The following is a 117,402-nucleotide window of genomic DNA, read 5'->3' on the forward strand; positions in this document are numbered from 1 at the left end:
GAGGGGGGATATGATTGCTATCTTTAAATATATTAGAGGGATTAATACAAGGGAGGGAGAAGAATTATTCCAGTTTAGTACTAATGTGGACACAAGAACGAATGGATATAAACTGGCCGTGGGGAAGTTCAGGCTTGAAATTAGACGAAGGTTTCTGACCGTCAGAGGGGTGAAATATTGGAACGGCCTTCCGAGGGAAACGGTGGGGGCGACGGACCTGTCTGGTTTTAAGATTAAGTTAGATAAGTTTATGGAGGGAATGGTTTAATGGTAAAGCATAGTAGTCAAGGAAAACCAAGCAATGGTAGGTAAATAGTATAATGGCTGACAGGGGTCAGGCTGGAGACTGTTGCCTATATGCTCGGGGTCTTACTGATCGCCATATTTGGGGTCAGGAAGGAATTTTCCTCCAGGGCAGATTGGCTGAGCCTCTGGAGGTTTTTCGCCTTCCTCCGCAGCATGGGGCAGGGATCTCTAGCAGGAGGGTCTCCGCTGATTGAAGTCACTTAAAACAGGATTGGGGACTCCAACAGCAGAGTCTAGGGAAGGGGTAGGGACGGTTTTATGGCCTGCAGCATGCAGGGGGTCAGACCAGATGATCATAATGGTCCCTTCTGACCTTAAAGTCTATGAGTCTATGAGGCAGCAGAGCGTGGCAAGTTGCATAGTGGGATAGCTACCCACAATGCAACACTCTCGCTGTCAATGAAAGAGCACTGACTGTGGACACGCTCTACCAACACAAGGGGCGTTGTGTGGATGTGTACAACCGATGTAATTAAAGCGGCTTATGATCATTGACATAACTTAAGTCGACTTAACTCTGTAGTGTAGACATGGGCTTAGTCTGCAATTTTGCCAACAAATCAGTTCAAGTGGGTCCTTGGACTCCAATTTTCTAAACTGATCCTGAGATTCAATCTGTATTTGCAAATCTGTGGGAAGTATATGGACTATTAATCTGATTACAGGATTTTGACATTTTTGTGATTCTTAATTACTTTTCCCCTCCGAGAGTGGTGGGGAATTCTATTGCATCTTTAAGGCATACCATGCAAACCTATTGATCCAATTTGTATTATAGGGCCAAATATTGCAAACACTACATATGAATGATTTTACTCATGTAAGTAGTCTTTGACTTCCCGTATGTATATGTTTAGCAAGATTAGGTCCTTAGTTCCCAATTCTCTTACACCAGTTTTACAACATAGTAACTTCAGTGGAGGTACTGCAGATTTAAGATGAAGTAAAATTTTCTAGAATTTAACCTATTAAGACCAGATTCTGATTGGCCCTTATAAGGGTGCATATTTGGGGGAAGGTGCAAAGAGTCTCTGCCTCACACACAATATCAACACATATAATGTCAAAATACACATACAGTTTTTCTATAAGCAACTGAAACACACATGCCTGGTCCTCAGTACATAAAGGCTTTATTCAGAATCTGTCATATCATATTATGAAACCTGTCTGGGCAAAAATGCCCCTAGATACTACCACATTGGCTACAAGGAACTACAAGAGCACACGCAAAAGAATCAGGGAAGTGGAAGAAACTCCAGAGTACGGCTCAAAGAAGAAATGTAATAAAATGCATAAAAAACAGCAGTGGATCAAAATATCCAAAGACTTTCTGTATGCTTCTGTGCACTATACATTGCCAACTACAAACTCATGTACTAAGGCTACAAGTATTTTCCAAGCATGCAATCAGAAATCAGAAAGAATGAATCTTCACCCCCACTAAGGAAGATAAGAACATATCTGAAAATGAAGTACCTCACTACAACATAATTCAGTCATGGTTTCAACAGCATTGCCACCACAAATGGAAAGAAAGTACTAGGTGTGTATAAAAAGTCTTAGTCAAGGTAGTCTCAGTGGGAAAGCAAGATGGGATTCCCTAATTATCTTTAGTTCAAAAAAGGAGAGAAGCAAAATTGACTATTGCATAACAAACTTAGGCCCGAGTGATATAAGTGAGTTAATAGTCAAACAAAAGTCATACTTATCAGAGAGCAGCCAACTAGTCCTATCTAAACAAGTCATACCAGACAATATATCACACTACACAACCTCTATAGATTACCCAAGATATATATTTTGGGGACAAGATTCAAAAGAAAGATATGAGAGCACCCAGAAAACCCCAATAATTAAAAACCCAGTTAACGTTTCTGAACAAAGTGTATAGCCAAAATAGCAACCAACATTAAACATTGCCACAAGGTATACAAAGAATCCTAGGGCAGCAAAGTAATTCCTAACCACACAACTGGGGAGAGGTGTTGGGGTGGGGGACAGAGGAGAAGACTTCAAGTGTAAAGGAAAGAAAAGGGAAGAAAAACAGTTTGATACAAGCTGCCACAAACTAAGAAAAAAGAAAGGGAACTTTCCAACTTTAACACATGGCACTAATCTATATGCTGCTTACCATGTCACACTGCAGAGTTACAATCCATGCTCTAGCAGAAACAAAAATCAGACCATATGAAGGAAAAATTAGCATAAATTGAAGATGCAATATATACTGATTCCATCTTACAAACCTGGAAAGAAACAAACCACAGCCACCCAGAAAGGAGAAGTTTGGCCAGAAAGTTTCCAAGGTCTGGGCAAAGGAATTCAATCCCCCATCCTCATCAAATGCACTCAGCATTATTAAAAAGAGAGATACTATTACACTTGAAGGTCCCACTAGAAACCACTAAACCTCCTGGACATGTTTATCACAAAACAGGAACTTAAAGAACAACCATCAGAAGCTTAAAATCAGGAAATCACTTAGACCTGATAATAGCAAATAAGATGCTGAAACAGAGTATTGATCACATTCAGTAAGCACTTCTGAAGTTATTTAACCTAATCCTCCAGTCTGGACATTTCCTTAAGATATCATCAGATCGACTAATTACCGCAACGCACAAAAGCAGAGATGCCCTCAGCCCCAACAATTGCAGACACATCTGCTTTAGCAGTAACAATAAAGCTGTTCTCAGTAACATTCTCAATAAGAGAATAATTCAATATCTGACTAACATCATAATACATAGAAGTAAGATTTGGTTGAGAAATGAACAACCAATCAAATCTTTACACTGCAGATGCTCATTAATATATATGTATTAAAAAGGAATACCTTTGTCTGCTTTATAGATATTTTAAAAGCTTTTGATTGAATCTGGCACCCATTACTGAAACTTAAATTGCTACAGAATAGAACTGGTGAAACATTTATAACAATTAAATCCACATATCAACCCATCAAATGTGGAAGAAAATGGCCTTGTAAATAAGACACTGGGCTAAGACTCAGATGATGTGGGTCTGGTTCTTAGTTCTGCCACAGAACTATATGACTTCCTATATGACCTTGGACAAGTCACTTAGACCTGGATCGACAAAGGGACTTGTGTGTTTCACTGCCTAAATTTTAGGTGCCTAGAAAAATCACTGGAACACTGGGATCCCAAAGCCTGAGTTAGGCACCTGTGCTCCCTATACAATGAATGGGGAGAGATAGGCATCTTAGAATGGGATCCACAAAAACCAGCATGCTAGGCAGGGAGTCACCTGAGCTAGCCAGTGGGAGATGCCAATAACAGGGGTGTTGCCTAAACCGCTCCCCTCTTATAGAGTTAGGTACGTATGTCTTGGCCACAGGGAGGTGCCCATCTCTGCCTGTGATCCACAGCTGGGAACCCCTTTCCTGAAATTAAAAGATTCAAGCACCTAAGGCATTCTTGCAAGTCACCTGAGAAGTGGTTAGTGCCTCCCTTATCACTTTTAGCCCTCACCAAGAATTTAGAAGACCCAGGTTTAATTCCACCCTCTACCTGATGGGAAAAAAGGATTTGAACAGGAGTCAGCTACAGTTCAGAAAGTTGCCCTAATCACTGGGCTATGGGATCTCTCCTGTTGAAGCTGTTTCACTTTGGATAAATATTTTTAAAAAAATCACTGGGTCAGAGAGAAAGAACCACACTGTACCCAAATTGTCTGCAGTGTAGTTGAGCCATGTTGGTCCCAGGATATTAAAGAGACAAAGTGTGTGAGGTAATAACTTTTATTGGACCAACTTCTGTTGGTGAAAGAGACAAGCTTTCGAGCTTACACAGAAACCCGAAGAAGAGTTCTGTGTAAGCTCAAAACCCTGTCTTTTTCACCAACAGTAGAAGATATTACCTCACCCACCTTGTCTTTCTATACCCAAGTGGTCAAGGCAACCACTTGGAAGGTTGGATACCTAGGGTCCAATTCCCCTGCTCCGATGACCCCCCCTCCGGATTTTGAACAGGACCCTATCCGGGAGGCATGAGCATACCTAGCAGATTGGACCCCACAGCCAAAACAGGTGTTCCACCCACAATCTTCCCCTGGTTTGAAGATCCTACTGGGGCTTAGGTGTGAGATAGGCATCCGGACACCTCAAATGAGACAGCAGTGCACATGCCTAGGGATGGAACTGTAGGCACCTAGGGGACTTTTTACAGCAAAAATTTAGGTGCCAAGTGAGTTTAATAGCCTGCAAGATTTGGCAGCAGCCAAGTGGAGATTTTGTGGACCACAGTGGTGCTTACAACTGGGACTAGGTACAGTACTCCAGTCCATTTGTGGATCTGGGCCTTAATCTCTCAGCTCCCCCTGTAAAAATATGCATAACTATACTTCCTTTCCCCACCCTTTGTCTTGTCTCTTTAGATTACCAGCTCTTCAGGGCAGGGACTGTCCCTCACTATGGGTATGTCTACACTGCAATTAAGCACCTGCAGCTGGCTTGTGTCAGATGACTTGGGCTCATAGGGCTCAGGCTGCCAGGCTATAAAACAGCAGTGTAAACATCTAGGCTCAGGCTGGAGCCTGGACTCTGGGATCCTGCCCCCTTGTGCGCCTGTAATCTACTCTTCAGTTTTACAGCCCTGCAGCCGGAGCCCTGCAAGCCTGAGTCAGCTGACACGGGCCAGCCAGGGGTGTTTAATTTTAGTGTAGACATACACTATATATTTTTACAAAGCGTAGCACGAGTCCCTGTTCTTGGTTGTAGCTCCTCACTGATACAGTAATACAAAACAATCATAATGTAGGATAAAAATTAACTACATGCAGACAAAGTCCTTCAAGTACGAAAAAGTAAAATACAGAGGTATCTTTAACCCTATCCTTTTGAACATATTGGCCTTTTAATTCTATTAGAGCTATCACCAAACCTAGGATCTCCACTACGCAGCTGAGAGATAAGATTATATCCTGCTGACCTAGTCAATACACCTACTAGAAATATAGTGCAATACTTGGGCTTTACATGGCAACCATAAAAAATAAAAATCCTGAAACTTCAGAAAAGGCTTGAAAACAACCAAAACAAACTGAAGCCCCAATTCTGCACTTCAGTCTTCTACTTCAATGGAGATTCATCTGCACGGATCATCTTGCAGGATCCAGACTTAAAATACAACAGATATAGAAAATACACATATTTATAATATATTACACATAGTGTAATATACCTTATATAAATGCACTAGGGGGGCTCCAAATTGGCTATAAAATATTACAAGAAACAGCTATGTGAGTCTCCAATGTCATAAAGAAACTCATGCAATCTTTTAGTAACAGAATCACTATGGTTTAGTAGTTTACGAAGAGATTTGTTAGTACTGTATTTCTAGTTTCTTACTTAAGGATGCGTTTGCCATAAGAGGAACTTAGTCCTGCTTGGGTAGGATGGATTACTTTTAGAGGCCTGTCTGGTTGTCTGCTGCCTGTGAAACCCAATTTAATTTAACTGTGAATTTATTATAGGGAAAGCACTGGCAAGCAAACTAGCTCTCAATCAGGAAAGGATAGGAACCTCAATCCCATACCAAATTTTTGGGAAACATAAAATTAGAATTTTTTTTACTTGCTTGCACTCTCTTTAAAGTCTATATTTATGCTCTTGCGAGTTTACTTAAAATTCTATATGTCCTTGCTGGGAACATAAAAATTCTATTTAAGTTTAAAGCTCCATCTTGGGAAAAGATTTCAGGGGTGAGAAGCTGCAAAACCCACCACAAAACCCTGCAACACTCTGATAAAACTATTGCTCAGACTATTTTACAGCATACCCTTTCTCCAAAGTGGTAGTTAAATCTGTGGCTCATCCACACGGAATGAGATAAAACCTCAGTAAAACATCTACAGTTTTGTAAACAAATACAACACAGAAATTTCAGCAACAACTCAGCACCTCCAGAACAATACCCACTTATTTGACCCAGCTTTCCTACAGTAAAATCATACCGTCACCGCCCACCAGCCAGCAGTCTAGTCCCTTCTGACTGGAAGGAAGAATGAGAAATATATCTGTGTATTTGTCATCATTCCAGGAGGTGCTCAGATACTTGGTGATGGGCTACCATGGAAGAACCTAGATAGATGAATTTAACAGACACTTGCTGTAGAGGAGAACTAGATGAATGCCCTCCCCTAAACAATATACAGAAAACAAAACTAAACTTCTGGTGCCATCTCAAGCAAAGCAGCCAACACTCTCTGGATTGCAAAATGCTGGAAGATCAAAAAGTAAATCCAAATGAAAATATAATTCAGCCCTACATAGCATCATTCTCTGGTCTCAACAATACTGAACTACCAACACGTGATCCAAACAGCCTCCCCCAAATCAAAATGATGCTCAAGACCCAAGACCAATATCTAAAACACCAATATATGAATCAGTGGGAAGACAAATTAAAAAAAAAACCCAAAACAAGCTAAACTGCCACTGATCCCTGCACAGAACAATCACACTAGCAGGCTATGTCACTACAGTAAAAAGTGAAAAGCAAAAGTACGTCACCAAATACAGAATTAGTGACCATACACTAGAAATGGATATGAGTTAATGCACATTTCATACAAAAGAAGAGCAATTGTGGAACCAGTGTGCAAGAAGAAAGATTGAGAAAGAGAGACACTTTCTATTACAGTATCCAAAGCCATGTTCTGGACAAATTGTATGTACCTCTGTTAGTTACCTGAGGGTCTTTTTTACATTGTGCAACAAATGTATAGCTTGTCATGCCAAGATCAGTCTAACTGAAGGAAATACCACAAATTGTATGCAAACCTACACCTACCCTCATCAGCGTAGGGAACTTAGTTGATAGCGAAAACATATCTACATCATTTATAAACCGACACAAATATACAAAACCCCCCAAACAGTTAGGCCTCGTCTATGCTACACAAATTTAATTTGACAAGTTTCAGAGTAACAGCCGTGTTAGTCTGTATCCGCAAAAAGAAGAACAGGAGTACTTGTGGCACCTTAGAGACTAACAAATTTATTAGCATATTAATAAAGTCCCAAAAGTCCCAAAAGTCCACCAATCCCAAAGTCTCTTGGGTCCAGCAACCCAAGAATCACAAATTTAATTTGCATAATCACAATCTCACAGATGGTAAAATACTTTGCATCCACACCGCAAAATGCCTCACACTGTCTAAAAATAGTAGAAGAACTAGTTACCTTTCAGCAAGTTAAGAAATCAGTTCAAATTTAACTGGTGCAGTTTGAACTGTGCAAGTGTGGACAGAGTTAATTCACAATCTAGTTCTAACAGTCCTCAAGGACTGTCCCAGCACTGCTAAGATTTTATCACTTGTCTGGGAGCAGGGACAAGGTGACTATCAAGAGACACACTACCACTCTGCTCCTCTTGCAGTTTTTTCAGCAGGCAAGCCTTGTAGCCTAGTGTTCACTGGCTGAGGCTGCCCTCTGTGCCCCCGATCATCCCTCCATCCCTCCCCTAAAAATGTCCCTTCACCCCATCTCCACCAGTGCCTTTAGCTCTGGCCATCTTCAGCAGTGAGCTACAGTTGATCTGTCAGCTGCAAGTGCTCATCTGACAAATCACCAGAGTTTAATCAAATCAGGGCTTGCAGCCAGCAAACTTCTTCAGTTCACCATCTGAGAGGCCTGGTTTGATAAACACAGGTGGTTCATCAGGCTGGGACTGTCAGGAAGGCTTGGGAAGAGGGCCAGAGCCTAAGGAATACATTAATCACAGAAAATGCACATGCAGATATTTGACAATGTGGCTTTGCAGGGGGATGGGAGGCACGGCTCAAACTACTACCTGCATGTGTACAATTCTGTTTTCCTGTGTTGTGAATTGTGGGATTGGTAGCCAAAAGGCACTGCAGCTGAACCATTTTAGGAAAGCATATAGTGTGGATGTGGGGCTGCGGTGCAAGCCTTCTTAAGCAGGTTCAGCACAGCTAGTGTGGATGCACTGAATCATTTGTATTTTACCCAGTTAAACCCAATATGGTGGCTATTTGTATCTAAATCATTTTTTTAGTATTGAACGGTGAATTTAAAAAAAAATTAAGATCTAGAAGCAGACTTGTAGCAAGCCAATCAAGACACTGGAGACTGAAACCAGCATCCTTCTGAAAAAGATCATAGACCTTAAGGTCAGAAGGGACCATTATGATCGTCTAGTCTGACCTCCTGCACAATGCAGGCCACAGAATCTCACTCACCCACTCCTGTATCAAACCCCTAACCTATGTCTAAGCTATTGAAATCCTCAAATCGTGGTTTATAGACTTCAAGGTGCAGAGAATCCACCAGCAAGTGACCCGTGCCCACACTGCAGAGGAAGGCAAAACCCTCCCAGGGCCTCTGCCAATCTGCCCTGGAGGAAAATTCCTTCCCGACCCCAAATATGGAGATCAGCTAAACCCTGATCATGTGGGCAAGACTCACCACCCAGGAAAGAATTCTTTGTAGTAACTCAGATCCCACCCCATCTAACATCCCATCACAGGCCATTGGGCATATTTACTAGTCAAAGACCAATTAATTGCCAAAATTAGGCTATCCCATCATGCCATCCTCTCCATAAATTTATCAAGCTTAGTCTTGAAGCCAGATATGTCTTTTGCCCCCACTGCTCCCCTTGGAAGGCTCTTCCAGAACTTCACTCCTCTAATGGTTAGAAACCTTCATCTAATTTCAAGTCTAAACTTCCTGATGGCCAGTTTATATCCATTTGTTCTTGTGTCCACATTGGTACTGAGCTTAAATAATTCCTCTCCCTCCCTGGTATTTATTCCTCTGATATATTTATAGAGAGCAATCATATCTCCTCTCAGCCTTCTTTTGGTTAGGCTAAACAAGCCAAGCTCTTTGAGTCTCCTTTCATAAGACAGGTTTTCCATTCCTCGGATCACCTGAGTAGCCCTTCTCTGTACCTGTTCCAGTTTGAATTCATCCTTCTTAAACATGGGGGACCAGAACTGCACACAGTATTCCAGATGAGGTCGCACCAGTGCCTTGTATAACGGTACTAACACCTCCCTATCTCTACTGGAAATACCTCACCTGATGCATCCCAAGACCGCATTAGCTTTTTTCATGGGCCATATCACATTGGCAGCTCATAATCATCCTGTGATCAACCAATACTCCGAGGTCCTTCTCCTCCTCTGTTACTTCCAACTGATGACGCAGTTCTCTGGATTTTGAAAGATTTTAAGACACTTAAAAAATTGTAAGCACAAAAAGTAAGCCAACCTGGCAGTTATCTTATGTCTGTGCACATGTAACTTGCCACTTTGCCAAATTTTGTTACATTAAAATGCTAATATACATACAACAAAACTAATAAAAGCACAGAGCTCCTAGCACCCTGGCATATTTTCTACAACACACACACACACAATAGCATGCAAGAAAGATACCCTTCAAAGAGCAGGCACTGCTGTCAAAAACTTTTTTTTTTAAAGTTTTCTCTGGTCATTGATAGGTCTTTTGGTCCCCCATGCACACTGTTGATCCACAACCAGCACATTCAGAACCCCCTGGTTGTGCACAATCATTTCATCTGGAGGTATATGAAATCTAACAAAGTACATATGGTAATATTTTGGCACCAAACTTTTACAATTTTTTAAAACATCTTGGGAGGAAAAAATCCAAACAAACTGCTACATACTGTACTTCATCTTTCAGTTTTATTGTTTTTTTTTTTTATTTTTGTTTTTGCTTCTCATCTCCCTTCATTTGTACATTGTCCATTTAGATTGTAAACTCTTCAGGACAGGTATCTTCTATTTATACCAAGCTGTAAAGCACCTAGGATGATACTGATGCTGCACAAAATATATACTAATAGTAACTTACTGTATTTCCCTTGATTTCTGTTCTCTGTCAATTTTCATGCCACATTTTTCTTTCCTATCTGTGCCTGTCTTTCTCTTGTATGCAGTGTTGTTGTAGCCATGTTGGTCCCAGGATATTAGAAAGACAAGGTGGGTGAGGTGATATCTTTTATTGGACCAACTTCTATTGAGAGAGAGATACGCTTCCGAGCTTACACAGAGCTCTTTTTTCAGGACCTGACCTGTCCCTCCGCTTGGTTTGGGGGAGGGAGAAGGGGAGAAGTAAGGGGGTGTCTGCATTTTTCCTCAATCCCCTCTTGCTGGGGAAGGGTATCTCTGCATCTCCTTTCCCATCCATCTCCATAATAGTAGAGGACAAGCCTCCCCCACCCCAGTGCTGGGGAAGGGGAGGGGAGTCTCTGGGTCTTCCCACCCCAGAGCTTTCTTGATGGGGAATGGGGAGTCTCTGGTCTTCCCCCACCCCAGTGTTCCCAGGCTGAGGGTGGGGTGTCTCTGGACTCCCCCACTCCAGTCCTCCCTTTCTGGGGAGGCTGGTTACAGTCTCTCTGCTTTTCCCTGTAATGAGGTGCTCAGAGCAAGAGAGAAGCAGCCATTAGAGTCAAGGCAGGAACTGCACCACAGCTCCCCAGCTCAGTGCTAAGAGCCAGACTGGACAGTCGGGGTGTGTGGGGAATCAGCACCTCCTATAGCCTAGAGATGGGCTCAAGCCACAAAAAAAAGGTCTTCTTTTGGATCTGAACTTCCCCAGTGTTTGAGGGAAGCTGGGGTTTGGTTCCGCCTCTTAAAAGATGGGAGGGGGTAGCTGGAAAGTTTGGAATTGGGTCAAAACTCCCAAAAGTTTGGAGCTGTCTGGATGTAGGTTCAGGCCTCTCTCTAAACACAACTGTTTTAATGTAGGTCATGTTTTGGCCCTTAATTGACAAAACTGACGCAGATAAAATAAATCCCCCACCCCACCCCCTGCCAAGACCTTGCCTACTTTTAGAAGCCAACTCAAACCAAACTTTGCTTCAGGTTCTGAAATGTTTTGATAGCTGTTATTGTATATCCTATTTCCAGCCTGTACAGGAACCAAAAGTGTCAAGATCCCACGAGAAAGCCTGTTCTTTTTGTAGTTCTGGCTAAGACTAGTAGCAAAAGTGCCAGAAATCAATCAACTCTAATCTATTGTATTTACAGAGCATTTATAGACCCTAACATCTAAATGCTAAATTTAAAGACTATTTTTAATAAATTCCTCAGCACAATCTTACAGATTCAAGGGGCTTGGATAGTGAATAATCTTCAGATAAGCACCTGAAATTCTGGATGCCAAACGGAATGGAACGGAATGCAAATGCCTTACGTTTATATTTAGGAACAGTTAACTATGTGCCTAATAGGTAAAATGACTGAAATATAAAAATATGTGTGACTTTTAAGCAGTTGTTTACATATAATGCATTCTGAATCAAATCCTCCTCTTTACATGATAAAAGCAGACCCTCCTCTACTGGCCTATTTATTGAGAAAGACTGGTTTGTTGAATGTCCTTAAGGAACTGTTTTTCTCTAGCAGACAAAATATAACTGCACAGTATTAATGACCCTCTGGAGTGAAATGAAACTAAGTCAAGAAAAGAAAATTAAAAAACTGACATGTTATTAAAATGTAATGTTACTGATAAAGGGGCTGATTCAGTAGTGCTGAACCACCCCAAGTCCTAATGAAGTGAATGGCACTTTAGGCTGTTCACCAACTGTCTGTCTGGGGCTCAAAGGAATCTTTGTGTATCTAAGGCCATCAGATTATGTAACTGGCTAGTAACATCTAGTAATGCAGCATCTTACAAAAATAATTCTAGTTTTTTATGTATACAAGATGGTGTGTGACATCTAGTACATACAGAAGATAACACTAATGAAAAAATAAACTACATAGTCCAAGGGAGTTTTTTTAACAACAACCAAAAACATTATAAACTGAGTATTTAATTAAGTACTGTGGGCACAGTTCTACTGTCAAATATATTTGAAATCAATTGGAGTTGTGCCCATGTGAATGACAGTAGGATTCAGCCCAGTACTGGCTGTTGTTTTTTAAAACTTTCTTTAACTGACAGACAAAAAATATGCTATTCCTTTAAGAGACAGTAGGCATCAGTAGATTCCCTCTATTTGTGTATGTTTAATTCAGTTAAATCAAAATATTCAAGTTCAGCCAAGTTACTAAACACAAACACCTCTGCTCCCTCATGTGGAGTTGCTGAATTCTTATTTTGTGTATATTGAAATGTGCTCAATGTGAACTGTAACTATCACACCAACTAATGGTCAGAAATATTATTAAATATTATTGAAATTGCAACCCACACTACAGGAAAACCCAGTGAGATCAGAAGACCTACTGTAGAGTGGATTGTAAATATAACAGAAAATAATCTGCTCATAAACACACTGACTAGGCCAAATTCTCCAGCGCCATAAGCAGTGAAACTGTATATGAGTTGAAACATGAAATGGTGGTGGCTTTAAAATGTTTTCAAAAACTTTTGTCTAGTCAATTTTGGTAAAAGGGAAAAATGGTCTTCTTGATATAAACCAGCATAAAATGGAGTCAAAGGCTTTGTGTAAACTAAGTTTGTTTGGGATGCTATATGATGGTGAAAAGACCTCCAAGTAGTCTTATGAAAGCATAAGTTTACATAACAATGGACCATAAATTCCTTGAAACAGAAAGAAATGCCTACATTTGGGGTACTGGAAATGATCTTATTTGGACAACTGAGGCAGAGATGTCTGACATTCCCCTTCTAGATATTTTAAAGAAACACAAAGGGCATCTGTGGGATCCTGGAGATACTCAAATATGGGGGAATTTCCTCACCTTATCCAAGTTTAAACACCTTTTCCTGTGGACACTGGGAGACTTCTCTTGAAACATCAATGGACCAATGAGAATGTCAGGCCATCACCAGCAGATCAGTTGAATCCTAATGATGTGGACACAGCGGCAAAATGAGGACAGACACATGCATGGAATTAAGCAGCAGGTGGCAACTTTTATTAAACTTTTAACACAAGGGAGGGGCACTACCCACCCATCATCCATAGTCTCCTATGCAAGGCATTTAATTGTTTCCAGTGTGGGGGTTACAGGGCTTCTTACCACATAACTGTAACACATGGTAGGCTCTCCTCAGCCTATGTCCCAGGACTCAGCTCTTTCTGAGTCCTAGCACCCTCACCCGTGCAAGGGGGACAGATGGTGCAGCAGGGTGGGGACCTCAGCCCACGAGGGCCACAGGGTCTCACCCAATCACATGAGCCCAAGGCCCATCACCAAAATCCTAGGTCTTTTACCTCTGGGAACAGTTCATTTTATTCTCTTAACCGCAGTGGAAACTAGCCTTGAGTTGTGATGAGTTAGCGGCACCACTCCTTAGGTACCATGCGCATTCCTACTTAACCCACTGTGGCTTGCAGGTACTGCGAGGAAGGCAAAAAACTCTCTGGTCCTCTGCCAATTGACCCATGGGAGAAAAAAAATTCCTTCCTGACCTCCCAAACATAAGATCAGCTAGACCCACAGCATCTGTCAGGGCAGGTTCCCATTCCTAGTTCAGGTGGGTACGGTGGGCTGCTGGAACAGAGCTGAAAGAGGCTCCATATGGCCCCTGTGCTGGAGTAAATCCCTTGGAGCTGGGGAATGCTGGCCAATCAGCACCCCTCTACCCCACCTGGCCAGTGGGTGCCAGATACTCCCATGGGAGGAGCTACCTATTGTTCCTTGCCAAGTGCCTCCCTCCCTTGTTACTGGGACTGTTCCCCTTTCACTGCCGGCTCCATCAATTTCTCCCACCCATCGATGTAGGTGGGTGGTCTATGTAACCAATCCCAGTGCAGAGTATCCCTATGGATGTTGAGGTACGCAATAGTCCCCTCTAGGTGTCTGGTAGCATGCTCTGTGTACCGGAACTTTGGAGGCCAGGTGCTCCAAGCACTAGGCTCTAGCTCTCATTGGGTTCCCACACACATACATGTTAAGTAACAGAAGATGCTTTATGAGGTCTGGCAAAGCAGAGAATGCAAATCCCCTAGACACAATTGCTTTTAATAGTTACAGTAAAGGATTAAAACAATAGTTCCTAACACAGCTCCTGGGGCAATCCAGTTCAGGGGTATAAAGGTTCCCATCTCAGCTCTCAGGAAGCTTTTGCATAGGTGATGGATATAATATAAGCCTGCCCTGGCAAAGCTGCAGCTGCTGGATGCCAGTTGCGGGATTTGCATATAATATGGACTCCAGGGAGATTACCAATGAACCCAGGAAGCTGAGTAACACATACCGCCTCCTCAGCTGCCCTGGAACCTGCATGGTGCATATAAAAAGTTCAGGTTCTTCTGGAAGAGACGAGTTTTTCCCACAGAGTGGCTTGGGGGTCTCAAGAGGGGAGGCACGGCACGATTAGGGGGGCTCCGGCTAGCTCGGGGCTCCTCCGGCTGTGTGGGGGGGTCGGCTCAGGGCTTCTCCAGGAGGGGGGAGCTCGGGGCTCTGGCTGTGGAGGGGGCCTCAGGCAGAAGGGGTGAGGCGAGGGGGGCTAGCCTCCCTGCCCATGAGCTTGTGGTCTGGCCTATCCTCCACAGGTAGTTCCCGTGTTGCTTCTCTGGCCTGCTGCTCCTGCTCTCACCCAGCCTTTAGCTTGGAAATGGTCAGAGAAACTGTGACAAAATCATATTATGCCAGAATACATGGATCCATCAGAATCAGACTTCTTTGCAAAATCAGGTTGATTTCACTGGAATTTCGTTTCAGAACAAAATTGGGGAAAAAGTTCTGACCACCATTTCAATTTTATCAGAATTGAACATTTATAATTTTTCATTCCGAAGCAACTTTTCATTCTGAAATGTTTTAAATTTTGTATTATTGTAATAAAATCTGAATTAAAATGAAACATTTAAAATTTATCAAAATGAAACCTTTTAATTGACCCCAAATTATTTTTTGTCCAGAATTTTCCTTTACAGACAATTCAGAAATGTTCAGTTTTCGCTCCAGTTCAGAACAAAGCAAAATTTGAAATCTCTAAATCCTTCACAAAATGAAATTTCCATTCACACCTCTGCTTTGAACTCCTTCCTGAAGCTGATCCTCTCTCTCTGCTGACCTCAGGTACTTGAGCTTTTGGGAACAGGGGCTGCTAACAGTTTCGCAAAGGAGTTCTCCAGGTGAGGGAGGAGCAATACAGCACCCTTGGGGTAAGTGACTGTCTGTAGTGTGTGTTTGTTTGTGTTTGGGGGTTACTCGCTGTGTGCTGAGCTTGTGTTTGTCAGTCTGTTTGTTTGTTTGGTTGTTTGAAGGACCGTGTGCTGTGGCTGGCAGTTGGAAGCTGTGAGCTTCAAAGGAAGGTCTGAAAGCTAGAAGCCTCTGGTAATTGGCTGAGCCTTAATCAGTGAGTGGGGCATTCACATAGGCCAGGGCTTTATAAAGCAGCGCACAAGCGACAAGGGGCTGCTAACAGGGAGTTTCGCAAGGGAGTTTGGAAGAGGAGTGGGAAGGAAGCGGGGGTCCCTTTATTCCCCTTAAAACCTATAAACCAAACTACATTCAAAACCTTTTGCTTAAACAACCCTTTCATTAACTAGGAGACAATGCAGGCAGAAGCCCAGCTGCAGAGTGGGGGCTATCCAGTTTATTGCACTGAGTGCAGCATGTATGATTACCTGCCCTGTGGGCAGGTGGCGTATGTGTACATTCGGTGCAAGGAGCTCCTGGCCCTCAGAGACCATGTACGGATGGCGGAATTGGAGGACCTAAGGGAAGCAGACAGGTATGTTGACGAGGCTTTCCAGGACAGTGTAGAATTGTCCCACTCCGGTCAGACAGCCCCTGCGCTGTTGAGGAGGATGAAAGGCCCAGGGAAGCAGAGCAGTCAACGGGAGCAGAAGGAAACCTTCCCATAGTTGGGACCCTCCTTCCAGATGGTGCTGGGGTTACCTCTCGCACTGAGCTTGCCTCTCCAGGGGAGGGAACTCCAGTTGCTAGGAAAAGGCAGGTGTTCATAATGGGAGATTCGATCATTAGAAACGTAGATAGCTGGGTTTGTGATGACCGGGAGAACCGCATGGTGACTTGCCTGCCTGGTGCGAAGGTTGCGGATCTCTCAAGGCATCTAGACAGACTTATGTGTAGTGCTGGGGAGGAGCCGGTGGTTGTGGTACATGTAGGTACCAATGACATAGGGAAGGGTAGGAGAGATGTCCTGGAGGCCAAATTTAGGCTGCTAGGGAAGAGACTGAAATCCAGGACCTCTATGGTGGCATTCTCAGAAATGCTCCCAGTTCCACGCGCAGGGACAGGTAGGCAGGCAGAGCTTCAGAGTCTCAATGCGTGGATGAGACGATGGTGTAGAGAGGAGGGGTTTACATTCATTAGGAACTGGGGAAACTTTTGGGATGGGGGGAGCCTATACAGGAGAGATGGGCTCCACCTAAACCAAAGTGGAACCAGACTGCTGGCACTAAACATTAAAAAGGTTGTAGAGCAGTTTTTAAACTAGGAGGTGGGGGAAAGCCGACTGCTACAGAGGAGCATGTGGATCGCACAGAGACTTCTCTTAGGGGAGAGTCTAATGATAGAGAATCTCCAGGTTATAGTCAGGAGCAGAGGATGGAGGAGGATAATGTAAGGGCCAGATCAGATGATAAACATTCACATCAAAAAGAATCTAACACATCAGAAAAGGGCAGACAAATAAACAGTGACAAGTTTTTAAAGTGCTTGTACACAAATGCTAGAAGTCTAAATAATAAGATGGGTGAACTAGAGTGCCTCGTGATAAAGGAGGATATTGATATAATAGGCATCACAGAAACCTGGTGGACCGAGAGCAATCAATGGGACACAATCATTCCGGGGTACAAAATATATCGGAAGGACAGAACAGGTTGTGTGGGGGTGGGGGAGTGGCACTATATGTGAAAGAAAATGTAGAATCAAATGAAGTAAAAATCTTAAGTGAATCCACATGTTCCATAGAATCTCTATAGATAGTAATTCCATGCTCTAATAAGAATATAACATTAGGGATCTATTATAGACCACCTGACCAGGACAGCGATAGTGATGATGAAATGCTAAGGGAAATTAGAGAGGCTATCAAAATTAAGAACCCAATAATAGTGGGGGATTTCAATTATCCCCATCTTGACTGGGAACATTTCACTTCAGGATGAAATGCAGAGATAAAATTTCTCGATACTTTAAATGACTGCTTCATGGAGCAGCTGGTACGGGAACCCACAAGGGGAGAGGCAACTCTAGATTTAGTCCTGAGTGGAGCGCAGGAGCTGGTCCAAGAGGTAACTATAACAGGACCGCTTGGAAATAGTGACCATAGCATTCAACATCCCTGTGGTGAGAAGAACATCTCAACAGCCCAACACTGTGGCATTTAATTTCAAAAGGGGGAACTATGCAAAAATGAGAGGGTTAGTTAAACAGAAGTTAAAAAGTACAGTGACTAAAGTGAAATCCTTGCAAGCTGCATGGGCGCTTTTTAAAGACACCATAATAGAGGCCCAACTTCAATGTATACCCCAAATTAAGAAACACAGTAAAAGAACTAAAAAAGAGCCACCGTGGCTTAACAGCCATGTAAAAGAAGCAGTGAGAAATAAAAAGACTTCCTTTAAAAAGTGGAAGTCAAATCCTAGTGAGGAAAATAGAAAGGAGCATAAGTGCAAGAATGTAATAAGAAAAGCCAAAGAGGAGTTTGAAGAACGGCTAGCCAAAAACTCCAAAGGTAATAACAAAATGTTTTTTAAGTATATCAGAAGCAGGAAGCCTGCTAAACAACCAGTGGGGCCCCTTGATGATCGAGATAAAAAAGGAGGGCTTAAAGACGATAAAGTCATTGCGGAGAAACTCAATGGATTCTTTGCTTCAGTCTTCACGGCTGAGGATGTTAGGGAGATTCCCAAACCTGAGCTGGCTTTTGTAGGTGACAAATCTGAGGAACTGTCACAGATTGAAGTGTCACTAGAGGAGGTTTTGGAATTAATTGATAAACTTAACATTAACAAGTCACTGGGACCAGATGGCATTCACCCAAGAGTTCTGAAAGAAATCAAATGTGAAGTTGCGGAACTATTAACTAAGGTTTGTAATCTGTCCTTTAAATTGGCTTCTGTACCCAATGACTGGAAGTTAGCTAATGTAACGCCAATATTTAAAAAGGGCTCTAGAGGTGATCCTGGCAATTACAGACCAGTAAGTCTAACATCGGTTCCAGGCAAATTAGTTGAAACAATAGTTAAGAATAAAATTGTCAGACACATAGAAAAACACAAACTGTTGAGCAATAGTCAACATGGTTTCTGTAAAGGGAAATCGTGTCTTACTAATCTATTAGAGTTCTTTGAAGGGGTCAACAAACATGTGGACAAGGGGGATCCAGTGGACATAGTGTACTTAGATTTCCAGAAAGCCTTTGACAAGGTCCCTCACCAAAAGTTCTTATGTAAATTAAATTGTCATGGGATAAAAGGGAAGGTCCTTTCATGGATTGAGAACTGGTTAAAAGACCGGGAACAAAGGGTAGGAATTAATGGTAAATTCTCAGAATGGAGAGGGGTAACTAGTGGTGTTCCCCCAGGGTCAGTCCTCAGACCAATCCTATTCAACTTATTTATAAATGATCTGGAGAAAGGGGTAAACAGTGAGGTGGCAAAGTTTGCAGATGATACTAAACTGCTCAAGATAGTTAAGACCAAAGCAGACTGTGATGAACTTCAAAAAGATCTCACAAAACTAAGTGATTGGGCAACAAAATGGCAAATGAAATGTAATGTGGATAAATGTAAAGTAGTGCACATTGGAAAAAATAACCCCAACTATACATACAATATGATGGGGGCTAATTTAGCTACAACAAGTCAGGAAAAAGATCTTGGAGTCATCGTGGATAGTTCTCTGAAGATGTCCGCGCAGTGTGCAGAGGCGGTCAAAAAAGCAAACAGGATGTTAGGGATCATTAAAAAGGAGATAGAGAAGAAGACTGAGAATATATTATTGCCCTTATATAAATCGATAGTACGCCCACATCTCAAATTCTGTGTACAGATGTGGTCTCATCTAAAAAAAGATATATTGACACTAGAAAAGGTTCAGAAAAGGGCAACTAAAATGATTAGGGGTTTGGAACGGGTCCCATATGAGGAGAGATTAAAGAGGCTAGGACTCTTCAGCTTGGAAAAGAGGAGACTAAGGGGGGATATGATAGAGGTATATAAAATCACGAGTGTTGTGGAGAAAGTGGATAAGGAAAAGTTATTTACTTATTCCCATAATACAAGAACTAGGGGTCACCAAATGAAATTAATAGCAGCAGGTTTAAAACAAATAAAAGGATGTTCTTCTTCACGCAGCGCACAGTCAACTTGTGGAACTCCTTACCTGAGGAGGTTGCGAAGGCTAGGACTATAACAGTGTTTAAAAGAGAACTGGATAAATTCATGCTGGTGAAGTCCATTAATGGCTATTAGCCAGGATGGGTAAGGAATGGTGTCCTTAGCCTCTGTTTGTCAGAGGGTGGAGATGGATGGCAGGAGAGAGATCACTTGATCATTGCCTGTTACTACACTCCCTTTGGGGCACCTGGCATTGGCCACTGTCGGTAGACAGGATACTGGGCTAGATGGACCTTTGGTCTGACCCGGTACGGCCGTTGTTATGTTCTTATGTTCCTTTTCCTGTTCTCTGAGGATTATGGCGCCCTCTATGGGATGCATTTTGCACTGGGGATCGATGGGGCACTATGTCCAGCAAGTTCATTACATTATGTAACTTCTGGGATGAAGGTTTAAGATAACAGTTAGGGTGACCAGACAGCAAGTGTGAAAAATCGGGATTGGGGATGGGGGTAATAGGCGCCTATTGAAGAAATTGCCCCAAATATCAGGACTGTCCCTATAAAATAGGGATATCTGGTCACCCTAAATTATCCCCTCCTTGTGTGTTATATCATCCCCATTTTATTTTGTCTTGTCATTTTTTATCTAACCGATTCCAAGATTGACGAGTCCTAGAGTTAATTACATTTCATGATGTTATTACCATAACCTGCACAACTGGTTAAAACAGCATAAGCAGTCTTGCCCCAGCAGAAGGAAGATTGGAGGAGACCTGCGTGTACCATCCAGATGTCATCTCAGAAAAAAAAGTGAGCCAGTGTCAAAAAGCTAATGCGCATCTGATCATGACTGATTCATCTGTACCCTATCATGCCTGCAACATGAATGGTCAAGCATCATCAAGATAGAACTTTTGCTTTCTTTTCTACCCATTCTCTTCCCTTTGTGTGTGTGTTTTCTTAAACAGAAGGAATAATCTTAACAATAATTGTTGAGCCAAACTGCAACAGCTGATTGGATTCTTCCCCCCATCCTGAGGAAACACTTTCGATATCTATAAGATACTTTTTAATCAATGTAGGTCAGTCCAAAATGTAAATTAAAGAGGGAAATTCCACGTATTTTTATTTTGTCATTTTCATGTTATATGGTTTTGTGTTTAATATGTTTTAAAGGATTTCTATGGTTAACATGATAAAAGCAGGCCCCAGTCCTTTTAATTAAAACCCATGATCTACAATTAACTCTTTAAGGTAACACTGAACAGCTCTATTAACACCTTAACAGCTTTGAGCATGATACTCCATCATCTCAACAGTTGGTGACTTTGGCACTTTTCAGTTTATTCTTTTCTCCTGTGATCCTGAAGATTTGCTTCTTTTCAGCATGTTTTATTTCAAGCTTTTGAAAAATGGCCCTTGAGACTAACTTGATTACACTGAGTCTCCCTTTGCATCTTTTTATTTACATTAAAGGCAAACAGCAAAGGGGGGGGGGGATCATTTTTGTTTGTGCCCTTTACTACCCCTTTTTTCATATGTAAAGGCAGACAATTTAAAAACAAACATTTCCACCTATTTTTTTACCTTTAGAATTATAGAATCATAGACTGGAAGGGACCTCGAGAGGTCATCTAGTCCAGTCCCCTGCACTCATGGCAAGACTAAGTATTATGTAGACCATCCCTGACAGGTGTTTGTCTAACCTGCTCTTAAAAATCTCCAATGATGGAGATTCCACAAGCTCCCTGGGCAATTTATTCCAGTTCTTAACTGCTCTTAAATCTTGAATTACTCTGTGTCTACTAAGGGAGCAGAATGGGGTAAATTTTCACCCTTCATTAGAGGAGGAGGCAGCATTGATTTTTTCCCTCAAAGAAAGGTCTTCTCTCAACTGTTTGTCAGGAGTCTGAATTAAATAAGCATTAGCAAAAACGGGAAGAAAAAAAGTTTTTTGCAGAAGTAAGTTAGCTTTTAATGACATTTTTATAGAATTGATGATTGAATTCCCCCATGAATTTTGTCAATCAATTCAAAGATTTGTGACCAGAACCTATGTGTTTTGGGAACTTTCACCATAAGTGGAGAAAGTTGCTTACATCCTCTAAAAAAGATGGTGAAGTGAAATTTTTTTTCTAGTGATTCTCCGCCCCGCTTCCCCGCAGTATAAAATATTTGCTTTCCATTTTGTTTTTAGTTTAAATTAGAAATGGGTTCTTGGAATCAGAAGTTTGAGTTATTACTGACTACTCCGCTCAATGATCTTACAAATTATGTATGTATGACACTACTGGTGTAGATGTTAGCTTAAATTCCCCGCTTGAGGGGATATATCATCTTACAAAGAAATTCTTTTTTTGGCACCTTTATCATCACCATCACCCCTTGTTACTGAGGAAAACAGATCAATGAATGAAAAGGAAAAGGAGGAGAAGAGCTTTCCCATAATTATAACAAGAGAATTTTTCATTTTCAGATTTCCCAGTATGAACTCCTCATCCATAGCTATTCCCTGACTGCCTACAGGTCGTTAGGATTATTATTTATTCAGTACTGCTAGTGTGGTTGACACTGTGCAAATATAGAAGATATTCACGTGGGCCAGCTGCCAGGATTTTGTAGGTGTTAGCTGCAGTGTTAGCGTCTTTAAGTAACTGTTTGAGACTGTCTTTAAAACAGAGAAGCTTATCCACCATGCCAATATGAACCTTCCGTAGTTGACTATAGGAGCTAATGTTTGGAAAGATGTACCAGTGCAGTTTAATTTAATCAAAGATAGCAGCAGAACATAATAGCTTTGAATGATCAAAACCTTTAATAGTAAATACAATCTTTACAGTTCTAATGTGGAAAATTTTCTTAAGGAAGGCATTACACAGGCTGCTTTGACACTTACAGAGTCAAGATTTACAACCACAAGGCAACATGGCTTGCATGACTGCCTGATATTCTTTAAAGCTGGTGTCCTTTTGAAGTCCAAGATCTTTCTCTAAACACATTTGTTGGGCCTGCCAAAGACAGTGCATGCTTTGTTAACCTGGATGGTGATTTCAGCATCCATACAAAAAAGCATTGTCAGATACAACACTTCCCAAGTGGCATCACTGATGAAAATTTCATGTTCAGTGAAGGGACGGGCAGATGGAGCTTGTCAGAGCAAGTCTGTCTTTTCTTCATCTAACAGTAAGAAAGTTGATTGTTGCTATATTAAAATGAGTTACCAATGCGTGGAGTTCCTGCTCAGACTGAGCAACAAGAACAGCATCCTAAGGAGATCGAGCTGTTTGGAAACTTTAGTTTTTCCTTCAGGCGTGATAGACTGGAGAATTTACCTTATCGCACATGGATGTCGTTTTCTGCCTGGAGCTTGTTGGTGGATTCAGCATTAACTGCAGCAGTGAAACAGGTAAAGTGCAGACACACATCCTTGCTTGACATCTGTCCTGATCTGACAGATAACCACTGTAACCGATCCTTTCAGACATATCCTGATGGAATGAATGGATGATAGCAACAAGCCTATCTAGGTAGCACTTCCTGAAAGGATGACAACATCTTTCCAGTAACATGCTCACAATCCTTAGTTAGATCAACGCAAGCCACCTATAGCGATTAGTATTGTTCACCTGCGCTTTTCTGAAGTTACTGGAGAATAAAGATCATGTTTGTGATACAATATTCTGTTCAGAAACCACGTTGGCTTTCAAAAGAACACATTTGGTACATGTTCCACAGAAGGAGACAAAAAATGGATTCTTCCCACTACTTTGTCAGGAATAGCTACATTTTTATAGACATTAGGGGGGAGTTAACTTATTTTACTTAGCTTAGAAATGATAAACGTCTCACGGGTTTGAAAGTTCATTCAACTCAAATTTGTTGGCCCTATGTTCCATATAGGAGGAACTGTGCAGAAATCAGAGAAGGGAAGAGATAAGCTGTAATTAACAAATAAATACAATCAATATGTACTAGATATAGAGCCTTACTTGTTGGAGAGTAGTTTCATTTTGGGCAGGTAGAACATACATAAGAACGGCCGTACTGGGTCAGACCAAAGGTCCATCTAGCCCAGTATCCTGTCTACTGACAGTGGCCAATGCCAGGTGCCCCAGAGGGAGTGAACCTAACAGGTAATGATCAAGTGATCTCTCTCCTGCCATCCATCTCCACCCTCTGACAAACAGAGGCTAGGTACACCATTGTGGCTAATAGCCATTAATGGACTTAACCTCCATGAATTTACCCAGTTCTCTTTTAAATGCTGTTATAGTCCTAGCCTTCACAACCTCCTCAGGTAAGGAGTTCCACAAGTTGACTGTGCGCTGCATGAAGAAGAATTTCCTTTTATTTGTTTTAAACCTGCTGCCTATTAATTTCATTTGGTGACCCCTAGTTCTTGTATTATGGGAATAAGTAAATAACTTTTCCTTATCCACTTTCTCCACATCACTCATAATTTTATATACCTCTATCATATCCCCCCTTAATCTCCTCTTTTCCAAGCTGAAAACTCCTAGCCTCTTTAATCTCTCCTCATATGGGACCCTCTCCAAACCCCTAATCCCGTAGGGTGTGTGCGTGCGTGCGTGTGTGTGTAAACTCATCTTCCCCTAACAAACTAAGCATTTTTTAAATTAAATGAAAAAAAAAAGGTTTACATTTTGAGGAAAAATGTTAATTATCTATAATTTTAGGAAGCCAATAATGTATATTCATGTAGTTCACTCATCCCTAAAAGAGAAGTTTTGGAAACAAATATTTGGCAACAGATTCAATTTACCAGCAGCAATCCGGCTAATCTGGGAGGACTGAGTTACTTTCTTCCAACTGAGTAAATTCTTTCTCATTTGTTTTAAGAATGGAATGGAATTTATATGAAATAAACTGTTTAGCTGGGGGATGATGATTAACCCTCATAATACTTCACAGAGTATATAGTCCAGGGGTGGGCAAAGTATGGCCGCGGGCCGGATCCGGCCTGTCATGGCTTTGGATCCTGCCCACGGGATTGCCACACCTGTGGCCCCGCGGGCCCCGCACTGCTCCCAGAAGCGGCTGGCACCACCTCCTTGTGGCCCCTGGGTAAGGGGGGGGGCAGAGGGCTCTGTGCGCTGCCCTCGCCTGCAGGCACCACCATTGGCTGGGAATGGGGAAACCGCGGCCAATGGGAGCTTCAGGGGAGGTACTCACAGGCAAGGGCAGCATGCGGAGCCCTCTGCCCCCCATCCCCCAGGGGCCACAGGGATGTGATGCCGTCTGCTTCTGGGAGCGGTGCGGCGTGGGGCCAGGGCAGGCAGGGAGCCTGCCTTAGCCTCGCTGCGTGCCACTGCCACCCCAGAGCCACTCCAGGTAAGTGGCGCCGGGCTGGAGCCCGCACACCGAACCCCTCCTGCACACCGCACCCCAACCCTCTGCCGCACCCCTCCTGCATCCCAACCCCCTTCCCTGAGCCCTCTGCCACACTCCGACCCCCTGCCCTGAGCCCCCTGCTGCAACTCACACCCTCCTGCACCCCAACCCCCTGCCCTGAGTCCCCTGCCGCACCCTGCACCCTCCTGCACCCCAACCCCCTGCCCTGAGCCCCCTCCTGCACTCTGTACCCCCTCCTGCACCCCAACCCCTTGCCCTGAGCCCCTTCCTGCACACCACACCCCCTCCCACACCCTTTACTCCTTCCCGCACCCCAACTCCCTGCGCCAGCCCTACATTCATGGCCCTGCATGCAATTTCCCCACCAAGATGTGGCCTTTGGGCCAAAAAGTTTGCTCACCCCTGATATAGTCCCATTTAAATGGAAGGGTACTACATACGTTAGGTTTTGAGAATTACATTGAAATCCAGAGACACTGGTATACTCCTGTATTTCCCCACAAAGGAGGGGAATAGCAGAGGCTGCAAGGTTAACAATCATAAATGAGACATTAATACCAATTTGTGGCCTGTCCCTCCACTCTCATAATCATTACCTCAGATCCTTTGGACACATGTGCCTGAAATGTTTTAGTGGTTTTGCAGTTACTGATACACCTACTTTTTTTTTTTTTTTAAGTATTTGAAAAAATGATGCCCTGCATTAGTAACAATTGAAATGGGTGTTGCTTAGATGCTATGGTGGTAAATAAATAGATACGTATAGAACATCTTTTTTGCCTGCACTGAAGACAGTTCAGCCAATAGAGCAATCCAACTGGCTGAACATTCTGGAGTCTCTTTTCATTTGAGAAGAGATGCAGCATTACATTTAACAAGTGCTCCATTTTCACTAGAGGTGGGAAACTTATTTATGCATTACATTTATTTCTTAGCTTTACAAAAATGTGCATATCCTGGGGCAGATCATAAGCTGATCTAAACTTCAGTAGAGCTATGACACATTCTACCAGCTGAGGGTTTGCCCCCATATTTCTCTAAGAGTCTAATCCAAAGCCTAGTGAAGTCAATGAGAGTCTTCACTGGGTGCTAGATCAGGCCCTAAGCAAATATATAAACATTTAAATACCCCAATTACATAACAAATCGAACCAATGTCAAAAATCCTCTGCCACCCACTCAGAATGCACCAAACTATCTAGTCCAGCCCTTACCTCAGGCAAAAAGCCTGAGCAAACAGATGGGCCTAGCAATATTTACCAGAGGTCAACAAGCTCAGGCTCTGTCAGACCACGGGGATGAAGCAAATTCCAACATTGGTCATCAGCTCCCTGACATTTATATTTAGGGAAGTTGTTAATTCAAGCATCTTAGCCATTGGGGAGTACATGAGGGAAGAGAGGGTTTTGTAATATATTAATAATCTCTCCCCTGCCTTTCACATATTGTAAGGTATTTTCATTCTCTGTTTGGAAGACACTAGGACCTTTCACCTGCAGTTCATGGCATGTTGCAAAAAAATTCTGACCGCTCCCCTCCCCCTCAAACCCACAGAAGAGACGGACAATGGAGTCCTTATATACTATATAGAAGTGGTATTACACCCATTAGCTAAACATTTCTTCATTTCTTTGGTGGTTTATGATACATATTTTGTGTCATACTCAAAGTCCTTCCCAAGGTGGGAGAAATTCCAGAATAGGACCTACCTTTGACTATGTCAATAACAAATGTTTATATACATGTATGTGACTTTCTCAGCTTCCTGTTTAATTTGAGTTCATTCATTTTCATTCTTTCCCACAACACAGTTGGGCTGTATCTGTGATTTGAATCTTGTTTTTACGTTATTATTGGACAGAAACAGGAGTCAAACCACAACCCCGAACAGTACCATACCACACCCCAAAGATATTGGTGGTGCACTGAAGTGAATTTAAAGCAGCATACACACAAAAAATTACATTATTAGCTAGAAGATCTGGATATTGTTTGCAACTGTAACTTTTGACTGCTACATTTATTTATTTTCTAATTGTTTCAAAAGCGACAAACGTATTTACCTCTAGGTTCCACCGCTTTGAATCTGGTTCAGATTCATAATGACAGAAAATCATTACAATCTGGCACATATTTGGTCGCCTATTTAAATGAGCTGATAGTCTCGGTCAAGTATCTCAGACATTGGTCCATATTAAAAAAAAAATCATAATTAGCTCAACTCAGAGGCAAACGTTGAATGAACAGGGGCACTGAACTACCATCTCACCCTTACAAGGGATTTCTTTAGGTCAGATCTAATTGGTGGGACAGTGTGGGGAAGTTTATATTGCTGCTGCCCATGGTCTTTTTTCTTTCTCTGTATAAATGCTAGTGTTGTTACTCTGGCAGCTTTCATAAATGGTAAATGCAATGCAGAATATCTATATCTATGTAATTATTTTTTAAATATAGTCAGTGAGTCTACTCGTGTCAATAAGTGCTCGCCAACACAGATAAATTCAGGAAAATAGAGTGATATATATTTTACCTACCAATAAACAGACCCATGAGAACTATTGCAAACCCAGCAATGGACAATATAGATATATGATCAGTAAATGGTAGCCTTTGTGTCAAACAAGGCACAGAAAGGTCAGGCTCACATAATTCTCAATGCAATTTACTAACATTTTATGTGTTTTTTATGTTTTACTAGCTCAAGGGATGTGTGGCTGAAGAACACCCGAGCAACCACACTGGTCTCTTTTGCAATGCCTTCTCTCTCAGCTTCCATCACCTGGAATATTTTTTTTAAATGAGAAAAGTGTAAAACTTTCTAGAAAGATATTTATGCAAAGGACTCTAAGCACAATGTTGTCTCTGGTGCATTTTTAATGTGATCTGTAACATTTGTCTAAAATGTACCGTGTAACTATTTTTTCTGTGTTGGATTTCTGAGCGGCACTAGATGGCAATATTCCCTCAGTTCCAAAAAAAGAGTCATGGCAATTGAGTGTAGCACAGGATCAAATTCTGCCCTCACTTATCCCGAGGCAGTTCTGTTTACACCGATGGGGTTTTATGTATGATATCAGAATTTGGTCCAAAGAGGTTTCCCTCTTTCTTTATATTCATTCATCTAGCTTCAGACTTTACAACTCTCAGAACATTACTTGAACAAATAGTATGTAGCAATAAGAGCTGCTGTTTCATTACAAAATCTTGGTCTCATAATATTTGCACCAAAAACTTCCACTGGATAGGCATGTCTTCATCCAGAATATCGCTCTTGCTTTCCTGCTGCATTTTAAATATTGATCTTGAGATGGAATAAGTCACACTCACTCCTCCAATAGAGCTTTGCCTCACGTCATCTGAACCTGGATCACTTCTTCACTAAGACTTGCTCTCAGTTACACCAGCATAATCGGAGTTACTCCACTGACTAGCATGGGGCAGCTCTGCATTCACATCAGTGTAATTAAGAGCAGACATTTTCTTCTTTTTATATATTTAATTTAATTTTTTTCTCCCCAAGAATAAATGGAGAACAGAAAAAAGTCAAAAGAACAGAAAAAGTAAAGAAAGGGGAAAGAGGAAAGGAGGATGACATCTTGGTTTTCATCTGCTATGAATTAATCAAAGTTCCTAAAAAGTTAAACCAAATCTTTTCAAATTTGGCAGAGATCCCTCTGGATTTTATTTCTAGAGGTGAACCCTAGCCATGGAGTTTGTGGGCAAGGAAGTTGGATGCAGTGTTCACATTTGTCGCTATCTCCACTTCTTTACATAATTAAGATTCTACTTGCCTCAGGATCACTTTTTTAGGGCCCAGTCCTGCTCCCATTGAAGTTGCGTTTTGTCATTGACCTCAATGTATCTATTAAATACATCAGAGAGATAAATACCAGTGAGGGAGAAGAGTTATTTAAGTAAAGTACCAATGTGGACACAAGAACAAATAGATATAAACTGGCCATCAAGAAGTTTAGGCTTGAAATTAGATAAAGGTTTCTAACCATCAAAGGAGTGAAGTTCTGGAACAGCCTTCCAAGCAGTGGGGGGCAAAAAACCTAAGTGACTTCAAGACTGAACTTGATAAATTTATGGAGGGGATGATATGATGAGACTGCCTACATTGGCATGTAGCTGATCTATGACTGCTAGCAGCAAATATCTCCACTATTCGGTGATGGGACACTAGATGGGGTGGGGTCTGAGTTACTACAGAGAATTATTTCCCAGGTGTCTGGCTGGTGGGTCTTGCCCACATGCTCATGGTCTAACTGATCACCATATTTGGGGTTGGGAAGGAATTTTTCCCTGCGTCAGATTGGCAGAGATCCTTGGGGTTGTTTTTTTTTTTTTTTTTTGCCTTCCTCTGCAGCATGGGGCATGGATCATTTGCAGGTTTAAAAAATTAGTGCAAATGGTGGATTCTCTGTAACTTGAAGTCTTTAAACTATGATTTGAGGACTCTGGTAACTCAGCCAGAGATTACAGAAGTGGGTGGATGAGGTTCTGTGGCCGGCAATGTGCAGGAGGTCAGACTAGATGATCGTGACGGTCCCTTCTCACCTTAAAGTCTATAAGTCTAATGATAACTGGCATATTATTTGTTTCCAGTAGGATACACAATCTGTTAGAATTCATAGGAAGAGGCACAGTCCCTGCCCAGAGACCTTACAATATAATGGCCAGTTTGTGGCCTGGATTGTGCAGCAGCATAACAAAGTGTAAGGTTCTCCCCTTATTCCCTTGCACTAGTTACCTAGTTTGATCACAAGTGGCAGCACAGGGAGGCCTCCATAAGGCTGCTACGTCCCCACTTACCCTCCTTGTGCAAGTAGGTAGGACATACCAGGCACTGGACGAAATCTTGGTTCCTTCCCCGCAACATGCCAGTTAGTATCAGCATGCTTAGGAAAATCGGCTGCACCAGGTACAGGGGGTAGGTCTACACTTACCTCCGGGTCCGGCGGTAAGCAATCGATCTTCTGGGATCGATCCCGGAAGTGCTCACCGTTGACGCCGGTACTCCAGCTTGGCGAGAGGAGTACGCGGCATCGATGGGGGAGCCTGCCTGCCGCGTCTGGACCTGCGGTAAGTTCGAACTAAGGTACTTCGAATTCAGCTACGTTATTAACGTAGCTGAATTTGCGTACCTTAGTTCGAAGTGGGGGGTTAGTGTGGACTAGGCCAGGGAGTGGCAGAGTCCTCAGAGTCACAGTCTGCCTCCAGTCTGCTCCAAAGGAAGGGAAAACTTGCTGCCCCTTGTTGGTGGCTTGTGGCAAAGCACAACCAAGGCCTAAAGTGATAAGATAAACAGACAGAGGGTAGGGGGAAACAGGGAACAAAGCACAAGGGAAGTGGTCAAGGTGGTGACTGGACATGGTAACATAATGCCTGATTAAAACATAAAGCCAACAAAACTGTGTTAAGATATGTAGGCCCAGCTACTGAACTGTGCCTCTCAGGAAACATAGCCCTAGGAGCGGCAGGGAAGAAATAGGCAAAGATGGCTTTACTGCCCCCACTGAACTTGCCAGGAACTGGTTCAGTCCTCAGCATAAGCTGTAGCAGTCCAAGAATAATTGAGCCCAAAACACTGTAGACATGCCTCTTCTTCCCACAACAAATCCATTCCGACCCCCACGCTGCCCAGGGACCCAACCGCATGCTGTCCAAGGAACCCCCTCACCCCCTGTTTGTGCTGGGGAAACTGGGCTGCTTTCCAGCCCCATTGTGCTGCCAAAGTGGTGTAAAGGGGCCAGAATGCAGCCCAAAGGAGTAGGCCTTCAAGTGGAATTGAATGCAGAAAGAATCGTGGCCTTGGCTTTTCTGTACACAAAGAGTGGTGTGAAGATGGCTGTGGGGCTAGAGAATAAATTCATGTCAAGGTGACATCACTGGCTGGGGGACAACAGGGAAAGAGACCAGGATGGATACGCAGGGAGGAGCAGAGCTACTCAGGGCCTTGAAGGCAAGGACAAGTTTGAATTTGGTGTGGTAGAGGAAAGGGAGCCAATGGAAGGAACAAAAAGCAGAATGACACCGTCAGATTGAAAGGCAAGGAAGATGACTTTAGCAAGTGTTCTCTGGGTTGGAATGGAGGACGAGTCTCAAGGAGGCTACAGAGGGGGAGCTTGCTGTAATCAAGGGAGGAGGGGCTGGGCAAGAGGTTTAGTTGTAGGAGTAGAAAGGTGGCACTAAGAGCATGCATGTCATTTTCAGCTGGTGCTTCAAGAGGCACAATCCCCCACAAGTCAATGAAGCTCTGTCATCTTCAACACAGGGCTGTGCCTATCAGGCACAATTGAGCCTTTAGGATGGTTGGGGAAAGGTTTGGATTGTGATTTATTTTAAGGGAACTTGTTTTCCCGGTCTTATGATAAAAATAATATTTTCCACTTCTATAACCTTTCCAACCAAGGACCCCAACATGCTAACAAACTTTAATGAATTAAGTCTCACAGCAGTCCTGTGAGGCAGTGATGTATCATTCTCCCTATTTAATAGGTGGAGAAACTTTGCATAAAGAAGTTTATGACTTGCCTATGGTTACACAGTCAGTCTGTGGCATAGGCAGGAATGGGGAACCCAGAACTCCCAACTGCTAATCCTCTACTGGGTCACACTCTGTTCTGCTAAGTACAATGCAAACTATTTCACAGATGACAAAGGAAAATATTCTTGCTGTGTTAAAATACCCTGTAAATTTATTTAATTTAATATTTTACATGCAAAATATAATTTCATAATAGAAGAGACTATTTATTTTGTTCCTTGTGGGATAGGAAGTTGTTTGACCATGCCATGCATCATCTTACGTACATAGAAACCTTAGAGTTTCTGTACCAGGAATTATACAGTGCTTTCTTCCTTGTGACATTTGTATCATTCGCTACTTCAAAGGGACATTTGTATATTTACAAATCTTATCAGCTCAGGAGGCTAAACAATTATAGCAATAAATAAACTAGTAATATGCAGCAAGTGCTGTAGCATGACGCACAGAGGATTGCCACATGGATTTAGAATCATAGAATATCAGGGTTGGAAGGGACCTCAGGAGGTCATCTAGTCCAACTGCCTGCTCAAAGCAGGACCAATCCCCAACTAAATCATCCCAGCCAGGGCTTTGTCAAGCCTGACCTTAAAAACTTCTAAGGGAGGAGATTCCACCACCTCCTTAGGTAACCCATTCCAGTGCTTCACCACCCTCCTCGTGAAAAAGTTTTTCCTAATATCCTACTGTGACAAAGTTCCTCCTCTATCTTGGTGGGTCCTGTGCTTATTAGCGATTTTTCTTGCCTCAGAGATTCACCATGTGGGTTGGGGAACAGCCCAGAGACCTTCCCCTCTGGGAGAACCCACAGTCCAGGTCATTTGGGAGGTTTGGGGGGAACATGGGCCCGCCCTCTACTCCGGGTTCCAGCCCAGGGCCCTGTGGACTGCAGCTGTCTATAGTGCCTCCTGTAACAGCTGCATGACAGCTACAACTCCCTGGGCTACTTCCCCATGGCCTCCTCCAAACACCTTCCTTATTCTCACCACAGGACCTTCCTCCTGGTGTCTGATAATGCTTGTGCTCCTCAGTCCTCCAGCAGCACACCCACACCCACACCCTCACCCTCACCCTCACTCTTACTCTCTCCCTCTCAGCTCCTTGCGCCTCTTGCTCCCAGCTCCTCACACTCCCACCACAAACTGAAGTGAGCTCCTTTTTAAAACCCAGGTGTCCTAATTAGCCTGCCTGCCTTAACTGGTTCTAGCAGGTTCCTGATTACTCTAGTGCAGCCCCTGCTCTGGTCACTCAAGGAACAGAAAACTACTCATCCAGTGACCAGTATATTTGCCCTCTACCAAACTCCTGTACCCCACTGGTCTGGGTCTGTCACACTACCTAAACCTCCCCCACTGAGACCATTACTCCTTGTTCTGTCACCTGGTACCACTGAGAACAGTCTAGACCCATCCTCTTTGGAACTCCTTTCAGGTAGTTGAAAGCAGCTATCAAATCCCCCCTCATTCTTGTCTTCTCTACAGACTAAATAATCTCAGTTCCCTCAGCCTCTCCTCATAAGTCATGTGCTCCAGCCCCCTAATCATTTTTGTTGCCCTCTGCTGGACTCTTTCCAATTTAACCCTGATTTAATGGCCACTGGATTTAGTGGAAAGACTTCAATTGACTTCAGTGTGTTTTGGACCAGGCCTTTTGTTGCCTTTAGATTTTAAGACAAATCAAACAGTCACATATCAAGTCACACTCATGACTGATATGGTTATCAGTGGGAATTCCATATAGATGCTGAACGCACAGTGTATGGTCAAATATTTTTATTGTGCACTCCAGGATCTGTATCTTTTAAAAAATCTTTATATACTTTTTGAAGATCAGGAGCCACAACTCACCAAGTCATTGTTGCCACATCTGTTCTAGTTAAGGTGGATTGATTTTGAAATTTATGTTTCATTAAAACAGTTAAAAAAAAATCTGAAACCAGCACAGAAACTCCTCCTGAAACATATTTCTCAGTGATGTGCCCCTGAGATGCATGGTGTTTTAGAAGGAGCATTTTTCCCGGTGTGAGCTTGGGGCTGGGAGCTAAGAGCTCCAGCTATGCTGCTGACTTGCTGTGTGGCCTTGGGTGAGTCACTTGACCTCTCTGAATGGCTGTGAGTCTACAGTACTGCCACCGATCCAGCACCAATGTAGTGGGTTTTGTGGAAATTGCTCTGGCTGGGCTTCTGAGTCAGGCTCAGCCTGTTTGCCTTACCCTGGGAGTCCATTGTATGCTCCTCGGGGCGGGATCAAGGTCTCCCGGCTAGGCGTTCCTGCTGCAGTTTCAGGAGTCATTCCTGAAGTCTGCTGCTTAGGGCAATCTGACTCCTCCCCCACCTCACAGGATTTCTTCCCTTTTAAAGGCCTCCTCCCTATCATGAATGATCGACAGGACCGGAGATATGGGGGGCTATCCCTATCTTCAGGGGCACTCTGGCACCTCCCTCATCTGTGTGGGGTCTATACACTCCATCACACAGCACCCCTGGGAACCCGTTTGGTTGGGCTGTTCCCTTCCACATAATAAAATCAATACAACCAGTCCATACTTTTAATTAAAATTGTGAGAGGGGATGCAGAGGGAGGACGAAGCAGGAGGAAAAGAAGGGATGCAGAATCATTTTGAAATCCTTTATGCAACTCTCTCTCTCTTTTTCATATGAAAGGAATGAAGCCAGCTGTATCTATATTTATTTGGATTCATATGAAACACCTAGTTAGATTTCATTGACATCAGACACACTATGTGAGACACAATCTTAATTTACATATTATTTAGAGCAGATACAAGGAGAAATTTTCAGCTAGATGAGAATCAAATGAAAATTTTGTGTGAGCTCTTGGTGCTGGCTGTCAGAGTACTGTTTTAATGTTTTAGGAAAAAAATTATCAAGGCAGCTAATAGAAAACTATTACAGTTTTTAAGAGGAGGGAGATGAAGATAAAAACTGATTAAGTAAATTACCAAAACTGTCATTGTAATAACATTAATAAATATTCCCTGATGGCTATGAATCAAGTTTGCAAAAGTCTCTCACTTATTTAGGAGCAGTGGCTACCTAAATTTCAACGGACAATTATCACAGCAAGTACAAAATGTCCTCTTCCCTAGGGTAGTCTTAGAAACAGAAAAGTGAACTGACTCAGAGAGTGTCACTGCAATGCCTGAAGAGCAGCAGGATGAAATTCAATAAAGACAAGTGCAAAGTACTTCCCTTAGGAAGGAAAAATTAAATGCACAACTACAAAAAGGGGAATATGTGTCTAGGTGGTAGGATTGCTGAAAAGGATGTGGGAGTTATAGTGGATCAAAAATGGCATATGAGTCAACTATGTAATGCAGCTTCAAAAAAGGCTAGTGTTCTGGGGTGTATTAACAGGAATGTTGTATGTAAGACCTGGGAGGTATTTGTCTTGCTTGACTCACCACTAGTGAGCTGTGTTCCCTGTAAGCTGCGCAGTTGGGTGGCCGCCCAGCAGAGATTCAAGTGCTGTGCAGTTGATTATCAGAGCCATGCACACCCAGCCAGCAGCGTGTGTTCAGGTGCCCCTCCTGACTGCTCCTGATGTTTTGCAGCCATGTTGCTCCTGTAGCTGCTCCAGGACCCTCCTGCTGGCTGTGCAGAGCAGGGGGTGGGGTGGGAGGAAGGATGGTGCTGATGTCAGGGTGTGCCCCTCTCTTGTACTCCATCTCCACAGAGCAGGGTAGAGGGGACAGGACTCAGGACTCGCAGCAGCTCTGAGGTGAGGTCTGAACAAGCCTTCAGGTGAGTGAGTGCCTTAAAGAGACAGCGCACGGTCTCTCAGAGACTTCCCCAGCAGCCAGCACACAATCTCCCTGTCCTTGGTATTCCTCTTGCTTCTAATGTATTTGTAGAATGTTTTCTTGTTACCCTTTATGTCTCTAGCTAGTTTAATCTCATTTTGTGCCTTGGCCTTTCTAATTTTGTCCCTATATACTTGGGTTATTTGTTTATATTAATTCTTTGTAATTTGACCTATTTTCCATTTTTTGTAGGACTCTTTTTTGAGTTTCAGATCATTGAAGATCTCCTGGTTAAGCCAGGGTGATTTCTTGCCATACTCCCTATCTTTCCTGTGAAGTGGGATAGTTTGCTTTTGTGCCCTTAATAATGTCTCTTTGCAAAACTGCCAACTCTTTTGAACTGCTTTTCCCCTTAGATTTGCTTCCCATGGGATCTTATATACCAACTCCCTGAGTTTTCTAAAGTCTGCTTTCTTGAAATGCATTATCTTTATTGTGCTGTTTTCCCTCTATCATTCCTTAGAATCATGAACTCTATTATTTCATGATCACTTTCACCCAAACTGCCTTCCACTTTCAAATTCTCAACCAGTTCCTCCCTATTTGTAAAATCAAATCTAGAACAGCCTCTCCCCTAGTAGCTTTCTCCACCTTCTGAAATAAATAATTGTCTCCAATACATTCCAAGGACTTATTGGATAATCTGAGCCCTGCTGTGTTATTTTCCCAACAGATGTCTGGGTAGTTGAGGTCCTCCATAACCACTAAGTCCCGTGCTTTGGATATTTTTAGTTTTTCATAAAAAGCCTCATCCACCACTTCTTCCTGATAGGTGGTCTGTAGTAGACCCCCTACCATGACATCACCCTTATTTTTGCCCCTTTTATCCTTACCTAGAGACTTTCAACAAGTCTGTCTCCTATTTCCACCTCAACCTCAGTCTAGTGTATATATTTTTGATATATAAGGCAACACCTCCTCCTTTCATCCCCTTCACTCATTTCCTCCTGTATATGTTCCTCCTGTTTGACCTCTTCTTTTGTCCATCCATCGCTCGCCTCTCTGCACACAGTCCCACACTGTGCCCAGTACTTGCACTCCTTTCCTTTCCCTGCTCACTAAACTATCTCCCTCTACACACTCATGTTCTCTGCTCAAACACACTTGTCCCAGGAGGCTTGTCAGTGACAAAATGACAACCCTGGAAACATATTGAAAGAGCAAACAAATACCAACCACCCAAGGGTTTGTTTTTCACAAAGCATTCAAATAATAGGCTTTTGCACTGAGGACAGGCTTATCTGAGCAGTAGCAGATTACCGCATGGGCCTACAGGGCCAGTGCCTAAGGGCCCTGGTCAATTTGGGGCCCTTGGAAAAAAATCTCCCCTTGCCATGGCCCCAGGGCTGGAGGAGCTCTCACTCCTCGCCATGGCCCCAGGGCAACGTCAGGGGCACAGAGCTTCTCTGGTCTTGGGGCTGCAGTGGTGTGCTGGTGGAAAGGAGCAAGCGGGGGTGGGACTGTGGGAGAAGGAGCAGAATGGGACGGGGCTTTGGGAGGAATGGGGGTGAGGCTGCAGGGGAAGGGGCAGAATGGGGTGTGGCTTTGGGTGGGGCCGCAGGCAGAAGGGGTGGGACAGGGGCAGGACAGCAAGTGGAAGGGTGGGAGGGGACCATGGTTCTGGTGCCAGGGCCTCCCCAGTTGCTCTGGCCCAGGGCCCCAGGAGACATTAATCCACTGCTGTGCCTGAGGGAAGGCCCTAAAATTTTAAGCAGATATAAATACCAAATTCCATTCCAATCCAGGTCTCCCAAATCCCAATACTGTGCCCTGACCACAAGACTAGATTGTCTCACTGAAAGATGTGTAACCAGGTTACTCTTATCTTTTCTTTGTCACAGAATATGAAAGGTTTGATGTGTGAGGAGAAGTCTGATTTATGTAACTGTGCACATGAGCACTGATCTATTGTTGGCAACAGGATCTGTGTGGGCATTCAGACAAAGGAAGAACCAAACAGGCTCAAGTATATATTTATAAAAGAGAGAAAATAAAGGACAAAAGTTATGACACAGAGCTCGGGGGGAGGCGGACAGGGGGACCTGCTCATGCCATTGCAGAACAGAGGCAAGGAAAAAGCCCTGTGCTCTCATAAGCAATACTGATACAAGTGAGTGCACACTAGAGGGTTTTGTGAGAATGGATATACCAGTATAACTAGAGTGGCAAAACCCTTCTAGTGTAGACAAGTCCTAAATGACTTTGACACCCCAGAACACGTGTGAAACACACTGTCAGCATTGGGAAACATGCAATGCTGCACCAAGTATTGTCCCTGGTCTCTAGAGAGAGAGCACCTCATTCCTCAGAATTATCAAGCCAGCATTGTATTAGCTATTCCCCGCCCCCCACCCCCCACACACACCTTCTTTGTCATTCTAAAAGGATTGCAGTTTAAGGGATATTGTATGGTATGTCAGCAAGGAGCAGTCCACTGAAGAGCAAACAAGCTGATGGTGTTTAGAAACTCCCTTAGATACAGCAGAACCTTTGTTTGATTTCTTACTGGACAGCATGACAAGGAAGAAAAATTTAGGTGGAGCTGAAGCAGACAGAGGCAAATAAGACCCAGATCTTCCTTCAGTTCACATCCTAGGACTATGGATGGCAGGATTCTAGGGAAAAGGCAGAATATTTTTCTTCTTTTGGTTTTATTAGGAAGAATATCTGGTAAGAACACAATTTTATTCAACTGCTAAATTTAATCCATTCTTGCCTGTTATAGTTTCTCTTAAGGGACCTAAATTATATTTTTGAGATCAGAACTTTTTGACAAAAGAATTCAAGGAACAGCTGTTTTGTTACTGAACTGCAGTGAGCCATGGAGATGCATCAGTATAATTGTCAGGAGATTGCAGCCCATTGTGATGATGTATATAACATTACAATAATATTATGCTGGATGCCGCCACGCTCCAGAATAACGTCCACTGTTCAAAGTGAGAGTATTCGGGGGGAGGGGGGGGAGGGCGGGGAAAGCAGGTGAATTTTCAAAGACGCAAAGTCAGTTCACTTTAGGCAGCTCCAGGCTTTGTTCATATTTCATTTGTGGGTTAATTGAATTTTAAAAAAAAATAAAACAAAAAAAATTGGAGGAGTTTTTAAAATTACATGAACTTGAGCTATGCTTGTAGCAAGTTTTAAGAAGACCTTGCCATAAAGACATGTATAGAGCCCAGTTCTCCACCACCTTAAACCTCGTGTAAATGGTTTTATACCCTCTTCTGATCTGGTAGCTTTTTAAACACTCATTTTACACTAAAAATCAGACTGGTAGTGTTTTATAGCCACTTTGCACAGATGTAAATGACTGTATCAGGTGCAAAGCGATAAGAATCAGGCCAGTAGAATTTAGACTTTTTTTCTAGGTTGATGTTAGTGGTAACTTTAACAGTTGGTGAATTAAAAAGCAACCAATCAAATAACCTCCCCACAAAACCCAGACCATGGCATGTTAGCTTGGCCATATCAGTATTTGGGTTCAGCATGAAAGCATTACAGATACACAAAGAATAGACCTTCTAACAAGCAGCAAAGAAGAATGGATTGCTGACTGCAGAAGTTTCTTAAACTGTTGTCCGTGGACCATTAAGCACTTGCTGGTGCTTGCAGAGAGCTGGCTGGTCACACATTGCTGGCTCTCCTCCTTTTTTCTAGTCACTAAATTGTTTTAAAAACAGTGTTACCAACTCTCACAAGTCTCATGATATTTTCCCCCTGTAAGTCCCAACTGCTTTACTCTGTAGATTGCATGAGGATCTCAGCTTTCAAGAGAGTAAAATTTGAGTGTACCGTAAAGGCTCAGAAATCAGAAGGCAAAGCAAGAGATCTCAAGATATATATATATATATAAAAGAAATTCATAATTTTTAAGTTAGTCTTGTGATTTTTTTGTGGGCCCAAACTCAATGTTTGAGGTTGGCAATGCTAATAATATATTAAATTCTTTCCTAATACTACTATTCTCGATGAGCAATTGCTGTAATTGTCAGAGGGATGTTTTGTGCTCCTAAATGGGAAAGCAGGTGGTTCATTGGTTTCTGAATGAGGAGGGAATAGGATCATGAATAAGAAGAGAGTAACCTGTCACACTCTGTTGCAATGTGGTCTGAAAAATCTAATTAACCCTGATTTAAAAGAATTATGCCTGAATAAACATTTCTTATTCAGCTCATGAAAACTGTAAGAGGTTAATATAAATGTAGGAACCCATCTCTCATCTGTCACTCTAGAAAACATTATAAATACATTTATCTTCACTGACTTTAAAAATACTTTTCCTTAATAAGTTGTGGCGTGCTTAAAGGAAGTGTACTGTCTCAGATACAGTCAGTGTCAGATTCTGTATTAGAACATATGTTACAAAAGCACCCCAGCTGTAAGCACACATCCCTAGAGATCCCAGAGCCTGGCTCCATTAACAAGGGACTCACCTGAGGCTCTTGCAAATCACTGTTCTCTGCTAGTTCCAAGCATTCCAGACATTTTGCACTGGCCGTTGTGACAGCCTCTATCTTGGCCAACATCAAGGCACGAACAAGGGACCTCCAGAGCTAAAAGCAGGAGCCTCACAGCTTGATCCATATTCTCAAGCCAAGAGCTGCAATTGAGTCACATTCTCTGAGGATTGGGTAGAGAGTGGGACTTGAAACACACTCACTCAGGGGCTGCAGAGCACTATTTAAAGTGGGGGGAGTCATAAATTTCCTCTTCCTCCCCCCACCTGAGCCTCCTCTTAGATGCTTCAACTGCCACCAGCAGGCTGACCCCCCTGGCCCAGAAGCCCCTGTGTCCCGTTCCCTCTCCCCGAAAAAATCTGAGTGAATGACATCACAGACACTTTTTTTTTTAAAATGTTGGCCCAGGTCCTGGCCCTGAATGGATTGCAATGCATTAGCAGTATCTTGCAAGGGGCTAACTACACTGGGGGGTTGAGATTACATTGAACTTTTCTGGAGCTGCTCAGCACCTTGAAGACCTGCCTTCTTTTCTGTTAATTTATGACAAGACATGTTGGAAAGGGAAGGGAAGTGTCATCTCTTGAGAACAGAATTCACAAAAGAATTCTAAACACCTTTTAGTCACACACACTTGCTTGTCTGACTTTATTTTTAATGTGATTCAGTGCAGAGAGGCAGCAGCAGAGGGTGGTGACTGATAGGAAACATATATTTCTAGCTATCATATGAATACAAGCAATGTAGTAACAATACTGCATTAACATCAGTAACTTGCAATGGCAGGACCACAGCATTTAAACAGAAAATATATGGTTTGAATCTCCTTTCACTTGCATGGGTTCGACAGCTGTGTAACATCACAATTCATATCAGCATGAGAGGAATATCAGGTCATTTGTGTTCACAGCACATGGCAGAAGGTGTGTGCTCTGTGTCCCAGCTAACATTCACAGAGACGGCTTCACAGAAGTGTAATTTTACTTTCCTTTTCAAATTTGCAGGGGGGAAAACGCTGTCACTTAATGGCTTGCCTGCTACAGGCAATGTGACAGAAAATTCTTCAGCTCGTGTTTTGGTTTATACGTTTAGTGTTATTTTATCACCATCACCTTCTGAAGTGGCTTCAGGATATCCTTTAATAATAAACTCAAATCCACTTACAAAAGCTTTTCGGATTGATCCTGGAGCTACGCATACTTACAAGGTAAGTTTTCAATTCAGATTGGGCAATGTGTTTAGTCTGTAGACTGATGCTTACTCTTTGGATTACTGAGAGCTGATATTGGTACAGTATTTATTCATGCTTCATTTAACTGTAAGAGTTGCAAAAGCAGATCAAGGTATCTATTACAGGAAATTCAACTCTTATAGCACATGAATAGCTGATAGTGATTCCAGCCTTTCGATTGGTGCAGGGGAAAAAACAAACACCACATTTGTTCCATGTATCACAGAAGTCATTGTTTTTAAAAAAAGCTAAGGTGAATAAAAGCACCTGGGGCCTGATTCTGATCTTACCTACCCCCATGTGGATTAGGGTGATGTAAATTCAGAATCAGGCCCCATTGAATCCAACTTGTTGCACTATAACAGAATCTTACTAACTCACCTTAATGGGAAGATCGTCAACCTCACTTAACAGCTGAATCCAGTTTCATCAGCTCCTTGAAGGCTCCCTCAGTACCGAGGAATCCTTGAGCAGCACAGAGCTGCCATAGGGATGGTTCGCCACCCTCCTGGCTGCTGATGCAGATGGTATGTTTGGGGAAGGGAGGTATAGCTGGGGCCCCAGATATCCTCAGTTACTGGCAGGGCCCTGGGAGGCAGGGCCGGCTCCAGCTTTTTTGCCGCCCTAAGTGGCGAAGGAAAAAAAAAAAGAAAAAGAAAAACCCAGTTGAGCGGCCGCCGAATTGCTGCCGAAGACTGAAGCTGGGCGATGGAGCTGCCACTGAAGAGGAAGCGGAAGGAAGGAAGGACCTGCCGCTGAATTGCCACCGCAGACCCGGACATGCTGCCCCAACAACCGACGGACTGCCGCCTCTTTCTATTGGCCGTCCCAGGCACCTGCTTCCTTCGCTGGTGCCTGGAGCCGGCCCTGCTTGGGGGCTCTGCACAGCAGCACAGCTGGAACAAGCTAGAGCAGTTCTCAGGGTTCCCTAACTTACTGGAGGGCAGTACAGATCAGCTGCAGGATCTGAGGGACAACAAGTTAGCTTAAAGCAGAAAGGTGAAACAACGCCAGATTGAGGCTTGGTTTACCCCTAAAAAATAGATTGACCTAGCTTTATCGCTCAGGGCTGTGAAAATTTTCACACCCTCTGTGATGTAGTTAGGTCGACCTAATCCTCATGTCAAGTATCAGAGGGGTAGCCATGTTAGTCTGAATCTGTAAAAAGCAACAGAGGGTCCTGTGGCACCTTTGAGACTAACAGAAGTATTGGGAGCATCAGCTTTCGTGGGTAAGAACCTCACTTCTTCAGATGCAAGTAATGGAAATTTCCAGAGGCAGGTATACTGATTTATTCCTGCCTCTGGAAATTTCCATTACTTGCATCTGAAAAAGTGAGGTTCTTACTCATGAAAGCTGATGCTCCCAATACTTCTGTTAGTTTCAAAGGTGCCACAGGACCCTCTAATCCTCATGGTAGATGCAGCTAGATCAATGAAGAATTCTTCCATCAACCTAGCTACTGCCTCTCCAAGAGGTGGATTACCTACATCGATGGAAAATAGGGTGACCAGACATCCTGATATTAGGAGCTTTATCTTATATAGGCAACCCCCCCACCACTGAAAAAAAGTGTCTCGATTTTTCACACTTGCTATCTGGTCACCCTAAAGAGAAAACCCCCTTCTGTAGATGTATGAAGCATCTACACTGCAGAACCATACCTGTGCTGCTGTAGTGTAGTTGTGCCCTAAAATCTGTCCCAATGACTCCATTGTGAATTACTAAATTCTGCAAACTAGCAGGCAAGTGAACAAACATGATTTAAAAATCAAGGATGATGCGGCACAAATGTAATTAGCTTATTTACTTGACAAGCATAGTTAGTGTTAATTATTTATGCTATTGTGTAGTATTCTAATGAACGTTTAGTACCTTATTTTGTAAAAGTAATGAACTCCTAGTATTGAGATGCCCCAGAACTACACTCTACTATTAGAGTCTTTGCTGAGATATGGGGAAAGGCTGTTTTCATGCATGAATTATGGGGGCTGACAATTAGAACCTTGCTTTGTGAAGCACATTTCTTCCCATTGCAACAATCCTAAAACCATGAGATTCTTTTGGGAATTTCTGAGGAGGCCACAGTCATTGATAAATGAACCCCTTTTATGTGTACCATTCCTGCTTGATTTCCTTTCCACGCTACAGGCTACACTTTTAAAGTCAAAGTAGTCTGCATTATTACCCACCTAGGCTTAGGTCAAAGTGCAATTGCACTATTGAGCTTTTAGTGTGCGTCAGCAGGTCCCCCAGGACATTGAATGCGTGGCATGCTAGTGTAGATTTATACCCCAGCTTGCCCATGTATTATTTGCACAGACAAGCCCTTAGTTTTAAGGGAATATTCCCATTCAGCAGAGGGTATTTGGAATAACTGAAAACTATATCGGTTGGCTGAAACTCCCTTGATGGTGGTGTGATGATACTTGTTCTCTGTTTTCACTGCCCTCTGCTGCAGTGGTGTGAGACTGGGAGGAAAGCATAGGGAGATTCTTACCTACCCTCCATCACAGAACAAAAGCCGCAGAGCAGGTTCCCCACACATTATGCAGGAACATGCTAGCCCATGCACCAAGTCTCCTGCTTTGAGCAGTGGATAGCTAAGAGTATATCTGGTCTCCCCCTCTCCCGGCCCACAGCTGGCAAGAGCACAAGAGCACAAGAGCTATCAGCAGCAATCGGTAGTTGGAGGTAGAATTGTTCCTGCTCAGAGGTGCACAGTGTAGTCCAGGCTCACCTCCATATGACATGCTGTATTTCTCCATCGTGCTATGTAAGGACAAATCGAGCATCTCCTTCCTCTTCACTGGAGAGGCATCTAAAAACAGCAGCAGCAAAGCTGAATATGTAGCTTAACACACTGTTCATGAAATCCGTAAAAATGTTTAATTGTTGTGAATTGAAGGTATATTTCTATTAAGCAGGACCCAATCTGCTTAAAAACATCTAGATTCTCATTTAGACTGTGTGACAGGGTGGCACCCACCTCCCACGAGTGCTCCCTGGTCGAGGGTGGGCATGCCTGCCATTTTTCCTCCGCTCACGGCGACCCCTGTTAGCCACTGCGCTTGTCAAGTGGGGCTTTGGTGACTCAGCCCTCCAGCTAACCACACTCCATGTGCAAAACAAGCAAAGCCCTTCCGGGGGATACAGTCCAAAATGTCCTGCAGCCCTCCCTGGGCTCAGTCTTTAATAGTCCAACAGGGGCCTATAGCACTACCCCCTCAGTTGGTACGTTTTCCTGTAGCCCTCAGTCTTTAACCAGTCCAACATGGCACCTTTTTATATGTATTGATTCCTATATACAATAATTACAGATTTGATTGCATAGTGTACTACTAATAATTTGTTACATTTCAGGTTGTTACCACTGGAGATCCTGTTCTAGATTATGAAACTATGCCAAACAGCTTTGATTTGCAGATTTATGTTAATGATGCAGCTGGGGCAAGTGACCTTCAAATACTTACTGTCCAAATAACAGATGTTAATGAACCTCCTGTGTTTCGTGGCAATTTGGCAGACCAAAGTAAGAGAACTGCTTGGAAGTAACAAAGGAGACTAATGCTTGAAATTACAACATTGGGAGACTAAACCTTAATCACTAAATGTTATAGACAGAATGCCTAGCAATGCTTATAGTTAAGATTGGCCAAATATTTCCATTCTGGAGGGTCACTGTTGTTGTCACCTATGTTTTATATTTTCAGATGAAATTCAGTGATTAATCTCATTCAGGGAGTGACTTATCCCCTCCCAGCGAGACTTTCACTAAAAACGGGTCAGGCATTTTCAAATACCAAAAGAGTGAAAAGAAAGCAGTGCTACTGCTAACAATAAATATTTATGAGCTTTTTTTGATTAGCTGAAGTGCCTTAGTGGCAGCTGTTAGAGACTTCCCATTTGACAGTTAGATGGTGGGATCCATAAAAGTACATAAACATCTGCATCCATTTTTAGGTTTCAGAGTAGCAGCCGTGTTAGTCTGTATCCGCAAAAAGAAGAACAGGAGTACTTGTGGCACCTTAGAGACTAACAAATTTATTAGAGCATAAGCTTTCGTGGACTACAGCCCACTTCTTCGGATGCATCACTGCAATCCACAAAACTCCCCTTGGCTGCGCCTAACTCTCTAGGCACCTAAAGTCTCTTGACACCTAAGTTTCTGCATCTGAACATGCACATTGCAGCATCCCTCTACGCATCTGGGTGTCAATCTCCCACCTAAGCCCCATAGTGATTAACAAATCAGGGGAAAGACAAACTGTTTGGCCACCTAAATCATTTGTGGGGCCTGATTAGAGGTTGCCTAATACCACACAAAACAGCTGGAGTGGGGGCAGGAAAAGAGGCCCTCCCTTATAACCTTCACCATAGTGGTTAGGGTTCTGAGCTGGGATGGGGGCAATGCCCAGTTCAAGTCCTTTCTCTGCGTGGTGAGGAGAAGCATAGGCACCAACTCCATAGGTGCTCCGGGGCTGGAGCACGCACGGAACAAAAATAGTGGGTGCTCAGCACCCACCCGCCGATCAGCTGTTTGGCAGTGGGCAGAAGGCACTTGGGGGAGAGGACGGAATGGGGGCAGGCAGCGCGAGGATGGGGTTTTGGGGGAAGTGGCGGGGCCTCTGGGCAGAGCGGGGGTGGAGCATCCACCCAGAAAAATGAAAAATTGATGCCTGTGAGCAGAAGGGATTTGAACAGAGATCTGCCGCTTCCCAGGTGAGTGCCCTAGGCTATGCAAAAAGAACAGGAGTACTTGTGGCACCTTAGAGACTAACATGCCACAAGTACTCCTGTTCTTTTTGAGGATACAGACTAACACGGCTGCTACCCTGAAACTAGGCTATGCAGTCTCCCTCAATCTCTCTTGTTCCATTTTAAATAATTGAACAATTAAATATTAATTGAGCCAGAAAAAGAGTTTGAATGACTCTATAGCCTGCTGGCTAGGGCACTCCCCAGAGAGGTGGCAGATCCCTGTTAAAATCCCTTCTCCTCATTAGGAACTTGAACTAGGGGTCTCCCACATCCTGGGCAAATACCCTAACCCTTGGGTTAAATATTAAGGGAGCGCCTTCTCCTGCTCATGCCTGGCTGTTGTATGTGGATTTAGGCAGTCTCTAATTATTCCCTGCATGTGACTTAGGCGGCCGAACACCCACCTTCTCCCAGTTTGTGAATCACAAGCGAAGATAGGCACCTCCTAGCAGCCTGGATTTAGGTATGGAAATCTGACCTGGGGGTGTGTAGCTAAGGACACAACCCTCCCATCAGCATCTCCCATTGGCTAGCTTAGGCAGATCCTACCTAGCCCGTTGGCTTTTGTGGATCACATTCTAAGGCTAGGTCTACACTACCCGCCTGAATCGGCGGGTAGAAATCGACCTCTCGGGGATCGATTTATCGCGTCCCGTTGGGACGCGACAATTGATCCCCGAATCGGCGCTCTTACTCCACCAGCGGAGGTGGTAGTAAGCGCCGCCGACAGAAAGCCGCAGAAGTCGATTTTGCCGCCGTCCTCACAACGGGGTAAGTCGGCTGCGATACGTCGAATTCAGCTACGCTATTCACGTAGCTGAATTTGCGTATCTTAAATTGACTCCCCCCTGTAGTGTAGATGTACCCTAAGGCACCTATCTCTCTCCTCATATAGGAGCCTAGTGGCTAACCCAGGCCTTTCAGATTGAAGTGTTGTTCCTGTGTTTTCTAGGCACTTAAAAGTTAGGCATTGTGATGCTGAGTGTCTCTACAGCCTTTTATGGAACCAGGCATAGTCACTTGGTTATGGACGTACTGTTTAATGCCTTGTTGAAAACTGAATTGGATTTGGAGACGCAACAAAGGTTTAAATAAATATACTTTGTGCATGTGCAAGAGTTTCTGAAAGACAATAAAGCTAGTGCTCAGTCAGTGTTACACAGCAGTACAGTGAATTTGCATGTGTGTGAGAGAAATTTAGGTGGGAAATCAATTTTAAATGTAAGGTCATGGGGATTATGATCTGTGATAGTGCATAAGGAAAGAGGCAGTGTTCCAAAAAATACTACCTCCATGTGATCGGTGATATTGGCCCATCTGTGTAAGGGGTGCAATGTGTGGGAACTTGGAGCACCTCTGCTTCATTCGCTGCAGCAATTGGTCAGGGTGTTGAGAATGAGGCTGGAGTTCACAGAATCCCTTCCTCATTCAGAGTGGGGTTTGGAAGGAGAGCAGTGTATGTTCAGTACATGGCCCCACATCTCAAAGAGGATAAAAGTAAATATCAAACAGCTGGCTGGCTCATTGAGCACCCATTTAGCTCACTCAGTAATGAGGGGACCTGCAGAACTCATACCATGACATCATGTAACTGAAGGCTGTATAACATATACACATACAAAGGGGCAGAATTAAGGTTACAAGAGAAATCATAATTTTGTCACTTCCTGACTTTTGAGAGTTTCAGTTTGAAACTTCAGTGTTCTAACACTGTGGGTGTTTTTGTATAGAACAGCAATGAATTAAAATTATTAAACATTCAAAGATATTTTTTTCCTATCCGAAAGTACAGATGGGCCAGGGCCACAAAATATGGATCCAGCTCTGGCTTAGGAACACCTCAATAGCTAGGAGGATGGCAATGTTATTTCAGGGTTTTGGCTCACTGGCAGAGGCCAGGGATCAAGTTTGGATCTAAGTTTAAATACTGATCCCTGCCAAGGTTAAGATTAAAAGCCAGTGCAGGTTTTGGTTCAGGCCCATTTCTAGTTGAAAAACAGCCAATTTAACAAATAACATTTAAGCATCCCTGGCGTTCTTGCTTCTATACTATACTTTGTACGAGAGACAAAATAAACTCCTTGGAGAAGGGCCTGGGTCTTCTGAGCATGGACAGTGCCTAGTACATTGTGGGTGCGACTATACAAAATAATAATTAGATTTGACATAATGATACTTCAGGGGATGGGCACAGCATGAAACACGCTGTACTTAGGAGCTTGTTAAAAATAAATGTATCAGTTTAACACTCAGCTAGCGCTGCAGTAAATCAGTGAACACAGACATATGAATTGTCTAACTGGGTGGGGTTAGTTAACAATACCAGCTGCAGTTAACACTGATGGCACATTCACTGGTTGTTAAAATGTGTCTGTTTCTCATTAAACTTTATATTCATATCACTGGCATCTAGGAATCCTCATTCTGTTTGGGGATTACTGCTGCTACTTAGGGCACGAGCAGCCAGTCAGGGTCACGGGACAGATTAATGTTCTATAAGCACAGGACATAGCAGACATGGAAAAGTCTACAGTAAATAATGATTTAAAGGTCCGCTTACTCATTAACCACCCAAGCTAGCAATAACTCCTATACAACTTAGGAAAGCTGGGATTCCCATGTTTCCAGCGATGTGGCACATGAGATTCTAGTCCTAGCAGTTCATGATATGAACTGAATTGATGTAGACACAGTGAAGAAAAAGGACAAACACAGGGATGGATTTTAAAGCAGCAGGCCACAACTTTATTACATTTAACACATGGACAGAATGTATCTACCCTGTTAGCCATACTCTGACCTACCAGGCATAAGTGGTTCCAATGTGGGGATTCCCTACCCAATAACCCACAATTCAGGTAGACTCTCTTCATCTTACCTCTAGGACTCAGCTTGCTATTCTGAGTCCTACTCCTGCCCCCAAGGGGGACCAAGGGTAATAAAAGGGGGGGGACCTCAGACCACAAAGGCCTCAGGGTCTCCCCCTATCCCATGAACCCAAGGCCCACCAGTAAAATCCCAGGTCTTTTACTTCTGCGAATCATTCCTTTTATCCTTTTAACCACACTCGAAAGTTGTGATGAAATAACATCCTTATTGAGTATTAATTATTAAACTCTGCTCTTATTTAACTTAATTGTACCTCTGGGATGCTGCAAGGAAGACAAAAAACTCCCCAGCCCTCTGCCAGTTTGGGCCCTATAGGAAGAAAAAAATTCATTCCTGACCCCAGAACAGGCAAACAATCAGAGTTACAGCAACCACAAAACACAGCTTCACGGCTGCTAGTACAAGGAAGAGAGGGTGAGGCTGCTAGAATGGAGCAAAAAGCAAGAGGCCTTACAAGGCCCAAGCTAGGGTTTAAATTAATGAAAGGAGAGAGTGAGGGACCAATCAGATCCCTTCCGCCCCAAGTTTGCCAACCAGTGACTAGAGACTTTGAAGGGGAGGGGCAGACCTGCATCCTCTCAGCACATGTTCTCTTCCCACATTCAACTGGGCCTATCCCAATTGCTGCTGGCCCCCTCAGGTTTCCCATCCAGTGAGGCAGGTGGGTGGTACTAGTCACAATCCCTCAACAACATAAAAATTCAGGCTAGCCCAGGCCATTTACCAATGACCAGTTCAAGATATGATTTATGTGTGTCTCTGTCTGTCAGTGGTGCACAGTTCACAATCACAAATATTGATGGTTGTCTATTTACAGCATGGGGGCATGTTCTTTTGCCCCAGCTGTGTGTTGTTTTAGTGTGTGTTTGGGTATTTTGTTTATTTTGGAATTAGACTGAGTTGTAGAGTGAGTACAAGCATCAGGTGTTCTGATATAGTCCGTATAGCCATGTCCTTTTTAAATATAAAATTAACATCGACTATATTTTTATTCATCCAGCTGTAATGATTTATATCTTGGAGGGAAATAGAACGCCTCCTGGAGTTATTTACCAGATTGATGCATCTGATCCCGAACAGTCACAACTCACAGTAAGTTTAATTAAAGGAAAAAAGAAACAATGCAATCCACTGCATCTGAAATATAATGAATTCCAGGAACTTTCTCCTCTGAGCTCACTAATCAAGCATATAGAAAAAAGTATATTGTCAGCTGAAATGAAACATTTTAAATAATAAAGTAGAACAGCAGAATGTTATTTTTGATAAGAAGGCGCCTATCCCTCACCACTGGGGTATGAAGTGGGTTTTAAATTTTGAACACCCCAAAGTTAGAGTTTGGAGACAGACTTTTGATCTGGCCCATCATAGATATAGCAGGTAACAGGGTCTTTCTTACAAACTGTCTCCAAAACCCCTTTACAGAGTAAGGGTTAAATGAGGCTTTTAATCTTTTATGTTACAATGAAGTTTCTTTTAAATGAAACATTGGGGAAATAACTTTTCATGCAATGAAACGTCAGCATTTAGCTATCTGGAAAGCAATACAGTGTGATTTGTGGCCAACAGCTTTAAAAAATGGCACTAGCTGATATGAAAAGGTTCTGGGTATCAGCAGGAATGTCTGAAAAGTCACTTTTTGCAGATCTGGAAAGGGTAATTGCATTTACCTGAGAAACTGGTGAAAGATACAACATTATCACAAACAGACATTTCAGGTGTTACTTCAGCCTGTAGCATTACTCAAAAGAGCAATTAAATTGTAGGAGCTGCTTTCTTGACCTCCTTACTCAGTCTTTTCCCAGGCAAACTCCCACTGAAGTCAATGTGGGTTTGACTGAATAAGAAAAGGTGTAAAGGCCTCAGGATTTAGCTCTAGATTCATTATTATTGCCAATGAAAGAAAAAAATAACTGCAGTGAATTCTTCATCAGCAAAAGTCTTTGAACCGGTGATAAATCCCAGCCATAATAAGGAGATGCAAATGCAGAAATGATGGACTGCTCATACAATAATACTCCCAGCAGGAAAACTAGAGTGGTCCATTGACAAGAATTTGTTAGCTTAATTGATTTGATTACTCAGCTGCTTTTTCAGTAACTTCAGTTAAACATATCACAATAGGAGATGAGTTATGGTTACACTCGGTTCTATTTCATTTCTATTTGTCACATGGCTAAGTCTACACTAGAGAGTTCAAAGCACTTCCGCGGGAGCGGGAGAGTGCTGGGAGAGAGCGCCACCTCCATGGGGGGAATAGCTCAGAGTGCTGGGAGCCGTACTCCCAGCCCTCTGAGCCTGTCCATACTAGCACTTTACAGCGCTCAAACTTGCTGCGCTCGGTGTGTGTGTGTGTGTGTGTGTGTGTGTATGATTTTTCACATCCCTGAGCCTGCAAGTTAGAGCGCTATATAATGTAAGTGTAGACAAGCCCAAGAAGTAACACAAGAGGAGTAGCACCAGCTGAGCAGGCTGTAGAATTTTTAAGAAGACTTTACTGATCACCTGATTTATCATTATTTGATTCTGTATGTTCTAGAATATCACTTGTTAATTTAGACCTGGTCTACACTACACATAGAATCATAGAATATCAGGTTGGAAGGGACCTCAGGAGGTCATCTAGTCCAACCCCCTGCTCAAAGCAGGACCAATCCCCAACCAAATCACCAATCCCCAACTAAATCAACACAGTTAGGTTGACTCAAGGCACCTTACATTAAACTAGCTGTGGATGTGTCTCCACTTAAATTTGGCTCCTGATGACTGAAGTGCCCCACTACACTGATTTAATAACACCATCTCCCCAAGCAACACAGAGTCAGGGTCAACGTAGTTAGGTTGATGCAGTGTGAGTGTAGACACTCTGTTACTTATGTCAACCATTACTGGCCTCCAGCAGCTGTCTCATAATGTCCCTCAGTGACCGCTCTGGTCACTGTTGTGAAATCCGCTGCCCTGGGTCAGGGAGACGGGAAACCCCATGAATTTCTGAAATTCTTTTTTCTGATTGCCTGGCTTGGCGAGCACACTTAGCAGCTCTCCACTGTTGAGTGCAACTGCCGAAGTGACCATGCTGGCTACACACCCCAGGCGTGCTCCTGCCTGGAGGAGACAGGAGGTGGTGGATTTCCTGGGTCTCTGGGGAGAAGAGGCTGTGCAGGCACAACTCTGAACCAGCCACAGAAATGTGGATATCTATGAGTAGGTCTATGAGTAGGTTGCTCAGCAGATGCAGGAGAAGGGCTACAACAGGGATCAGCAGCAGTGCCATGTGAAAGCCAAAGAGCTATGGCAGGAGTACCAGAAGGCCAGAGAGGCCAACAATTGATCTGGTGCAAATGTGACACAATGACTAGCTTGGTGTGTGACCATGTCTCTTTCTAATGGGAACCACTGTCATGCCCTGCTTACTGTTTACCAGCAGACTTACTTCTATAGCTCAAGTGACAGTGGCTTGTGTTTCTGGTGATGAATGTCCTGGGTTTGATCCTGCTGATGACCATGATGCCTGTACATCTCCTTACACAGAGTTCTGCGGCAATACTGTAAATGTGGGGCATGTTTCCTTGATCCATTCTTTAAGCCCGTGAATGAATGACTGGATGTTTTAAAAAGATAAAAATGCTAATTCATAATCCTTTTATTCCAGTATTCATGTACTCCTGTGTCAGAGTCATTCATTGTCTCTCAAACTGGAACCATTTCTTCCACAAAAGAATTTGATTTTGAGAGAGATCCACATACGTAAGTATTCATTTTGATCCGCTGATCATTCTTGTTGTTCATTGTTAACAGAGACCTACTGCATATAATACATGGAGTGATCTTAGTTTGATTTTGTTTTTATTTAACAGTTATTTGTTAAACATAACAGTGACAGACCGCCTAGGGCTGAGCACTACCAGGACAGTGATAGTCAACATCATTAACACCAATGATGAACCACCTTACTTTACCACGTAAGTGAAACATTCACTTTGTACCCTAAAAATACAAATGGTTCTCAGACTTTTCAGCCCCAGCATCCATTGGTTCAGCCTTTTGGGAGACTCTGTAATATAGCCATTAACTGATACAATGTCTCATTGTTTCTATATCCATCTTTCTTAAACTTAGATTGTAAGCTATTTGGGGCAGGGACTATCTTTTTGTTCAGAGCCCATCACAATGGGGTCCTGCTCCATGACTGGGGCTCTGAGGTGCCACAATCAAACAAATAATAATAAATTAATGATAATACATAAGAACAGCCATACTGGGTCAGACCAATGGTCCTTCCAGCCCAGTATCTTGTCTTCCGACAGTGGCCAATGCCAGGTGTTTCAGAGAGAATGAACAGAACAGGACAATCATCAAGTGATCCATTCTCTGCCACCCATTCCCAGCTTCTGGCAAACATTAATAACTATTATAATAACTATTTATTTTCGTTTTGTTTTGACTTCTTAGTCTCTTGTTGGACGTTTTGATCAGTTTCTTTCCATTATCCTTGTATATGTTATTACAGTTAATTTTCAAAGCTCGTGTTTGATGCTAAGTCAAGCATGAAGACATACACTCTGTCTGAAACTCACCCCTTTGCAGAAGGTCAAAATAAGGTCTATAGTCCAGATCCACAAAGGTACTTAGACTCCTTACTTCCATTGATTTAACTGGAAGTTAGGAGCCTAAATATCTTTATGAATCTGGGCCCTAAGTCTCAATTTTAGGGTCCACTCCAATGCATAAGCCCCCTGCTCAGGAAGGGTGGCCAGCACATCTCTCGGCCCGCGCCGCTTCCTGCAGCCCACATTGAGAGAGAGAGCGGAGAACCGCGGCCAGTGGAAGCCGCAATCAGCCAAACCTGCGGACGCGGCAGGTAAACAAACCGGCCCAGCCCGTCGGGCTTTCCCTGAACAAGCGGAGGACCGGTTTTGAGAACCACTGTGTTAGAGCACTCACCTGAGATGGGGGAGACCCAGGCTCAGTTACCCCCTCTGCCTGACTGGTGGGAAAGGATTTGAACACACATCTGCCACACCTCTCAGGAGAGTGCTCTAAACACTGAGCTATGGGATATTTTGATGTATGGCTCCATCAATCTCTTCTGTTGACGCTGTTCCATTTTGGATAAATAATTGAATAAAGCACAAGCAGAGGTAAGTGCTTCCCTGCAGCCCAGACTACATGCCATGCCTACTTTTGCACATGCAATAACTGCAATTGCACATCAGAATACTCATTTGTACATGCAGCTGCAAAAATCACAAATAACCATGCAAATTTGCATGTAAAACAATGCCTGGGCTATAAACTCATTCAGGAGAAATCAAGCCCTACCAGGGTGAATATATTGAGCTAGTTTTATAAATAAAGTGAATCAATTGTTGCCTGGAGTTCTGGGCATGCTCAGTCAGGGGAAAGCAGACCCTGTCATTTAAAAAGTTTATTGCACCACTGAGACAAGCTCTTTAAAATAATATTGTCCTGGAAGCAGTGACTGTGTGTATTCCATAGCAAGATTCCTTATACTGCTACCGCTATTTTTATTTTTTAACCTGCATGTGGATGGAATGAAAACAGCTAATCCATTTGCAGGAGATGGATTGGATGATCTAACAGGTCTCTTCTATTTCCAACATCTACAATTCTATGATTGTCAAGCAATATTGGCATTTAGCAATGGGTGTGGAGGAACATTTATTTGCCTCTGTTGAACTTCTATGTCTACTCTAGGAAAGAGAGAGTCTACAGGATTCCAGAGGAAAACAGCCCAGGAACTGTTGTTGCCAATATAACAGCTAAAGATCCAGATGGTGAAGGCATTATCAGCACACTTGTCTACAGCATCAGTCCACCTAATATGCATTTCTCCATAAATCCATGTAAGACAAACAAAAATACTATATGTCCTTCAATCTATCTGTGCCTTTTGGTACAAGAAAAGAAACAATCCAGGTTTGAGAAACTCCTTTGGCTCCAGTTTTAAGTTATTTTATTTCCTTCTGTCGCTGCCCTTATGAAGAAGCAGCATACTTTATATCGGGTTAATACATTCTTAGGGCCGGGTCCTTGGGTCTGGCTGAGCTGCGCTCAACATGGAAGTGGGGGGGGGGGCGCAAAAGTGGCTTAAACTCATCTGATCCTGAGGGCTGTTCCCTCCGGCACCTCCAGAATAAATTAGTGTAGCCTCACCGTTTTCCTAATCTGTGTTGGCTGCAAAATTCCCCGATGGGCTGCTGCGCCAGCTGGAGATTTTCAGGGCATCTCCAGCCACCTTTGGTCCTGCCTGCAACATGCGTACTTTGCCAGAGGTGGGCTGGGAGGGAGTAATGTAGACCTTTATGCCAGCCTCAGATTCCTCTAGGCGAGAGGACTCCTCAGTTGCCTTCTTAGGGCAGTTTTATGCCTCTTTGAACCATGAGAGCAACACAAAATGGTCAGATCAGGGGGCCAAGGACCAGGACTTTAATATCCTTCATGGTGCAGGCTGAATCCCCTCCCAGGATAAGACCTACAGAAGCCCTGTAATTCAAATCCATTATTTCCCCCAGGTGAGACATCTCAGAAGACTTGACGAGCTCATATAACAGGAGAGAAACACGTCTGCACCCTATTCGCCTTCTGTCCATGCACACCGGGTTCTCCTCGAGTCATTTACAGCTGTGTCAGTGAATGTTACACTTCTGAACTGGTAGCACTTTCAGTCAGATTGGCACAGTTGTAAATGACTACACAAAGCACAGGGCAGTGTAGAATCAGGCCCAGTGACTCTTTTTCTTCTTTCTAAATGCTTTGGCTTCCCTGTGCCTTTTGGGCTTAAAGTGCTACACTCCCCATTAGTACACTAAGAAACACAGACCGTGTATAAACACATTCTGTCACCCTCTTCTGGCTCTTTGCCTATAGTAATACATGGCTGACATGTTAGCTTGTTTGAACAATGGCAGATGAAAGGGTATATAACCAAGAAGTGAATGAGTGAAGACAGAACTTGACACACTACATCATAGTTGAGAATGATTCTTACTATATGTAGATCTAGAGCTGCCTTGAGAGCACTAGAAAATGAAGTTCTGTCTTTAGCCACAGAGCAGAGACAGCGTGAACATTAGCAGTGCACACTTCCCAACACTACTCTGCCAATGTACCTCACCCCTGACTTACAAAGACCCCTACTAGGGGTGAGAAGGTAGGTCAGTCTCCATACCTGGTCAGTTATTGGCCTCTCTGCTGAGGCTGTCAGCCATCATGGTATTTTTGTGCTGTGGACACTTACCTGCTAAGGGTTAGATAAAATGCATCAGTTTATTTCAGATCACTAAACAAACAGCAGTGATGTGGAGGTAGGGAAGGCTCTATATTTACCACCAGTTCCCTGAGCCATCAAGTCCTTGAGGAGAACAATATATTTAAATATGAATTCTTGTCATTTCTTTTCCAGTGGTGAGTATCTAACCCCTCATTCCTTTCCTCTTAGTCACTGGTGTGATTTACGTGGCTATGCGAATAGATCGAGATGCTGCTCCACTACGGCTAAATCCTAATGTCTCATTGGTCATTCGTGTGGAGGACAATCCCAATGGTGGGCAAACGAATGAAATAGAGATAACAGTCATTATTGAAGATCTCAATGACAACCCACCAGAATGTAGCTTGTACAACTTCAGGTACTAAGCCACTCACAATGTCTCTCACCAATATGATGGGGCCAGTATTTGATGTAGGGCACCCCAGTTAAGCACCTAGATCCTGCATGTGTATGTTCAAATGGGCAGTCCCCGCTCCTACTGGTAAGTGCTGACTGTGTGTCTTAAGATGCAGGGCTCAAACATCTTGTTGGTTCAGGTTTGAAAATTGGGCCCAAAACATCTGTGCCAAATCAGGGTTTTATTTATCTCTTTCTCCCATTCAGATGCCAATCACCACAGCATCGAGGGGCCATAGACTGTATATAATTAAAAATAGCATCATTTCTGTCCAGAACAGGGGCAGACTTTTCACCCCTCTCATTTCATTAGAATTTATTAAATGGGATCATTCTAAGCGGTTGACTTTCAGACCCTTCTGGCTGTTATTAATTTTAACCTTTGCCCTCTCCTTTCCCAACTCCCTTTCTTTGTCTGCTATCTTCATGTTCTTGGCCTGCAAACTCTTCAGGGCATAGACCACTCTGCCATTATACATGTTTGGTTTGCAGTTGCAAGCACTATACATTACCATCAGTCCTGCTATTTTCTCCTGGACGTCTACCATTCATACTGCGTGTGGGTGATGAGGGGGGGATAGGTGGGATTGTGTCATGCAGGATTTAGAATCTTTCACAGTTCATGGGGCTGACTATGGTGTTATTCCATTTTTGTGCTGTTGTCAATAGAGCTGGGAGAAATTTTTCACACTGTTTATTTGCCCCCCAAAAATGCTGCTTTCGTCAACATGAAACTATTCATGCATTCGACAAGAATTTGCCAGTTTTAATTTAAAAAAATTGGGGGGAGAGCTGGATTCACAAGGAGGTTTTGAAACAAGGAGCATTCACAAAACTGCTGTAGGAGGAGGAAGTTCCCTTGTAATCTTTAGCCCAGTGATTAGGGTACTCATTGAGATGTAGGACCCCCCCAACCACTACAATTTTTGATTTGCTGAAAGTTTTCACTATGATACAAACTGAATTTTATTCCACGATTTTTCAGAACTGCCAGGAAACTGAAAAATCAGTTATTCACACAGCTCCAGTTGTAAGGCCCATTGGATGTATTTTTTGTCAAATCTTTTCAATTTACATTTAAAAGACCCAGTCCCGTAACCCGTCCAGCGAGGGTCAATGGGATCTGTGCTTGCACAAGGACTACAGAGTTGGATCCCAGGGCCTGGTTCTGATCTCACATCCAGTTTTATATCAGTCTAACTCAATTTAATTCAAGAGTGACACCTCTGAAGTCAATTGGTGTAATTGAGAGCAGGATTGAGCCCTAAGCACTTTGTTTTTATTAAATCTCTGCTGCAGTTTTTAAAAATAACAGAATCAGAGTGATAGGCAAGAAACTCACTTTAAAACAGTCACTTCTGACTAGATTGAACTCCTAGATATTTATTCATCAGGAAATGAGAGAATAGCTCTCTAATTATAGCATATTGATAGTTTAGTGACAGGAAAGTGTTTCTCTCTAAATTGAGAAATTATTAAATTGATCTGAACAATCTACTTGAGGTTCCAAGAATGGCACGAAGCACCCAGTTAGGAAGAAATCCTGTAGTTATGAGGAATCTCCTTCTCCTGTGTTTTTAAACATCATGATCCTTAACCTGTAGCTCTTTGGGACATTTTTCATTGATTCTAAGGCCAGAAGCGACTCATTTGATCATCTAGTCCAACCTCCTACGTAACACAGGCCATAGAACTTCCTTGAAATAATTCCTGTTTGAACTAGAGCAGGTCCTTTAGAAAAACATCCAATCTTGATTTAAAAATTGTCAGTGATGAAGAATCCACCCTGACCCTTGGTAAACTACTCCAATGGTTAATTACTTTGACTAATTAAAAATTATACCTTATTTCCAATCTGAATTTGTCTAACTTCAACTTCCAGCCATTGGATTGAAGGTCCTATTATCGAATATTTGTTTCCCATGTGGTTACTTACTTACCACGATCAAGTCATCCTTAACCTTCCCTTTGTTAAGCTAAATAGATTGAGCTCCTTGTATTTATCACTATAAGGCATGTTTTCTAATCCTTTTATCATTCACATGTCTTTTCTCTGCACCCTCCCCAATTTATCAACATCCTTCTTGAATTGTGGACACCAGAACTGGACACAGTGTTCAGTAGTGGTCATGCCAGTGCCAGATATAGAGGTTGACCTACTCCTGCTCAAGATTCCCCTGTTTGTGCATCCAAGGATTAACTCTTTTAGCCATAGCATTACACTGGGAGCTCATGCTCAGTTATTATCTACCATAACCCCAAAGTCTTTTTCAAGGTCCCTGCTTCTCAGGATAGAGCCCCACATCCTGTAAATAAATCCCCATGCATCTATGTCTCAGACAAAACACAAGCTATTCCCATCTTGCCTGACATATACAAGGCTGCTCAAGGAGTATTGAGTGAAGTGACTGGAGCTGTCATGATTCCACCCCATCCCTGCAAGCAAATAAGGAAGTAGGGAGATGGAGGAGCTACTGTGGGAAATAGAATTGCAGAGAGCTGTAAAATCATTGTGGATCAGGTTCTTGACATTGCATTATAATATGGGTATCTGAGCCTTTCATCAATAGAAGATGGCATTATCAAGATGACAATCACCACAACAGAACATCTGGAACTCACTCCAACTTTATGGTTGTCTACTATTCCATTCATGGAGGAAATGACTCTTCAGTTCTGCAAAACTGATGTGATGAATGAGAATTGCTTTGATTGAGGTATATCAGATTCAGCTGACAGATCATGGGTTACTGTAAATAGTTTAGTTGGAAATATATCACACGGCTGTTCTAAGATAAAGAATAACAACTAATTTCAGTATTTGAAAGTAACCTTATGCCCTCATAGGCCCTGATCCAACAAAGCACAAACATATACTTTAAGCATGCATGTAGTCTCATTGATTTTGGTCCCACAGCAACTTCAGTGGGGCTACTCACATGAGTAAAATTAAGCATATACTTAAGTATTTTGTTCAGTGAAGAAAAACCAAGGCCAAGTATCAATTAAGGGGCAAATGAAGTAGCATATCTCAGCATGTAGACAGAGTACTGAAACACAGATTTTTAAAAGAGACTCATTTAAAATTAGAGGTGGATCAAACTAAGATCCTGATGCTAGTTTCAAAGTTAAGATGTGTTCCAAGCATTTGGTTTGGGTTCTGTCTAAGGGTTTTGGTTTAGCCCATTAGAGAGAGAAAGGGGTTAGCCACAAAATACAGATCAGATTTCAGCTCTGCTCCTAAAGTTTGGGGTGTTGGAATCTGGGATTTTCGTTTGAAAAGTATGTGGAAGTCAATATGCAGTACACTTCAAAAGCTGTTAAGAGGAATGTTGTAAAGAGGCATGATGGGAAACGTATTTCTTTTTGACAGACTTGAGGTATATGAAACAGCCACCACTGGGACACTTCTCCTTGACCTGCGAGATCACTGCCAGGATATAGATGTTGAACCACCAAATAATGAATTTAACTTCACTGGATTGTCTGGACTTGGAAGTAACAAATTTACACTGAATCCATCTGGCTCGGGAAGAATTGTGGTTAGTTAATTCTTTTGTTTTAGGAAGTCTCAATTAAGGTGGCAGTTTGTTAAATCTAATTAAGGTATCTTCCAATGCTCTACATTCATTATCCTTTCAGGAAAAATTGTTATTCACATTGGGCTAGGGTGAAACTGTTGATAAAATGCGTGCAGGATTTTTTTTTTTTTTTGGAGAGAATGTTCTCTATGGAGTCTACAGATCATGATGCACAATTGTTCTTTTTTCTAAAATCTGAAAGCATGGTTAAAACTGGGGGAAAAAACCCAAAGCCATAGACTTGTTTGAAATCTCCTTTCTAAGGAGTGTGGGGGCACATAATGAATGTCAAGATAGTGCTTTGAAACTCATTCCTGTTTAACATTGATATGGAGGCATAACAGAAGCAACCAGGGGCAGGTCCCAGCAATTTAAACAGTGCCAAACTAATCCCAATTCACACAAGTGTTTCTAACATACTACATGAGATCTTGGCTATTCAGAAGAAAGATTGACATACCAGAGAAGCCCCAAACTCAAAACCGCCTCCTGACTCCACTGGTAAGAACTGTAGAGCTACTCAAGGTGATCAGTTCATACAAATGCACCTTGGGAATTGCACTTGTTTATTTCACCTGACAGAACAATGGATTCCTCGTGCTGATATCAGATCTGCAGTTACAAGAACTCTATCCAGTTGCTTGGCATGTGTAATGTTGGTTGTTTTGTGGATAAAAACTGTGCAATACACCAATCAGTAAGCACCTAGATATACCATTCAAAAGAACATTGCAGAAGCATGATGGATGGTGATGTACCGCAAACTACTTCCTCATCAAGACTAAGAAACATTTGCATGACAACACAGGAATGTATAGTCCTAATCTCTTCTGCTCACAGTGGCTGTATAATGTAACATGCTGGCTAAATGTGCCATTTCCCCTCCATTGGTTATTCCATAGAGGATAAGAACCTAGTACTGCTACCGGCTAAAGGAGTTACTATTTTAACTCAAATGGTAGAGACTTGAGCTTTAGTGCTGACAACCCCAGTGAGGGTGCTACAAAGTATGGCACAATGCAAGAGACTGGGTTTTAATTCCCCATTTGGGCAACCACTTTGTAACGACTCTCCCCTGGGATTATCATCAGTGACTGAACCTGAGACCTTTGGCATAGGCCTACACCCCATGATCTAGAGATTTAGAGAATAAGACTGAGAATATATTATTGTCCTTATATAAATGGATGAGGAGAGATTAAAGAGGCTAGGACTTTTCAGCTTGGAAAAGAGGAGACTAAGGGGGGGATATGATAGAGGTATATAAAATTATGAGTGATGTGGAGAAAGTACATAAGGAAAAGTTATTTACTTATTCCCATAATACAAGAACTAGGGGTCACCAAATGAAATTAATAGGCAGCAGGTTTAAAACAAATAAAAGGAAGTTCTTCTTCACACAGCGCACCGTCAACTTGTGGAACTCCTTACCTGAGAAGGTTGTGAAGGCTAGGACTATAACAGCGTCTAAAAGAGAACTGGGTAAATTCATGGTGGTTAAGTCCATTAATGGCTATTAGCCAGGATGGGTAAGGAATGGTGTCCCTAGCCTCTGTTTGTCAGAGGATGGAGATGGATGGCAGGAGAGAGATCACTTGATCATTGCCTGTTAGGTTCACTCCCTCTGGGGCACCTGGCATTGGCCACTGTCGGTAGACAGGATACTGGGCTAGATGGACCTTTGGTCTGACCCGGTACGGCCGTTCTTATGTTATCTAAAGCAAGGGTTCTTAACCTTTTTCTTTATGAGACTCCCCCAACATGCTATAAAAACTCCATGGCCCACCAGTGCTACAGCAAGTGTTTTTCTGCATATCCAGTACTGTAGATTAAAAAACAGGGCTGGCATTAGGGGGTAGCAAGCAGGGCAATTGCCTGGGGCCCTGCAAAGCTAAGTTGCTTGGACTTTGGCTTTCTGGGTCCCAGTGAGTCTAATGATGGCCTTGCTCTCTGGTTTATTTTGGAGGACCCCCTGAAACCTGCTCATGGCCCCCCAGGGAGCCCCAGACCCCTGGTTGAGAACCTCTGATCTAAAGGATCAACATTATTTGTTGGTAGTAGTAGTAGTAGTAGGTTCTTTTCCTCTTTATGGACCAACCATGAGATAAGGGACTTGTTACACTTAGCCAGCATATTACACACGCTTTGAACTCAAAGATAAAAAGATCAAGACTTTTGCTACATGTAACACAGGGCCCCTACAAGTTTAGCTAAAGGACAATGAATCTTCTTGGCTGTAATGGAGTTAGGAATTACAGCTAGACACCAGAGAGTGTATTCAGTCCTGTAATTTATTAATTGCTTGTATAATTCAAAGAGGGCAGTGGTATAGGTATCTAGCCAGCACATTGACAGAACACTGGAAATCATCATTTGCTTGGTGTGTGTTGTGACTTTATGTAACAAGGTATAAATACAGTTTTCTCTTTTTAAATCTAGTTGATTGGAGATCTGGATTTCGAAAATCCAGATAATCTAGCAGTTGAGGAATATACTTTGACAGCTGTGGTGCAAGATATTGCCCAGCCTTACTATACTAGCAAGTATCCCTTTTATTCTTCTTTGAGATTTTTTTCCTATGCTGTTACTGCATAGCAGGAGGAATGTTATTCAAAATACGTTTATGTTCAACACATGTTTTCATAGCCATACTTAACCATTAGTTAATCTTCCATTATGTTTCCAGATAATATCTACATTTACATCAAAATAACTCCAATGAATGAGTTCTTCCCAGTCTTCAATAGCCCATCATATGTATTCAATGTTTCAGAAATTACTCAAGGTACAGTAAGTAAAGGCTATCCTATAGATGTAAGGTTGTTACAGTGTAAAATAATTATCTTGGAGCACAAATATATTAGTTTGTATTACAATAGTGCCTCAAAGCCCCAGCCAAGAGCAGGGCCCCACCAAACCTCATAGTACAGAGTTTACAATGTAAATAGACAAAACCATCAAAGGGTGGGAGAAAGGAAGTATTATTATGCCCCCTTTTACAAATGGGGGAGAGAGATTAAATGATTTGCCAAAGGTTACATAGCAATTCTGTGGTAGAACCAAGAACTGAACACACATTTCTTGGGCGAGATCCTCACTCCCATGCTGGCCACTTTACACTATGTAAAAGAGCATAAATGGGTCCAAAAAGCCTTGGTTCAGCTGAGGGACGATTCCCCAGTCTCTGGCACTGTGAATGATAGTCATAAAGCTGCCTTCTGAGGATCCCTTGAAGCCTCTGTTGTAGTGGGTGGGGTGTCATCATGCCCCTGAATCCCAGGGCAATGCTTTAAGCACAAGACCATCCACTCCCGCCTAGCAGAGTAGTATATACAAGGAAACAGAGTTAGACTTGCACTCACTTGGGGATGGGGGAAAAACACATTTGTTGTGAGGAACCTGCTTTTGCAATAGCAAAAATTTGCAGTTAAAACAATTTTGCAAAAAACTTTCAAGCATGAGTTTTTCCACTCATGCTGTCTGAGAATTTTTTGCGCATCTTCTACATGACCTGCCTCAGCCTCCCTGAGACCTCCCACTGCCTTTTCCACTTCTCCCTGCTCCACGGACCTTCCAGCTTCTCTGCTCTACCAGCACCTTTTCTTCTGCAGTTATTCCTAAGCAACTTCTCTGCAGTGTTAGCAGTGTTTTCTTCCTCTGTGTAGAGGGCCTGCCTCCTGTGTGTTTACAATGTCCCTTACCTGCAGCTGCATTTAACTCTGGCTTTTTAAATCTTTTTACTTGGAGTGTACAGTAATTGAGAGGAGCAGACAGAGTTTCATCAGGAATTTGGGGGATTTTTTGGAGGGAGGGGGATAAAAGATGGAAATTACAGCTGTTTGCAGGCATTTTCACTGGGTTTAAAGGGCCAGGTTTTTTGTAGCTTGTATAGCATAGCCAATTTTCTTTGGCTGTGGAACTTTTCTATTATAACATGTTATTAAACTAAGCTTAAATTGGAGGCAGCAAAAATTTAAAAGTGAAAAAACTCATCCCCAAATATAAGCTATAGTCTTTATTAAAATCTACTCCTCCATCACACACTGTAGTAGTTCCCTTCCTCCCCACCACCATATTTCATTTTAAAAAATGACCCACATATTGGGACTGTGAAACCTGATATTTTTTCTAACAGCGTTGAGACACACATTACCCAGAAGGGGAACTCACCACCAGCGTGCCCCCTCATAGCTGAGCTTGTACAGCAGGGTCTTCTCTGCTGGTGCCCCTACTGACAGCTGCTCCAGGCTGGGAAGGAGTTGATAAGAGCCTGTTGGCTCCATCAGCCCTGTGCTGTTACACCTGTGAGCGGTGCCAAGCCTGGAGGCAGGATTTAAAAGAGGAAAGAGTCTAACTCACTAGTGGCTGACCAGAAGGAGATGTGGACCTCTCAAGGAAGGCCTGGTCTACTTCTCATGACTCAGATCAGTTATAGGGAACAAAGCAAATTGAAAGGTCCCTACCTACCCCGGGAGGCTCTGGATAGGTCCTGAGTCCCAGCCCAGGCTTCCTCCAGGCAGCTTCTAGGTTTCCTTTGGCCTCAGCCAGGCCTTCCTTCAAAGGCCTAGCACAAGAGATCCACCCGTCCTGGTCAGCCACTACTGAGCTGGGCTTTTCCTCTTTGACTCCTCCCTTCAGGCTTGCTACCTTTGGCAGGTTTTAAAGGGTGGGGCTGACTGAGCTCACAGGCTGTCATTAACCTCTTCCCAGCCGGGGTGGGATTTGTATACCCTATGACAACGTGTCATATCAGCTCAAGATGGCCACAACTGCAAGCAGACAAAAGACAATGCACAGAACCATCACTTGAAAAAAGTATGGCAGGCCTACAGCAAAATTGCAAGAAAAGACTGGGCCTGCAATACCTACCAAATCCTGGGCTGTGTTCAGGGTGGGAACATGTTGAGGCTGCTTCTGAAACTCTACAAGCTTTGTGTGGTTTGAAAGAGCCTGTTTGAGCTCAGCAATGCTCAAACAGGCTTTTCAAGCAAAAATGCAAAACAAAGGCTGGTGTAATGGTAAGGCACTATGCTGGGACTCAGGAGATGTGGGTTCAAGTCCTGTCTCCTCAGAAGAGAGTTTTCTGGCGGCTTGGCTGGCTAGTATTCCCTGGCAGTGTGGCTTCTGTAATTTTCACTCCACGCATCTGAAGAAGTGGGTTTTTTTACCCACGAAAACTTATGCCCATATAAATCTGTTAGTCCTTAAGGTGCCACCAGACTCCTCATTGTTTTTGTGGATATAGACTAACACGGCTACCCCTCTAATGCAGGAGCTAAAATGTCAAGTTGCTGATGGGAATCAAGGAGAGCAGAGACTTAGCCCTGGTCTACACTGGGGGGGAGGGAATCGATCTAAGTTACACAACTTCAGCTGCGTGAATAACGTAGTTGAAGTCGACATACTTAGATCGACTTACCGTGGTGTCTTCACTGTGGTGAATCAACTGCTGCCGCTCCCCCGTCGACTCTGCCTGCACCTCTCGCGGTGCTGGAGTACAGGAGTCGACGGGAGAGGGCTCGGGGTTCAATTTATCATGTCTAGACTAGACGTGATAAATCGATCCCTGCTGGATCGATCACTGCCCGCCGATCCGGTGGGTAGTGTAGACATACCCGTAGTGTGGAGGCACAGGTCCCCATGTAGAGGGCCAGGGCCCTGATCTTCAGCTGTTCCCCCTAGATTCATGCAGCTATCAGGAATGCTTTGGTTTTGAGAGACCTGTTAGTTCCATGGTGTAGGGGTGAGGCTAGGCATCATACGCTGCCTCTCTGTAGGCACAATATGGGGAACCTCATGGAGTTTACTGTCTTGCATGTACTTCCCTCCTCCCACCTGTGTGATTCAGACCTTTGTAATGTAATCATTTAAATAAATCTCTGAAACACATGTGTGACTATAAACCTCTGTGTCCTTCACAGAGCTTTGCTGGATTCTGAAAAATGCTTATACGAGTTAAACAAGTGTTAGTGTAAACCTTTAAATACTGTTGCTTTAAAAACCCTTTGCAAAACAGCACACATTTTTGGAGAAAATACAGATGTGGGCTCTAACGGGATTCTGGGGAAGGGGTAGTGCCAGCAGAAAGCATGCTGGCTGTCACACAAACTAGGAGCTAGCAATCTGCAGCAGGGCTGGAATTCACAGAGCCAGGAGGAGAACTAAATGAAATGCTGATGGCCTCAGTGACAACAGCTCCCCAACCTCCCCTTCCTGCTTCACTTTTGGCATTTAGCCCATAATTCATATGAAGCTGGTTATTTAAATATGCATTTAGGGTGAAATTAACTCCTGCACAGAAGTCACTCTTGCATCACATATGAAAAATCATATATATGGGGAAACTGACAGCCAAAATATAGGAAACTTTTGTTATTCTTCCCCCTCCTCCTTTCTTTCTTTCTCTTTCTTTCTTTCTTTCTTTCTTTCTTTCTTTCTTTCTTTCTTTCTTGTTAAAAAAAAGAAATAAAACAAATATTGAGGGCTTGTTGATACTGAGAAGTTAATTCAGATTAAGGTAGCATGTGAACTTCAAGCACGGCATCTATTCCTGATTAAGTCCTGGTGTGGACACATTAATTCCAGAATAAGAATACCTTTGGGAATGGATTACGCTAATTTGGCATAAGGGACTATTATTCTGGAATAAGAACATCCATACCAAGAGTTAATCCAGAATGACTATTCTGGAATAATTACTTGTGTAGACAAGTCCTAAATTAGAGTTACATCAAAATCTGCATATGTCATTTGAACTAAGAAAGTCACTTAGGAGGAGTCTGATAGTCTTTACATTTCATTTTGTGTGTAATTTTTTTAAATGTTAAGATAAGATGACTCTTCTTTTCAGCTGGATCCAGCATTGGAAAAGTGAGTGCAACAGACAAGGATTTACCATTTACTGGAATCACATATTCCATTGTAGCTGGAGGAGGTACCCTTTCTTACACACAAATATTTTGGATTGACCCAAATGAAGGAAATCTGAAGATTATAGCAACATTAGACTATGAAGCAACGCAGAGGTACATTCTCACAGTGCAAGCTTCTGACACAGAGAAGCTTGCTACAGTGTCCGTGAGTAACTATATCACTTCTGCAAATGTCTCCCCTACCTGAGGCAAAATTTAGCCTATATCCATGGTCATCCCAAGACCTATGCACCACTCAACTCCCAATGAAGTGATATCGAGGCTGTGGGCTGGCTCTCTACACAGGGCTGAATTTCACACAAAGGGAGGATACAGTGGGAGGGAGCAGGGCGTCCTGCCATTTAAAAAAAAATGCAGTGTTTTTATTTGTTGTTTTTTTCCTTTCAACACTATCTTTTATCTGCCTGTTATTCATTCTTGATATTTCTGGTGGGCAGTAAGAGAGCTTTCTGTGTATCCACAAAGGATAAAGAGCATTTCTACACTTACAGCAGCATGTTGATACTGCACGCCCAGTAGCACAGGTATAAAGAGCTGTGTGGACAGTGAGGCACAGCTTAACTGAGTGGAGTAGAGTGCCCGGCACTCCTGAAATCTAGGGTAGATACACCCTACATGGCTATCTACATGTCCAAGCAATGCCTCCCATGTCTACATGGCTATTTTTAGCAGCATAGTCTCCATCTCCCTGCTGCAGGAGCCTTTCCCCACCACAGTGAAAGGCTGGCAGCAGTGGGGAAAGGCTCCAGCAATTTCCTGCTGCCCGAGCCTCTCTCTGCTGCCTCCCATCTTCCAGAGCCTTTCCTGGATGCAATGAAAGACTCTGGCAGTGGGGAGCTGCTGGAGCCTTTCACTGCCACATGTAGCTACACAGCACAGTGACAAGTATGGATGCAGCCTGCCTTTCACTGTGGTGTATACCTACATATGTAGTACCTGTACTGTACACGCCGCCGTAAGTGTAGACGTAAGCTCACATTCACTCCTTATATGTTTTAGAAAACACCAAACTTCTGTGCATATAAACTGTTTCCTTCAGTGGTTAACATCTCTCTTTACCCCATTTTTGCATTACATTTGATTTTGCTATTAAAAAAAATTGTATTATCTCCAAGATTTTAGGCCCAATTTTCCATTAACTGCTTGGTGAAGGAACAAGGGGGGTTGGGGGGGAGAATGCTTACCCTCTCACTGCCCCTCATCTCCACATGGGGAAGGGTTGATCTACATGAGGAGGGCTCCCTTCGTGCATGGAACAGTCATAGAATCATAGAATATCAGGGTTGGAAGAGACCTCAGGAGGTCATCTAGTCCAACCCCCTGCTCAAAGCAGGGCCAACCCCAACTAAATCATCCTAGCCAGGGCTTTGTCAAACCTGACCTTAAAAACCTCAGTCCCTGAATTATTATTAAATGTCGGGAAGCTTAATTAACATTTGTGAAGCACTTTCAGAACCCTGAATGGCTAGATCAGAGGTGGGCAAACTATGGCCCTGCGGGCCACAACGGCCTGCGGGACCCTCCTGCCCGGCCCCTGAGCTCCTGGCCTGGGAGGCTAGCCCCCGGCCCCTCCCCTGCTGTTCCCCCTCTCCCACAGCCTCAGCTCGCCCCGTCGCCAGCGCAATGCTCTGGGTGGCGGGGCTGCGAGCTTCTGGGACAGCGCAGCTGCCGAGCCCGGCCTGACCTGGTGCTCGGTGCTACGTGGTGGCGACGGCGTGGCTGGCTCCAGCCGAGCGGCGCAGCTGTAGGGCCGCCAGCCACCAGTGCTCCAGGCAGCGAGGTAAGGGGGCAGGGAGCGGGGGGGGGGGGTTGGATAGAGGGCAGGGGAGTTTGGGGGGGTGGGCAGGGGTCAGGGCGGTCAGAGGGCAGGGAACAGGGGAGTTGAATGGGGGCAGAAGTTCTGGGGGGACAGTCAGGAATGAGAGGAGGGGTTGGATGGGGCAGCAGGGGGCAGTCAGGGGCGGGGGTTCCAGGGGCAGTCAGGGGACAGGGAGCGGGGGTGGATGGGGCAGGAGTCCCGGGGGGGGCTAATGAGGGGGGGGCGGGGCCACGACCCCGTCCCCTAATCGGCCCTCCATACAATTTCCGAAACCCGATGCGGCCCTCAGGCCAAAAAGTTTGCCCACCCCTGGGCTAGATCTAATAAGTGTAAAGGATTATTTTCCATTCTGACTATGACATACTTTAGGCAATTCAAAAAAATCAGAAGTCCCACATAAAAGAAAGTGCAGTGTTAGAACATAATTTGCCTTAAGGAATCGGAGTTCTAAAGGGACGTCGGTCACAACGTGAGTTCATGATCTCTTGAACTTTAACATGTCCAAGGCAAAAACTAAATTAATGGACCTTCCCTGCCACTCTTGTTTAACTACTGTCAATAAAAAGAAAGAAGAACAAATCCTACTAGCTGCTAGAGCTGGCAGTATTCTGGCACAGCATAGTGGAAGAATCTCACCTGATCAGCTGGCTCTCTTTCAGGTAACCATCAATGTTCTTGAAGTAAATGATGAAAAACCAGTTTGTTCAGCCAATACCTATTCACTGGCAATCCCGGTAGACCTAGCTGTTGGGACCAACATTGAGGGTTTCAGGATAGAGTGTGTTGATCGTGATTCTAGTCCCAGATCTTTCCGGTACTTCATTAATTCAGGTACTGCATTTGTTTGACTCTTGAATGTCATTGTTGCATGCCTGATGAACGAGGAAAATGCTTGGATATAGACGGTCCATTTGATTTTGTGAACAAAAAAGTCTAGTACATGTTACATGCTAATGCTGATATTGGCTAGGGTTTAGTACCATGGTGATTGACAGGCACTTTAGAAATAACAAAGATTAGCTAGCTAGAGCTTCCATTTAAATTAATGGCAAAACTCACATTTACTCACTGGAGCCAGCCAGACTTGTACACAGGGACAAATTGTACTTCAGTTATAACAGGGTAAACTTGAATAACCCCATTGGACTTAATGGAGTTCTAGTATTTCAGATTTCTGTCAGTGTAACAGAGTGGAATTTGGGGCACTGCTCAAAACTACTCTACAAAACTTGTGTCCTACCTTCATGCTGTACTCATTAAAATACCTTTGTAAGAACATGTGCTTGGACACAAAAATCAATTATAAGCCAGGTGCTGAGACATTTGGTGTTGCCTCATTTCACAAAAAGGGAGCCATTTTAATTTAGGAAAAACTTCTCCTTTTGAGGCAGAGAATGGGGTAATGATTGAACAGGTGATTCAGACAAATATCTTAAGCAGAGAGGGTGAGAGCCTCACCCCCACTCCAGCCCCTTTATGCAACATAAAGGGCTCAGAGTAGCATAAAGGGCCTCTAAAAGCCCTGGTCCTGACCATGGGAGGAGTCTCCTGGTGCAGGCACTGAGGAAAAAACAGTAAGGCTATTTTCTGAGGACCCCTTTGCAAAGCCTTGTATAGGGGACATGCAGGGGGTGAAGCTGGGAGTGAAAGAGGCATGTCAATTGGTGGGTCTGCACAGATACAAGGCAGTGCTGAGACCCATAGTGCAGCCATAGGGATGCTATTTAAGGCCTAGGCTACATTAGAAAAGTAGATCCGCAGAAAAATCCATACTCCTGAGTGGCGTAGTTAAGATGCCCTAAATCCCCATGTAGACAGCGCTAGGTCAGTGGAAGAATTCCACCTCTCGGGAAGGTGGATTGGCTACGCTGATGGAAGAATCCCTTCCATTGGCATAGGTAGTGTCTACCCTGATGCGCTACAGAGGTGCTGCTGTAGTGTTTCAAGTGTAGACAAGCCCTAAATTAAGCCGATGAGCCAGAACAGCCCAAGATTGGGAGGGCACAAAAAGATGTCTTAAAGCCACCTTAACCCTCACCCAAGGCTGTGAGTTCTGTGCTGTGGCTATTGGAGGTGTAGCACAGGATCTTATACAGAGTTGTTAAGACCAACTCATTCAGATGCTGTGAGGATCTCTTGCAATAGCCCTTAGCATAGAATCATAGTAGATTAGGGTTGGAAGAGACCTCAAGAGGTCATCTAGTCCAATCCCCTGCTCAAAGCAGGACCAACCCCAACTAAATCATCCCAGCCAGGGCTTTGTCAAGCCAGGCCTTTAAAACCTCTAAGGAAGAAGATTACACCACCTCCCTAGGTTACACATTCCAGTGCTTCACCACCCTCCTACTGAAATAATTTTTCCTAATATCCAACCTAAACTGCCCCCACTGCAACTTGAGACCATTGCTCCTTTTTTGGTCATCTGCCACCATTGAAAACAGCCGAGCTCTGTCCTCTTTGGAACCTCCCTTCAGGTAGTTGAAGGCTGCTATCAAATCCCCCCGCTTCCCCACTCTTCTCTTCTGCAGACTAAATAAGCCCAGTTCCCTCAGCCTCTCCTCGTAAGTCATGTGCCCCAGCCCCCTGATCATTTTAGTTGACCTCCGCTGGACTTTCTCCAATTGATCCACATCCTTTCTGTAGTGGGGGCCCCAAAACTGGACACAATACTCCAGATGTGGCCTCCCCAGTGCCGAATAGAGGGGAATAATCACTTCCCTTGATCTGCTGGCAATCCCCCTACTAATGCAGCCCAATATGCCATTAGCCTTCTTGGCAACGAGGGCACACTGTTGACTCATATCCAGCTTCTCGTCCACTGTAATCCCCAGGTCCTTTTCTGCAGAACTGCCACTTAGCCAGTCAGTCCCCAGCCTGTAGCAGTGCATGAGATTCTTCCATCCTAAGTGCAGGACTCTGCACTTGTCCTTGTTGAACTTCATCAGATTTCTTTTGGCCCAATCCTCCAATTTGTCTAGGTCACTCTGGACCCTATCACTACCCTCAACATATCTACCTCTCCCCTAGCTTAGTGTCATCTGCGAACTTGCTGAGGATACAATCCATCCCATCATCCAGATCATTAATGAAGATGTTGAACATTAAACCTTGCGCAAAAGTCTGTTCTCAGATGTATGTCTCACTAAAGGTGCTTATTTCCTACCTTTAGCACTTCAGTTATGGTATTATTTTCTATAGTAGTCCTGGTAATCAACTTCTAGTAACTGGAGCCATTTCATAGAACGGACCAATGCTAATTCTGCTAGAGCACATCATCCCTTTCAGTGGTTTCTGAAGGCAGTGTTGTACAGCCAAATGATTGCATAATTGATTAGTAACAAATTGTAGATAGAAGTGAAATCAGTGGCCCTTTTCACAATGTTTTGTGCATCTGTTTTATGTTGATTTGTTTGCTTCTACTTCTAGGTAATGTGAATAATCATTTCACTTTTTCACCAAGTGCTGGCTCCAACATCTCTCAGTTGATTCTTGCATCTAGATTTGACTATGACAGTGGTTTGGATACAATCTGGGACTACAGACTGCATGTCTACATAACAGATGACAATTTGCTGTCAAGTTCGAACAGAGCTACAGCCCTCATTGAAACTGGGACAGTGACATTAAGCATCAAAGTTATCCCAAAGCCGACTACTACCACCACCACTACAGTAAGTTCACTGAAATTCTGAATTTTCAACTTAATTCTGTGGCTGATGCATGGGCGGGTCTGTGTGGGACAATTAAAACAACTGAGGGTAAGTGCACTCAAAAGAACACAAGAATTACTGTGGGCCTAATCCTGGGCAAGCGTAAGCATCTTCCACTTAAAGTGAAGTCAATGGGAGACAGGGAGCTCAGTGTCTTGCAGGATTGGACCCGTATACAAACCCATAATGTTTATTTTTTTATTTCACTTTCCGGGCTTGGGGCCACCATGGGGGCAGGGCAGAAAAGGGTTGTGGGGCTGGTGGAATGGGAGGGGACCCTGGGTAGAACAGGGGTGTGGTCCTGGGGAAGGGGCAGAAAAGGGTGGGACTATGGGCGGGGACACAGGCAGAAGGGGTGCGGAGGAGCCCCCCACTTGCTCTGGCCCAGAGACCTGGGAAACCTTATTCTGCCTTTGTATATATGGGAAGTTCCATAGCCGAGCCACCTCAGGAAGAACTGTGGTTCAGAGTCACAATTCTTTCCCTGTCTCCATCACTTCTCTCAGAGGGATGTAATTTGTGCCAGCACTTTACCAGATGCAGATTGCTTCTGTCATCCTGCACCATGTCAGCTCTACTGGCTGGTGTTTTAAAAAAGAGGGGTGTGCAGTCACGGGTCTGCCCCATTCTTCACTCCTCTCTGCCCCCCTGCTTGGTGGTATCAGCCCCTGCTCTCCCCAGCGCACCTGAGCCAAGATGTGGGGAAGTTGCAGAGGGTGGACAAGGGATTGGAATCTTACATACTGTGCCCTAAGTAAACCCACAGATGAGCCAAGTAGAGACAGGCCTGGATCAGAAACCTAGAATCTCACACGTGGAGTGTTTGAAATCACAGGAGCTTTGCTTTGAAAATGCCTGGATCTATCTTCCTTACTGAGTCCTATCTCTGTTAATATACAAAAATACCCTGTAGTGAAAGTTAAGATTGCCACACAAACGCCAATCCATAGAAATCAGATGTTAAATTGCCTACTGGTACTTACTCTCTACCCCTTCTCCCACAGCCACACACTTTACCATTACCACAAACTACCATGCACCACAGATCACATATCACAACCTCAATTCTGCTTCCCTCATGCTACCGGCCTCCCAGCACCAGGATACCCCTGCATCTTCTCTCCCGCACTCCTTTTTCATTCAGTACTGCCAGCCTTCAGAGATCAAAAATCATGAGTCAGACCCCGCACCTTATGAGATTTTAAAAAAGCAACAAATCAAGCTTTTCAGTCTGTCTTTTGACTTTTTAACACCCCTCTACTTCTCTGCCAATGGGTGTGTGATAATTTCAGGTGGAAAAGTCAACCTTTAATGCACACCTCTCCCTGGCTGCTCAAATGGAGACTCCACTTATCCTCTCCTCTCTCCTACGATAGACAAACTCATCCATTCCCTAGTACTGTCTTGACTTTCTCCCCTCCTAGTTTACCTCCATTGACAAAAGAAAGACTGGAAGGTAGTAGTTGGAGAACTACTGATCTAATTAATACATCATCATTCACACTCATACCTGGAATTTGTATTTTTTTTAGGGTTGATGGGTTAGCTACACATATTAAAGAATTTTGATATATTTAATCATTCATATATGGGATAGTGTCTCTGCTGATCCTCACAGCCTGTCTCCTGTCCAGCCCCCTGAACCATGCAGTAGAAGCCATTTTGCCCGTGGGTGTTGCTTCAATCTAACTGAAAACAGTGGAATGTTGCAGCCAACTTTATTAAGGGCAGCCTCACTTTCACATACAGATAGACTGTATGAAAATGGTGGCCATCTTGCTGGTTTCAGTCCCATTGACAGTAATAGGAGATGGTGACCGTGTTGAATAAGGGAAAATTCATGAGTTGGTGCCTTTCATCATGTTTTCATGAGACAGGCAAAAAACCCGACCCCAAAAATCACTCGAGTCACAACAAATATCATGAGAGTTGCACTACCTCACCTGCTTCCAACACTATTAGTTGTGTCCATTTGGGGTAATAGTTTGGTAGTTTGGTGGTAAATTGGATGGCCCTGCTGTGGCTCAGCTGTACTCGGAGGCTGCCTGGAGATTGGGCAGCTGCAGCTGCAAATCCTCATTCCCAATAGGTATCCTAGGAAGATGATCGTCCTAAATGAGGGCAGCCTATGGTCTCAGTCCCATCAAGAATAGTGGGAAATGGTGGCCATTTTGAAAGAGGGCAATTGTTGGTGAGTTTCTTTGAAGATTTTATGTGCCCAACCCTGCTGGCTAATAAGCTTTATGATGAAGAATAATGGAAAAAGATTACCAATAACTATACATTGTACCAGATCTACTCAAGAATCATGTATCTGCCAGTTTTTGTGTGGATACTCAACGTTATTTTAAACATATCAGTCAACAAGGAATAGCTAGAAACCCTGATGAATTTAGTGCAGAGACCAATTATAAAATTTATATATTAAAAAACTATATAGGAAACTCAAAGGCAATAAAAATGAATAGTGCAAAATTTCACACGGAAAGGACACTGCAGTAGAGAAAAAACAATAATGTTTCTGAATACCTTTCATTTTGGGGGGACCTCAGATATATCTCGCAACTTTTTGGTTTAGGCTTTTTTCTAGAGACAAGGAATGTCACATGAGAATTTGGGGTGTCACTTATTTTTATGTAATGTTACCGATTCCTCTAGGATCAACACATTTTTAGAAAGGGAATTGTGTTACTACTACATTAGCATTGAACTGCATACAATGATAGTGCTTTAAAACTTTCCAGTTTTGCCTTAGATAACTAGAAACTATTACCGCAACACTGAACAGTATTTCCTGTACTTCCATATTTAAAGATAGTGAGGTAGAATCTTCTAGTTGTCTATGGGTATATCTTCACTGCAATTGGGAGACATGATTGCAGCTTGGGTAAACATACCTGAGCTACCTTTGATCTAGCTAGATCAAACCTAGCTCAAGTACAGGGCCAGCTCTAGGCACCAGCAAACCAAGCATGTGCTTGGGCCGGCACATTTTCAGCGGCGGCATTCCGGCCATCTTTTTTTTTTTTTTTTGCTTTGGGCAGCAAAAGCCTAGAGCTGGCCCTGGCAGCAGCAGCACATCGCGCCCTGGGGCCACTGCAGTTCATGCCACGAGGGAGCAGCGCCCGCACCTTGTGGTTGGGCCGGGCAGGCTCTGAGCGTGGGACACTCGGGCTGGGGGCCGCCCTGCAGGGCACACAGAGCCGCCTGCAGGTGCCGCAGGGCGGCCGCCCCCCAGCATCGCAGCTGGGGCTGGGTGAAGTGGCCTGAGCCACCCAGGGACTGCGGCAGGTCGGCCAGAAACAGCAGCAGCAGGGTCATAGAGGGCGGGGCGCTGCCATGTGGGGCCCGCATCCCGCTCTCCGGGGCTCTGCTCCCTCTGGGGCTACCCTGCCCCGGCTCCTCAGCCCCCTGCCGGGGCAGTCTGCCAGCTCTGCCCTCCTGGCTCCCAGCCAGTCCTGGAGGCGGGAGTCCTGGCTGGAGGAACCCTGGGCTGAGGCGTGGCCTGGGAGCCCCGCTGCTTACCCTGACCGTGCCAGCGCCGGACCGGCTGGAGGCAAGGAGGGAGCGGGTGGAGTCAGCACTGGTGGCGGGGAGCCCAGGGCTGGGTTGGCAGGGAGTGGGGTGGGGTGAAGTGGGGGGGAGACCCCAGTGCTGGGGCGGCAGGGGGTGCGCGGCGGGGAAGAGAGAGCCCAGGGGTGGGGCAGCAGGGGGTGCGGGTGGGGGAGGGCACTGGTGGGGGCAGGGATGAGAGCCCAGGGCTGAGGTGTGGGCAGCCAAAAATTGTTTTGCTTGGGGTGGCAAAAAACCTAGAGCCGGCCCTGCTCAGGTAACAATAGCAGTGGAGGGGGCAGCAGTCCAAGATCGGCTACCTTCCTGAGTACCACCCCACACAGGACTCTAGCTACATATTTAAATGGCTTGGGGCTGTGCCACCATCCCTGCTGCTGCAGCCACACTGATATGGTTCCTTGAGCTAGCTTCAAAGTTAACTCGGATATGCCTACACATGCTGCAGTCACACCTCCTGAGTGCAGTGTAGACATACCCTAAGGCAATCCAAAATTTTTAAACACAACCACTGCATTCATGTTTTAATATAAAACACAGGAGCACAATCAGGAACATGCTTTTTACACTAGGTGTCAACAAAATTCAGAGTTTGCAGCATTTAAGAACCTTTTATATATTTTTTTTCAAAGCCTGCCATTACGCTTCTGATCAGAACAGAAAATGTTTATTCTGAATCAGCTTGGTATGTGCCATTCCTCATTTCTGTTGGCAGCATGCTACTGCTTGGACTGCTTGGATACCTAGCCTTCCTGCTGGCAAAATATATCCGTACCTACTGTCCACCAAAACCCAAAGCAGATAAAAGACCACTGTAAGTAATCAAAAAAAAAAAAAAAAAAAAAAAAAAGAATATAAACACTAGTTTCCTTGAGAAAGAGTGAGTTTTTTGTTATTACTATTGAGAAATACCTGATACTTATAAAGACAACTTGAAGCTCTGAGAGTTAATGGAATTTATACTTTGAATATTTTAGAGCAATATGTCATTTGCTGTAATAAACGTTACTAGTTGTTGGAATAGGATGTTGATTCTTTAAAGAGACGAGAGTCAAATCAAAATGACATCAAAACACTTGGTGGATTTACTGATACTTTAGTCAAATGCTTTAGCTGAACATCACAAGCAGAAAAAATAATAATTGTTTGTTACCACCAGATGTCCCAATCGGGATTATGGCAAAATTGTGCTAAGATCTTTCAGAATGAGAGAAAACTAAGGCTACGTTTTAGTCACAGGTATTTTTAGTAAAAGTCCTGGACAGATCACGGTCAGTAAACAAAAATTCATGGCCCGTGACATGTACTTGACTTGTACTATTTACCCGTAACTAAAACTTGGGCCGGGGCCTGTGGGTGCTCTGGGGTGTTGGGGGGTGCGGTCTGGGGGTGCCGTGGGCTGGGGGGATGGCCTGGGACCCCCGCTGGTGCTGGGGGGGGGACTGGAGGGGGCAGGTAGGCTCCCTACCCAGCTCCGTGTGTCCCGGCAGCTCCTAGGGGGAGGAAAGGCCAGAGGGCTCCGCGCACTTCCCCCGCCAAGCTCCGGTTCCATTGGCTGGGTACTGCAACCAATGGGAGCTGTGGGGGCGGTGCCTGCAAGCAGGAACATCACGCAGAGCCTCCTGGCCTCTCCGACTAGGTCAGGAGTTGCAGGATCATGCCGGTTGCTTCCGGGTAGCCTCCCCCCCAAGGTAAGTGCCGCCCCACACCCTAACCTCCTGCCCCAGCCCTGAGCCCCCTCCCACACTGCTGCTGCTGCTGGCCCAGGGGCTGCCTCGGTTAGCTCCTCAGCCAGCCGCACCGGCTGCTGCAAAAGTCACAAAGGTCACGGAAAGTCACGGAATCTGTGACTTCCGTGACCGACAGGCAGCCTTAGAGATAAAATATTAACTGCAAGCTATTGTTATTATTCTAGAGGTGTGTGCAAGGAATTTAGCAATTCGTGGTAGAAATGACAAATGGATACAGTGGCATATAATCTGGCTATTGTTATTATTTATTAATTGGTGCCAATGATTCAATTGGGCCACATTAAAAAGCAATCTTGATATTTTCAAGTCACATTTTAAACCTTTCAAATATTTTAAAAGATATTAGCTCAGCCCTAGAATTGGTTGGGGAGTGTAATTTTTTAAAGTATAATTTTGGGAGGTGGTATAACTCCACTATGCTGTTATTGATAAGATTAAAAAATATACAGCCATTCTTTTGGAGTCACAAGAACAATATTCAGGGCTGTTTTACTGCTTCTGGTAGCTCAATAGCAGTAGTTAATAATGCTGAGGCGCAGCAGAACAAACATGCCCAAACTAAACAAACCGAAAAAGGTCAAACACAAAAAAAATCCTGTTTGCCAAAGGAAAAAAGAACAGATTTGTCAGGGCTAGAACTGGAACGTGATTTCTTTGTAGACATAGGTATTGCATATATTAACTATATTGATAACTTTATATTTTTATTACAGGAAAAACACACCAGGTATGTATCTTTTTTTAATGCTTTTATTACTTAAGAACAAGTGTACCACTTATTAAGCTGCATCTCCACTATCAGCTAGGGGTGTAATTCCAAGCTCCTGTACACATACGCTAGCTCTCATCTGAGTTAGCATGCTAAAAGTAGTACTGTAGCTGTAGTAACATGGACAGTGGCAGCAGTGGCACGGGCTAGCTGTGCTGGGAGTGTATCCCCAGGGATCAGGCGGGTTTGTACTCAGCGCTGCTAGCTGGTGTTGCTACTGCTGTTGCCCATGCTACCAGGGCTAAGCTACTATTTTTAGCATGCTAGTTCAGATGAGAGCTAGCACCAGCATGCGTACACAAGCTGGGAATAACACCCCGAGCTCGTAGGGTAGACATAGCCTTAGTCAGAGAAATTTGTAATTCCATTTTCAGATAAATAATCCATGTACAGGGATAACTGGGTGAAATTATATGGCCTGTGCTAATACAATATATGCTCTAATGGTCCCTTCTGGTCTTAAAAATCTATGAAACTGTTGCGTAAAGAACAAGTCCGGTGTAGCCTAGTGCTCTGGCATGGTGAGGCAGGAATTTATTAACTATTTTCCAATTAGCCTTACCAGCACTTTTCGTTAGTTCAATCTCCTAATACAGTTTGAGCTGACTCAGCAACAACCAGCTTTTGGACACTGCACACACAACCAGGCCTTCCCAATTTGGAAGCCATGATTCTCACCTATAACAAGTGATTTTGGGTGCCTGGTTTGAGACCCTTAGAGGTGCCTCATTTTTCAGAGGCTGGATGCCTGGTACTTTCTGAAAAATTGGGTCCCTTCAAGTTGTCTCAAGTTGAGCACCCAAAAGTTGAGGCGGTGAGGTGGGAAAGGAAGATGGTTTAAAGTAATTGTTCAGGCTCAGACCCATCTGTAGTAATTATACATTTTAGGCCATCACATACCAACCAACAGGGCCTTTTGGTGGCTGGAGGTGTTGTTTGAAGGGAGATTTTTAAAAAAGCCTCGAAGGAGGGAACAAAAAAGGAAATGCAGAAATGTAGAGGCAGCATGCACCCTTGAGATTGGGCAGAATCCATGGGTCTGTACTGTAGAGAAGCCCAGTCACCCTACTATTGGTGCTCACTCTGTGGGTGCTCCAGGGAGCACCCATAGGAAAAAAAAGGTGGGTGCTGAGCACCCACTGGCAGCTCCCCTATCAGCACCTCCTCCTCTCCTCAGTGCCTCTTGCCCACCGGCAGCCACTCCAATCAGCACCTCCCCCTCCCTCCCAGTGACTCCTGCCCGCTGTGGATCAGCTGTTCTGCAGCATGCAGCAGGCGCTGGGGGGGCAGGGGAAGGCGCTGATTAGCGGGACCGCCGGCAGGTAGGTCGCGCTGCGGCAGGGGTCGCAATAGGGCAAGAAGAGGTGGGGATGGGGTTTGGCCTTGAGGGAAGGGGTGGAGGGGCGAAGCAGGGGGGAGCAACCACTCCCCCCCAGCACATAAGAAAGTTGGCGCCTATGCGCACTACTAACTCAAAATGAGTGAAAATGGGGGTCAGGTGGGGGAAAGAGATTGCAAATATCCAATCCAGTTTTCAAATCAGAATTTTGCTTGATTGGGTTTGTAACACTTTCTTGTTTGGCTTCCATGAACTTGCAAGTGCACAAGCTTTACAAGTGCAAATACTCATGAAAGCTACATTTTAGTTCAAATATTCCCCACAGGTAAAATTTACTCTCCTGCAGAGGGCCAGTTCAAGGGCTTTGGAGCAGCTGAATCCTCAGAATATGGCTTGAGTGGGAGTTCAGTTGTGCATAGAAGGGAATTTCTGCACAGAAGGGAATTTCATCCCCAAAGCAAATTATTCACTGTCAAAAGTGTGAATAATTTTGAATATATGTGAATTTCTAAAACTGTTCAAACAATCAATGGAAAGTAAGATTCATTGAGAAAATTAGTTGTGGGAAATTATTCACCTCTACTTCTAGAGCAAGATTGTCAAGTGTGACTAGCAATTTTGGGTGGCCAACCTGAAACACCTCAAAGGGATCTGATTTTCAGAAAGTTCTGATCACCTATCCTGTGAAAGTCAGCTACTTTTAAAGGTGTCTCAAACTCACTAGTCACTTTTGAAACTCTTGGCTTTAATATCTATGTATCACAATCAAAAAAATTCTGATTTCTTAGGCCTGGTCTACACTAGGGGTGGGGGGAAATCAATCTAAGTTACGTATTACATGAATAATGTAGCTGAAGTCGACGTATTTAGATCTATTTACTGTGGTGTCTTCACTGTGGTAAGTCTACGGCTGACGCTCCCCTGTCAACTCTGCCTGTGCCTCTCGCTCCAGTGGAGTACCGGAGTCGACGGGAGCGCGCTCGGCAGTTGATTGATCATGTCTAGACTAGACGTGATAAATCGACCCCCGCTGGATCGATTACTGCCCGTTGATCCTGCGCATAATGTAGACAAGCCCTTAGAATGTGCATTTTCTTTCCTGTAGAAAAGAAGAAAGTTAAGAAAGAAGAGGTTTGGGTAAGTACTGTAAGTCACAAACTAAAGTAAGTGTTTGGCCCATACCAGTCCTACAGTATGATCAGAGAACCGGTGGAACTTTTGTATGATGCCAGTGATGGAGATTGCAAGGTAGAATTCTTGGCATCATTTGTTTCTGCCACTAGACATGTTTTCTACAACCCACTATTTCAGAAATATTGAATAGTGCTATTTTTTAATTGTAGACATATCCTTGAGGTTTTTTCATATATATAGAGTGAAAATTGGAAGCCATCACTAGAAATACTAATGGGAATTTTAGCAAGTGGATCAATGATGCCATATTAGATCCTGGTCCCACAGATCTTACTCAGCCAATGAGAATCTGGTCTAAACAAAGACTGTAGGATTATTATTAATATAACAGTAACACTCAGATTCCAACTCAGACTGGTGCTCTGTTGTGTTAGGTGCTGTACATATATAAGTGACAATCCCTGCCCTAACGAGTTTACAACCTAAAGAGACAAGACAGGCAAAGAGTAGGAAGGGAATCAGAGAGAAGTGATTTGCCCAAGATCACACAGTAGGTGGTGGTAAAGATGGGAATAGGTGCAAGTCCTGACTCCCAGTCTGGTGCCCTGTCTACTAAGCATGAAGCTCCTTATCCACCAACAGTGTGCTGAGTGTTTTATAGAGGAGGGGTGAAATCCAGGCTTGATTAAAGTCAATGGCAAAACTCCCATTGACTTCAGTGGGGCCAGGATTTCACCCAAATCCCTGCCTGAAAGGATTTACAATCCAGACAGACACATAAAATAGAGTGAGAGTAACAGGATGCAGTGGGAAGCAGAGTGACTGAATGGTGACACTTAGCAGGGCTCGTTAGGTCCGTGATTTGTTTGTGGGGCTTTAGGGTAAGGATTTTCAACTATCTAGCTTGTTACCTTCCTACCTGAGGAAAGGACTACGGTGAAAGGCATTTTGGAAGAATTGTGATTTATGGAGGGATTGGATGAGGAGATGGAAATGAGGTGAACCAGGTCAGGGTTTTTATTTAGTGACATTGGAAAAACAAAACTAATGTGACCCGTTAAATCTGGCCCAAAGTGTGATATTAAACACTGAGAAAGCAGGCATTGAAAATAAGGAATCTTGAGCTAGTCAGGCTACATAATGCTGTCATTAGGGCTGGTCAAAAATTTTCCATCAAAGTTGTTTTTGAAGGGAAAATTGGGTTATCAACTAAAGCAAACACAGTTCATGAAAAATTTTGTTTCCGTTATATATTTTGACTTTTCATTAAAAAAAAAAATCCAAATATCAAAATGTTTTTGGCCAAAACCTGAAAATGTTCTATTCAGAAATCCCACCATAGTGCCGCATGGGAGTTGTAGTTCAGGTGCATCATGGCCCCATTCACCTCTGTGGACTGGGCTCCCCAGCCAGACTATATTCCCCATCCCCCTATATCAGACACAACAGAGGTGGAGTCAGGGGGGGTCAGAAAGGAGATTATTATCCAAAGGCCAAGCAGAAGGAGAACAACAAAAGACCTATTTCTCCACTCAAACCAATTTTACATGGTGTAACTACATTGACTTCAACAGCATTACTCCTGACCAGCAGCAGTGTAACCGAGAGGAGACTCAGGGTATGTCTACACTCTAAAATTAGGTCAATTTTATAGACGTCGATTTTTAGAAATATATTTTATACAGTCGATTGTGTATGTCCCCACTAAGCGCATTAAGTCGGTGGAGTGCGTCCTCACTACCATGGCTAGCATCGACTCATGGAGCGGTGCACTGTGGGTAGCTATCCCACAGTTCCAGCAGTCTCCGCTGCCCACTGGAATTCTGGGTTAAGCTCCCAATGCCTGATGGGGCAAAAACATTGTCGCGGGTGGTTTTGGGTACATGTCGTCAGTCTCCCCTCTCTCCATGAAAGCAACTGCAGACAATCATTTCGCGCCTTTTTTCCTGGGTTACCAGTGCAGATGACATAGCACGGCAAGCATGGAGCCCGCTCAGCTCACTGCTGCTGTTGTGAGCACTGTAAATACCTCACGCATTATACTGCAGTATGTGCAGAACCTGACTAAGCCACGGCAGCACAAGGACGATTGTGAGGAGGACATGGACACAGACATTCCTGGAAACACGGGCTGTGGCAATTGGGACATCATGGCGGCAGTGGGGCTGGTTGATACAGTGGAATGCCGATTCTGGACTTGGCAAACAAACAAAGACTGGTGAGACCGCATAGTGTAGCAGGTATGGGATGATTCCCAGTGGCTGCGGAACTTTCGCATGCATAAGGCCACTTTCCTGGAATTCTGTGAATTGCTTTTCCCCACCCTGAAGCGCAGGAATACCAAGATGAGAGCTGCCCTGACAGTGGGAGAAGTGAGTGGCGATAGCCCTGTGGAAGCTTGCAAAGCCTGACTGCTACCGGTCAGTCGGGAATCAATTTGGAGTGGGCAAATCTACTGTGGGCCAATGCAATCACTGACGTTCTGCTATCAAGGCTAGTGACTCTGGGAAATGTGCAGATCATAGTGGATGGCTTTGCTGCAATGGGTTTCCCTAATTGTGGTGGGGCGATAGACGGAACGCATATCCCTATCTTGGCACCGGACAACTTTGCCAACCAGTACATAAACCACAAGGGGTACTTCTCAATGGTGCTACAAGCACTGGTGGATCACAAGGGACATTTCACCGAGATCAGCATGGGATGTCCGGGAAAGGTGCATGATGCTCGCATCTTTAGGAACTCTGGGCTGTTTGAGCAGCTGCAAGAAGGGACTTACTTCCCAGACCAGAAAATTACTGTTGGGGATGTGGAAATGCCAATAGTTATCCTTGGAGACCCAGCCTACCCCTTGCTCCCATGGCTCATGAAGCCATACACAGGCAGCCTGGACAGTAGTAATGAGCAGTTCAACTATAGGCTAAGCAAGTGCAGAATGGTGGTAGAATGTGCCTTTGGACATTTAAAAGCTCGCTGGCGCTGTTTGCTGACTAGGTTAGATCTCAGCGCAACCAATATTCCCATTGTTATTGCTGCTTGCTTTGTGCTCCATAATATTTGCGAGAGTAAGGGGGAGATGTTTATGGTGGGATGGGAGATTGAGGCAAATTACCTGGCTGCCAGTTTTGAACAGCCAGACACCAAGGCGATTAGAAGAGCACAGGTAGGTGTGCTGTGCATCAGAGAGGCTTTGAAAACCAGTTTCATGACTGGCCAGGCTACGGTGTGACAGGTGTGTGTATTTCTCCTTGATGGAAATCCACCCCCTTTGTTGATTTTAATTCCCTGTAAGACAACCCCCCCACCCTTCAATCACAGCTGGCAAAGGAAATAAAGTCACTATTGTTTTGAAACCATGCATTCTTTCTTTATTAAAAAAAGAAGGGAGATAACTGATAAGGTAGCCCGGGTGGGGTAGGGTGGGGTGGGGGAGGACAAGGCCACATTGCTAATTGTAGCCACACTACAAATCAAAACTGTTTGAATGACAGCCTTCTGTTGCTTGGGCCATCCCCTGGAGTGGAGTGTCTGGATGCCTCGAGCCTTCCCCTCCCCCCCCCCCCCCCCCCCGCATTCTTGGGCGTCTGGGTGAGAAGGATATGGAATTTGGGGGAGAGGGCAGGCGGTTGTACAGTGGATGCAGCGGCAGTATGTGCTCTTGTTGGCTTTCCTGCAGCTCCACCAGACGCCTGAGCATGTCCATTTGCTCCCCCATTAGCCTCAGCATTGCATCCTGCCTCTTCTCACTGTGCTCACTTAATGCTTTCCTGGACTTTGCCACTGAATGCCTCCATGCATTCAGCTGTGCCCTATCAGTGCGGGAGGACTGCATGAGGTTGGAAAATGGCGAGTGCATTTTTTTCATCTTCTAATCTGCAATAACCTCAGGGATGGAGATGATAGGGGGAGCATAGAAACATTTGCACCTGCGGGGGGATAAAAAGGGAGAGTAAAATTTAAGATGATACATTTCTGAGAACAAAAGGGAGACTCTTTCACAGTGAATCAACCAATTCACAGCAGACAGCACATGTGCTTTACGTACAAGGTCGCATTTTGCCTTTTATATTGAGCGCCTGCAGGTATAGTGACACATCACACATGGCTGGGCAACAGAATTCGGTTTCCAGGCAGCCATGGTAAGCCTTTTGGTACATGGGGTTGGCTTCTAACACCTTCATAACATATGGCAATGTTTTCAAACTGCAGCGCCCTCCTTTCCCATAGCAAGCAATGCCGGTGGGTTTATCATTTAAAAGGAGGGGCTGCGGTTTTCAGGTGGATGTGCAGCACACAGCTCCCCCCACCACTCCATGTGGCTATTTGGGATGATCCCTTCACCCCTCCCCCTGCCGTGTGGCTATTTTCAGGGATGATCCCTTTTAGCCAAGTGCAAACAGCCCAGGATGAACGGGGTCCTTTTACTGTTCCCTTACAAAAATTCCCCTATTTCAACCAGGTGACCATGAATGATATCACTCTCCTGAGGCTAACACAGAAAGATATAGACCGAATGTTGCTTGAATGTGACCAAAACCCAAGACCATTCGCTGCCATGCTTTGTGCTGCAATGATTCCAGACTACTTGCTACTGGCTTGCATGGTAAAGTGTCCTACCGTGGAGGACGAAATAAGGCAGCCCTCCCCAGAAACCTTCTGCAAAGGCTTTCAGAGTACTTCCAGGAGAGCTTCATGGCGATGTCCCTGGAGGATTCCTGTTCCATCCCCAAACACGTTAACAGACTTTTCCAGTAGCTGTACTGGGCACGAATGCATCCCAATTCTTCAGGGCAAATCAAACATTAAACACTATTGCTTTTAAACCCTGTTCTGTAGTTACAAATTTGCACTCACCACAGGTGCCTTCTCTGCCTTCAGGGTTGGGGATCCCGTCTTGGGAGGGTATTGGCTCCAGGGTGATGAAAAGGTCCTGGCTGCCGGGGAGAACGGATTCACTGCTTGCCTGCTGCACATTCTCCTCCTCCTCCTCTTCCTCATCCACAAAATCCTCCTCCCTGTTGTGTGAGACTCTCCCTTTGCAAGTGTCCACGGACAGTGGTGGGGTAGTGGTAGGGTCCCCCTCTAGAATGCCATGCAGTTGATCATAGAAGCGGCATGTATGGGGCTCTGACCCATAGTGACCATTTGCCTCCTTTGTCTTTTGGTAGGCTTGTCTGAGCTCCTTGACTTTCACGCGGCACTGCTGTGTGTCCCTGTTGTAGCCTCTGTCCAACATGCCCTGTGCAATTTTGGCATATATATTAGCAGTTCTTTGTTTTGATCGGATTTCTACCTGCACAGATTCTTCTCCCCATATAGCAATCAGATCCAGTGTCTCCCGTTCACTCCATGCTGGAGCTTGTTTGCGATTCTGGGGGGACTACATGGTCACCTGTGCTGCTGAGCTCGCCATGCTGACCAAACAGGAAATGAAATTCAAAAGTTGTTGGGGCTTTTCCTGTGTACCTGGCTAGTGCATCGGAGTTGAAAGTGCTGTCCAGCGCGGTCACATTGGAGCACTCTGGGATAGCTCCTGGAGGCCAATAATGTCGATTTACGTCCGCACTACCCCAAATTTGACCCAGCAAGGTCGATTTTAGCACTACTCCCCTCGCCAGGGAGGAGTACAGAAATCGATTTTAAGAGCCCTTTAGGTCGACGGAACGGGGTTGCTTGTGTAGACGCGGTCATTATAAAATTGACCCAACGCGGCTAAATTCGACCTAACCCTGTAGTGTAGACCAGGGCTCAGGCTCTAAATCTTTTAGTTCTGATAATGACATGATTAATTCCAGGGTAATAGAGACTTGTGTACTTCTAACATGACATTTGGAGTCATTTAGCAGGTCAGATCCTATTAATTCTCTGTTGAACATTTGGTAGCAACACCCTTAGCCACAATGGCTTTTGTTGCCAGTTCTGATTAAACTCACCCTAATGCAACATGTGGGTCATATAAATCTGCTTCAATCCATGCAGGTAAAAAAGTCACTGCTTCTCCTCCTCCTTTAATTATTTCACAGGTTTGATTTCACATTGTGTGTCTCTTCATAGGAAATGACCAAGATAAACACTGTCTTTGATGGAGAAGCCAGAGATCCAGGTAAGGAAAAATTAAAAGTAAATTTAAATGTTTGGCTTGAAATAAACTGGATTGGTTACCTTAACTCTGGTTAGATATTTGGATTTCATTTAAGGCTTGTTGATTCCAAGGAGAATGGGAGTTACAATGTTGATAAATGCACAGTAATGCACACTGGAAAATATAAACCCAGCTATTCATATAAAATAAGGGGTCTTCTAAATTACCTGTTACCACTCAAGAAAGATCTTGGAGTCATTGTGGACAGTTCCCTGAAAACATCTGCTCAATGTGCAGCGGTAGCCAATAAAGCTAACAATGTTAGGAGCCATTAAAGCAAGGGATAGATAATAAGACAGAAAATATCATAATCCTACTATGTAAAGCTATGACCCAGTTTGAATACTGTATGCAGTTCTGGTCGCCCAGTCTCAAAAAAGATATATTGGAATTGGAAAAGTTACAGAGAAGGGCAATAAAAATGATTAGGGTAATGGAACAGCTTCCATATGAGGAAAGATTAATAAGACTGGGACTTTTCAGTTTGGAAAAGAGACGAATAAGGGGTGATATGATAGAGAACTATAAAATCATGTATGGTGTGGAGAAAGTGAATAAGAAAGTGTTGTTATTTCTTCACATAAATACAAGAACAAAGGGTCACCCAATGAAATTAATAGGCAGCAGGTTTAAAACAAACATAAGGAAGAACTTCTTCACACAACCACACAGTCAACCTATGGAACTCATTGCCAGGGGATGTTATAAAGGCCAAAAGTATAACTGGGTTAAAAAATGAATTAGATAAGTTCATATAGGATAGGTCCATCAATGGCTTTTAGCCAAGATGTTCAGGGATGCAACAGGGGGTGGATCATTCGATAAAGTGCCCTGTTCTGTTCACTCCCTCTGAAGCATCTGGCACAGTCAGAAGACAGGATCCTGGGCTAGATGGACCATTGATCTTATGTTCACAGGTTATGAAAACTGTTGTGTACAAATACATGACATGTCCTTTCCTTAGGCTTTCCTTACTGCCTTAGCTCTAAAGCAACAAGGTGGGTGAAGTAATATCTTTTACTGGACCAACTTCTGTTGGTGAGAGACACAAGCTTTCAAGCTACACAGAGCTCTTCCTATTTCCACGTAGCTCGAAAGCTTGTCTCTCTCACGAACAGAAATTGGTCCAATAAAAATATGACCTCACCCACCTTGTCTTTGTAATGTCTTGGGACTGACATAGCTCTGAGAACAATATCTACAAACGTTAGATCTAAACGTGACGAATACAAAGATGTTTGGGCTCAGGCTCTAGCTACAGAATTCAGAGGATCTGAAATGCACCACAGTGTGATGACATTTGTGCTATGCCATGACTTAAGCGTTATGTTGCAGTACAACGTTGCAGGGGCAGCAGAGATGTGTGTGCACCCTAGAAGCGCGTTCCTGCAGCCTTGAGGAGGTTGGCTGTATTGGGGACATTAGTATCTCAGAAGAGTTCTGGGAAGTCATCCTCAGAGCATGGGCAGGCACGTGCTGGTGAAAATGAGACCTGCCACGCAGACTCGGGTTATTCCCAGAGTGAGTGCTCTTTTGGGATGAACTAGCACATCATGGGAACAGTGCAACAACATCCCATCTGCCAGACTTGGATTCATAAGTGCTCAGTTCAGCTGACTTAAGAGGAGCTGGGTCAGGTGTCCTGCAAACTCCACTGGTGCAATAATTAAACCTTGCATGACAGCCCATACACATTTTCGGGCTATCTCCTCAGCACCTTTTGTGCTGGTAACTACATCTAGGGCTATTAGACATTCCTTATTCTTTTCTATTCTAAAGTGCCTAATCTGTAAGTAGCCATACAAATCATGTGAGGAGAGATCCAATTTTATCTTTAATTGCCCAAATTACACTGTGTCAGGATCCATCAATCCTGATACTAACTATAGCATAGAACCTCCACTTCTCTCTCCAATTCTTAAAAGTCTTTTTGTCTCACAATACCTGGTAAAAATAATGTTTAATTAATTATAGGCATTGCCCCTAGTTGCCCATGTCCCTTGTCCACTTAACAAGTAAGGAGTAATTTAGACAATAAAGTAATTACACTGGACACCAGGACATTTCTCTACAGATCTTTGGAGAGTAAATGAGCTGAAGTAGTGGATGCCTGTTTCCAGTGTACAAGAGAAGAGTCACTATTAAAGTCTACAGAGGGCTATAAGTACTTTCTAACAAAGCACTATTGCACAGTACACTAAAGTAACCAAAAAGATTTGAGACTGCAGGATCTGTAATTATGAGTTCCCCCAGCTCTTTGGGGATGCCAGATATCTGAGCCTGGGGTCAACTTGGACCAACTAACCTGAGTTTAAAGATGTTAAACGATGTCTACAATAAATGCCATGTGCTGTTTCAAATTGTTTTTTCAAATAGTTAGCTACTTCAAAGTAGCAAACCTATCACACACAGAGTCTTTCCTAATCTAGACAATAGTGTGTTTTAGGGCTGGTCTATACCAGGATATCTACATCAGTTAGGGGGGTGGGGATTTTTTTAAACCAATAAACTACTACAAGCCCTAGTGTGGACACAGCTATAACCTTATAAAGGTGCCTTATACTGGTATAGCTTACTCATCTTCGTGAACCAGGATAATCACCTCCACACCTCTATAACTGAATCCACAGTAGAGGAGTTTTGCTGCTTTACTATACCTGTATAGTTAAAATAGCAAATCTAGGACTTAGATGAAGAAGTTGGGCTTGCCAAACTGACTGGAGCTGCCAGACCTTTTGATGAGATTTACTCCTCGCTAACTGACACACTGAGGGGACTTCCTTCCATTGGTCTGCTAAAAGGAGAAATAGTTTAACTGTTTGTGTTTTTCCCCCTACCCAGTAACTGGCAAAATGTATGAATACAATTCAAAATCTGGGGCCCGAAGATGGAAAGATACAAAGGAGTCAGTGGAGCCAGGAATAAAGGATCCGCTTGCACAGGTAATTTCAACTGCCCCAGCAAACAGCAGTGAAGGGAAAGACAGAATGAGGACTGCAAGCAAGCAAGAAGCTGGAACAACTGGCAGAGAGCTGACAGCAGAGAATAACATAGCAACAAAGCCCTCAGAAGGGAAGGCAGAAACTTCTAGCCAGGATAGCCTGAAATTATACAAGCCAAAAGATGGAGCTGGGGGCAGGGGATCATCCTCACCAGACAGGTCACCAGTCCCCTCTCCCAAAATATACCCCCAGTTACAGCCAAAACCAGCCTTAAAGAATGTGGTGTGAAGCTTTTGGGAGCCATCCCAACTGTGTGCTCCATGGGAAAACCTTCACCCAGGCACTACAATATTAACAGATTCCACAGACAAGAGGGGCTTGTGCTTCTTACTCAACACTTTTGTTAGTGTGAGGGAAAATGGACAGTACCATGTAAATTACACCCAAGTGTAGGGCCATGTTATCCCTGTACCTGTGTGGGTGCATGAACTTGGGGGAAGAGGGAAGGGTACAATGAGCTTCTCCATTCCCCTGTGTGTCACTCCACATAGGACCAAACCATAAATGCAATCCTCATGCTCCCCACAACACAAAGACTGTTGGCTAATGCAGCTAGAAGTATGAGCTATCCCAGAAACGGTGGGCAGGAGGTGAGCCTCTGGCCACAGAAGGGATATATGCTACACGTCCGTAAATAGAGTAGAAGCTGGCACGTTGTATGTATATGTGTGTGTGTGTGCGCGCGCTCTCTCTCTCCAGAAAACGTCATGCCTCCATTCTGCATCAACATGGGCCAGAACTGAAAGGCAGAATTGCACCCTTTGATTGCAATAAAATAATGGGGAGAGGGGTTTGTAAATGTGGACAAGGGTTTTCACAGTTTTTACAAATTAGAATGGAAACAAGTGTGTATCTTGATTTGAACTTTGCTCTGCCATAAGGAATTCCCAAACCCCTTCTCTACTGGAAATGCCCCTCTTGTGACTGCATTTTTGGAGTCATTTAGCATGTCAGAACTGATTAATTCTCCTTTGAACATTTGGTAGCAACACCATAAGCCACAATGGCTTTTGTTGCCAGGTCTGATTAAACTCACCCTAATGCAACATGTGGGTCATATAAATCTGCTTCAATCCATGTAGGTAAAAATGTCCAAGTCACTGCTTCTCCTCCTCCTTTAATTATTTTACAGGCTTAATTTCACATTGTGTGTCTCTTCATAGGAAATGACCAAGATAAACATTGCCTTTGATGGAGAAGCCAGAGATCCAGGTAAAGAAAAATTAAAAGTAAATTTAAATGTTTGGCTTGAAATAAGGTAACCAATCCAGTTTAACTTTGGTTAGATATTTGCATTTCATATTTAAGGCTTCTTGTTTCCAAAGAGAATGGGAGTCACATTTCAAGTCAATGCTGATAAATGCATGGAAAATATAAACCCAGCTATACATATAAAATGATGGGGTCTTCTAAATTAGCTGTTCCACTCAAGAAAGAGAGCTTGACGTCATTGTGGACAGTTCCCTGAAAACATCTGCTCAATGTGCAGCGGTAGTCAATAAAGCTAACAATGTTAGGAGCCATTAAAGCAAGGGATAGATAATAAGACAGAAAATATTATAATGCTACTACGTAAATATATGGCACGCGCACCCCTTGAATACTGTATGCAGTTCTGGTCGCCCAGTCTCAAAAAAGATATATTGGAATTGGAAAAGTTACAGAGAAAGACAACAAGAATGATTAGGGGAATGGAACAGCTTCCATATGAGGAGAAATTAATAAGACTGGAACTTTTCAGTTTGGAAAAGAGATGAATAAGGGGCGATATGATAGAGGTCGATAAAGTCATGCAAGGTGTGGAGAAAGTGAATACAGAAATATTATTTCTTCACATAAACACAAGAACAAAGGGTCACCCAAAGAAATTAAGAGGCAGCAGGTTTAAAACAAACATAAGGAAGAACTTCTTGACACAACAAACCTGTGGAACTCATTGCCGGGGATGTTATGAAGGCCAAAAGTATAACTGGGTTAAAAATTGAATTAGATAAGTGCATATAGAATAGGTCCATCGATGGCTATTACCTAAGATGTTCAGGGATGCAACCAGTGGCATAGCCAGGTCCTAAGTGCAGGGGGAGCAAACATAAAAAAGGCGCCCCCCCCTTGGCTCCTCCTCTGGCCACTCCGCGCCCCCCCGGCTCCTCCAGCCGCGTCGCGCCCCCCCTCATGGCTCCTCCAGCCACGCTGCGGCCATGCTGCGCCCCCCCCTCGGAGGGGCTTGGTCCGGGGGGAGGGGGCCGGGTGCGGCCTGGCCCTGCTGCTTCCCGCTGAGTCTGGCACGACCTAGGAGCCGGCTCCCCACGGGGAACGGAGTTGTCCCTGTGGCTCGGGCGGGGAGCTTCCTTCCAGCTCGTCTCCTCCTGGGCTGGGAGCAAGTGCCGGGCTCGCCGTCCCTCCTCCCCAGCAGGGGCTCAGGCAGAGCGGGCTGGCGATGAGGGCTAGCTGGGACTGGCTGCTCCCCCCGGCGGAGCAGCAGGCACAGCCTTCGGGGACGCCGGAGGGCTCCTCATGGCGGGGGGGGAGAGCCGCACAGCTCCGGCCCCATTCCGAGAACCAGGGCCACTGCCCTGGGGCCCGAGCCGGGCCGGAGCTGCTGGGGCCGGGGGTGCTCAGCCAGCGCCGCTCGGCCAGGGCTGGGACTGGGCCGGAGCTGCTGGGGCTGGAGCCGCTGGGGCCGGGGGTGCTCAGCCGGCGCCGCTTGGACAGGGCCAGGGCCGGGGCTAGGGCCAACGTGCTCACCCGGGGCCGGTGCCCTGGGCCCGAGCCAAGCCGTACCTGCTGAGGCCGGCCAGGGCTGGAGCCGCTTGGCCGGGGCTGAAGGGAGTCACTCAGCCAGGGCCGGACTGGGCCGCCCCGCGTCTCCTCGGAGCCCTCCTCCTTGTGTCCCCCCCGCCCTGCCCCAGCTTACCTGCTGCTGCCGGCCTCCCCCTGCTTGTTTTCAGACTTCCCACGACCATCTGATTCAGGGGAGGGGAGGAGGGGGAAGTGAGCTAGTGGAGGGGTGGACAGCTGTGGGGCCCTTGTAGGTGCGGCCGGCCCTGCTCAGGCACCGCTTTTGAAAAATGTGATGAGGGGAAGCGGCTGCTTCCCCTGCACCCCACTAGCTACGCGACTGGATGCAACCCCAGGTGCTGGGTATCCTAAGCCTCAAGTGCCAGAAGCTGGGACTGCATGACAGGGGGTGGATCACACAACAAAGTGCCCTGTTCTGTTCACTCCCTCTGGGGCACCTGGCACTGGCACAGTCAGAAGACAGATACTGGGCTAGATGGACCATTGGTCTGACCCAGTGTGGCCGTTCTTATGTTCATAGGTTATGAAAATCATGCCAATGCCCTAGTAACATTTGTAAATGAGCTAAGATATCTAAATAGCTTGAAAGCATGTACACTGAATATACAGAGAGAATATGCATTATGGGGCAACTCCTGTTCCCCCTGCCAAGCAGTGGCACCAGGTGGAAGGGTTGCAGGAGGGGCAAACCCCTCCCCCAAGATTTTTACATTTGTTTAAAGTTTCACATGTGGCAGAGCCGGGGGTGGGAGGGGCAAGGCCTGACCACTTTTAAGCAGTAGTCCTGTAATAAATCACAGGGAGTGGGGAGGAATCTCCTCCCCTCCCCTCGTGTGTGGAGGGGTAGCAGGATTGCTCCATGACAGCGATTGTAGTGCTAGGGCTGCAGGAATCCCTGTGGCAGTTGCACTCCTCTCCCACATTCAGGAGGCAGGCCAGTGGATTAGGAGTAGATGTATTGATGCTACCTCTAAAATCTGCACGGGGAGGCACAGCAATGGTCAATGGGTCTCCCTCCTGCACAGCTGCTGTGAGCCCACCTTCATCTCATGCAGCAGAAATGCACTTGGTGCCGCTGCATCTAGGGATTACTGACTGTATAACACAGGAGAACCTATGGGTCAGGCTGCCTCTCAGAAACACAGTAGGACAGACAAGAAGAGTGAAAAACTGAGGCAAAAGCTAGACGCAACAGGATGAGGCAAAAGCTGTGGCACTGATCTTCTGCCTAAATGTGTGGCCATTGTGAGATCTATACCTTAATGCCTAGAAAGGCTGGAAAAATGTGCACCAATTGGAGAAAGTCCAGAAGAGGCAACAAAAATGTTTAATGGTCTAGAAAACATGACCTATGATGAAAGATTGAAAAAACTGGATTTGTTTAGTCTGGAGAAGAGAGGACTGAGCATGGACATATAGTCTTCAAGTATGTAAAAGGTTGCTATAAAGAGGAGTATAATAAATTGTTCTTATCCACTGAGGATAGAACAAGAAGCAATGGGCTTAAATTGCAGCAAGGGAGATTTAGGTTAGACATTAGGAAAACCTTCCTGTCAGGGTAGTTAAGCACTGCAACAAATTACCTAGGAAGGTTATGGAAGCTCCCAGGGCTGGATTAACTTTTTGTGGGCCTGACGCCAAAGAAAAGGAAGACTCAATTTAATCATGGTTTTCTACATAAAAGTGCATTCTTGTTGGTTGTTATAACCTTAATACATATTCTTCACAACTCAGAGATAGATGTAGGTTTCATTTTTAGATGGTACACACTATACATTTTTAAACAGTGATTTATTTTGAAAAATTTTCAGATTAGTTTTACAGCTATATTAGAAAATGAATGATTATTTGGTTATTTCATTTACAAAAGGTAATTGAAGCAGATATTTATGAAGTCTTTGGGAGGTGAACTATCTCCAATTCAACCGGTAAATCATTAATATTTGGAGGATTTTCTTGCCATGTTGTATTAGGAGGAGAACATCACCAGACAGACATTTAAATTGTTTTATTTAACTAAAACAACAACGTTAAGTATTTCTTCAGCAGCAAACATAATATTTTAACAAAAAAGCATACGGCCCTCGCTTCTCACATTTATCTCCAGACTTCTTCTCCTTGTCCAGATCTATTCCACCCCCAACAATCTTCTATTCATTGAACTTTTTTGAAAGTTTTCACTTTTAGAGAGAGGTAAGGGATTGACTCTGTGTACACAAATTTGCAGAGGGACAATAGAGTTGAGGTCTGTTATTTATCACCTTTATATATTTATTTATTTATTTTCAAACATTTTTGCTGTTAACAAGCATGTTACCTCTGGAGACACAAATCCAGTTTGAGAATTGCAAAACTAAGCAGCTCTGATGGTATCTTCTAGACTGAGCACTGAGTCCCATTGGGTAGATAGAAAGATTAACCTAAATAATCTATACAGAAGCCTGTGGAACCCCATAGGATTGGGACCCTAATCCATGAACTATGAGAACTCATTTACAAAATTTTTCTTAAACATTACATTAATATATTGTCTCATACTATAGAATTAGAATTTATAATTCCTATTCCATGATGAGCTATAATGTATCTAAATTAAAACTAGCTTTAGATAGTTTTTTTTCCTCAAAAAGCATTTTATCAAAAAAATCCAATTTAAATTTTAAAAATCCGATTTTTTGATTTTTATCCACCCTGACTGTGGGGCGTGGTGTGGGGGGCAAAGGATTGGTCCCCAGATGGAGCAAGGCAGGGGCCAGGGGCAAGATGAGCACAGTGGGGCATGGTGGGAGGCAGGAGCGGCGCCAGGGTTTTTGGTGCCCTAGGTGGGGGTCCTTCCGCACTCCTGGTCGTCGTCGTCAATTCTGCGGCGGAGGGGTCCTTCCGCGCTTCCGGTCTTCGGGGCACTTCGGCGGCGGGTCCCGGAGGAGTGAAGGACCCACCACAGAATTGCCGCCAAAGACCCAGAGCGCAGAAGGACCCCCTGCCGCCGAATTGTTGCGTGCCCCCCAAAATGCCGCCCCCCAAATCCTGGCGCGGTCGCCTAAATGGAAGCGCCAGCCCTGATGGGAGGATTAGTCCTTGCTGACTGGAGCAAGGCAGGGGCCGGGGGCAAAAGCACAGCTGGGCAGGAGCTAGGGTTGGTCCCTGGAGCAAGGAAGGGGCTGGGGGGTAAACTGCAAGTGCAGCAGGGCTGGGAAGGGGGTAAACAGGATTCCCCCCATCCCTGCCCACATAGAGTGGGTACCTACCTTCTCCCTGGTTCTAGCCCATTCTCTTCATCTCTCTCTGCACTGAGCTGCCCCTCCTCCAGTGTGATGAAGTTGGAATGTTCTTGATGTTTTCTCTGAATACTGTGTTGGTGCTTCAGTTTTCCCTATGCATTTCTTAAGTATCTAGGTGGTGGGATAAGGTTGTGTGATTGTTGCAGAGCCCTAGGCAGGTGTGATGCTGTCTGCACAGAGAATGGCTGACAGGGGTGCAGAGTCTGGCCAGGAGTTAGGATGGAGGACGGGGCTCAGGGTTGGGGCAGGAGGTTGGGGTGTGGAGCGCTTACCTGGGGCAGCTCCTGTTTGGTGCAAGGGGTGCATGTGGGAATGTGGGGGGGTGCAGAATTCAGGGCATGGGGGTGCAGGAGTCAGGGCAGAGGGCTGGGAGTGTGAGGGTGCTCCCAGCCCCCTGCCCTGAGTGGCTAACGGCAGGGGGCTGGAGGGGGTATGCCTCGATTCCACCCCCTTCCCCAAGGCCCCACCCCTGCCTCTTCTCTGCCACCTCCCCAGAGCAGCAAACGCGCTGCAGCCCCGCTCCTCCCCCTCCCTCGCACCAGCGAACAGCTGTTCGGCAGTGGGGGAAGCGCTGGGAGGGAGAGGGAGGGGGCAGGAATGCAGCACGCTCTGGGGAAGAGGCGGAGCCTGCCCTGCAGCAGGAGCGGGCAGGACCAAGCTTCTGCCCGCTGTCCCCCTCATGAGAGAGTGGGGGGAGGAGAAGAGCAGGCCAGGCCGGGGCCCCTTTGGAGCATGGGACCGGCACCATGGTAAACCTGATACTGGAATCTCCACCTGTGACATACCAGGGTACAATCCAGACTAATGAGCAGCTGTGTCACCCCTGCCCTGCAATCTTGGGTGCCTTACAATGCCTTGCTGAAGTAGCTCCCACCTGGACCACTCACAAACAGCCTTCCAGCATGCAAACCACACCCAGAGTGTCTACATGTACCTGCACCCTGCCAGACACACTTCTTAGGTCAGGTTCCCTTTTCCCAGCGCCCAATGAATGCTTCTTTTGTCGCTTCAGGTACCATGAATGCGATGGGTAGGAAGAGAGAGGGGTGCCTTAGGGTGTTTGTCCCTCCTTTTTATAGTTTCAGTCCCCTTCTTGAAAAACATTTCCAGCTGGGCACCAGGTTTAGGAAGATGAATAAGCTATACCAGTATTAGACATTTTTATAAGGTTATAGCTGTGTCCACACTAGGGCTTGTTGTAGTTTATTGGTTTAAAAAAACAACAAACCACACCCTTTACCGATGTACATATCCTGGTATAACAATGTAGTGTAGACCAGCCCTTAAACACACTATTATATAGACTAGGAAAGACTGTGTGTGTGATAGTTAGCTACTTCGAGGTAGCAAACCTATTTGAAAAAACAATTTGAAACACCACATGGCATCTATTGTAGACATTGTTTAACACCTTTAAACTTAGGTTAGTTGGTCCAAGTTGACCCCAGAGATCTGACATCCCCAAAATCTGGCCTATTCATAGACTTATAATTTGCCTAGAATGCTTTTTCCCTGACAGATGCTCTATACTGCAGTGAAAGATAATGGAACAATGTGTTCTCTCTGTTTACCTGCTGGGGGGAACTCATAGTTACAGATCCTGTAGTCTCAAATCTTTGGTACTTTAGTGCACTGTGCAATAGTGCTTTGTTCGAAAGTACTTATAGCCCTCTGTAGACTTTAATAGTGACTCTTCTCTTGTACACTGGAAACAGGCAGCCACTACTTCAGCTCATTTACTCTCCACAGATCTGTAGAGAAATTTCCTAGTGTCCAGTGTGATTACCTTATTGTCTAAATCACTTCTTACTTGTTCAGGGGACAAGGGACCAGGGGAACGAGGGACATTGCCTATAATTACACCTCCGCACCTCTATAGCTGAATCCACAGTAGTGGAGTTTTGCTGCTTTAGTATACCTGTATAGTTAAAATAGCAAATCTAGGACTTAGATGAAGAAGTTGGGCTTGCCAAACTGACTGGACCTGCCAGACCTTTTGATGAGATTTACTCCTTGCTAACTGACACACTGAGGGGAACTTCCTCCCATTGGTCTGCTAAAAGGAGAAATAGTTTAACTGTTTGTGTTTTTCCCCCTACCCAGTCACTGGCAAAATGTATGAATACAATTCAAAATCTGGCGCCCGAAGATGGAAAGATACAAAGGAGTCAGTGGAGCCAGGAATAAAGGATCCGCTTGCACAGGTAATTTCAACTGCCCCAGCAAACAGCAGTGAAGGGAAAGACAGAATGAGGACTGCAAGCAAGCAAGAAGCTGGAACAACTGGCAGAGAGCTGACAGCAGAGAATAACACGGCAACAAAGCCCTCAGAAGGGAAGGCAGAAACTTCTAGCTAGGATAGCCTGAAATTACACAAGCCAAAAGATGGAGCTGGGGGCAGGGGATCATCCTCACCAGGCAGGTCACCAGTCCCCTCTCCCAAAATATACCCCCAGTTACAGCCAAAACCAGCCTTAAAGAATGTGGTGTGAAGCTTTTGGGAGCCATCCCAAAACCTTCACCCCGTCACTACAACATTAACAGATTCCACAGACAAGAGGGGCTTGTGCTTCTTACTCAATACCTTTCTTAGTGTGTGGGATGTGGAAAATGGACAGTACCATGTAAATTACACCCAAATGTAGGGCCACGTTGTCCCTGCGCCTGTGTGGATGCGTGAACTTGGGGAAAAGAGGGAAAGGTACAATGAGCTTTCCCATTCCCCTGTGTGTCACTTCACATAGGACCAAACCATAAATGCAATCCTCATGCTCCCCACAACACAAAGACTGTTGGCTAATGCGGCTAGAAGTATGAGCCACCCCAAAAAGGTTGGGCGGGAGGTGAGGCCATGGCCACAGAAGGGATGGCACACTCTGTGAGTGTGGGTGTGCATGTGTGTAACCCACACACCTCCTGGGTGTGATGTTCTTTCCCATCTACTGGCACCGTGACCACTTAGAGAGAGAGATTAATGAGTCTGCTCTACAGCCTTAGCTAAGGGGCATATGGCTTTTAGCTCATGCAGTAGCGGCTCATGCATTTAGCGCAAGAGGTCCCCCGTTCAATCCCGTCCGCCGACAACAGTGGTCTGGTGGTGTTACATGCATGCGTGAGAGAGAGATTCAGAAAGCGTTGTCCCTCCCTTCTGCCTCACCCTGTGCCAGTACCCGAAAGGCAGAATTGCACCCAGAATTGCATTAAAATGATGGCGGGTTGGGGATGTAAATGTGAACAAGTTTTTATGAATTAAAGTGGAAACAAGTTTGTGTCTTGATCTGAACTTTTCTCTGCCATGGCGGAGGAGTCCCAAATACAAAAGCCCTGAGCTCATCTAAAAATGCCAGAAAAGCACAAAATGAAGCTGATTATATATATTAAAAAAAAAAAGGCTAGGAAACTGAACAAGTTTGTTTCATTGTCCAAACTGAGTGAGCAGCTAAAAGAAAATCATCATCATAAAGAAAGAAATGTAAGTTAGAATTTACACATTCAGTTTAAATAGTCTAGTATTTTGTTGGTAAGAGCTAAGTGCTTTTCACACATGATTTTTATCTGTACCCCATCCTTTGTGACTAAGAAATGAATATATTTTGGAAAATATTTTTGAATGGAAAAATCCCTAGCTTCTTTTATTGTATTAGGTCCTCCATTACAGTTCATAGTTTATTTTGCTTTTGTAACTTTATTACTGTTCAATTTCATCATGTTCTGTGCTTTTTGTATTTTGCACAATCAAGCTGAATATACCCAGAAGAAAAATGATTTCACAATGTATGTTACAATATAACTGGTCTACTGTGATAATGTATGATGTTTATGCTGTGCACAATACTGAAACAGGAAAAAAAGTGTTACATCATTGCAAGAAATTGCTAGTTTGCAAACAAAAATATTTATGAATAATGAATTAATTTTCAGAAATCCTCTGCTCTTTTTTTTAAAAAAATACAATGGGAATGATCTGATCAGCTCAATTGCAGCAGAAAATTTTTAGGCTTCAGTTAGGTGAGGATCTTAAATTCTAATTTTATTTGATCTTAACTTTTCCGGTGTGTCAGTCTGTACCGTGTTATGGGACTACCCTTATTTCAGATCCAAATCTAGTAACAACAGTCTGATTTTCCAGGACTGACTGGGAAAGCACACAAGACTTGATTCAATTCCCTTGCAGTGGAAGAGCTATGACAACTTCATTGGTTGGGTTCCTACTAATTGTAAGGCTGTCCCTTGTGGTGTTGCATTAGCACGCTGCTTCTGAGGGCCTGGGAGGGGTTTGGCTCATGAACTATTTTATTAGGAAACACCCACTGCAATTGGAAAAGAAGAAAGCAGGGAACGGCTCTTCGATCATGACAACATTCCACTTAGCAATTAGAAACCCAATTTATCTTTAATAACACAATGCTAGAGATAGGAAAGAGTGATTCACTGTCTTTGCACAGTCTGGGCATGTTACCAGTTACTGTGTCTGTGCTGGTTGTTATAGTGTTGCTTGACCCTTGAGCACCAACATTACTAGTCACCTATTCAGAGCTCCAGTCTATTGTTTGTAGTGGTTTCATGTAAATAAAATACATCCCATTTCTTCTGCATGAGCGGCTTTCCGGAGTAGTAAGAAGTGTTACAGTAACTGGTACTGGCATTGTAACTTATCTTTTCATCAGCATGGTTCAGAGATATCAGTGACAGGTACACTTGTGGGTAAAGAAACTTCAAAATCTTCATCACGCACAGACATGAATTGCATTATACTTATTATAAGAAGACAGCCTGCACTTTTCAGTTTGCCCTTATTGGCATGCCTATGGTGCTCATCACTATAGTTTCTGAATGTCCCGCACATCACCTTTGAAAGGTAGGGAATCATTATCCCCCTTTACATATGGAGAAACTGAGGCACAAATAGCTCCTAGCATCACTCAGAAAGCCTGTGGCAAAGCTGGGGGTAAAACTCAGCTCTCCTGGTGCCTAGTCCGGTGCCTGAACCACATGACTCCTCCATTTTAGGGAGAAAATTGTCAAAAATTATGCTTGCAACAGCAACACGGATGACACCCAGCTCTGTCTTGCTTACCTCCCCCACTAATAGAACCATCACCCATATACCCCATTGCCTAGATAAGCAACTGCATGAAAAGCAGCAGACTGAAATTTGGTTCGAGTGAGACAGAATTGTGTTGGTGGGAAGCCATAAATGTTTTGAAGGTTTAGTCACCAAAACAGCAGCTCCCCCTTTTTAGAGATTCCCCAAATAGTCAAAGCTTGGGGTTCTGCTTGACCCTCCACTGCTATTGGAAACTACAAGCTATGGCTCCTGGGACTCCTCCTGCCATCTGAGGTTGGTTTGAGGTTTGGCCCCATACTGCTGGGCCATGACTTGGGCACAGTGGAAGGCCTGCCTTTGTGAGTTCCATGCAGCTCACTGTATGTGAGAACGAGTGAACTGACCATAATGCTTCAACTGCTCTAGAATACAGCATCCTTAGCCACCATGGTTGCTGAACATACCTCCTCCCAGTACTCTGCTCACTACACTGGCTCCACACAGAACACTCCATAGACACTTCAACTTGGTCCTCATCTTTAAGGATTTCCATGACCATGGACCAAGCTACATAAAAATGCCTCTTGCTCGGGAACCCCAAGTTCCTTCAGGAGCTAAGTTTCACTGGGACTATGAAATTGTCAACCAAGGGGACAGAGCTTTTTCCAGCAGCTGGCCCAGTGCTATGGAACTCCCTCCCTGCTGGGAGGAGTTGAGAATGACCATGGGTCTCCCCACTTTCAGGAAAAAAATGGAAAATCCACTTCTCTAGCCTATTTTTGCCACAGCAAAAGTTCTAAGGCTAAGGCAGTAGAATGAAAAGAAGAGGTATACACCTTAATAATATACAATTCACTATGTAATAAAGCTTCTAGCCACATTTTGGGGAGGAGGAAGACATCTAGTCTATATGTTGGACTAATCCTCGTATTCTATTTGGGAGGCATTCAGATATTATTATTACAGAGCCAATGACAGGAAGCTAAAGCTAGACAAACTAGGATTAAAGCGCAATTTTTTAACAGTGACATTAATTAATGATTGGAGCAATTTACTTCAGGATGTGACAGATTTTTCATCACTCAAAGTCTTTAAATCAAGAGTGTGTCTCTTTCTAGAAGATATACTCTAGCTCAACCACAAGTTATGGGCTTGCTGTGGGAATTACTGGTTGAAATTCTATGGCCTGTGCTGTGCAGGATGTCAATTTAGATTATTGTAATTGCCGCTTTTGACCTTACACATTTATTAATATACACAGTGATAGATATGGTATAAGCGGGTGGAGGGAAGATTCTACCACAATTTATTTCTGACAGATACCATTGATTGCAGCTACAAGACATTACAGCGAGAAGAAGTGGGATCTAATGGCTAGAATAGTGGGAAATGGGAGTCAGAACTCCTGACCAGTGATTTGCTGTGATCATGCACAAGCTCTGATCCAACACCCACTGAAATCAATGAGAGTCTTGCTATTTATTACAATAATTTTGCACTGGGCTTTGAGTCATTGTGCCTCTGTTTCCTGATCTCCAAGATAAGTATGGTGATATCTTACAGGAATATTGTGTGGTTTAATTCATGTCGCTGAAGTGCTTTGAGAACTTTGGATTAAACTTGTTATATAAGTTGCAAATGGTTGTTCTAATAAGAGCACAAATTAGTTCTCCTGATGAGGATTTACAGTTTGCTTGTGGTCATCTTAGCAGATTTTTTGGTCTTTTATAACCCATAAATACTTCACTTTCATGGTTAATGCAAATATTATTTATAATACAAACATGATAAATCTCAGCTTGCTGCTGGCCAAATAACTATAATATTCAAGGAATGCAAAAATGCCTTTACTGTTTTTGTCCATGGTCTGTTTGAAATGTGTCTGGCCACAGTAGTCTACTCAGAAGTGACCTTTTGGACCTCATAGCTAGTGTTATTTATTTGCTGATCTTAAAAAAAAAAAAAAAAAAAGATGATCACATTAACCACCTTGCCCGCTTGCCAAATACTCCCAGCTGGAGTACTGTGTCCAATTCTGGGCACCGCAGTTAAGGAAGGATGTGGACAAATTGGAGACAGTCTAGAGACGAGCAACAAAAATGCTAAAAGCTCTAGAAAACCTCACCTATGAAGAAAAGTTGAAAAAAATTGGGCATGTTTAGTCTTGAGAAAAGAAGATTGAGGGGAAACCTGATAACAGTCTATTAGTATCTTAAGGGCTGTTATAAAAAGGACAGTGATCAATTGTTCTCCATGTCCATTGAATACAGGACAAGAAGTAATGGGCTTAATTGCAGGTAGGGAGATTTAGGTTGGATATTAGGAAAAACTTTCTAACTATAAGGGGGGATATGATAGAGGTATGATCATGAGTGATGTGGAGAAAGTGAATAAGGAAAAGTTATTTACTTGTTCCCATAATATAAGAACTAGGGGCCTCCAAATGAAATTAATGGGCAGCAGGTTTAAAACAAATAAAAGGAAGTTTTTCTTCACAGAGCGCACAGTCAACCTGTGGAGTTCTTTGCCTGAGGAGGTTGCGAAGGCTAGGACTATAACAGGTTTTAAAAGAGAACTAGATAAATTCATGGAGGTTAAGTCCATTAATGGCTATTAGCCAGGATGGGTAAGGAATGGTGTCCCTAGACTCTGTTTGTCAGAGGGTGGAGATGGATGGCAGGAGAGAGATCACTTGATCATTACCTGTTAGGTTCACTCCCTCTGGGGCACCCAGGCATTGGCCACTGTCGGTAGACAGGATACTGGGCTGAATGGACCTTTGGTCTGACCCAGTACGGCCATGCTTATAAGGCTAGTTAAGCTCTGGAATAGGCTTCCAAGGGAGGTTGTGAAATCCCGGTCATTGGAAGCTTTTAAAAACAAGTAGGAAAAACACCTGTTAGGGATGGTCTGGGTTTACTTGGTCCTGCAAAAGTACAGGGGAGTGGTCTTGGTGACTTCTTGAGGTCCCTTCAGCCCTACGTCTATGATTCTATGATTTAATCAGCAATAGTCATTTTGTTTCTCTATCTGCAATTTTAAATGCCCTCTTAAGAACAAATATGTAGCTCTCTTTGCCAAAAAGCAGATTAATTAGCGTTTATGATGTGCAATACATTCTTATGAGTGGCAGAATACAGAGTCAGTGCTGACCTGGGGTTAGAGCACAGGCCCAGCTATCAGGATTATTGATGTTACTGTAGGATTGTTGGGCAAGTCATTTTAACCTCACTGAAGTTCAGCTTGTCCTTCCATAAAATGGTCAGGGGACCTACTTCATAGAAGGAAGGCCACATTTGAAAAGCACAATGGTCTGGCTCCACAAAAGGGACGTACCCATGGCAATGCTCAGCATCTAGAAAGTCACAGGAACACCATCCCCAAAGCCTGAGTTAAGTGCCTAGGCTCCCTATTTAGGAGAGATAGGTACCTACGAATGTGACCCACAAAAGCCAGCATGCTAAGCGGGGAGCTGCCTAAACTAGCCCATGGGAGATGCCAACCAGAAGGGTGTGTCATAAGCTCTGTCCTGTCTGAGATTGGAGCCAAAGTTGAAGCTTCAGGGAGGTGCATATCTCTGCTTAGTGATCCACAGCCACAATGCCCCCTCCTGGAGTGAGTCAGCTAAGTCATTTCTTGTGAGGAGGAGCAAGGTGCCTGCCTCACTCTACAATAAAGGGCCGGAGGAGGAACCCACCTTATAATCGTTTAGCCCAGCAGACAGATGATTCAGCTGGCATACGGGAGACCCAGTTTCAAGAACAGGGATCTCTCACCTCTCAGAGGGTTGCTTTCACCCTTGAGCTATGAAATAGTCTGATGTGGGGTTCCCTCACCCATCTGGGACGCTCCAGCCAATGGCCACTACTCGTATGCTCCTTCCACTGTTAATTGACCCAGCGAACACCAATGTTTAAAATCAGACCTGAGTCCCAAATTAAGTTACTGGAATCAAGAGAGGCTGATCTTTGGCAACATATTCTTGTCAAGGCTGTACTCCACTTGAAGAGTTTTGTTTATTTCCCCAATACCTTTCAGTAGACTATAGCTGGAGATAATCAGATGGTTGCTAAGGCAATATTTACACTAGGAACATCTTACTGGTGTACTAGACTGGCAGTGCTTCTACTGTGGTTGTGCTTTGTACCAGCAGAGCGAAACCACTCCCATGAGAGAAACAGGTTGTACTGGTAAATGCGCAGTTTCTACGCTAAGGACATTTGCTGGTCCACCTGTCAATCAGAGAACAAACTTCTTTACACCCCTGACCAACAGCTATGCCAACAGATGGCTGTAGTGTAGACACAGCGGGTGTTTTAATGTAATGGTATAGCAGTGTATTTAATGAGGAACATTGCAAGTTCCCCCCCCGCCCCCCAAAAAGCCACCCCCAAACAAAAACCAAAGCCACATTCTGCCATTGAAACAACCTCAGACAGGAGATGGAAAATGCATTTCTGTCTTACCTGGCTCTATCATAGCATAACATGGTAGCACTATTACCCCTGTTAAAATGATGGGATCATGCATGCTGTATTAATGTACTACTGTATTCTCATTTATATTCCTCAGAAGTTATTTCAAATGCTGTTGTATGTGGCGCAGAAACTATTGCAAAATGATGTTCGGGATCTTACATAGCCCTATACTTAATACCTTCCACTTCTATAGCACCTTTGATACAAGGAACTCAAAGCATGTTACAAGCTTTGATTAATCAGTTACAACACAACTGTGATGACCAGGCATCTGGCCAATATGTTGCATACACAGCTAATCCACACAAAACCATAGCTGTATTATTATTACCATAATTGCTGGAACTAGCAGTGCAAGGGGAGAGGGGGTGCTACCACACCTCCTGGCTTGAAGTGGTTTCCATTATATTCGGAGTTTACAGCTCAGTTCAATGGCTCGGAGAACCCCCACTATACAAATTGTTCCAGCACCCCGATTATTAAATCATCCTTTCCCAATCCCACCTCATTTATTTGTTTCATCCACTTTTTACATCCTGTCTTAACCAAGATTATAAGCTGGCAGGGGCAGAGACGGCCTTACTGTATATCTGTACAGCTCCCCGATTGGGTGCCTCTGAAATACAAATATTAATGATAACCATGAGGCAGGTTAGTCTCATGAACTGCATTTTACAAATAGAGAAATTGAGACACAGATTGTCTAAGCTCAAGGGCATAAAGCAAGTGACTGGCAGTGTCAGAAATAGAACCCAGGACTCCGGATCATGGCAGCTCTAGTCTTTACATAGTGGTTGTCCAGAGAGCGGCTTCTCTCACAGTGGTGAGGCATCGGTCATTCTTCAAGCAGTGATACTTCCTATTCTGTGTGGCTTAGCCATGGCTCTTTTCGGGTAGGGTTGCTGGAGGTTTTTCTGACCAACCAAACTAAAAATCTTTTTTGCTCCTGTGTAGCTGTTTCCTTTGTTGGGTGTTTCTTGAGGATAAATACAACCATGGTCAAATCTGATGAGGACACTAGAACTACAGGGAAAGCCAACATACGCACAAGTCATTTAAGACCAAAGGTTAGGTTTTGATTTCAAGAAGGGTACCACTAAAGCTGCTCTGAATAAAAACGTGCAAGTTTTTTTGTTTGTTTTTTAAGAGAGTACATTTCAGTTCAAACAGTTCCCTCGCCTCCCAGAGCTTAACATTCCCTGGTGGTGGGAACAACTTCTATCTGCAGCACTGTGCTAGCATATGGGAACAGGCCACGGGGCTATGACATCTATGACAATATAGACTGACTCAGCTAGGTTTGCTGTCCTAGAAGAGTCAAGTGCGAAATTAAACATACTGCATAAATGGAAGAAATCTTAAATACCCTAGTTTAGGCCAAGATTTTCAAAGCCAGATGGGGAACTTGGGAAATTAACGGGAAACGGACATCTATATCCCCTTGGTAGCTTTGACAATCTCAAGACTTAGTCCAAGGGCCAGATTCCACCAGTGGAACTTTGGCAGAAGGCACCCAGTGGAGGAAAGTCCATTTGGGGGGGGTGTCACAGTACCAACCCCATAGCATTTTCTCCCAGGGTGGACTCCTGGCTCCTAATGGAGCTGTCCATGGATGCACTGATGTGCAAACTACAAACCACCCATATGTACCTGGCATAGAGGTGTGTGGCGGGGGGGCGGGAGAGGGGGGAGGGAGATTCAAGCCTTAAGTTATTAGTAACACAGGGAAGTGTAATTCACCTCTGTGCAGAGCTTCAGCCCAATGTCCATGCACAATTTGAGTACCATTTCACATCCCAAAATAGAGAGCCTGGGCCTTGAGCTGGCCCTCTCCACATGGGTGAGTTTCATCTACAAGACATTATTTTGCCCAAAACCAGATTTTTATTTTCCCCCTCACACACACTCTTGATCATGTCCCTCTAGGTGTCCCCACCTTTTCCCACCCATGGCTCACACCACCTTCTCCCCCGCCCCCCGCCCCCAACACTATATCCTGTAATCCTTTGCACTGTTTCAGCCAAACACATACACACAGGCCACCCTCAATTCCTTAAACTTTTGAAGGAAGTATTTCACCACAGCCTTTGGGCTAGCAGGCCTTTTTTACGGTTTGGCCTGACCCTAAGATGTGCTGAGCTCCTCTGTAGGTTCCTTTGTGGTCTGTGGGAGTTTCAGTTACCCAGGTCCTTTCAGGATCAGGCTCTTCATCCACGTCCCACAGATTGGTTCCCATCCCCACATTTTAAAGGTTCATTTTCCAAGTTCTTGTTCCAAGCAGGAGATGGACTGTTCTGAGTGAATTGTAAAGAAAAAGTCTTGTTATTTAGAAAGCAGAGAGGCTTTAAATGCCACAGCAGCATCACCTGGTGAACTGTGATCTCAGAATGTATTGTCCTTGTGGTTACAAATGTGCCAGATGAGAGCCTGGAAGGAACTGATGTACCTCACTCTGTACTTCAATCTAAAAGCACATTTATCCTGCCACATCTAAGCAGGCACCAAATGCTTCATAATAGAACTACCCAACAACCTCAGGGAAAGCAGGTTAATGTTACCAGCAGATTCATCTCGTCCTGTGTGCATTGCTGCACTCACTCCCTTCTAGAGAACGTACTGCTCTTTGAAGCAGAAGGGGAGGAAATAGAATGATCTTTACAATTTTCAAGGGATGTAACCCTGTGGTTTGAGTCATAGTATTTCTCAGGAATTAACAATTTGTAGCCCAAGGGTGCCCATGGTACTGCCAGAGATATGAGACGTGCTGATGGAAAAACGACTGGCAAGAGCCCACAAATACTGGGTTGTTTTAAGTTTTATGGAACAATGGTGACCCCCAGTGGTACATGATGGAAGAAACAGATCAGTCATTTTTTTATGTAAAAAAGGAGATTGTGTAGATATAAAATTAGATATGGAAGGCATGCCAAGTGTAACACATTCTCTTGAGAGGTAACCCAATGAGAGAGAGAAAGAGAGGCTAAGGTGTGCATGTGATAGTGGGAGAGAGGCAGTAAGTGATGAATATGTAGGGTCATCATGCTTTCCATGGCTATCACTTGAGCTGAAATCTCTAGAATCATGCTCTTAAAAAAAGCTGGGGAAAATGAAGGGGCTTTGGATACCAAGAGATGGCAGCCAGTAAAACAGATTCTTTCTTTGCCTTCTGTGAACTGGTGATCCCATTAGCTACCTCAGAATAAACTGAGTTACCTTCGCTAATGTGATATAGCAAGTGTTTATATTTCTCTCCACTTTCTATTAACCTTTCCAATTAATCAGACCTAATCAAATCCTTCCTTAAATCGGATACAGACTATAGGCCTGATTTCCTCCTATGTTCCACCAATTAATTATTTATCATTTGTGTAAAGTAGGTGTAAAACTCTACCGGGCCAGCATGGAAGTGTTCCACACCCAATTTTCACAGGGTTAAAAGACTAAGGTCTACACTACAGAGTTTTGTCCACAAAAGTTATGCTGCTTTAATTAAACTGCTGTTGCATATCCACACTACGCTCCTTGTGTCGGCAAAGCACATCCACACTAGCAGCTCTTGCATCAATACAGAGAGCAGTGCATTGTGAGTAGCTATCCCATGGTTCAACTGGCCACAGGCTGCTTTGGGAAGGGTTTGCAATGCCTCCTGGGGAAGGTACAGCATCAGGTTTATCAATCCGGTCATTCCAGGGGCATCCTACCAGATTGCCAGCTGGTTTTCAACAGAAGTGTATGTGGGGGGGAGAAGGGGGAGAGTGTGTGAGTGTGTGTGTGGATGGGGGGGGGGGAGATACAGAAACAGTGTGTGTGTGTTGGGGAAATGTGTGAGAGATTGTGTGTGTGTGGGGGCGGGTGTGTGAGAGAAAGAGAGAGAGAGTGTGCGCACGCGTGCGCACACCTACGGAGAAAAGCCCATATCACCATCACTTGACTTCAGTTTGTGGCACTGCACACAATTCTCAGTTAATTAATCAGTTAATTAAAATTCTGGTAAGTAAAAATCCTTACTCAGATGATCTAGGTCCAGATCCCGAGTTCACTGAAGGTAATGGGAGTCTTTCCAGGGGCTTTGGATCAGGCCCTAAACCAGGCTTGCCAGTAGCTCTTGTTCTTATTCCAGGAATGTGGGGACACATTAGTGGTTTAGGGCCTAATTCACTATTGCCCTGAAACCTTGTGTAGTAGGGTTACCATATCTATCAAATAAAAAAAGAGGACCCTCCACAGGTCCTGGCTCCGCCCATTTCCCCACCCCAGCCCCGCCCAACTCCGCCCCTTCCCGCCCTAACTCCGCCCCCTTCTCCCTCCCACTCCCAGCCACGCGGAAAGGGCTGCCCGAGCGCTACCAGCTTCACGGTTTGCGGGGCAGCCTCCAGACCCTGCGCCCCCGGCCGGCTCTTCCCCAGCGCAGCTGGAGCCCGGGAGGGGAAGCGCCCAGCTGGGGGCGCAGGGTCTGGGGGCTGCCCGGCAAACTGTGAAGCCGGTAGCACTACCGGCTTCGGGTAGCCCCCATGCCTCCGGACCCTGCGCCGCCGGAGCCCGGGAGGGGAAGTGCCCGGCCGGCGGCTGGGGTCCGGAGGCAAGGGGGCTGCCTGAAGCCCATAGCGCTCGGGCAGCTCGGCTCTTAAACAGAGCCGCCATTTTCCTGGACATGTTTGGCTTTTTGGCAATTCCCCCCGGACGGGGGTTTGAGTGCCGAAAAGCCGGACGTGTCCGGGAAAAAGAGGACGAATGGTAACCCTATTGTATAGCCACTTACACAATCTGAATGGGTGTGTTTTACACTTGATTTGCACTGGTGTGAGTGCACAAGGTGCATGGCCACTGCTGCAGTGAATCAGCTTCTCAGAATTTAAAATGGTTTCAATGCCACCCTAATCTGTGGAAATACAGTTTTACCTTCAGCAGCAACTCTTAGCTTTGCTGGGTAAATTTAGCCACTTGACAACATCCTTAGTTCCAGAGGAGAAGAAACCTGGCAGCAGTTTACACTGTATTAATAAATCTTTGTTAAGAAATAAGATTTCATCTGAAGTGATAGATATAATTGTGTGTGTGTGTGTGAGTGAGAGAGAAAGGAATAAAAGCACTGAAAGCGAGTCTCACTACATTAATATAGACATAGGAATATCTGCACATGGGGGTGGGCACTCATACAATGCCAGAAGCAAGCTGGAGCAAAGGCAGCTATGCTCAGAGATTTCTCACACAGCCTGGGCTGAATTAATAGTGACATCACTCGGTTGTGGGAGGATCATGCACTATTGTTGAATCGGGAAAGGGAATAACAGTACTAGGGCATTCCAGTTTCTCTCCACAACTAACAGTATAAACTTATCCACTCAGCAAAATAGGAAAGCAGCCACACATCCTTCAGCATGGACCCAGTCTTAATTAATTCTGCAGAGTCTTACCTTGTTGCCTGGCAGATTATGTATCTTTTAACTCGCTGTAGCAGTAGAGCATTACACATGGTGTCAGCCATATTACAGACAAGGAGCTTGATTTTCCATAGCACTGTACCTCACACAGTCATTTATGCTGATGAAATGTGGCTGTAAAATCTGCCATTCTGCTTTGGTAACATACTGCACCCACTTTACAATCACTGTAAATATCTGCACATGGTGGGGGACACTGGTGCATTAGGTTCAAGGTCCATGGAAGAAAAAAGCCACAGAATCCACTCTGTTTGCAGAGACCCTGCAACTACCTACAGCTGAGGAGGTAATTAGCCCACATGCTAAAAAGCAGACAGCTGCAGTGAAGTTATAGATTTTAAAAATTCAGATTAAATGCACAAAACTGTACTATTGGCTCATACCTGCCTCTTCCTTATTAGGTAAATAAGGATCACATGTTGGTGGGCATCAACAGCAATGATTTCCTGCACTTATAGGCGTTCCTCTCAGGAGTTATTATTATTTGTATTATCATAATGCCAAGATGCCTCAGTCATGGACAAGGACTCCCATTGTGCTACGGGCTGTACAAACACCAGGTCAATTAATAGAGGAGGATACTTTGCTCCCCACTGTGGTTAGATGTGTCTTGAAAGGACTATCACATTGTGGACACTACGGGAAACATAATCAGGAGTTCAGACCTGAACTTTTCCATAGTTCAAAGGGGCTCATCTCTGTGGTTCTGCATTGAATCCATTATTAGTGTGTTACTTCCTCATCTCTTCGCAGAACTTTACGTTTTCTTTCAGGGAATTCTTTCCTGTTATCTAGTTTGATATGCATTAAAGTGAAATGTGCAGTTTAATAATGTGCTGTTTTCATGATGCAAAATGTGTCTTATTCCAGTGAAACTATTAACTACTTCACATCTATGCAAGTTCCTAAGCCAATGCTGGTCCTTCTGAACTGTGTAGCTTCTGTTGTACAACAGTATAATAGATGTTTGTGTAAGAACATGACTATTTTAATTTGAAGTCATAATAGCATCTTTTTGTACAGCTCAGACCACTAAACTGCCTGTCAGATTTGCACAAATCCGATAGTCAGAGGCCTATCAGATTTGCTCAGGCAGGGAGTTCCATGCATAACATTTCCTCTGATGGAGCTAAACCAGAATGTCTGGTTTAATGAGGATGTTCCTGATGAAAAACTCTTATTCAAAGCAAGCTTATAGACAAAGGAGACACTGCATGGCATCAGACAATATGTTTTTTTTTCCAGCTACTTGGTATGTTTCCTTTACTGCTTTCCCAATTACATGCTTTGCTTGAACTAGAATATTTAAGGCCAGATCCTCAGCTGGCATCAATCCATCAGTGGAGCCATGCCAATTGACACTAGCTGAGAATCTGGCCCTTAATATTTAATGACAAAATCATCTTCGTGCAGCCTGGTACATCCACCCAACAAAGCCATGTATGAGTGGTTTCCACTGATTTACAACAGAAGGAAATGTGTGCTTTTGAAGCTGTGGAGGGATGAGTGGTGGCTTCAAATGATCCCGCAGATCTTCCTTGGTCATAACAAAAAGCACCAGCAACTATATAGGGAATTTTTAGAATCTCACAGATGCAAACTATGATATAAAAAAAGAAGAGAAGCCATTTATCCTGGCAGATACAGAGACCGTATGAAATGCAATCAAAATGAGCCATAAAAATTGCAAAAGCAATTGGCAGTTGCCCTGTGCCTTGTGCAGTCATCTACACCAGTACAGAGAGAGAGTACAATTCTGCTGTTCTGATTTAGACCCAGGTGACCACACCAGGTGCGGGGGAACAGTGAATCAGGCTCTGTCTCGGCCCATTTCTACCCAAGCCTCCTGTACCTGGGGATGTGTGCGATGCCCCCTTTCTATAGGAAATGGGTTCTTCTGGAATGTAATAATTTTGTTTCTCTCTTGCAGCAGGAGATCCCTCTATGTTGCACATCAGAGCAGTCTCAAAAGGGGTCAGAGGCCCTGACTGGAGGACTCTTTCAAAAAACTGCAGCCCATGCAACGCTCTGCTAGTTCGGGGTTTGAAATGGAAATGCAACTAGCCCCGTTTAGTGTACAACTCTTTTGGGTTCCATAATCCTGTTGTTGAAATTAGAAACAAAGCCTTTTGTTATCCCCAGATGAGTATAAAGGGTTTAAAACTGTGTTTCCTGGCTCTGGATGGATTTCATAATGAAACCTGTGATGTATAGCAAAACTTCTGGGTAGAAAGAGCCCTGATGAGTTCTGCCAAACCCTTTCGAACTGGCACCCCATCCAATGAACTGAAATAAACTTGCTATTTCAGAATAGAACTCAGAAATCTTGACTCCTAGTTTCCAGTTATAACCATTAGAACACATACGTGTGTGTGTGTGTGTGTGTGTATACTTTACCAATGACATTGAAACATACTTGATACAGTAAAAATGAAAGGTGTCACCTATTCCCTAGGGTTGGTTTTGAGACTTGAAGGAAACTGCATACTGCTCCACACCAATCTCCCTTTCTTCCAAAGTGTTTTCATAGCTCAGATCTTCTGTTTCACTCTTTTAAAGGTGCTTAATAAGCATTAGTTTCCTTACATGACGATTCACTAGAGGAAGCTGGAACAAAGGTGATGAGCAAGAGGATTTTCACCCTCCTGACCAAAAAAAAAGGTAATTCCCTTCTCTTCATGTGTCATTATATAATGCCTGCATCTGAAGAAATGGGTTTTTTACTCACAAAAGCTTATGCCCAAATATATCTGTTAGTCTTTAAGGTGCCACCGGACTCCTTGTTGTTGGTTTATTTTTTTTAAAAAGAAGCCTCCCTACCCTGACAGATGCTGGAGAAATTGCTGCCAGCTGGAGATACCCTATGCTGAGAGAATCTCACCTAGAGCGATCTGGCAGCTTTCCAGCTCTTTTGTTCTGTCAGAATGATACAATCGAGCCCTCTATACATTTCCTATTCGTTTCAGTGCTTCTTGTGCAGTCAGAAAAAAAAGCTATTCAGCCAGTGGAGGGTCCTTTTAACAAGTGCGTAAACAAGACACAAAAACATTTCACAGCTGCCAGCACAAAGGTGATGTAACTTCAAAGGCAAAATGACAAGGACTGGCTTCCCACCACCTGTGAGCTTCCTGGGCAAATGAGGGCAGTTCCTTTTCCATCCAGCAACCCTCCAGAGGCTGACTGCTACTGGGGCATGATGCCTTGAATTCTTCCTCCTCAATTTGCAGGACTCCTCCAGAGAGCCAGTGCAAACAGGGGAACAGAAAGCCATGGAAAGCTAAGCAGCTGATGTTTATTCTAGGAAGGAGAGAGTGAGTCAGATCCACTTACCCCTGTTATATAAGAGCCTCTGTTAAAACTTGTCTTATTTACCCTGGAATAGATGTCACACGGAGCAGACTTCATTACAGCTGAGAGTCAAAATCTGTGGAAGCTGTGACCTATTGACATTTAGTTGTATTAAACTTCTTGTGTCCTGAAGTAATTAGTTTAAAAATGAACTGGTTTTCTTACAAATAAAATAAGCAACTTAGGCAGTTGAATTACGTGGTGCCAGGGATTCCTTGACAATGTGCATTTGTATTTAGCAGTTAATGTTTGAGGCCAAAAGAACATTTATTAAAAAAAAAAAAAAATTATAATCAAATATTTGGCAGTGAGCTTTTAATTCTAACAAAGATACTCCAAGCTGTACCTAACACCATATAAGCATCCAAGAGTATACTGTAATATACACTTAATTTTTTTTAAAATTAAAAATTTTTTTTTAAATATTTATTATTTCACTTTGTCACAACCCACTAATTACGGCTAGGTTGTGGGCACTTAGTGAAAATCCATTTATTTTACAAAAAATAAATAAATAATTTAAGCCTTTTCCTCTACCGTTTTGTCTGTCCATCTTTCAGCATGCAAACTCTTTGGAACATGCCTTATCTTATATTTGAAAAGTACCCACCTAATGGTGAGTGCTACTGACAAACAACAGTAGTGACTCTTTAGGGAACCATTTTAAAACAGAGTTACAGCAAGTTGCTTTCCCATATTTCATTACAGTGAAAGAATCAACACTGGACAACACTCAGGCTAGGTCTACTCTATGGGGCGGGGGGGTCGACCTAAGATACTATTCCACTACTTGAATAGTGTAGCTGAAGTTGCGTATTTTAGGTCAACTTACCTGGCTGTGAGGACGGCAGCGAGTTGACCGCTGCCATGCCGCCATCAACTCCGCTTCCGCCTCTTGCCGCAGTGGATTTCCGGAGTCCACGGCAGAGCCATCGGGGATCGATTTTATTGCGTCTTCACTAGATGCAATAAGTCGATCCCCAATAGATCCATTGCTACCCGCCGATCTGGTGGGTAGTGAAGACGTGCCCTCAGCTTAATTCCACCTGCAGGTTATTTCCAAAATGCCAATGCTGCATGCACTAATTTAATAAATTCTACTTCCTTGTGACCAATCCTGTAATCATGCCGATTAGCATTATTGTGAACATTATAGTGAATAGTCCTGTTGAAATCAGTCAAGTTAAGCACACTTAAGCACAGTATAAATGTTTGCAAGTTTGGGGCCTTGCTGGGTAAATGTTGGGGATTAAATTTAAAGGGACACAGTTGGGGTAAAAACAAAGAATTTAAAAATTTGACTTCACTTTTCACTGTTTATACTATTTGCTTCCTTTGTGCATATCCATCAGTATAAGCAAAAAATATAAAAGTAAATTCTCATTTACCAGCAGAATAATGCACTGCTTAAGGTGTAAAGATGTCAGGGGAATGTTTGTTTTTAAAAAGTTCCCCTTGGAATCTTTTTAAGGTAAATTCATGACAACTTTTCTATTGGTGTTAGGCTTTGATAAGGGAGTTTTTAAAATATAAATATATACAAATAGAGATTTTGGGTTAAAGTTGAAAAAGGATATTTAACCTGCAAACATTTAATGGGTATATATAGAAAAGGTGGTGACAGAACTAAACTTTGGCAGCGAGCCTGAATGAATAATAACAACTGCTGAAAAGTCAAGCCCTTGGCTTAGGTAACTTGACTGTAGGAGTGCTTAATTACTTCAAACGTGGCCCAGTTTGATTTAGAAAAGTGTCTGACTAGGGTTTTCTGCAGCCAATAAATAGTTCTATTCAGGAAAATAACTATGGCCATTGAATAGCTTTCTTTTAGTGAATCAAAGAGGCACAACTGTGTTGCTACAGTAATTTCCTTTACACTCTGCCCAAGCTTTCATTCACATTCTCCTATATGTAAAGTGGTTTAGATAGGACTATCACCTGTGAAGTATCAGAGAGTGAATAATGAAGGGGAATGGAAGCAGGCTTGGGGAGAATGGAGCTGGCACTAGATTAAGTATTGCAAATGGAGAATTAAGTTGTCGGAAGGGGTGAAGTGAGGACGGAGAAGCCCAACAGCATAGAAATCATATCTCCAAGGAGCTCTTGGGGGCCTGCTGAAGTTAGAGCACTTAAAATAGTGTCCAATTATATTTATAATCAAATATTTGGCAGTGAGCTTTTAATTCTAATAAAGATACTCCAAGCTGTACCTAACACCATATAAGCATCCAAGAGTATACTGTAATATACACATTTTCACATAATTTGCCATGTATTTACGTATCACCGCAATGGCCAGATAACAGTGGTAGTGACAAAGGTGACCTTTTATCTATACTGAACTAGATGGTTGTAACTTTTGGACCTGAACCTTAGCAAAATGATCCATCACCTCTGCATGGGATTACTGTGCCATGCAGGACTGTTGTTCAACCCCACCCACAAACTCCAGCTGAAGCAGAAAGTAGTTTGTCCACTTTATTCCCCACCATCTGTCCTGGCCTCCAGGTGAAAGTTAAAGCATGGGTTTTAACCTGTGAAGTCTGAAATGGGTGGGTCCTGGTGACTTCAAACTGTCTCCATTTGTAATACTGCTGGAGCTACAATCCGTTAGAGCAGGGGTCCATTAGCTGCACACACTCAGTGCTCGCTAAGAAATAAATTCCACTCATGTAAACTTACCAGAGCCAGTATTTGCAGACTGCTTTGCAGGGCTCATGTAATAGCCCACGTTCCTTGGAGGGAGAGGATGAGGGCTGAATAGATTATACATGTGTGTGTGGCAGGGTGTATAGGATCATGAGGAGAGAGGAGGAGCATTTTAGGACATACTTTTCAATAGGAGTTTCCGACTGCACAGGGCATTTTTTTAGCATGAACTGAGTACTACCTATACTTTAGTTTGACAC

At 44.0% G+C, this 117,402-nt stretch overlaps 1 protein-coding gene across 1 annotated transcript; it reads left to right on the top strand.

Moving 5' to 3' along the window:
* Window positions 1–15,959: 15,959 nt before the first annotated feature.
* Window positions 15,960–100,725, top strand: CDHR3 (cadherin related family member 3). The gene is made up of 22 exons (XM_054016193.1): window positions 15,960–15,994; window positions 37,874–37,992; window positions 40,784–40,986; window positions 44,374–44,542; window positions 49,661–49,752; window positions 52,313–52,407; window positions 52,518–52,622; window positions 54,379–54,527; window positions 56,123–56,312; window positions 59,724–59,892; window positions 62,371–62,470; window positions 62,618–62,716; window positions 66,782–67,008; window positions 69,342–69,513; window positions 72,109–72,353; window positions 76,595–76,776; window positions 78,427–78,440; window positions 80,927–80,958; window positions 87,010–87,058; window positions 89,939–90,039; window positions 91,263–91,311; window positions 98,283–100,725. Exons 1-22 carry the CDS (start codon window positions 15,960–15,962, stop codon window positions 98,534–98,536), a joined length of 2,850 nt encoding a protein of 949 aa, XP_053872168.1. The 3' UTR covers window positions 98,537–100,725.
* The last annotated feature ends 16,677 nt before the right edge of the window (window positions 100,726–117,402 follow it).

This window comes from Malaclemys terrapin, chromosome 1 (genome assembly GCF_027887155.1).
Source record: "Malaclemys terrapin pileata isolate rMalTer1 chromosome 1, rMalTer1.hap1, whole genome shotgun sequence".
Classification (NCBI taxonomy): domain Eukaryota; kingdom Metazoa; phylum Chordata; order Testudines; family Emydidae; genus Malaclemys; species Malaclemys terrapin.

Coding starts and splice junctions, on each gene's coding strand:
- CDHR3 (XM_054016193.1), top strand. CDS start 15,960: ATGGCGGAATTGGAGGACCTAAGGGAAGCAGACAG. Junction 40,987..44,373: donor GAGCTACGCATACTTACAAG/GTAAGTTTTCAA, acceptor GTTACATTTCAG/GTTGTTACCACTGGAGATCC. Junction 52,408..52,517: donor TTTGAGAGAGATCCACATAC/GTAAGTATTCAT, acceptor TTTATTTAACAG/TTATTTGTTAAACATAACAG.